Genomic DNA, 144,179 nt, shown 5'->3' on the forward strand with positions numbered 1-144,179 from the left:
TGCCCTTGCTGATGGAAGGAGGTTTTCACTCAAAATCTCACGATACATGGCCCCATTCATTCTTTCGTTTACACGGATCAGTCGTCCTGGTCCCTTTGTAGAAAAACAGCCCCAAAGCATGATGTTTCCACCCCCATGCTTCACAGTAGGTATGGTGTTCTTTGGAAGCAACTCAGCATTCTTTGACCTCCAAACACGACGAGTTGAGTTTTTACCAAAAAGTTCTATTTTGGTTTCATCTGACCATATGACATTATCCCAATCCTCTTCTGGATCATCCAAATGAACTCTAACAAACTTCAGACTGGCCTGGACATGTACTGGCTTAAGCAGGGGGACACGTCTGGCACTGCAGGATTTGAGTCCCTGGCGGCGTAGTATGTTACTGATGGTAGGCTTTGTTACTTTGGTCCCAGCTCTCTGCAGGTCATTCACTAGGTCCCACCATTTGGTTCTGAGATTTTTGCTCACCGTTCTTGTGATCATTTTGACCCCACGGGGTGAGATCTTGCGTAGAGCTCCAGATCGAGGGAGATTATCAGTTGTCTTGTATGTCTTCCATTTCCTAATAATTGCTCTCACAGTTGATTTCTTCAAACCAAGCTGCTTACCTATTGCAGATTCAGTCTTCCCAGCCTGGTGCAGGTCTACAATTTTGTTTCTGGTGTCCTTCGACAGCTCTTTGGTCTTGGCCATAGTGGAGTTTGGAGTGTGACTGTTTGAGGTTGTGGACAGGTGTCTTTTATACTGATAACAAGTTCAAACAGGTGCCATTAATACAGGTAACGAGTGGAGGACAGAGGAGCCTTTAAAGAAGAAGTTACAGGTCTGTGAGAGCCAGAAATCGTGCTTGTTTGTAGGTGACCCAATACTTATTTTCCACCATAATTTGCAAATAAATTAATTAAAAATCCTACAATGTGATTTTCTGGATTTTTTTCTCTCAATTTGTCTGTCATAGTTGACGTGTACCTATGATGAAAATTACAGGCCTCTCTCATCTTTTTAAGTTGGAGAACTTGCACAATTGGTGCCTGACTAAATACTTTTTTTCCCCCACTGTAATTATTTGATACATCAGAAAAGCAGAACTTAATATTTGGTACAGAGACCTTTGTTTGCAGTTACAGAGATCATACGTTTCCTGTAGGTCTTGACCAGGTTTGCACACACTGCAGCAGGGATTTTGGCCCACTCCTCCATACAGACCTTCTCCAGATCCTTCAGGTTTCAGGGCTGTCGCTGGGCAATACGGACTTTCAGCTCCCTCCAAATATTTTCTATTGGGTTCAGGTCTAGAGACTGGATAGGCCACTCCAGGACCTTGAGATGCTTCTTACGGAGCCACTCCTTAGTTGCCCTGGCTGTGTGTTTCGGGTCATTGTCATGCTGGAAGACCCAGCCACAACCCATCTTCAATGCTCTTACTGAGGGAAGGAGGTTGTTGGCCAAGATCTTGCGATACATGGCCCCATCCATCCTCCCCTCAATACGGTGCAGTCATCCTGTCCCCTTTGCAGAAAAGCATCCCCAAAGAATGATGTTTCCACCTCCATGCTTCACGGTTGGGATGGTGTTCTTGTGGTTGTACTCATCCTTCTTCTTCCTCCAAACACGGCGAATGGAGTTTAGACCAAAAAGCTCTATTTTTGTCTCATCAGACCACATTCTCCCATTCCTCCTCTGGATCATCCAGATGGTCATTGGCAAACTTCAGACGGGCCTGGACATGCGCTGGCTTGAGCAGGGGGACCTTGCGTGCACTGCAGTATTGTAATCCATGACGGCGTAGTGTGTTATTAATGGTTTTCTTTGAGACTGTGGTCCCAGCTCTCTTCAGGTCATTGACCAGGTCCTGCCGTGTAGTTCTGGGCTGATCCCTCACCTTCCTCATGATCATTGATGCCCCATGAGGTGAGATCTTGCATGGAGCCCCAGACCGAGGGTGATTGACCGTCATCTTGAACTTCTTCCATTTTCTAATAATTGCGCCAACGGTTGTTGCCTTCTCACCAAGCTGCTTGCCTATTGTCCTGTAGCCCATCCCAACCTTGTGCAGGTCTACAAATTTATCCCTGATGTCCTTACACAGCTCTCTGGTCTTGGCCATTGTGGAGAGGTTGGAGTGTGTTTGATTGAGTGTGTGGACAGTTGTCTTTTATACAGGTAACGAGTTCAAACAGGTACAGTTAATACAGGTAATGAGTGGAGAACAGGAGGGCTTCTTAAAGAAAAGCTAACAGGTCTGTGAGAGCCGGAATTCTTACTGGTTGGTAGGTGATCAAATACTTATGTCATGCAATACAATGCAAATTAATTATAAAAAAATCATACAATGTGATTTTCTGGATTTTTGTTTTAGATTCCGTCTCTCACAGTTGAAGTGTACCTATGATAACAATTACAGACCTCTACATGCTTTGTAAGTAGGAAAACCTGCAAAATCGGCAGTGTATCAAATACTTGTTCTCCCCACTATATAGCTAGATGATAATTACGAACTTAAACGTTTCTTTATGTAGTTATTTTGTGTCATCTGTATTACCATTAGCCTGGATGTCTGGCAGGCAGCAGATTGAGTGAATAGGCAGTAACATCACACGGCATAGTTGTGCTGAGGTGACTGTGAGGCACACACATCTCTCGTCTCCCGACTCCCACCCTCTCACTTAAAAAAAGAAAATCTGACACAGAGGATGGTGACCAGTGCTGACTGCGTGATAATATCAGCAAACCACAACTAATCACCTGTAATCATTGGGAAGACCCACAAGAGATACCTACACTGACAGACAACACCTTGACAGCAGCTCTCAGTGCTTCCTTCCACTGCTGCCCTTTAACTGCCCTCCTCTGGATGGATATCCTCTTAGCTGTCGGGTCTGTATTGTCCGGATGTTTATTTTGTAGTGTAGCTAGTACAAGGTTTAGTACCAGGTTTTCATATTGGCATGTTTTCCCAGGGTTGACAGAGTCCTTGAAGGCTATATAGTAGCCCATGTAGCCATGGATCATGACGAGTGATGGCTTAGAAAGCCAGCTAACTTGGGCAGCTTGCTAAATAACCATGGATCATGACGAGGGATAACCTATAGCTTCTGCACTAGCAAGTTACCTTTTGCTATTAGCCATTTAGGGTTATTATATATGCTAATGTTCTATGTTAAGGTTTTGTTAAATATGTTGCAAGATAATTTATACTGTATAATGTAAACACGAATCGTCTCTTGCTAGCTAGCTACTTTCGTTAAGTACATTTCTATGTAACTAAATAATACAAAACACAAACAGATTAACAGTCTCAATTGCTTTACTGACAATAATGCAATATTAAACTAAATCAGATGTTCAGATCTACAAATGTCTGACATAGAGTATAACCAGTGTTGGGGAAGCTAAACTGGAAAGATAGTTTAACAAGCTGCTAATTACTTCACACTGGAAGGAGTTAAGCTTCACTAAAGCTACCGTTAAGAAAACTCTAGTTTACTTAACTAAAGTTACTTTGAAAAAGTAGTTCACTACATCCAAACTACTTTCTGAAAAATTTTCATATCTAAATCTGAAATGTCAGAATACAAATTGCAAGAACAGATCCCTCAGTACTCAGATGTTAACAGAATGTGTAATTCATCCTGTTAAACACAAAAACTATTTTTAAAGTGATAATTAGGCAGGTCTGATGCCGAAAAAGAAAGGAAATTCTTGCCTTCACCCATATTTTATTTTTGCAAAAAAATGTAGTGTGTAGTTCACAGAAGTTAGTTGGCAAAAAAGTAATTAACTACTGAAAACACTACCAAGATTGGAATTTACTTCAATTACCACCAAGCTAGTGCAAAATGTAGTTACTGATTGAACTACATGTAGTTCACTACTCCCCAACACTGCATATAACATTAGTTACAGAGGGTGTCCCAGGAAAGTCCGGCATAGATGAGCCGCCGACGTTGCTGACATAAATTACTCAATTTACTCACTAAAAGATCAAAGGTAATGCAGTCTGCTGTCCCCACATGCGTCAAGATGGCCACCATTGTTCTTGTACCCAAGAAAGCAAAGGTAACTGAACTAAACGACTATCGCCCAGTAGCACTCACCTCTGTCATCATGAAGTGCTTTGAGAGACTAGTCAAGGATCATATCACCTCTACCTTACCTGCCACCCTAGACCCACTTCAATTTGCTTACCGCCCCAATAGATCCACAGACGATGCAATCGCCATCAATCTGCACACTGCCCTATCCCATCTGGACAAGAGGAATACCTATGTAAGAATGCTGTTCATTGACTATAGCTCAGCATTCAACACCATAGTACCCTCCAAGCTCATCATTAAGCTTGAGGCCCTGGGTCTGAACCCCGCCCTGTGCAACTGGGTCCTGGACTTCCTGACGGGCCGCCCCCAGGTGGTGAAGGTAGGAAACAACACCTCCACTTCGCTGATCCTAAACACTGGGGCCCCACAAGGGTGCGTGCTCAACCCACTCCTGTACTCCCTGTTCACCCATGACTGATTGATTCCTATTGGTGGCTAAAGTTAGCTGAACTTTATAGTAGCTGTTTAGAGAAAACTGAAACATGGATTACAATTTCTCCTGGCCCATAGACTACTTTCAGGGTGAGGAACCATTTAACATCAAGTTGTAAAATCCTGAACTTCTTTTTAACTGTTGTGAGTGTGTATGAGTTTGTATGCATGATTGCATGTGGTTGAAGAGGGAGGGGTGCAATGTCAGCCTGGTTACCATGATAGTTCTTTATATATATGTATGTTTTCACACTAGGGAAAATACCCAAGACACAGAAGACATCTTCCCTACTTGAAGAGGAGGAAGTCTCAAATACCCAGGACTGAGAGCACTGCCTCTGCTCCCCATTCACAGCCCAGAGGGAGGAAGGGAGGGATGAGTGCTGCAGGACGCAGCCTTGTCGGAGCCAAAAACTCAACCTTCTATTTTCGTACCTGGATAAGATATGATCTGTCTTCATGTTCATGTCTTTCCTGAGTTTGCTTTCATGTACATACATTATTTTCATTCTCTCAGACAGGCTACAGTGTAAAAGTCTTATTCAACTCAGCAGTAAGGGAGGCAATAATAGCCGACAATGCACAATTGTATTCAACCTGATAGAGGACAATTTCAACTATAAGCAATTTAAACTATAAGCAATAATTGTATCATAGATACAATGCAATTTACTTAATTTATTAATAAACACTAAGAAAGGAGGGTTCCTCAAGGGTTCTTTGGGAAGGGTGATGGTTCCATGTGGAACCATAATGACTCAAATAACCCTTTGAGCCCTTCAATGGTTCTAAGCAGTTCAGAAAAGGTTTATTTTCTATTTTAGTGATAATTAAAATGTAGTGGGGTTGGCTCATTCAAATATTTTTGGCTGTGGTTTGCTCACAGCTCGTTTTGTGCAACCGTGAGGTCCAAGTTTATCTACTGTTTTCTGTTATGCCGTTACATGTTAAATATGACTGTGGCCAGTAATGGTGTCTTGTAAAAAATGCACATATGGCCTTGTGTCAATTGAGAACTGATGTCTAAATCAGTGGTACTCAATTCTCTCCTCAGGGATCCCAGCTGTTCCAGAGCTAGCACATCTGATTCAACTTGTCAATTAACATAAGAATATCTATGGATTTGTTATAATATAATATAGCTAACCAGAAAAAAAGAACCCTGTATTGTTCTTCAAAAGTCCTTTGTAGAATATTTGAGATTGAGAAAGGTATTAAAAAAGGGTCCTATATAGAACCTTTTTTTTTATAGTTATTTTTAAAACCTTAGAAAAGACTTCCTTATAGAAAATAAAGGTTAAATAAAATAAAGGCTAAATAAAATTAAATATAGAGGTTAAATTTAGAACTGTATGAGCATAGTTCTTTATAGAACCTTCAAAAAAGGGTTCTATACACTGAGTGTATAAAACATTAGGAACACCTTCCTAATATTGAGTTGCACCCACTTTTGCCCTCAGAACAGCCTCACTTCGTCGGGCTTGGATTCTACAAGGTGTCGAAAGCATTCCACAGAGATGCTGGCCCATGTTGAATCCAATCCTTTCCACAGTTGTGTCAAGTTGGCTGGATGTCCTTTGGGTGGTGGACCATTCTTGATACCACCGGAAACTGTTCAGTGTGAAAAACCCAGCAGCATTGCAGTTCCTGACACACTCAAACCGGTGAGCCTGGTACCTACTACTATACCCCATTCAAAGGCACTTCAATGTTTTGTCTTGTCCATTCACCCTCTGAATGGCACACATACACAATGCATGTTTCAATTGTCTCAAGGCTTACAAAATCCTTATTTAACCTGTCTCCACCCCTTCATCTACACTGATTGAAGTGGATTTAACAAGTGACATCAGTAAGGGATCATAGCTTTCACCTGGTCAGTCTATGTCATGGAAAGGTCTTCCTAATGTTTTGTACACTTAGTGTATAGCACCAAAAAGGGATCCGCTATGGTTACGAGCCAAACAAACCCTATTTGGTAATGTATATAACCATTTGGTTGTTGTGTGTATCAACACTGATGATTCTCTCTATCACAGGACCTGTCTAAGCTATCTTTTTGTTTTAAATATACTGAATAAAAATATAAATGCAACATGCAACAATTTCAACGATTTTACTGAGTTACAGTTCTTATAAGGAAATCAGTCAATTGAAATAAATAAATTAGTCCCTAATCTATGGATTTCACATCACTGGGCAGGGGCGCAGCCATGGGTGGGCCTGGGAGTTTTTTTCCCCACAAAAGGGCTTTATTACAGACAGAATACTCCTCAGTTTCATCAGCTGTCTGGGTGGTTGATCTCAGATGATCCTGCAGGTGAAGAAGCCGGATGTGGAGGTTCTGGGCTGGCATGGTTACACGTGGTCTGCGCTTGTCAGGCCGGTTGGACGTACTGCCAAATTCTCTAAAACGACGTTTGAGGCAGCTTATGGTAGAGATAATAACATAACAATCTCTGGCAACAGCTCTGGTGGACATTGCTGCACTCAGCCTGCCAATTGCATGCTCCCTAATTTTTTTTTTACATCAGTGGCATTGTGTTCTGTGACAAAATGCACATTTTAGAGTGGCCTTTTATTGTCCCCAGCACAAGGTGCACCTGTCTAATGATCATGCTATTTAATTATTTAATCAGCTTCTTGATATGCCACACCTGTCAGGTGGATGGATTATCTTGGCAAAGGAGATATACTCGCTAACAGGGATGTAAACAAATGTATGCACAAAACTGTTGTGCTTATGGACATTTTCTGGGATCTTTTGTTTCAGCTCATGAAACATGGGACCAACACTTTACATGTTGTGTTTATATTTATGTTCAGTATATATACTATAGCGGAATTGGTTTGCTGCAAAGGCTATATCACCTAATGTGTCTGTCCAAGCCAGAACTACCCATACCTTTAGCGAATGCTTTTAGCATGGCCCCTAATGGCCATCATAAGCAAATTGAATCAAACTGAGTGCTGTGCTCCTCTTTATTAGACTAGACTGAAGAGTTAGGTTTCAGCTGACACGTCCATGATGGGTCCATATTTCCAGAAGGAAACCTGCCAATCCTCCATCTGTCTTTGACTCTTCTTGTCTATTATGTTGTAGCCAACCTGTACTGTAGGCCTACTATTATGTTCAAGATACAAACATTTATTTTACCCATAGTCTTTGGCACTATTTGTTGTTTGGATATTTTGAGAAAATAAACATATGTGTCCTTGTACATGTTTATCCTTGTATGTTTCAGAGCACAGTGCTAGATGATTCATAATGAAATTTCATACTCCATTGTATGAGGGCGGGAGAGGGGGGGTGGCACACCTTTACAAATATAACAAAATAGTGGTGGAAAAAGAGCACAAAAAATACTGTTAACCTCGTTATATTCTGGCAGCATGATTTAATTATTAAAATAATGTATTCAATAATGTTTGTTGTAAGGAAGCACATATTTACTGTAACGAGAGTTTTGTAAACTGAGCAATGCATATTGTCGCCTCCTTACCACATCCTCTGTAGCTCAACTGGTAGAGCACGGCGCTTGTAACGCCAAGGTAGTGGGTTCGATCCCCGGGACCACCCATACACAAAAAAAATGTATGCACGCATGACTGTAAGTCGCTTTGGATAAAATCATCTGCTAAATGGCATATTATTATTATAAGAAAAGTTTCAAATCAAATCAGTACTTTTTGCACAGATCTGTTGTCTTTCGCTCCCCGAAAATGGTGCCCATACAGTATAACAATGTAGCCTATGCAGAACTGATTGTTGAAAATAAAACATGTGCTGCAGTAGTATCTTTAATAAATAGCCATACATAAGACTGAAAATAATTTATTTACAAAAAAGTATAGTACTGATAGTGAACATGAGAGACAAAGTTGCAAAGGGGTGGATTAAGGGTTCTGGGGCTCCTCTTCGTTTATCTCTGCACTCTCTCCTGTGAAGACATATCACACACCAGTCACGATAACGTCTCTCACACACGCCTGTCACCAAGGTAATGTGCCATTTGTCTCAGGGGAAGAAGGATGCACAATATCATTTGATTATTTTTTAATACTACAGTGGGGGAAAAAAGTATTTAGTCAGCCACCAATTGTGCAAGTTCTCCCACTTAAAAAGATGAGAGAGGCCTGTAATTTTCATCATAGGTACACGTCAACTATGACAGACAAAATGAGAAAAAAAATCCAGAAAATCACATTGTAGGATTTTTTATGAATTTATTTGCCAATTATGGTGGAAAATAAGTATTTGGTCAATAACAAAAGTTTCTCAATACTTTGTTATATACCCTTTGTTGGCAATGACACAGGTCAAACGTTTTCTGTAGGTCTTCACAAGGTTTTCACACACTGTTGCTGGTATTTTGGCCAAATCCTCCATGCAGATCTCCTCTAGAGCATTGATGTTTTGGGGCTGTCGCTGGGCAACACAGACTTTCAACTCCCTCCAAAGATTTTCTATGGGGTTGAGATCTGGAGACTGGCTAGGCCACTCCAGGACCTTGAAATGCTTCTTACGAAGCCACTCCTTCGTTGCTCGGGCGGTGTGTTTGGGATCATTGTCATGCTGAAAGACCCAGCCACGTTTCATCTTCAATGCCCTTGCTGATGGAAGGAGGTTTTCACTCAAAATCTCACGATACATGGCCCCATTCATTCTTTCCTTTACACGGATCAGTCGTCCTGGTCCCTTTGCAGAAAAACAGCCCCAAAGCATGATGTTTCCACCCCCATGCTTCACAGTAGGTACGGTGTTCTTTGGATGCAACTCAGCATTCTTTGTCCTCCAAACACGACGAGTTGAGTTTTTACCAAAAAGTTATATTTTGGTTTCATCTGACCATATGACATTCTCCCAATCCTCTTCTGGATCATCCAAATGCACTCTAGCAAACTTCAGACGGGCCTGGACATGTACTGGCTTAAGCAGGGGAACACGTCTGGCACTGCAGGATTTGAGTCCCTGGCGGCGTAGTGTGTTACTGATGGTAGGCTTTGTTACTTTGGTCCCAGCTCTCTGCATGTCATTCACTAGGTCCCCCCGTGTGGTTCCGGAATTTTTGCTCACCGTTCTTGTGATCATTTTGACCCCACGGGGTGAGATCTTGCGTGGAGCCCCAGATCGAGGGAGATTATCAGTGGTCTTGTTTGTCTTCCATTTCCTAATAATTGCTCCAACAGTTGATTTCTTCAAACCAAGCTGCTTACCTATTGCAGATTCAGTCTTCTCAGCCTGGTGCAGGTCTACAATTTTGTTTCTGGTGTCCTTTGACAGCTCTTTGGTCTTGGCCATAGTGGAGTTTGGAGTGTGACTGTTTGAGGTTGTGGACAGGTGTCTTTTATACTGATAACAAGTTCAAACAGGTGCCATTAATACAGGTAACGAGTGGAGGACAGAGGAGCCTCTTAAAGAAGAAGTTACAGGTCTGTGAGAGCCAGAAATCTTGCTTGTTTGTAGGTGACCAAATACTTATTTTCCACCATAATTTGCAAATAAATTCATTAAAAATCCTACAATGTGATTTTCTGGATTTTTTTCTCTCAATTTGTCTGTCATAGTTGACGTGTACCTATGATGAAAATTACAGGCCTCTCTCATCTTTTTAAGTTGGAGAACTTGCACAATTGGTGGCTGACTAAATACCTTTTTTCCCCACTGTATATAAAAATCAAGATTAATCAAAAGTATGCAAACGGTTGGAATCCTAAAACACTGTGATCTTGCTGTTAGAAATACATACACAACACACCTGTGCACACAGTGGTGTGTGTGTGTGTGTGTGTGTGCGTGCGTGCATGTGTGGGTGTGGGTGTGTTCGCACGTGCACATGGCATGTGTGTCTGTCAGGTGATATGCGTATTACCATTCCATGAAAGGGGCTCAGGTCTGTGTGTCCTTTTGGTCAAACTCGAGAGGGGTGTTTCTGCTGGTGTATCCACCCCTTTGTCTACAGAGGAGGGCCAGCAGTCCTGTGGTATGGCATTATAGGTATCATCCAGTTAATTTAGACCCATCAATATCATCACTCCTCTCCAAAGCTGTGTCAGGGAAACCTTTGACCCCTCTGTGACTGTGCTCGACTGGTCTCGTCCTGGCTCCTTTCTGTGACCCGACCTCTCTTTGCTGGCCAACTCTGGTCATCAACAAACAACAGAAGACCATGACACTGAGACAGCTCATTAGACATTATTGTGTTATTATTATTACACAGTGTAGTACACACTTCGTACACAATTCTGGATGACTAGACTTTAGTTGTGTGAAACACATGGTGAGGCAGATTTGTGCTGGCTAGGCGTAGACAGTGTTAGGGTTAAACCATTTAGTCATACAGTAAGAGCTGGGAGTATTATAGAGTGTGCAACATTCTTTATTTTTTCTACGTTTATGAACCGTTAGTCTGCACTTTGTTGGCTTTTTGGATGTGCCTCCTAAGCTTCTACTCTAGAAGACGCTAAACAAGATTGGTCTGTTTGTTATGTCTGCTAAATCAATGAAAGACTGAGTTAGGTTGGCCTACCTTGCTCGGCTAGCTCCTTCCATCTTTCCTTCTGAGGTCTATGCTGGGCAGGGAGTAGTCAGATGGAGCTGCACAGCCAATGTGTCTCTGTACAGACTCCACCACTGTCCCTGAGCTTGTACCAGTCATGCTAAAAGACAGACCGACACGTATGGATGCACACACCAACACATGCACGTGCATGCTTGCACACACGTAAGTAAGCACCGTCACGTATAAGCACACACACGCTTTGAAATAACTTATACCAGAACACACTGAAGTAAATGCCATTGTTTAATAAATCTGCTCTAGTGTCAGATGAATTTATGGGTCTCTGCTGGGGTTTCATGGAGAGTACCTGGACATTCTGACTCCAGAGGCTCTTGACTTCACAGCTTCCTCTATGAGAGGAGAGATCGCCTTCACTGTAGAGTGGATCAGGCCAGAGAACGTTGGCTCAACAATGAAGTCAATAAATACTGAGAGAGAGGGGAGAACATTCCAAAGAGTAACTGCAAAGGTTTTTGTAATCATGCCGAAATATCGCCCCAACAGATCCACAGATTACGCAATCTCAATCGCACTCCACACTTCCCTTTCCCACCTGGACAAAAGGAACACTTACGTGAGAATGCTGTTCATTGACTACAGCTCAGCGTTCAACATCATAGTGCCCACAAACCTCATCACTAAGCTCAAGACCCTGGGACTAACCACCTCCCTCTGCAACTGGATCCTGGACTTCCTGACAGGCCACCTCCAGGTGGTAAGGGTAGGCAACAACACGTCTGCCATGCTGATTCTCAACACGGGGGCCCTTCAGGGGTGCGTGCTCAGTCCCTTCCTGCACTCACTGTTCACCCACGACTGCATGGCCAAACATGACTCCAACACCAACATTAAGTTTGCTGACGGCACAACAGTGGTAGGCCTGATCACCAACAATGATGAGACAGCCTTATAGGGAGGAGGTCAGAGACCTGGTAGTGTGGTGCCAGGACAACAACCTCTCCCTCAACGTGAGCGAGACAAAGGAGCTGATTGTGGACTACATGAAAAGGCGGGCCAAACAGGCCCCCATTAACATTGACGGGGCTGTAGTGGAGCGGGTCGAGAGTTTCAAGTTCCTTGGTGTCCACATCACCAACAAACTATCATGGTCCACACACCAAGACAGTCGTGAAGAGGGCACGACAACACCTTTTCCACTTCAGGAGACTGAAAAGATTTGGCATGGGTCCCCAGATCCTTAAAAAGTTATACAGCTGCACCATCAAGGACATCCTGACCGGTTGCATCACTGCCTTGGTATGGCAATTGCTCGGCATCTGACCGTAAGGCGCTACAGAGGGTAGTGCGTACAGCCCAGTACATCACTGGGGCCAAGCTTCCTGCCATCCAGGACCTCTATACCAGGCGGTGTGAGATGAAGGCCCAAAATATTGTCAAAGACTCCAGTCACCCAAGTCATAGACTGTTCTCTCTGCTACCACACGGCAAGCGGTACCGGAGCGCCAAGTCTAGGACCAAAAGGCTCCATAACAGCTTCTACCCCCAAGCCATAAGACTGCTGAACAATTAATCAAATGGCCACCCGGATTATTTACATTGACCCCCCCCCCTCCATTTGTTTTTACACTGCAGCTACCCGCTGTCTATTATCTATGCATATTCACTTTACCCCTACCTACATGTACAAATTACCTCGACTAACCTGTACCCCCGCACATTGACTCGGTACCGGTACCCCCTGTATATAGGCTCGTTATTGTTATTTTATTGTGTTACTTTTTATTATTTTTTACTTTAGTTTATTTGGTAAATATTTTCTTAACTCTTTCTTGAACTGCATTGTTGGTTAAGGGCTTGTAAGTAAGCATTTTCCGGTAAGGTCTACACCTGTTGTATTCGGCAGATCTGACAAATAAAGTTTGATTTGATTTGATAAAATGTTCATATTTGAAGATTGCTGAAAGGCCAGACTGTTAGGCTTGACAATGACAAAGGAGTAGGCAAAAGTACAAACAGATCTGGGACCAGGCTAGAGTAAACGTACACAGACAACAATAACAAAATAAGTTGATTTAGATAGGGCCCAATTTTTTGGGCCTTCCTCTGACACCGCCTGGTATAGAGGTCCTGGATGACAGGATGCTTGGCCCCAGTGATGTACTGGGCCGTACGCACCACCCTCTGTAGTGCCTTGCGGTCAGTGGACGAGCAGTTGCCATACCAGGCGGTGATGCAACCTGTCAGGATGCTCTCGATGGTGCAGCTGTAGAACGTTTTGAGGATCCTGAGGGGGAATAGGCTTTGTCGTGCCCTCTTCACGACTGTTTTGGTGTGTTTGGACCATGTTAGTTTGTTGGTGATGTAGACACAAATGAACTTGAAGCTCTCAACCTGTTCCACCACAGCCCCGTTGATGAGAAGTGGGGTGTGCTCAGTCCTCTTTTTTTGCTGTAGTCCACAATCATCTCCTTCGTCTTGATCACATTGAGGGAGAGGTTGTTATCCTGGCACTGGGGACTGAGCACGTATCCATGAGGGGCCCCCGTGTTGAGGATCAGCGTAGCGGATGTGTTGTTACCTACCCTTACCACCTGGGGGCGGCCCGTCAGGAAGTCCAGGATCCAGTTGCAGAGGAAGGTGTTTAGTCCCAGGGTCCTTAGCTTAGTGATGAGCTTTGAGGGCACCAAGGAGCATCAAAAGTCGTGCTATAAATTCTCAGACAACACAAAAATTCATTGATGCCCTTCCAGACTCCTTCTGCCTACCCAAGGACGTCAGAGGACAAAAATCAGTTAACCACTTAACTGAGGAACTCAATTTAACCTTGCGCAATACCCTAGATGCAGTTGCACCCCTAAAAACGAAAAACATTTGTCATAAGAAACTAGCTCCCTGGTATACAGAAAATACCCGAGCTTTGAAGCAAGCTTCCAGGAAATTGGAACGGAAATGGCGCCACACCAAACTGGAAGTCTTCCGACTAGCTTGGAAAGACAGTACCGTGCAGTACCGAAGAGCCCTCACTGCTGCTCGATCATCCTACTTTTCCAAATTAATCGAGGAAAATAAGAACAATCCAAAATTTCTTTTTGATACTGTTGCAAAGCTAACTAAAAAGCAGCATTCCCCAAGAGAGGATGGTTTTCACTTCAGCAGTGATAAATTCATGAACTTCTTTGAGGAAAAGATCATGACCATTAGAAAGCAAATTACGGACTCCTCTTTGAATCTGCGTATTCCTCCAGGGCTTAGCTGTCCTGGATCTGCACAGCTCTGCGAGGGCCTGGGATCGGGAGAGACACTTAAGTGTTTTAGTACTATATCTCTTGACACAATGATGAAAATAATCATGGCCTCTAAACCTTCAAGCTGCATACTGGATCCTATTCCTACTAAACTGCTGAAGGAGCTGCTTCCTGTGCTTGGCCCTCCTATGTTGAACATAATAAACAGCTCTCTATCCACCGGATGTGTACCAAACTCACTAAAAGTGGCAGTGATAAAGCCTCTCTTGAAAAAGCCAAACCTTGACCCGGAAAATATAAAAAACTATCGGCCTATATCGAATCTTCCATTCCTCTCAAAAATTTTAGAAAAAGCTGTTGCGCAGCAACTCACTGCCTTTCTGAAGACAAACAATGTATACGAAATGCTTCAGTCTGGTTTTAGACCCCATCATAGCACTGAGACTGCACTTGTGAAGGTGGTAAATGACCTTTTAATGGCGTCAGACCGAGGCTCTGCATCTGTCCTCGTGCTACTAGACCTTAGTGCTGCCTTTGACACCATCGATCACCACATTCTTTTGGAGAGACTGGAAACCCAAATTGGTCTACACGGACAAGTTCTGGCCTGGTTTAGATCCTACCTGTCGGAAAGATATCAGTTTGTCTCTGTGAATGGTCTGTCCTCCGACAAATCAACTGTACATTTCGGTGTTCCTCAAGGTTCCGTTTTAGGACCACTATTGTTTTCACTATATATTTTACCTCTTGGGGATGTTATTCGAAAACATAATGTTAACTTTCACTGCTATGCGGATGACACACAGCTGTACATTTCAATGAAGCATGGTGAAGCCCCAAAATTGCCCTCGCTAGAAGCCTGTGTTTCAGACATAAGGAAGTGGATGGCTGAAAACTTTTTACTTTTAAACTCGGACAAAACAGAGATGCTTGTTCTAGGTCCCAAGAAACAAAGAGATCTTCTGTTAAATCTGACAATTCATCTTGATGGTTGTAAAGTCATCTCAAATAAAACTGTGAAGGACCTAGGCGTTACTCTTGACCCTGATCTCTCTTTTGACGAACATATCAAGACTGTTTCAAGGACAGCTTTTTTCCATCTACGTAACATTGCAAAAATCAGAAATTTTCTGTCCAAAAATGATGCAGAAAAATTAATCCATGCATTTGTTACTTCTAGGTTAGACTACTGCAATGCTCTATTTTCCGGCTACCCGGATAAAGCACTAAATAAACTTCAGTTAGTGCTAAATACGGCTGCTAGAATCCTGACTAGAACCAAGAAATTTGATCATATTACTCCAGTGCTAGCTTCCCTACACTGGCTTCCTGTTAAGGCAAGGGCTGATTTCAAGGTTTTACTGTTAACCTATAAAGCGTTACATGGGCTTGCTCCTACCTATCTTTCCGAGTTGGTCCTGCCGTACATACCAATACGTACGCTACGGTCACAAGACGCAGGCCTCCTAATTGTCCCTAGAATTTCTAAGCAAACAGCGGGAGGCAGGGCTTTCTCCTATAGATCTCCATTTTTATGGAACAGTCTGCCTACCCATGTGAGAGACGCAGACTCGGTCTCAACCTTTAAGTCTTTACTGAAGACTTATCTCTTCAGTAGGTCATATGATTGAGTGTAGTCTGGCCCAGGAGTGTGAAGGTGAACGGAAAGGCTGGAGCAACGAACAGCCCTTGCTGTCTCTGCCAGGCCGGTTCCCCTCTCCACTGGGGTTCTCTGCCTCTAACCCTGTTGCAGGGGCTGAGTCACTGGCTTGCTGGTGCTCTTTCATGCCGTCCCTGGGAGGGGTGCGTCACTTGAGTGGGTTGAGTTACTGACGTGATCTTCCTGTCTGGGTTGGCACCCCCCCTTGGTTTGTGCTGTGGTGGAGACCTCTGTGGGCTATACTCGGCCTTGTCTCAGGATTGTAAGTTGGTGGTTGGGGATATCCCTCTAGTGGTGCGGGGGCTGTGCTTTGGCGGAGTGGGTGGGGTTATATCCTTCCTGTTTGGCCCTGTCCGGGGGTTTCTTCGGATGGGGCCACAGTGTCTCCGGACCGCTCCTGTCTCAGCCTCCAGTATTTATGCTGCAGTAGTTTATGTGTCGGGGGGCTGGGGTTAGTTGGTTATACCTGGAGTACTTCTCCTGTCTTATCCAGTGTCCTGTGTGAATTTAAGTATGCTCTCTCTAATTCTCTCGTTCTCTCTTTCTCTCTGAGAACCTGAGCCCTAGGACCATACGTCAGGACTACCGGGCATGATGACACCTTGCTATCCCCAGTCCGCCTGGCCTTGCTGCTATTCCAGTTTCAACTGTTCTGCCTGCGGCTACGAAACCCCTACCTGTCCCAGACCTGCTGTTTTCAACTCTAAATGATCGGCTATGAAAAGCCAACTGAGAGACCTGAGCCCTAGGACCATACGTCGGGACTACCGGCCGTGGTGACTCCTTGCTGTCCCCAGTCCGCCTGGCCTTGCTGCTATTCCAGTTTAAACTGTTCTGCCTGCAGTTATGGAACCCCTACCTGTCCCAGACCTGCTGTTTTAAACTCTAATGATCGGCTATGAAAAGCCAACTGAGATTTATTCCTGATTATTATTTGACCATGCTTGTCACTTATGAACATTTTTGAACATCTTGGCATGGTTCTGTTATAATCTCCACCCGGCACAGCCAGAAGAGGACTGGCCACCCCTCATAGCCTGGTTCCTCTCTAGGTTTCTTCCTAGGTTTTGCCTTTCTAGGGAGTTTTTCCTAGCCACCGTGCTTCTACACCTGCATTACTAGCTGTTTGGGGTTTTAGGCTGGGTTTCTGTACAGCACTTCGAGATATTAGCTGATGTAAGAAGGGCTATATAAAATAAAATTGATTGATTGATTGATTGAATGCTGAGCTGTAGTCAATGAATAGCATTCTCACGTAGGTGTTCCTCTTGTCCAGGTGGGAAAGGGCAGTGTGGAGTGCAATAGAGATTGCATCATCTGTGGATCTGTTGGGGCGGTATGCAAATTGGAGTGGGTCTAGGGTTTCTGGGATAATGGTGTTGATGTGAGCCATGACCAGCCTTTCAAAGCACTTCATGGCTACAGACGTGAGTGCCACGGGTCGTTAGTCAATTAATCTTAGTGTTTTTGGGAACAGGGACTATGGTGGTCTGCTTGAAACATATTGGTATTACAGACTCAGTCAGGGACATGTTGAAAATGTCAGTGAAGATACTTGCCAGTTGGTCAGCGCATGCTCGGAGTACACGTCCTGGTAATCCATCTGGCCCTGCGGCCTTGTGAATGTTGACCACCTTAAAAGTCTTACTCACATTGGCTACGGAGAGCGTGATCACATAGTCATCCGGAACAGCTGATGCACTCATGCATGCTTCAGTGTTGCTTGCCTCGAAGCGAGCATAGAAGTGATTTAGCTAATCTGGAAGGCTTAGTCCTGTATTGACTCTTTGCCTGTTTGATGGTTCGTCTGAGGGCATAGCGGGATTTCTTACAGGCGTCCGGGTTAGAGTCCCGCTCCTTGAAAGCGGCAGCTCTACCCTTTAGCTCAGTGCGGATGTTGCCTGTAATCCATGGCTTCTGGTTGGGGTATGTACGTAGGGTCACTGTGGGGACGACGTCATCGATGCGCTTATTGATGAAGCCAGTGACTGATGTGGTGTACCTCTCAATGCTATCGGAAGAATCCCGGAACATATTCCAGTCTGTGCTAGAAAAACAGTCCTGTAGCTTAGCATCTGCGTCATCTGACCACTTCCTTATTAACCGAGTCACTGGTGCTTCCTGCTTTAGTGTTAGCTTATAAGCAGGAATCAGGAGTATAGAGTTATGGGCAGATTTGCGAAATGGAGGGCGAGGCAGAGCTTTGTACGCGTCTCTGTGTGTGGAGTAAAGGTGGTCTAGAGTTGTTTTTCCTCTGGTTGCACATTTAACATGCTGGTAGAAATGAGGTAGAACGGATTTAAGTTTCCCTGCATTAAAGTCCCCCGGCCACTAGGAGCGCTGCCTCTGGATGAGCGTTTTCCTGTTTACTTATGGCCTTATACAGTTCATTGAGTGCAATCTTAGTGCCAGCATCGGTTTGTGGTAGTAAATAGACAGCTATGAAAAATATAGATAAACTCTCTTGGTAGATAGTGTGGTCTACAGCTTATTATGAGATTTTTAATGTCCGGTTGGTAGGATAACCGTAATATTAGGTAATCTAATTTATTTTCAAATGATTGAACATTGGCTAATAGGGTTGATGGAAGAGGCAGTTTACTCGCTCGCCGTTGGATCCTTACAAGGCACCCCGACCTACGTCCACGATATCTCCGTCTATTTCTCATGCGAATGACGGGGATTTGGGCCTTGTCGGGTGTCTGTAGGATATCCTTCGCGTCCGACTCGTTGAAGAAAAAATCTTCGTCCAATACGAGGTGAGTAATCGCTGTCCTGATATCCAGAACCTCTTTTTGTTTATAAGAGACGATGGCAGAAACATTATGTACAGAATGAATTACAAAATAACGCGAAAAAACACACATAATAGTACAATTGGTTAGAGGGCTGTAAAACGGCAGCCATCTTCTCCGGCGCCACAAATACAATTTTGACGAACTGACTTGTTGGAACGGTGCCACGTTGAAAGTAACTGAGCTCTTCAGTAAGGCCATTCTACTGCCAATGTTTGTCTATGGAGATTGGGTGGCTGGGTGCTCTTTATCATACACCTGTCAGCAACGGGTGTGGCTGAAATAGCCAAATCCACTAATTTGAAGGGGTGTCCACATACTTTTGTATATAATAGTGAAGATCCTGTACGTTACCTTACCCTTGTTATTTATGAGACATTTGTTGTTAAGGAAGTCTGGAGAATCTTTCTTTACAAACCAAATGACGTTATTTTATTTTTATTTTTTATTTCACCTTTATTTAACCAGGTAAGCCAGTTGACAACAAGTTCTCATTTACAACTGCGACCTGGCCAAGATAAAGCAAAGCAGTGCAATAAAAACAACACAGAGTTACATATGGGGTAAAACAAAACATAAAGTCAAAAATACCACAGAAAAAATATATATACAGTGTGTGCAAATGTAGCAAGTTATGGAGGTAAGACAATAAATAGGCCATAGTGCAAAATAATTACAATTAGTATTAACACTGGAATGATAGATGTGCAAGAGATGATGTGCAAATAGAGATACTGGGGTGCAAATGAGCAAAATAAATAACAATATGGGGATGAGGTAGTTGAGTGGGCTAATTTCAGAAGGGCTGTGTACAGGTGCAGTGATCGGTAAGGTGCTCTGACAACTGATGCTTAAAGTTAGTGAGGGAGAGAAGAGTCTCCAGCTTCAGAGATTTTTGCAGTTCGTTCCAGTCATTGGCAGCAGAGAACTGGCGGCCAAAGGAGGTGTTGGCTTTGGGGATGACCAGTGAGATATACCTGCTGGAGCGCATACTACGGGTGGGTGTTGCTATGGTGACCAATGAGCTAAGATAAGGCGGAGATTTGCCTAGCAGTGATTTATAGATGGCCTGGAGCCAGTGGGTTTGGCGACGACTATGTAGTGAGGACCAGCCAACAAGAGCGTACAGGTCACAGTGGTGGGTAGTATATGGGGCTTTGGTGACAAAACGGATGGCACTGTGATAGACTACATCCAATTTGCTGAGTAGAGTGTTGGAGGCTATTTTGTAAATGACATCGCCGAAGTCAAGGATCGGTAGGATAGTCAGTTTTACGAGGGCATGTTTGGCAGCATGAGTGAAGGAGGCTTTGTTGTGAAATAGGAAGCAGATTCTAGATTTCACTTTGGATTGGAGATGCTTAATGTGAGTCTGGAAGGAGATTTTACAGTCTAACCAGACACCTAGGTATTTGTAGTTGTCCACATACTCTAGGTCAGACCCGTCGAGAGTAGTGATTCTAGTCGGGTGGGCGGGTGCCAGCAGCGTTCGATTGAAGAGCATGCATTTAGTTTTACTAGTGTTTAAGAGCAGTTGGAGGCTACGGAAGGAGTGTTGTATGGCATTGAAGCTCGTTTGGAGGTTTGTTAACACAGTGTCCAATGAAGGGCCAGATGTATACAAAATGGTGTCGTCTGCGTAGAGGTCGATCTGAGAGTCACCAGGAGCAAGAGCGACATCATTGATATACACAGAGAAAAGAGTCGGCCCAAGAATTGAACCCTGTGGCACCCCCATAGAGTCTGCCATAGGTCCAGACAACAGGCCCTCCAATTTGACACATTGAACTCTATCTGAGAAGTAGTTGGTGAACCAGGCGAGGCAGTCGTTTGAGAAACCAAGGCTATTTAGTCTGCCAATAAGAATGCGGTGGTTGACAGAGTCGAAAGCCTTGGCCAGGTCGATGAAGACGGCTGCACAGTACTGTCTATTATCGATCGCGGTTATAATATCGTTTAGGACCTTGAGCGTGGCTGAGGTGCACCCATGACCAGCTCGGGAATCAGATTGCATAGCGGAGAAGGTACGGTGGGATTCGAAATGGTCGGTGATTTGTTTGGTACTTTACTTTCAAAAACTTCGAAAAGCAGGGCAGGATGGATATAGGTCTGTAACAGTTTGGATCTAGAGTGTCACCCCCTTCGAAGAGGGGGATGACCGCGGCAGCTTTCCAATCTCTGGGGATCTCAGACGTTACGAAAGAGGTTGAACAGGCTAGTAATAGGGGTTGCGACAATTTTGGCAGCTAGTTTTAGAAAGAAAGGGTCCAGATTGTCTAGCCCAGATGATTTATAGATTTATAGGGGTCCAGATTTTGCAGCTCTTTCAGAACATCATTTGTCTGAATTTGTGTGAAGGAGAAGCGAAGCAAAATGCTTGTTCAAATTCTCGATTATTGTAGATTTATCGGTGGTGATAGTGTTTCCTAGCCTCAGCGCAGTGGGCAGCTGGGAGGAGGTACTCTTATTCTCCATGGACTTTACAGTGTCCCAAAACTTTTTGGAGTTAGTGCTACAGGATGCACATTTCTGTTTGAAAAAGCTAGCCTTTGCTTTCCTAACTGATTGTGTATATTGGTTCTTAACTTCCCTGAAAAGTTGCATATTGCCGGGGCTATTCGATGCTAATGCTGTACGCCACAGGATGTTTTTGTGCTGGTCAAGGGCAGTCAAGTTTGAATGGGGCATGCTTATTTAAGATTGAGAGGAAAGCACTTTTAAAGAACAACCAGGCATCCTCTACTGACGGAATGAGATCGATATCCATCCAGGATACCTGGGCCAGGTCAATTAGGAAGGCCTGCTCGCTAAAGTGTTTTAGGGAGCGTTTGACAGTGATGAGGGGTGGTCGTTTGACCGCGGACCCATTATGGACACAGGCAATAAGGCAGTGATCGCTGAGATCCTGGTTGAAGACAACGGAGGTGTATTTAGAGGGTAAGTTAGTCAGGATGATATCAATAATGTGGTCCTCTGTAGCTCAGCTGGTAGAGCACGGCGCTTGTAACGCCAAGGTAGTGGTTTCGATCCCCGGGACCACCCATATACAAAAATGTATGCACGCATGACTGTAAGTCGCTTTGGATAAAAGCGTCAGCTAAATGGCATATTATTTATTATTATTATAATAAGGGTGCCCATGTTTACAGATTTAGGGTTGTACCTGGTAGGTTCCTTGATAATTTGTGTGAGATTGAGGGCATCTAGTTTGGATTGTAGGATTGCCGGGATGTTAAGCATATCCCAGTTTAGGTCACCAAGCAGTACGGACTCTGAGGATAGATGGGGGTCAATCAATTCACATATGGTGTCCAGGGCACAGCTGGGGGCTGAGGAGGGTCTGTAGCAAGCGGCAACAGTGAGAGACTTATTTCTCCAAAGGTGGATTTTTAGAAGTAGGAGCTCAAACTGTTTGGGCACAGACCTGGATAGTATGATAGAGCTCTGCAGGCTATCTCTACAGTAGATTGCAACTCCACCCCCTTTGGCAGTTCTATCTACACAGAAAATGTTGTAGTTGGGGATGGACATTTCTGAATTTTTGGTGGCCTTCCTAAGCCAGGATTCAGACACAGAACATCAGGGTTGGCGGAGTGTGCTAACGCAGTGAATAACTCAAACTTAGGAAGGAGGCTTCTGATGTTAATGTGCAGAAAACCAAGGCTTTTACGGTTACAGAAGTCAACAAATGATAACTCCTGGGGAGTAGGAGTGATACTGGGGGCTGCAGGGCCTGGGTTAGCCTCTACATCACCAGAGGAACAGAGGAGGACTAGAATAAGGATACGGCTAAAGGCTTTAAGAATTGGTCTTCTAGTGCATTGGGTACAGATAATAAAGGGGGCAGATTTCCGGGCATTGTAGAATCGATTCATGGCATTATGTACAGACAAGGATATGGAAGGATATGAGTACAGTGGAGGTACACCTAAGCGTTGGGTAACAATGAAAGAGATAGCATCACTGGAGACACCGATTGAGCCGGTCTCGGCGTATATGGGGGGTGGAACAAAGGAGATATTTGAGGCAGTTTGAGAATGACTTGGGGTTCTATATTGAAATTGTATAATAAGAACTAACTGGAACAGCAATAGGCAAGGCATATTGACATGGGAGAGAGGCATAAAGCAATCACAGGTGTTATTAGAGAGAGCTAAGACAACAACTGGTAATGGCGATGAAAGTTTGGGCTGAGGCTAAACAGATAAACAGGACAGGGTACCGTGTAAAGGAACAGTCCAGCAGGCATCAGCTGTGCAGCTGAGTGATCATAAGGTCCAGTGAACAGCAATATGTGAGTCCGAGAGCAGTTCGAATTGGTGCTAAAGTACAGCGAGCAGGAAGCACGGCTGTTTGCGTGTGCTAGCGGGCCGGGGCTAGCAGATGGATCTTCGTGGTCGTCACAACGGGAAGCCTGTTGAAACCACAGACGATTACGTTGGCAGACCAGTCGTGAAGGATCGGCGGGGCTCCGTGTCGACTCTAGGAGGTCCCGTCCGGTTGACAGAGAGGTAGATAGCCGGGAGATGTGCCTAACTCGAGGCTAGCTCAAGGCTGATTAGCCAACAACAACATCCATTTGGTTGCAGCTAGCTAGTTGCGATGATCAGGTGTTAAAGGTCCAGTGATTTAGTGATTCCGGTAGGAAATCCGATATGTTCTGGGTCGATAACGCGCTGTGCAGACAGTGCAGACTGGCCGATAATAGTCCAGGCTAGAACTGGCTGGTAGATTGTGCAGGCCACGGACAATGGTGAAAAACCGCTAACGGTGGCTAATAGCAAGTAGCTAGTTAGCTGGCTACTCCCGTCCGGTAGACAAAGAGGTAGATAGCCGGGATATGGGCCTGGCTCAAGGCTAACTGGTGCTTGCTTCGGGGGCAGTGGTGATTAGCCTACAGCAACATCCATTTGGTTGTGGCTAGCTAGTTGCGATCCGGTGTTAGGGTCCAGTGATTCAGTTATTCCGGCAGAAAATCCGATGTTCTGGGTGAAAACCGCTAACGGTGGCTAATAGCAAGTAGCTAGTTAGCTGGCTAGCTAGTTTCAACTGGAGATTCTAGATAAAGGTGAGTAAATAATAGAATCCGTTCCACATTGAGTGAGGCGGGTTGCAGGAAAGTATATTTAGTAGAAGGATGAAAAGTGTGATAGGGAAATATGTACGAAAAATACAAAAAAATACAAAAAAACTGGCTATTTACACGTACACACAACAAAGAACACGACCGCACTGCTACGCCATCTTGTAGAATGTGTGTATGGGTTCTTCGTGCCAGGTACTATAAGTACAGACAATGATACAGTAGATTTGCCAATGACGAGTCTCTTCCTGTGGAGACTCATATATGATGTGAAAGATGATAATCAACTAAAGCTCACCATGTTTTAGTTACTACAAAATAATAAAGGCATACACACAACCACGTACTGTACTCCTTTGCAAGATTCTCTCCGTTTTTTTTTAACAATAATCCAAACAAACCTTGATCCATTCACCTCACATTCTTTATGTATTTTAATGGGGCCATCATGGTACATTAAAATCAAGATGTTTATGAATCTGTGATTTATTTTTACATTAAAAAAATTATAAAAGTAAGCATAGGAGGTTTCAAAAGCAATGTTGAATACAGAGTGTGAATGGTGCTTGTGTATGCATGCATACTGTATTTGTGTGGCGGGAGAGTCTCTGCATGTGTGCTCTCCTTCATTGTCTATTTACAGACACTTTAATTAGATTGCAGATCAATCTGTCTTGTGAGTTCATGCAAGATCATAGGGTTTCTCTTCTTGTTGTGGAGAGATGAGGCAGAGGTGAAATCCTCTCATGGCTAGACCACAACATGAATCCTCCCAACTAACCTCTCAAAGGAGAGTCCAGGGTCGTGTTCATTAGGAACCAAGAAAACGGACTGGAACAGGGAGGGACTACTCATTTTTCTTTTCCATTGCAAAGTATTTCAAAACGTTTTTTGCTGTGTGCTCCAATGAACACAACCCAGGATATAGCATCCAATAACTTTAAAAATATGTGTAAATAATGGTTGTTTGACACAGGTTATCTTGTATCAGGCTACAGTGTAACACCATTATCTACAAGCCAGTTAGGAAGTATCCTGAAGATTAAATGTCAGGGAGAGTCTGAAATGCACAAGGTCCTCTACTCCGACAATTAATCCACAGATAAAAGAGTAAACCAATTTAGTTTCTAGTTCTCTCCTCCTTCAGGCTTCTTCTTCTTTGGACTTTATATGGTTGTTGGTAACCATCTTTAAGGTGCATTACCACCACCAACTGGACTGGAGTGTGAACCTCCGTTCATCTTTCGATCACCCACATGGGTATATGCTCCTAAAAACCAATGAGGAGATGGGACAGGCGGGAATTGCAGTGCATCGAGCGTCACCTGGCTACGCAGACGCTCGTTGACGCACGTGAGCAGCGTGGTTGCAATGATTGAATAACATGTATGTGTACATTTATTTTGCAACGCTCGGGTACGCAACGCAGGCGGTCTGGTCAGCCTGTTAAGGTTAAATGTCAGGGAGAGTCTGGGAAGATTCAAATGATGACAATATTTGAACAATGTTTAAGCCATGCCAAACAAACCTGAACAAAATGTCAGAAACCTGAACGATAGAGATCCCTTATTTTTCTAGATTTGGCCATTTCCACTGTATTGTACCATAATTTACCAGATTTAGTCTTCGTCATGACCATGTCTGGATGTTGGATGTGATGAAAAAGGAAATCTAATTCTGTCTGATAGCCACATTATCTAAGTCCGATGACAGCATATTAAAGTTTCTAAATGAGTCTACCATCTCCATTGCAAGACCATTTGATGGGTCAGTTGATGGTCATGTTAGCAAAATTATTTCTGATTAAACTATTTCCTTTAGCCTTGCAGTAAACTGGTCTGTTTGTGATAGGATTCCATATCACATACAATATGGATTTTTGAAAAGCCACTTCATTGTGGAACAATCCGCTGTTGAATTGTGTTGTGATGCTCTAGAACATAAGAATTCTAAAGTGGTGCCGGAGTCTGGCATAGTGGTTCGCCACTGCAACACCGGACCACAAATGTCTGGCAATGTGGTGAATACGAATCCCGTCTCAGCCCTTCTCATTTGTCTATCCCTCTACATGTATCTCACTCTCATTTCTGACTGTGCTATAAAAAATAAAAAAATAAAAGAAGAAGCTTATTCCTCTCAAATTTGGTGCATAAATTTGTTTACATCCCGTTAGTGAGCATTTCTCCCTTGCCAAGATAATCCATCCACCTAACAGGTATGGCATATCAGGAAGCTGATTAAACAGCATGATCATTACACAGGTGCACCTTGTGCTGGGAACAATAAAATGCCACTAAAATGTGCAGTTTTGTCACACAACACAATGCCACAGATGATTTTGAGGGAGCGTGAAATTGGCATGCTGACTGCAGGAATGTCCACCAGAGCTGTTACCACAGAATTTTATGTTAACTTCTCTACCATAAGCCGCCTCCAACGTCATTTTAGAGAATTTGGCAGTATGTCCAACCGGCCTCAACCGCAGAACCCGTTTCACCACGCAAGCGTAGGACCTCCACATCAGGCTTCTTCACTTGCGGTATCGTCTGAGACCAGCCACCTGGACAGCGGATGAAACAGTGGGTTTGCACAAACAAATAATTTCTGCACAAACTGTCAGAAACCATCTCAGGGAAGCTCATATGCGTGCTTGTCGTCCTCACCAGGGTCTTGACCTGACTGCAGTTCGGCGTCGTAACTGACTTCAGTGGGCAAATGCTCACCTTCGATGGCCACTGGCACGCTGGAGAAGTGTGCTCTTCACGGCTGAATCCCAGTTTCAACTGTACCGGGCAGATGGCAGACAGAGTGTATGGCATCGTGTGGGTGAGCGTTTTGCTCATGTCAACGTTGTGAACAGAGTGCCCCATGGTGGCGGTGGGGTTATGGTATGGGCAGGCAGGCATAAGCTACGGACAATGAACACAATTGCATTTTATAGATGGTAATTTGAATGCACAGAGATACTGTGATGAGATCCTGAGGCCTATTGTTGTGCGATTCATCTGCCGCCATCACCTCAAGTTTCTGCATGATAATGCACTACCTCATGTCGCAAGGATCTGTACACAATTCCTGGAAGCTGGCAATGTTCCAGTTCCTCCATGGCCTGCATACTCACCAGACATGTCACCCATTGAGCATGTTTGGGATGCTCTGGATCAACGTGTACAACAACGTGTTCCAGTTCCCGGCAATAACCAGCAACTTCGCACAGCCATTGAAGAGGAGTGGAACAACATTCCACAGGCCACAATCAACAGCCTGATCAACTCTATGCGAAGGAGATGTGACACGCTGCATACTGACTGGTTTTCTGATCTACACCCCTACTTTTTTTGTTAATGTATCTGTGACCACCAGATGCAGATCTGTATTCCCAGTCATGTGAAATCCATAGATTAGGGCCTAATTAATTTATTTCAATTGACTCAGTAAAATCTTTGAAATTCTTGCATGTAATATTTTGTTCAGTTTATATTTCTGTGTCTTCGCCCAAGACATTAGTGATGATTGCCCAGTTGTTTGTGTTCGAGATGTGAGAATACAATAATCTAAGCCTCATTCCTTTCTGACTCCCACCACATACGTCATCACGCAACAGAACCGTGTACTGCCTACACTCGGTTTGTTGTTTTTATGAAATCGTTTTTAAATCATAGCTAAAGTTTGCATTGCTACTGATTCCGCGACGCGGTCAGCCTTTACGGCTGGGACCGCAAGTTTGTGTCCCAGATTCCTGGTTACCAACAACGACAAGACGACCTACAGAGAGGAGCAAGCTGAAAGTTGGATGTCTCTCATGGCTTCGCTCACCCCTGGATGTACCACCTGCCAGTACCTGAGCCAGAGAGTCGCTGAGCTGGAGGGGAGAGTATCTGTCTTGCGCCAGATCAAGGAGGACGAGGAACTCCTGGACTCCATGGTTGCACAAACCACCTCCAAAATCGACGACGTCACCTGCCCCTGGCTTGGCACCTCCACTTCTGGGGAGCCTGTAACGGAGAAACTCCATTCGGTTCCCTTAAATGAGCCATGGCCCAGGCTAGGAGCTAAACCGAAGGGCCCGGTCTGTTCCACCCCTTCTGCTCCGCCTCAGGATGCCTGGATTGCTGTCTGGGGAGTAAAGCACTCCAGGAAATGGAATCCATTAAATGTTTCGGAAGTGCTACAGTTGGGGAGGAGATTCAAGGTCCTGGAAGACCTGGAAGTGCATTCCAATCATACTGTACAGGGTCCCTCCGCTACATCTCTACTGCTGCCATCTCACTCTCAGGTGGAAGTGCCCAAGCACACTCATCTGCGCTCCTTGCCTACCGCTAGGTCATCAGTCTCAGCTGCTAGCCCCCCTCAACCTGCTAGGAGGCAGATCACCTGGGAGAGGCCCCGTCATTTACCCAATAAACCCATCTGTAGTCCTTCCGTTCTCGTGGTGGGTTTATCCATGGTCCGAAACGTTTCAATCCGGAAAGCTGAGACTTTCTGCTACCCTGGCGCTAGGATCCCTGACCTAAATTCCATGCTACCACTACTTATTAGCAAGCACTCCGCCGCTTCAACTGTCATTGTCCATGTTGGGTCAAATGACATTAAACTCCAGCAGTCAGAGAAATTGAGAGACGATTTTAAAACATTGATAAATACGCTGCTGGAATTTGGGAAGCAGTGTGTTGTTTCCGGTCCTTTTCCATCCCCACGCTACACGGATATGGTTTTTAGTCGTATACGCCAATTACACACCTGGCTTAAGGGATACTGCTGCACGATGGGAATTCCTTTTGTGGATAACTTTGCAGCTTTTACAGACCGACCAGGTCTATTTCTTCGGGACAATTTACATCTTAACAGGTATGGCTCCAGCATCCTCTCCACCAACATGTCTCTTACTCTTGCCTCATGTAGAGCCTTTGATACCTGACGTTGTGTCTTTTCGGGGGTTGACTTTTGGGATTGTACGCTCCCCTATCAGACTATGTTCAATGCTCCTCTCCCAGTTTCATTAATTACTCCCTCAATTGCAAATATGGAACAAACTTCAGCAAAACTTCAACAACCTTTCTGCAATTCCTAGATTATTGTCCAATCACCGTATTGCGAATACTACTTACATGCAGAGAGGTATTGTGAGTAGTAATCTTGTCCCCATAAAATTGAGCTCTGTCAATAGCCCGAAAATGGTTTATTGCTCATTCAGTGCAGCTTCAGGTGCTTCCTTGGATACTCCATCTGATATTAATTCCCGTAGCAATGGCATTGGAATAATTCATTTGAATGCTAGAAGCCTGATCTAAAAGTTGGAATTTATTGAAATTTTGGTCTCACAATCAAATGTTGACATACTGATTGTATCTGAATCGTGGCTGTGTGATTCTGTACCTGATTCAGATGTTCAGTTGATTGGGTACAATATTTATAGAGCTGATAGAGTTGGTAGAGGTGGTGGTATCACGATTTATGTAAAATGCTTCTTGAATGTTTCTGTGTCCATATCAACCTCTGTCCCAAAGCAATATGAATGTCTAGTTTTAAATGTGGTACTTGGTAATAATGCTAATTTAACTCTAGTAGGGGTATATCGCCCCCCCTCAGCTCCTCCTTGTACTCTATGCAAATTATCTGATATACTGTCTAACTATGCAAATTCAGAATTACTGATTTTGGGAGATTTTAACCTGGATTGGCTTTCACCAGTATCCGATAAATTAAAATATATTTGTCCTGAGCTAAATCTAACTCAGCTGATAACTAAACCAACCCGTCCCAACTTTAAGAATCCAGTAAAATCTACTCTACTAGACATTATTCTAACAAATACCCCCCATAATAATAATAATAATATGCCATTTAGCAGACGCTTTTATCCAAAGCGACTTACAGTCATGCGTGCATACATTTTTGTGTATGGGTGGTCCCGGGGATCGAACCCACTACCTTGGCGTTACAAGCGCCGTGCTCTACCAGCTGAGCTACAGAGGACCACATAAATACACAGTCAGTGTTTTTTTTTCAAATGATATCAGTGACCACTGCTCTATTGCTTGTATTAGAGATACCAGTCTGAAACACTCTGATCCCTGTATAATCTCTAAGAGAAATTATAAACATTTCTCACAGCAAGCTTTTATCCTTGACTTATATCACTCTGAGCTTTTATCCACTTGCTGCTTTCTGGACCCGGTTTTAGCCCTTGCTTTTTTCTCTTCTATTGTTACCTCTATGTCTGATAAACATGCCCCGCTTAAAGAAGCACAGAGTAAGAAACCGAACCAGTTCTTGGTTCTCTCCTGAATTGTCAGGTCTTTTTCTGCAAAAGAATCGGGCCTGGGCCTTGGCGAGGAAAACAGGTACTCCAGCTGATTGGCTGTTTTTTAGGCAATTGAGAAATAAATGTACTGCAGCTGTCAAAAAGGCAAAATCAAATTACTTCCTTAATGCTATGACAGATTCTGCAGGAGATCCTGCAAAATTCTGGAAAACCGTTAATTCACTGAAACAGGGGAATTCTGCTGTTTCTCTTCCTAAGCAAATTATCTCAGACTCCTGTATTCTAAGTGAAAAAAATGATATTTGTGATGCTTTTAATAAGCATTTCATCCCTGCTGGTTTTTTATTTGAAAAGAAAAGTGGCCATTGTGGTACTGGCCAGTTAGTTGATTTTTCGTCTTGCTTTTCAACTGTTACTCTGAAAAATAGTAACCCTGTTTTTAGTTTCCAGAAAATAACTGAAGCAGAGGTTCTAGCTGCCCTGTGTGCCATTGATACTAAGAAATCCTTAGGCGCTGACAATTTAGACCCGTACTTACTTAAGTGTGCTGCACCTATCATTGCTGGTTCAGTGACACATGTTTTATCTAACATTAAGCACAGGAAATATCCCTAAGGCGTGGAAAGCAGCTTTTGTTCTGCCATTACATAAGGGAGGTGACGGTAGTGATTTGGATAACTATCGACCCATCTCTAGGCTCCCTTGTCTGGCAAAGATCCTAGAATCTATAGTCAACAAACAGTTACAATCTTTTCTTTCTGTTAACAGTATTTTTAGCCCCAATCAATCTGGTTTTAGATCTAAACACAGTACCACATCGGCCACTATGCTTGTTGTAAATGATATTGCAAATGCCTTAGATGATAGAAAGCACTGTGCTGCGTTGTTTGTAGATTTGTCAAAAGCTTTTGACACTGTAGACCATGCTATCCTTTTGAGTAAGCTGTCATCTATAGGACTGGGCACTGATGCCTGTCGATGGTTTTATGACTATTTTAAAGATAGAACTCAGGCCGTCATGGTCGACGGGGTCAAGTCTGACCCCTTACAGTTACTTAAAGGGGTCCCTCAGGGTTCAATAATTGGCAGACTATTGTTCTCACTTTATATAAACAACATTGGTGATGATGTCAGATATTGTAAATTCCATTTATTTGCAGATGACACAGTGATGTACTCTATTCCTCCAACAGCGGACCAAGCTTTAATGCAGTTGGAGTCTGATTTTAGGATACTACAGGGGTCTCTTTCACAGCTTAAACTTGTTTTAAATGCTAAGAAAAAAATGTCATGTTTTTTCAAGGTCTAAACTCTCAATTAGAAACACTTTTGTAATCACTAGCTTGGATGGTACTGAAATCAAACAGGTCTCTGCATATAAATACTTAGGGGTATGGTTAGATGATAGGCTTTCTTTTAAAAAACATGTTACGGAATTGGGAAAAAAGCTCAAATTCAAGATAGGGTTCCTTTGCAGAAACAGGGCTTGTCTGTCCTCCGTAAATAGAAAACAAATTGTGCAGGCTACTTTTATGTCCATTTTAGATTATGGTGATATTATCTATATGCATGCATTGGCAAACACATTAAAACCACTGGATGCCATTTACCATTGTGCACTCAGGTTTATCACGGGTGATAGTTACAAAACTCATCACTGTATCCTATATCAACATGTGGGTTGGGCCTCTCTATCTGTGAGGCGAGAGCAACATGCGCTCTTGTTTATTTATAAAGCACTTCTTTTAAAACTACCTCCATATATATCATCATTAATTTCCACTAGATATACTAATTTTAAAACCAGATCACAGATGTGGATTACATTAGAGACTTCTGTGGTCTCCACAGAGTTGGGTAGGACTGCCTTCAGTTCCTTTGCACCTTATTTATGGAACAAACTGCAGATCCAACTTAAGTTAGACACTCTGGTGTCCCTTGCCCATTTTAAAAATGTTATGGAGGATCAATATGATGTTGTCTGTGATTGTTTTTGTTGAATTGTGTTTTTTGTTTTGTATGTTTGAAATGTTCTTGTCTGTATGTCTAAAACTGTACATGTCAACATGTTTACACAGGGCACAGCCGTAAAAGAGATCCAGGTCTCAGTCTGTTTTTCCCTGTTAAAATAAAGATTTATAAAATAAAGATTTATATGTCATCACTAAGAGGAACTTAAAAAACTTAAGTGAACATGCTTTTTTACATTATCTTTATTTTAGTGACCTTGATTGTATTTTAGCTATCCCTGAACCTGATTTAGCTTTGAACCTTTTTGGAGATGTCTTCAATACTATTGTGTATAATCATGCTCCGTTCAAACATTTTTAAGTCTGGATGCTTTGCTAGCAATAGACAACAAGAACAATTGGATATTGGTCTGCTTAAGTGTGCAGCATCCATCATTGTTGGCTCAATAACCCACATTTTTTATTTAACATTGTTATCAGGAAATATTCAGAAAGTATGGATATCAGCTCTTGTGCTGCCACTCCATAAGGACGGGGATAGTAGTGATTTTAATAATTAGCACCCCATTTCAAGGCTTCCTTGTCTAGCTAATATTCTTGAATCCTTGGTAAATGTACAACTGCTCTTTTTTATCTGAGAAATGTATTATGAATGTACACCAATCAGGGTTTAGGCCTGGGCATAGCACCACTACGGCAACCACTTTAGTTGTTAATGATCTTGTCAATGCATTAGACACTAAAATTAAATGTGCTGCTTTGTTTGTGGACCTGTCAAAAGCTTTTGATACTGTTGATCATGCTATTTTATTTAATAAGTTGTCCTCGATAGGCTTGAGCTCTGACGCCTGTTCACGGTTATCTTAATGACAGAACTCAGGCCATCGTGACTGATAGGATTAAGTCTGAATTTCTTGAAGTACATATAGGTGTACCACAAGGGTCGATTTTGGGACCTGTTCTCCTCACTATTTATATAAACACCATTGGTCAATCTGTTAAAAATGGTAAACTTCATTTATATGTGGATGATACTATTATTTATGCTATTGCCTTGACAGTTGATCTGGCTGTGTCAAAACTACAGTCAGATTGTATAGCTATGCAGGAATCCCTTACTGATTTAAAACTTGTGCTTAATACGAAGAAGAAGAAAAAACGAAATACATATAAATTCATTTTAACCTCTCGTAAGAATATTTCAGATGAACTACATGTTCACTCATTAGATGGTTCTCCAATCGAACATGTTCCCGCATATAAATACTTAGGCATTTGGATTTATATGGATTTGATGTTTAGAAAACATATAGATGAGCTGGTTAAGAAGCTAAGATTTAAAGTTGTATTTTTCTACAGAAGAAGATCGTGCCTTTCTCTAAGCAGTAGGAAGCAGATTACTCAGTCAATATTTGTATCTGTTCTTGAACATGGTGATAATATTTATCAAAGTACAGCTGCTACTACTCTTAAACCTTTGGATGCCATCTACCATAGTGCCCTTTGTATTGTTACAGGTGACAGTTTTGATACTCATCACTGCATCCTGTATCAAAAGGTTGGCTAGACTTCGCTAAAGACCCATAGATCTCTACTTTACTCCCTTTTTGTTTATAAGGCCCTACTTCATAAACTTTCGTCTTATCTAACTTTGCTGTTGAAGTACAGACACCGGAGTTGCATAAAACCGTTCACAGTATTGGTTACCTCGAGGTTCCTATGGTCTCCATCGAGCTAGGTAAATCTGCTTTTAGTTTTAATGCACCGTATTGCTGGAACAAAATTCAAAATACATGTCATCTTGATATTCTAGTGCCGTTCGGGCAATTTAAAGTACTGATTGGGGACTTATTTGTGGAGGAATGTAACTGTTTTTCTGGGTGATTTGTGATGTTTTATGTGTGCTTCCCATGACTGTGTTTTTGTATTTTTTTATATATATACTGAACAAAAATATAAACGCAACATGTAAAGTGTTGGTCCCATGTTTCATGAGCTGAAAAAAAAGATCCCAGAAATGTTCCATATGCACGAAAAGCTTCTTTCTCTAAAATGTTGTGCACAAATTTGTTTACATCCCTGTTAGTGAGCATTTCTCCTTTGCCAAGATACTCCATCCACCTGACAGGTGTGGCATATCAAGTGGCTGATTAAACAGCATGATCATTACACAGGTGCACCTTGTGCTGGGGCAATAAAAGGCCACTCTAAAATGTGCAGTTTTGTACCACAACACAATGCCACAGATGTCTCTAGTTGAGGGAGTGTGCATTTGGCATGCTGACTACAGGAATGTCCACCAGAGCTGTTGCCAGAGAATTGAATGCTAATTTCTCTACCCTAAGCTGCCTCCAACGTCATTTTAGAGAATTTGGAAGTACATCCAACTGACCTCACAACCGCAGACCATGAGTATGGCATCGTGTGGGCGAGCGGTTTGCTGATGTCAACGTTGTGAACAGAGTGCCCCATGGTGGCGGTGGAGTTATGGTATGGGCAGGCATAAGCTACGGACAACAAAGCCAATTGCAATTTATCGATGGTAATTTGAATGCACAAAAATATGGTGACGAGATCCTGAGGCCCATTGTGAGGCCCATTTTGTTTATGGTATCTGTGACCAACAGATGCATATCTGTATTCTCAGTCATATGAAATCCATACATTAGGGTCTAATGAATTTCAATTGACTGATTTCCTCATTAACTGTAACTCCGTGACATTTTTGAAATTGTTGCACGTTGCGTATTACACAGGGCACATTTGAAAAAGAGACCTAGGTCTCAATATGTCTTCCTTGTTAAAATAAAGGTTAAATAAAAAAATAAGGAGAAGAACACCTTCAGTAGCTGAATTGATAATTTCCATGCAAGGCAGCACTTAGATACAGTTAACTATGAGAGGTTGCTTTCTTCATGGCCTCGTTGAATAAAATAAATACTACTGTATACTGATAGTTGACAGCATATGGAATGCAACCAATATTTTATATTAGGAGAGAATACATTTCTCAACATGATTTTTATTTGAATCAGGTCAGTATACGTACATTTTATCATCATCAATGCCAATACTTCCCATTAATTTTGATGTCAAACATACAGTTGAAGTCGGAACATTACATACACTTAGGTTGGAGTCATTAAAACTCGTTTTTCAACCACTCCACACATTTCTTGTTAACAAACTATAGTTCTTTGTGCATGACAAGTAATTTTTCCAACAATTGTTTACAGACAGATTATTTCACTTATAATTCACTGTATCACAATTCCAGTTGGTCAGAACTTTACATACACTAAGTTGACTGTGCCTTTCAACAGCTTGGAAAATTCCAGAAAATTATGTTTGGAGGAAAAAGGGGAATGCTTGCAAGCCGAAGAACACCATCCCAAACGTGAAGCACGGGGGTGGCAGCATCACGCTGTAAGGGTGCTTTGCTGCAAGAGGGACTGGTGCACTTCACAAAATAGCTAGCATCATGAGGGAGGAAAATTATGTGGATATATTGAAGCTCAAGACATCAGTCAGGAAGTTAAAGCTTGGTCGCAAATGTCTCTTCCAAATGGACAATGACCCCAAGCTTAGTTCCAAAGTTGTGGTAAAATGGTTTAAGGACAACAAAGTCAAGGTATTGGAGTGGCCATCACAAAGCCCTGACCTCAATCCTATAGGACATTTGTGGGCAGAACTGAAAAAGCGTATGCGAGCAAGCTCTGTCAGGAGGAATGGGCCAAAATTCACTCAACTTATTGTGGGAAGCTTGTGGAAGGCTACCCGAAACGTTTGACCCAAGTTAAACAATTTAAAGGCAATGCTACCAAATACTAATTGAGTGTATATAAACTTCTGACTCACTGGGAATGTGATGAAAGAAATAAAAGCTTAAATAAATAATTCTCTCTACTATTATTCTGACATTTCACATTCTTAAAATAAAGTGGTGATCCTAACTGACCTAAAACAGGGAATTTTTACTAGGATTAAATGTCAGGAATTGTGAAAAACAGAGTTTAAATGTATTTGGCTAAGGTGTATGTAAACTTCCGACTTCAACTGTAGCTGACAGTCAGACTGACAAGTTGGCTATTGTCCCCGTATAAAATCTTATGCTGGTGACGAATCCAATTTCCCCTCTGGGGATCAATAAAGTTTAGGAAGTGTATATTCGACCGGCAGAAAGAAGAAGAAAAAAAAGATTCGCCATAGGGGTCGAAATTAATTAAGGTTAGGTTTAGGAACGAGGGTGAGGTTAAGGTTAGGTATAGTTTCAGTGAGGTTAAGGTAAGGGTTAGGAAAAGGCATAAAAGTTCACATTGGTTTAGCGTACCTCGGACATTCATTTTCTGCTGGTCGAATATACTGCCTAAGTATATTGTTACAATTATATTGAATACAATTCAAAATATCAGGGCAAAAACAAATACCACAGGAAGAAAAAAAAAAAAAAATGCACTCACTAACTGTAAGCCGATCTGGATAAGAGCGTCTGCTAAATGACTAAAATGTAAATGTAAGTGTTTAGGGGAAATTTGCATACATTATATCGAAGGAGAATGCTTATCAATACACTGAATTAATCTGTCAATGTTGCCCATCAGAGGGGTATACTACAAAGCAGTTTAATGTGTTAGCCAACTAACTTTGATAAAGACCCAGAATGCTAAACTTAGATATTTTTGGGGGTGTTGAGTCAACTAGATCATTCCTATTTCAACCTTATCTTTCTAAAAAAAAAAAAAGTTATGTAAGAATATTTAGGCAAGTTAGCTGGCTAACATATTGAATCTGCTTTGTAGTATGCCCCTCTGTTCTGTTGGCTTCATATCAAACATATTTGCCCATTTGATTTAAATGTATTTTATTATTAGAGTGTCTTGCATGTTCAAGATGCTCAGCCCACATAAGACACTGCATTTATATTTCTTGATTTGCATTTACATTGTGTTAGTTGCCTACGGTTTGTAATTCTTCAGTTGCTCATGAAATCCTGGATTGGGACGGATAGAGGGTCTTGCTTCCTTCACAAGGGCAAATGCTTCATCAAACCCCAAACCTTCTCTGTCCATGAGGTACCCAATTAATACTGAGGCAGCACGAGAGACTCCGGCATTGCAATGGACCAGGACAACCCCGCTCTGGAGAGAAAATGGGGGGGAAAATCTAAGTTAATGACTTGAGAAATGTGGCAACAAGGTGTTACACAGTTATAGTTAAACAAAAAGTTATACAGTGCACAGTTTACTATTCATAGCAAATACCATACCCACTCCTTATTTACTTGTTTTATTGTTACTGCAAATCACAATTACTGTCTGACACGGTCAGTTAAAAACACAAATATTCATTAATTTATACATGCACATCTCCATTCTTATATTACCTCAGTTTTAGCTTGATCTATGAACTGTGAACATTCTTGGAGATATGAAGTGATGTCTGTTTCCGGAATATCCAGAATGGTCACCGTTTTATAACTGAATAGATCTGGGAAGCTATTTTTAACACCATAGGCAACATTCAACACATGTGAAACCTGCAAGGAAGAGAAAAGTGTTACGTTAGGGATTTGTACATTTTTTATTGTTTAATTGAAATGTACACCACAACAGGCGAGTTACCTTAAATTTCTTCAAAGTTTCTATATCTTGGGCTGCGTCTTGGGATGCTGCAAAAATAGACAAGTCTGTATCATGCCTACACAATGTTGTAACAAGGCAGGCTACTACATGTGTCAACTAGACTGTACAGGAAATAATAGTTTAGTCTGAAGTTAATGGTTCAGTGAATCACGCTTGTGTGATGAGTAACCTTGACTGAGACCTGAAGACTTGCGTTATCTCCCTAAGCTTATCCCTAGGCTTTAGCTCAGTGGGCTTATACAACCTACAGTCATGTGGCACACAGGAGACCTGGGTTTGAACCCAGTCACATACACAGCAGTTCTACAACTTGTCCCAAGTCCCCCTTAAAAACACTTCCGGATATTCTGAGGACCCCCTACATCAGATATCCAATTTTTAAGAGTAAACGGTCTGCTCAATATTAATTTATTGTCAACATTCAAAATGTGAAATTGAAAACATTGTAATATTTGAAAGTATTTAAAACACTTCTCTTCCATAATGTGAGCTATTTTGGACTTAGTGCAGTTATTTTCTATTTGCTAGTTCTCTCTGCTTTTCCTAGGACCCCTGGTTGAGAACCACTGATATACACTAGGGTCTATGGAGGGTATAAAGCAGCCCCAATAAACACTAGGCAGGTTTCCATTGACCCAGGTTTATTCGACAAAAGCAATGTCGCCAGAAAACAACAACATTTCGACATGTGTAATGGAAACGGTAGATATAGGAGAAATGTTCTCAACAAACATTTTATCTGTTCGACGGGTGGATTTTTCTTTTGTTGAACTTTCTTTATTGCAACAACTGATGATGGAAACCGTGTTTTTCGAATATATGATGATTGTTGAATACTTTTGAAGGTAGGCGGGGCACGTGATGTTATGTAACCATAAGCTCCACATTTAAAAGTTAAATGTAACTAAATGTAATCGAAAATGAGGGCCACAAATAACTAGTAATGCTGCATACTCAAAGAAAGGTTAAAATCTCACCTTTCTGGTAAAAACAGGTATAAATTGCTGAGGTGTAGTCACTTTTGAGGACACAAGCTCAACTACACAATTCAAATATGATACAAATATGAAAACATTTATATGATGTATTTCCTATTCAACTAAACTGTATGAATAAGGCTTGAAATGACATATTCTTTATAAATATAGTAAAATCAAATTATAAAACAACTAACTATGAGATTTTACGTTCCATATAAATTGTAAAATACATATTTGTGTATTTTGTGCATATTTTCTAAAGGTCTCTCTTGATCAAAAGGTCTGCCCCCATCGCTGTGAACGTCTAGAGCTCTAACTTGGCTTCCTGAACTTGTCGTGGACTCCTGTAGCTCAATTGGTAGAGCATGGCGCTTGTAACGCCAGGGTTGTGGGTTCGATTCCCACGGGGGGCCAGTATGAAAAATGTATGCATTCACTAACTGTAAGTCGCTCTGGATAAGAGCGTCTGCTAAATGACTAAAATGTAAAATGTAATGTAAATGTCTTTCCTCTCATATTAATCTTGTCCGTCTATGACAAACAGAAAGTGTTTGTTTAAAATGTATTAATTATTTTAGATTAATGGCTATAAATCGATCTCTGAATGTGCTACTGTGATGACACCACTCTCTCCTTCTGCGCTACGATTACAGGCATGTGCTTTGTCAGTGGCTGTGACAGGGTTCGGAGGGTTGGTAGGGAAAGATGGCGGAAGTGGATTCTGAGTTCGAATTAAGCAGCGCGTCGAGCAAAGTTGATGAAGGTTTTGAATGGACAACAGTAGTAGCGAAAACTAGAACAAAAAGGAGATTGTCTAAAATCTGAGTGGAGGATACATGTATGAATGATAATGAATCACTTGTTTTTGGGATGCGTTTGTTGAGTAAGGACGCATATGTGGGAAACCCGTTTGAGGTGTCGAAAACGGTGAAGTATGCGCTAGGAAAAGTGGAGTCTGTGAGAGTGACCATGAGTGGTCTTATTTTGATTAATTGTATTTCTGAAGAACAGAGGAAGATTGCAGTGAGCCTCAAAAGAATCCGGACAACAGAAGTTGTGTGTTTTGAACTTCGGAGTAGAGCACCCGTCAAATGAGTCATCTCAGGGGTGACAACGGATGTTCCGGTTGAATACCTGAAGAAAATTCCTGGTGTGGTTGATGCCCGGCGTCTGACCCGCTGGGTGAATGGGGAAAAAGAAGAAAGTCTGTCGGTCCTGTTGTTTTTTGATAAAGAGCTCAAATGTATTTTGTTCCATTTTTGGGAATCCTCTTTCCATCCAGCACATTAGGTGGCGAGATGCACATTAAATTGTGCGATCGCCAATATACCGGAGAAGAAGAAGACTAAGATATAGGGTTCAGCCAGGAGTTGATGAAGTCGGAAGAGCAAATTAAATGGTTGGAGGGACATCCCAGCTTCAAGTGGTTTCCGATTTCACATCCTACATCACACAGGCTCAGAAAATATACTATGTGCCCGTGGGAACCAAGGCTATCGCTAAATGCAAGCCATTTCGATATACGGTGTACACAGATTTATAAGCGGAAATGTGAAGTAATTTAGATTTTTATGAATTATCTTTGAAAGACAGGGTCCTGAAAAAGGGACGTTTAGCTACATTGACTTGAAATCGATGTTTGTTATTATTTCTAAGTCAAATGAAAACGTTAAGATTTAGCTAAATTACTCGAGTAATAAGTTGATTGTCATTTTTACATTCATCCCGTTTTATATCACCAGGTTCGTAAATGTGAATATGGGTTCATCATATTGATCACAACTACCTCAGTTTAGGGTAGTCCAGTTCTTTCTCTAAGCTCAGATTCCCTTACTAGCTACCTAGCTTACTAGTTAATCAGTTATTCATATCACTACACTGTATTTGTTTTATTATTGTAATTTTTTTCAGGTTATGAAACGTTTTTAATTCAATGCACTAAATATTGTATCTCTAAATGCCAGGGGTTTATGAAACATAACTAAAAGAAAAAGCACTCTAAGGCAGATTTCATTCTACTCCAGGAGACTGGCGATTCAGATTCTAGTTTTTGGAAATCACAATGGGGAAATACTATTTATTATAGTCACGGGTCTAATCACTCAGCTGGTACTATGATATTGCTTCATAAATTTAGAGGTGATATTTCAGAGTCTTGTGTGTCCAAAGATGGGAGATGGGTTATATTGATCTCCAAACTAGATAATGCTTGTTTTATTATATGCAATGTGTATGGGTACAATTCTCACACCTCAAATAAGACTTTCTTTTTGGATCTTGCTGATAAGCTTACTGAGCTGCAAAACAAGTATACAAATGCATGGCTTATAATAACTGGAGACTTTAATGAAACACCTGATAGATTTCCCCCTAGAATAGCTCAAAGAGCTCAGAATAGTGACATCATCACCTCATTTTGCAGTAAACTGACAGTGGTTGATACATGGCGTTTCTTGAATACAAACTTAAAAGAATACACCTGGTGTAATAGGTCAATGATGGTCAGATCCAGAATTGATCTGTTTCTCATTTCTCCCCCACTTTTACAGTTTGTACAAGAAATCATAAACATGCTCCTTTCACTGATCATAAAAATGATATTATTGAAGTTAGAATGTTCTGAAAAATCCAGTGGCATTCGAGGATACTGGAAACATAATAATTCACTCCTGAATCTAGAGCAAAATGGGTTGAGGGTGGTGAGAAAAACACAAGCAATTTTTTTGCCATTGAAAAAAGGAACTATAAGAGAGAATCTCTTTCTGCCTTAAATATTGACAATACCTTGTGTAAAGACCCTAAGATCATCTCTAGCTTTGTGAATTCTTTCTATGAAAATCTGTATAAATCTAATTTTAATGGGACTGAATGCGAACATGTTCATGTTCCAATTATTTCTGATGAGTTCAAGTCCATATGTAAAGATGAGTTTTCTATAGTAGAGATTAGAGATGCGCTTAAATCTATGAAGAAGGGCAAAGCACCTGGATAAAAATATGCATGCTTAGCTCTGAATCTATTTGGTACTTAATTCACTGTCATATTTTTATGAAATTGGGTGGTCTTCAATTTTTGTGGAAGTGCAACTATTCTCCAGCAAAATTAACCCATCAAACTGTCCACATTTCATGAACAAGCCCTTTTAGCCTGGAAACTATGTCCACAACTTCTCCCCACAAAAGGCACTTCTGTGGAACAACAAAGATATTGTTGTTAAAAACAAGTCTTTGTTCTTCCCTAAGTGGTTTGAAAGAAATATTATATTTGTGCTTGATTTATTTGATAAACAAGGAAATATACTCTCTTATAGAAAGTTCTTAGAAACATATAACTTCCCAATACATTATAAAGAATGTAATTCTATATGCAAAGCAATACCTTCAGGACTTAATTAATGAAATCTCAATTGTGATTTGGAGAACATGTCAAGATAGATGCACAATTTATGTTAGAAGGTTTCCCCCTGCTGGATAAGAAATGTAATACTACATTCTTAAGATAACTTTTTAACTCCAAGATCTCTCCTTGAGGGAAATTCTTCTGGAATGCATATATTGCTGAAATTGAATGTAAGAAAGCTTGGTTGCTCCCTCACAAATGTTGCATATCAAATAAAGTAAAAGAAATTCACTTTAAAATCTTGCACAAAATATACCCTTGCAATAACTTGTCTAAATTAATGGACTTAGAGGACATATGGCTTTTCTGTGATAAAGAAGGGGAAACTATTATACACATTTTTTATGAATGTGACTCTGAAGTTATTTTGGAGCGAGTTAAGTATCTACATGTTTTATTTCATTAATAAGACCCATATATTTACAATGAAAGATATAATATGTTATTATTCAAATGAGAACAAAACTACTGAATTAGTCGTTCATTCCTTCATTCTCTCTGGTAAATTTTATATACACAAAAACAAATATTTGAAAACTGTCCCCAAATGCAATATATTTTTACTTGAAATCCAATATTTAATAAAATCTCTAGAATTAATCAATAACAAGAAAAACAATGAATTCTTACAACTCTATCATAGGTTTGTACATTTGTAACCCCTGACCTTATTTTATTTATTTTATTTTAGGTACTTTAACTTTTGAAACAAAATTCATGTGTATTGATTTTATTATTTTACTTTAATGTTATTTTATGTTTCTCCAGAGAAAATATGTGTAGTGATGTCCTGTTGTTTTTGTTATTGTAATTTGAAATGTAAAAAATAAATAAAAAATAAACAAGAGAGTAAAATGAAACGCTCGATAGAAGACAATTGTCGGATCTATTTTCTATGTTAACTTTCTAAATGTCGACAAAAAAACGAACAAACAAATCACTGGACAAGTTAATGGAAACATAACTAATGATGATGTCTTACAGAGTAGTAGAAATGGCTTGATAATGCCAACTTGAAGATCCAAGCTAGTATCTTGAACAAATCCACAGCCTGACATCACTGGGTCCTCATTTTCGTGCATGTTGGTGTCGTCCATTGTTTCTATGTGCCGTCGCCCGAGCACAGTTGTCACAACAGTGCTTTGCTTTTTCAGTTTTGTTTTCGAAAATCCTTGAATTTCCTGTGCAAGTGAATGCATTGCATCTGTCAAGCGGGGCTTTGCAAGCACCAATACTGAGAAACTAACACTGAGACACGCTAATGTAGCTAGCTACACATACCCGATCAACGTTTTCGCAACATTGTATTGTTATCCAGTTTAAATCCAAAGAAGTGCTCGCGTTTTATTGCAAACGAACGTTTTTCCGAACGCTAGCTATCCGGCTACCACCTGTCATGGTAATACAAATGGGAAATATGAATGGAATTGTGTCACGTGAACAGAGTCGTGTTGCAGGAAGCAGCCTCGTTCTGAGAGGGGGCAACACCTAGGCAGCGAAAAAAAAAGAAGAAACAGGGAGACAGCGGGGTGGAGTGTGGGTTTGTTAGCCTTGATGTTTTCCTTGAAAATGGACGAATTCTAACACTACAAAACGATTTTTATTATACCAAGTATTTATTATATATCAACATTATACTGCGAAGATACAGGACACATTTTGGTTTGAGGAACACCTTGAACAAGTAAAATGTCACGGGGGGTAATGCAGCCGAGCCAGCAAAAGCTGGCAGAGAAATTCACCATCCTTAACGACAGGGGAATCGGGATGCTCACCCGGATCTATAACATCAAAAAGGTAACTAAGATATGTCTGTGTTACATTTAATAACGAAATCATGCACACGTGCCTTAGTTAAGAATATATATACATGCCTCCATTCTTAGGTAAGTAAATAGAAACCTGTGTTTAGTTCTAATAATATACATGACTGTGGTGCAAAGCATCGGGAATGGTCAGGAATCAGTGCGAAGGCCTTGATGCTAGCTAGCCTGTTTGTAATGGTAGCCAGACTGCTAGTTAGTCGTCCTCATCTTGTAGTAGCTAACGTTAGCTAGTTAGTCAGAGAGCTCGGGTGGGTGCATAGCCAGAAACGGCATTCTGTATGGTCTAATATCGACGTTGATATCATAGATAGCATAGAATGTATACAGTTACATATCGGGATATTATTTTTGACGATATATCGTATCGTTTTGACAATATCGCAATATGTTTTCAGCACTTTTATTTCCATGACTGATCAAAACTAGTTTTCTCATGGCTCTCTCTTGTCCCTCTGCAGCAGACATATGGTGAACAATATGTTTGGAACATCGAATCACAATAAAATCACAGTATAGAATCACAATACATACAAAGTAGTGAGAATCGCAAAACATATCATATTGGCACCTAAGTATCGTGATAATATCGTATCGTGAGGTCCCTAGCAATTTCCAGCCCTGCTAGCTAGATATCAGCACACTCTCACACTCACTCATCACAGTCAACAAATTATATTATATGAATATTTTGATATTAACAGTAGATTCACATAGCTAAGTAAATGGCAAAAATGCCATTGCAATGGGAAATATTAGACAATAGAAGTTATGACACTGACTGTCCATGCTTATTGAGCAGTTATTGTAAAGCCCATTGAAATACTGAATTGTTTACCTTTGTTTTGTCATAGGCCCTGGCTATTTCCCAACTGATGCATAATTTTATCCCCACGCAGGGACAGACAACGTACAGATACTTGGCTACATTGTGACATTCAATATACTTTCTTAGTAAGTGTATTTAGATGGAGACACTTAGATTATGTTTCTCTTTTTATATTTAGGGCGTTTACACATATGAAATTCGGTACCCTGGTTCGGTTTTCTGGAGTGTTTGTGAGTATTCTACAGAATACGTTTGCTTTCAAAAGACCTGAAAGTAACAGTTTCAGGGTGCGACTAGGAAGATGCACATTCTACATGACGTTAGCGAGCTAGCTTGTTTACAATGGGCAAAAAAGTTCAGCGCGGTTCGCGCTGCCATAAATACATGGTGCTTTGGTCCTAGATCTTGGACCCGCTACTCACGCAGGTCCAGGATTAGTTTCAGCCAGGGTTAGGGTTAGAGTCACACACGACAATTACATGAATACATGCTAATAGCTAAATAGTTAACTAGCAAGATAACCAGCCAAACTACACAATATGCTTTGAATTGAATCAAGTTAATCTGTTGTAATATTTTACATGCTGCTGCAATGTCTCTCTCTCTCTCTCTCTGGCAACGGCCCACTTGCACTGGCACACACGCAGGTGATGCACACACCTTGACTTTTCCATTGCAGACCAAAAATGTTCTCTAACTGGGCAAACAACTCACTAACTAGCAATGAATATCAACACGTGCACATGCGTGTCTCGTGACTGCAGGATTGAAAGACTGCTTGTGCCTGTCAATGCAGGCCTACAATAATTATATTCCGATGCACTCTGCAGAGATTGGCAGGACAGTGCGCAACACATCACATCCGGAGAACACTTTGATCCAGTTCTGATCGGAGTAGCCTAATTGTTTGACATTGATTTTTGCGTGACTTTTTTACTGTCCATACGGACAATCTATAATCTGCTTGTCCAACAATTTTTTAAAAACTTGCCAAGCGGACAAGCGTTAATGTCATGCTCAATAATTCTTGAGGAATATAACAAAAAAATCCCTCATGAGCTTAGTTCAACTCAACCCTATCAGAACCCAAAATATAAGCTTGTTTTACTCCACTGTTTGTTAACAATGTAATTGTAAAGAATAAACTGTAGGCCTATAGCCTCAACATGGTTAAAACTATAATTTTGATATTATGAATGGTCAGTCCTTGCATCCAAAGCTCTGTTTATGAATTTGAGAGTGGTTACATACGGTATCTCATAGAACAAAACAATCTCCTAAACCTGTGTTTACCACAAACCTTATTTTCGGCGTTTATCCCCCATAAATATTAATTTCCCCATAAGCTTTGGCCAACGAGCCATGGCGGAGTAGTGCCTACAAAAATACGCCATTACTATTGCTCTCTATTGAATGGCAGGACATGTTATGGATTGTATCTGTAAAATCAACACCAAAGTAACATACCAAATAATAATTTGGCAGTCACTCAAGTAATCGAATAGTAACGTCCATTCGGATATCCGGATAAACGTGTCCATCCCTACACAGTGCCTACCCGAACTGTACTGTGCTGGCTCAGATTATTTTATTTTCATATTGTCGTTTCCATCACAGTTCTAGCAACTATGGTGGATTTGTAACCAGGCAAGCCCAATACAGGCCTATAGCTCAGCTTGGTCTGGCTGTAGGCCTATAGTGTGAATGAGGCATAGTGAGCTGTTGGCCTGCCCGGCCAGTCTCTGTCCTTCTGAACCATAGCAACAGGACTGTGTCGGAGCCCAGTGTCAGCCATGTGATGCTTCTATTCTATTCACTCTCCTGGCTGCGAAGTGTAGGCCATAATCCAATTTATTGAGTCAGGCAAACTGTCTTATCCACACAATCATGCAGTAGTTTCACTAGGATACTATCACCATTCTGTGATGTGAAAATGTAGGTAACAGGTGCAGATTTCCCCCCCCCCCCAACTACGGTTTTAGGCTGATCTTTTTTTAGGCTAATCTTCTGATCATACTGTTGTGGTTAGGCCTATGTCTCCATTTGACATATTCTCTATTCCCATGATGGCCATTCTCACTTGGAATGTTGTAGGCTATTGTTGATATTAGGCTATTTAGGTTAGATCAAGTTAGGCTATAGGCTAATTGTTTCTCTAAAACCTCAAGGCGTCTGGAGAACTTTAATCATCACTTTAATCATTTAGTAGTCATGTTGCTTGGCAACTAGCTTTCAGAGAGATGCTGACAAAGATGAGAAAATGTATTCATCTTAATCTATTAGCCCCGTTTTATATTTTTTTGTTGTTGTGATTTTTCTGTAATAAGGCTAAGATTTCCCCACATTTAATTAGACCATTTAATAGTCAGTGTGTGAGTTGTACAGTACCTAATTTACACTGGGAAGCTGTAGGATTTAGGTCCTTAGTCCTATATATTGGCTCAAGAGAGTTGTTTAACTTTGGCTGAATAAGGAATGTTCAGTGTCTTCACTATCCAAGTAGTGGCAGAGAATGGTAACCTTATACTACTACTTGATGACAATGATTCTCCCCTTTTTGCTTTTGTATGAGACCATGTTGCTATTGAACAGCCTTGAAATAAGATGACTGTTGATTTATGCTTCTCTTGCATGCTGTTCCTTCCGTGTCCTCAGGGAGCCTATAGGCTAGACAGAGAGAAGCTTACAGAGCACCCCACTCCTGGAGGTCAAGGTTCTTATAGTAGGGACAACGTAGACTACATCATAATTAATAGCATCAGTGAGAATGAACGACAGTTTGGGACAGCCACATAGGCCTACATAATGTAGGGCTAGTAAGAAGGATAACTTCCCCCCCTATGTGGCATAACATAGGCCTAAGTCCTAGGCCTGTATAATTCTACATTCTAATATGTTACAGTTATCTCCAAAACCAGTTGTTTTCAATTAGATATGCATGTTAGTTACTTTAGATCCTGTGTTGATGTATACCTTTCTCTCTTTCTGTTACAATGCTTCTCCCCCAGCAAGGACAAGTTTGGAAGGTTTGCACAGCTTTTTGCCTTCCCCTAAATCTCAACCTTCCTTTCCTATCGCCTTCTGCCTAGTCTCATGTTTCATGACCCCCTCTCTATGTTAACCACAGTGCCTTAGCACATAGTGTTGTACGGCTGCTATAAGAGGTCTGTGTTGCCAAATCGGAACGCTTTTGTTTCCCATCTCATTGAGCTGTTGCCAGAAAAATGGTCTTGAAGGGCAGACTAATTTGCCTTCACATTGCAGCGGTAGAGGAAACATTGGCAGAGTTTTATATTAGAAAGGCTTTTGATTGACAGCTACTGTGTGTGGCTGTGTGTTTTGAGAAGCAGCGTGTTTCATGTTGTACTTTTCTCTCCCAGTCTTCTTAAGTCCTCGTCCTTCAGTAGTTGTGCATTGCAAACCACCTAGCCTATATGTGTAGTATAGTCTAGATACTTGCATGCCATTCATGTTGTAACTTTATAGCCTATTTGTTGAACAAAAAATACACCTAATGGCACTCTTTTAGACCTACATGCTCTCTGTTTTGTCTCAGATCTTCGTATCGCCCCTCTTTCTCAAATCAAGACTGCTGTTATGTCGCTAGCAACATCATCCATACTAACTGCACCTGTAGGCTAGGGTCGTCACAATACCAGTGTCACAATACTACTATGCTACATTTTCTATGGAAAACTCAAAGCAGACTAAACTCTTTGGTCCTTTAAGAGCTTGCTGTGCTATATCTTGGGAAATAAACAAATGTGACTCTGGGTGACAACATAAGGCTGTTTGTTTCCAACATTAGGACTGTTTTCCTCTAGAACGTAAAGCATGAAATACACAGAGAATCTAACTGCCGATAGGTACTTATCACAGTGGGAGGCCCTCCTTCTCTTGCTAGAACAAAAGCGGTACCTACTGCCTGCCGACCCGGTAACGACGAACCTACTGATTCTACTTGTAGAATCGCAATACTCGTCAGTGGCCAACAACTTGACTTTGAGCCAATCAGAGAGCACGAACCCCCACGTGGGGGAGTCAATAAAAAAATGACAAAAGAGGGCATTTTCTCCATACATGAGCCAGTCACACTTCATATTTTTATTTTATTTATATTTTATTTTTGTCATTTAGCAGACGCTCTTATCCAGAGCGACTTACATGAGCATTTAGGGTTAAGTGCCTTGCTCAAGGGCACATCGACAGATTTTTCACCTAGTCGGCTCGGGGATTAGAACCAGCGACCTTTCGGTTACTGGCACAACGCTCTTAACCACTAAGCTACCTGCCGCCCGCTCATATGCAATGTAGGCTATGGGATGGTAGCTAGCTAAGTGCACACAACACTAAATACTTCCTCCAAGCTAGCTAACCACTGTAGCTAGTATTAACATTATAATTAAATCACAATGGATTAGCTAGTTTCCATGAAACAGCTGCCTGTGTTAGCTGCCGAGTTAGTGCAGAGTCCTTGGCTGGCTAGCTAGCTATGTTGTGCTAGCTAGCGAATATGCTAACGTTTGCTATCTGGCTAAACATTTGGCTATGGGCTGGCACTGGCAGTATGGGACTATGGAGAGTGAATTAAAAGTGTTTATTCGTCATCTTGCTATGTAGTTATCTAGCTGTGGCCATCTGGTTAGTATCAACAAGGGCTTTCTGCAAAATAGCAACATTAGCGCAGGTAGCTTGGAATCAAGGCCATAAGCAATACGAACGGATATGCATTGCCAAACAACGCTACTGCCACCTTCTGGCTTGGAGTATTTTAACAAGGCTGAGTGGCTGATGACCAAGGTCATTGCGGTGTGAACACAAAAGAGATTGACTGCGGACACTCTGTTCAGAGGTGCTAAGTACTGTCGGCAGGCAAATATTTGACAATCCTACCGGTGTGTCTGAGCTTTAAGTCTGCTTCATGTTTTGTTTCTTTGCCATAATACTTCTGAATATCACGACACTGGTATCGTGACAACCCTACTGTAGGCAACACCAGGACAGCATTAGAAAGCTTGACACCCCACAGAGCCACATTAGCCAGTTCAACCAGTTAATCCAATCACTGTTTTAAATACGAAGAGAGAGCTTAACTGTCTAATTGAATGCGTGTTACTTTTTAAAGGTGTGATATTGTTATTGCCAATTCATTGTTGACCAACGATGACTGGCTTTATAGTGGATGAGGACACGTCACCTACAGAGGCTAGTGTGTATCATTCTGTGTATTTTCATTTTGGCATTTCAAATTGATTGCAACACCATGCAAAATGAAAGCAAACAGTGCATGGTTGTCATGCTGTACTGTTAGGTTATTCAGGCTTGATAAGGTGGAAGTCTGACATTAATACAGTAAGGTTGTGTAGGTTACAATTAGGGTCATGTCCTTTAGGCATCAAACGGAAGAAAACGGACTGAAACAAGGAGGGACTTCTTGGACACTAATTTTCGCTTTCTGTGGGCGTAACGCTTTCAACTTAAAAACATGTTTCAATGTTTTCTGTTGTGTGCCCTAATGAACATGACCCTGATGTTTGACTGCCCACCGTTTTCATATGTAAGCCTACTTCCTCCAATGATTGTGGTATAGTATTCCAGTTAGTTACTAAACCCTATGGTGTGTGGACACTGTATCATTATTAACCTCTGTGATGACAACACATGCATGCACAGCATCCTGTTCACCTTATGACACGTGTACCCAAAACGCATGCCCGCTTTTACACCATGTTAAATGTCCCAGGTGATTCCATGCATTGAAACTAGCTTGGTGGAGTTTTCCTTATCCCTCTCTCTCTCCCTGCAGTCTAGAACGGGAAAGCTGCTAAAACGGGTCACGTGACGTGTCTTTGTGCACTGCAAACTCTGCTGTCAATCAAAGAGAGGCACATTCTTTGTTTTATTGAAAGCTTATGGCTGAATTAGCATTTATTTAAAAAAATCAAAGTACTATCAAATACTTTCATAACTTACATTTTATAGTGTTACAGCCTGAATTTAAAATTGATTAAATTGCACCAAAAATATTGTATTTGGCCTACACACAATATCCCATAATGTCAAAGTGGAATTATGTTTTTCGAAATGTTTACAAATGAATTAAAAATGAAAAGCTGTCAATAAGTTTTCAACCCCTTTGTTAAGTCAAGCCTACATCAGTTCAGGAGTAAAAATGTGCTTAACAAGTCACATAATAAGTTGCATGGACTCACTAATTGACAGAGTGAAAAGAAGGAAGCCTGTACAGAATACAAATATTCCAAAACATTGATCCTGCTTGAAACAAGGCACTAAAGTAATACTGCAAAGAATGTGGCAAATCAATTAACTTTTTGTCCTGAATACAAAGTGTTATGTTTGGGGCAAATCCAATACAACACATTACTGAGTACCACTCTCCATATGTTCAAGCATAGTGGAGGCTGCATCATGTTATGGGCAGGGGCGGTGTGTTCATTAGGGCGATATGGGCGACGCACTGCCAAACGGGAAAAGCAAGGGATTTTTTTTCTAATCAATTATATCACGGCAACAGTAGTTATCAGTGTTCTAATCTAGACGTCTGATCTGCCACTAAATGTCCAATCAGGCTAAAGTCGTGCTTCAAATGGCCCCGCCCGTTTTGGGGCGATTTCAGTCAGGTTGAAAATCGCCCAGAAGTCTCTCATAGCCTCTCATGTAAAATCTTTTTTTTTCAAATATCAGAGCTTTCAATACAATCTCTATGGGTTTCTGAGGGCTTGCACTTACGCGCTTTCGTCATACGTAACATAACCATGAACGTAACTAAGAAAAGAGCGGGTAGCAGCGTCAATCAATTCACGTACTACTATCAAGATGGCTATAGCGTTCAGTGCAACTCGATTGTCTCTTTGAAAGAAGTTCACATCAAAGACCATTCAAAACGAGCTACTGGAGTGTATGCTAGCGGTCATGAGGGAACATATCGTGGAGGAGGTGAAGTCGGCGAACTTCGTAGCTATCCAAGCTGACGAGACCACGGACGTTTCTACACATACACAGCTGGTGCTGAGGTACATAGATAGCAACCACAGAGTGCAGGAGCGCTTTTTTGAGTTCCTTCCCATCTCGGAATCAACCTCAGTCTCAATCGCCAGTGTGCTTTTGGAGAGACTGAAACTGAGAGTCAAACTCATTGCGCAAGCTTACGATGGAGCCAGTGTGATGAGGGGAGAGAAGGCTGGTGTGCAGCAAAAGGTACGTGAGCATTTCAAGAATGCCCATTACGTGCATTGCTATGTGCATCAGCTGAATTTTATGCCTGATTTCAATGAGAAAGTCATTGACCGCTTTGCTGCATTGAAAGAGAGAAGAGAACAGTTTCAGTACAAGTAATGTAGCCTCTCTCTCTCTTTGTCCCTCCCTGTCTGTCTCTTTAACACACACACGCCCAAATCAGTTCACAGTTGATGTTGTTTAAAATAGTTATTTTTCATTTTAAAAAAAGTAAAACTTTTTTTTTACAAATCTATACAATTGGCCAGAATATGGTTGTTCATATTTACAAATCTATACAATTGGCCAGAATATGGTTGTTCATTTTTACAAAGCCATACAGATAGCTGTGTTTACCTTTTCTAGAAATTATTTTCAAATTCTGTTTTCAGGCAAAATGTCTATCACTGTTCATTTTCACAAATCTATACAAGAGGGCAGAATATGGACGTGTATAAACATTTCCTATTACCAATAACTTGCATCAATGTTTTCAGTAGCCTCTATCAAAAGCTCCTGCTTGCTTGTTGTGAATTATGCTCAGGTGCACATATTTCCAATTCAACCATGAGGCCTTTTTGAAGCAAGTAATGTGTATATCAGTATTGACTTATATGCTGCCCCTGTCTTCATGTTGTTGCTGGACATATCTTTTTTAAAATGTGTGTAGGTCACCTAAATCATCAGAAAAATTGCCCCCCCTGAGAATTTTTTCAGGAGCCGCCACTGGTTATGGGTATGCTTGTAATCTTTAAAGACTGGGGAGTTTATCAGGATAAAAAATCCTAGAGGAAATCCTGGTTCTGTCTGCCTTCCACCAGACACTGGGAGATGAATTCACCTTTCAGCAGGACAATAACCCTACAACACAAGGCCAAATCTACACGGGAGTTGCTTACCAAGAAGACAGTGAATGTTCCTGAGTGGCAGAGTTACGGTTTTGATGTAAATCTACTTTAAAATCTATGGAAAGACCTGAAAATGGTTGTCTAGCAATGATCAACAACCAATTTGACAGAGCTTGAAGAATATTGAAAAGAATAATGGGCAAATGTTACACAATCCAGGTGCAATACAGCTGTAATCCAGTGGTCCTCTGTAGCTCAGCTGGTAGAGCACGGCGCTTGTAACGCCAAGGTAGTGGGTTCGATCCCCGGGACCACCCATACACAAAAATGTATGCACGCATGACTGTAAGTCGCTTTGGATAAAAGCGTCTGCTAAATGGCATAAATAAATAAATAAAATAATAATCGCTGCCAAAGGTACTTCTACAAAGTATTGACTCAGGGGTGTAAATGAGATATTTCATGCGAGTACTCAACAGTCAAAAAATGTCACATGCCCATCCCTAGTCTCAGACCACATAGTTTTCTGAGTGGCTCCTCTGTGGTGAGACACTGGGTCCGGGAGTCTGGATTCCTCTCCCGTCCTGCGTGGTAAATACCATACGAGCCAAATATCCACTGCCTACACTGGTTTTCAGGAAGTGGAATACTCCCTGGACTTGTCAAAGTTACAGGTATGTGCAGCTCCCAGCCTGTGATGTGTGTGTGTGTTGTGTGTCAGGTTAGGTACTGTGACTGCAAACATAAAGAATATCCATGCAAATGGACCAATAAAGCAAGTATTGTAATATATTTTTGTCACAAAAACTGGTATACAAAACATTCAAACATTGTATAGTTACATATAAAAAAATATAAAAACTACTATACAACATAATGTATGTGCATCCCAAAAGTCTTTGTTTGTGTCTACTTGTTTATCCTGGAGTGATATCTTCTAACCAGGTCCTTTCTCAAGTTTCTCCTCTGGTAATGTTGGCTGGAAGATTACAGTTGGCTTGGGCAGGTGGGATGAAGGATTCCTGTAAACCACCATTGTATCTTGTTGCCTCTCCAGCACCTGGTCAACCAGTTTCTCCCTGAACTGCAACAGTTTTTTTATTCATTTATTTTTAGAATATTTTTGCCCACCCACTGCTTGGACTGTTTTGGGAACACCGCCTTGAAGTGTTTCTCACCTACACTATTAATGCAGAGTACAGTTAGACATGTTTACATGGTACACACAGACTTATTCTAAATGATCATTTTTGTGTTTCACAAAATACAGGTAGCTTATGTTGTAACAGGAAATATGGTACTTTATATTATGCTAGACATAATGTATTCAAAATGTGATGTACATGCGTGATACATTTTATAATAAAAATACTTACGTAAAGTAAATTAGGTTTATCAAGTTATTCAAGTACCACTGGCAGGTGTAGCTTGTTCCCTGTCCACATTATCAGTATTATATACCAGATTAGTATTATGTGTATTGACAAAGAAAAACTTCCACCCAAACACAGTCAAGTGATGCTATGTTTACTAACCTATAAAACCTTTTTGTAACGGCCATTGTGCTAAACTTAATTAAATTGTTAGGATACTCATGGCCCCTATTGACAGGGGCAGGGAGTTACAAATAAACAATAGACCAGACTATGAGAAATCCTATACCCCAGGTGGTTCCCGTGGCTACGTTTTCCACACAAGGCTATACAGTTGCCTGAAATGCAAATAATGAAAGGTATTGACTGTTGATATCGTTTGGGTTATATGCCAAATTATTATGTGTATTGACAAACAAAAACTTACATCCTAACACAAGTATAATGTGATGCCATGTTTATAATCGTAATGATTGTTTTATGGCCATGGGGCTAAAAGTAATTATATTGTTAGGATACTCATGGCCACTATCGATAGGGGAGGTTGGGGTTACGAATACACAATAGACCAGACTACATGCATCCAAATAGGCCTACCCCAGGTGGTTCCTGGGGCCATGTATTTCACGCAAGGCTATACAGTGCTTAAAAGCATGAAAAAATGTAATGCAAACATGGCTAGCCAACACATAAGACATAGGAGATAATGATTATTTTAAAAAAGCGAGTAGACAAGATCCTAAGTAATTAAAATGCAACAACACCTTTTCATTTTTATTCTGCAATGTAAGATGACACAATTACTGTCTATTACAATGTAAGGTGACACAATTACTGTATCTCCTCAACCCCCTTGTCATAAAGACAGGGCACAAGTGCTAACCGGTAGAGCGACTAGGCTATGTCTACATGATATGGTGCAATGGTTACAACACAATAAGATCAATATGAACTGCAATGATTAGACTACATACCTCTGCACTCTCGAATTTACACTTTTCTCAAAAGCGCCACTGTATTTTGGCATGGCACAGGATTCAGTCCATGGGAATACAGAAGGAACAACTGTATCTTTGAGTTTTCTTCAGTGTTTTGTTCCCATCATTGCCGATTGTATGTCTCTTTCGTAGTCATTGTCGATGAAGTGCTTACTACACATGTAGATTTGCAATATTGGCTGTAGGAATGTTTGCATAGTATTTACTGTTTTTATCGCTACTAGCCATCTTCTGCATCTGTCTGTATCTTTCAACGGAAAAGAGTGAAACTTTGTGCCTTCTTCCCAAAATGTCTTATTTAAAGTGCAGCCCCCCCAATAAAACTTGCATCTGTGACGTCAAGCTCCAAATAAGGACATATACAGTGCATTTGGAAATTATTCAGACCCCTTGACTTTTTCCACATTTTGTTACGTTACAGCCTTATTCTAAAATGGATTAAAATCTTTATTTCCTCATCAATCTACACACAATACCTCATAATGACAAAGCAAAAACAGGTTTTTAGAAATGTTTGCAAATGTATAAAAAAAACCCCGGAAATATCACATATACATAAGTAGTCAGACCCTTTACTCAGTACTTTGTTGAAGCACCTTTGGCAGCGATTACAGCCTCAAGTCTTCTTTGGGTATGACGCTACAAGCTTGGCACCTACAAACTTGGTCTTCTTTGGGTATGACGCTACAAGCTTGGCTTTGGGGACTTTCTCCCATTCTTCTCTGCAGATCCTCTCAAGCGCTGTCAGGTTGGATGGGGAGCGTCGCTGTACAGCTATTTGCATGTCTCTCCAGAGATGTTCGATCGGGTTCAAGTCCGGGCGCTAGTTGGGCCACTCAAGGACATTCAGAGACTTGTCCTGGAGCCACTCCTTCGTTGTCTTGGCTGTGTGCTTAGGGTCGTTGTCCTGTTGGAAGGTGAACCTTCACCCCAGTCTGAGGTCCTGAGCTCTCTGGAGCAGGTTTTCATCAAGGATCTCTCTGTACTTTGTTCTGTTCATCTTTCCCTCGATTCTGACTAGTCTCCCAGTCCCTGCCGCTGAAAAACATCCCCACAGCATGATGCTGCCACCACCATGCTTCACCGTAGGGATGGTGCCAGGTTTCCTCCAGACATAACGCTTGGCATTCAGGCCAAAAAGTTCAATCTTGGTTTCATCAGACCAGAGAATCTTGTTGCGCATGGTCTGAGAGTCCTTTAGGGGCCTTTTAGCAAACTCCAAGCAGGCTGTCATGTGCCTTTTACTGAGGAGTGGCGTCCATCTGGCCACTCTACCATAAAGGCTTGATTGCAGAGATGGTTGTCCTCCTGGAAGGTTCTCCCATCTCCACAGAGGAACTCTGGAGCTCTGTCAGAGTGACAATCGGGTTCTTGGTTACCTCCTCCCTGACCAAGGCCCTTCTCCCCCGATTGGTCAATGTGGCTGGGCTGCCAGCTCTAGGAAGAGTCTTGGTGGTTCCAAACTTCTTCCATTTAAGAATGATGGAGGCCACTGTGTTCTTGGGGACCTTCAATGCTGCAGACATTTTTTGGTAAAGGGAAGGGGTCTGAATACTTTCCGAATTGCCCCACAAGAGCGCACATGCGCAGTTGTTACCCATCTCCGCTGTTGCTGCAGTCGGCCACATAAAATAATCACAGTAGTTTTAAGTGAAAAGGTATACATTTCCTGACTCAAAACCAATGCTGCTTTTGATTTAAAGTAGCTAATTTGGTCGTATGCTTTCAATTAAATAAAGAATTAGTCTACAATAGCTCTTTGACTGACAACAGAGCAGAGTTGGTAGTGCACAAAGAAACATCATGAATCACGTGACCCGTTTTTGCAGCTTTCCAGTTCTAGGCTGCAAGGGGAGAAGTCTTAACTCCACCTAACTATCTTCAATGTATGGAATCACTTGTGAAATGTTTGGTTTTAGGTATACTTCCCCTTTAAGAACAATCCCCTTTGTGGAGAGCTGCCCAATGGAAAACTGATCATAATTTAGGACAAAACAAACTGCATTTAACCTATTGATTCCAGTTGGCATTTTATAATTACAAGACCTAAACAGGAGACCTTGCGTAGAATGTTTGTTCTCTTTTTTTCCTCTCTCTATTTGCTCACTCCATTTTTCAGCTAAAATCAAACCCTTTTCACTCTGCCTGTTCATCCTGTCAATCATGCACTTCATTAACAACCTTCTTATTTGATTAACAATGGCGCTCAATGAGAATCAGCCAGTATTCAAAGATGACTGCTGTAGCTGTAGCATTTTTAGCTGTTTCTGTTCTCTTGTTCTGTTCCCTCTCCACTTTAGGCATGCGGGGACCCCAAAGCAAAGCCGTCATACCTGGTAGACAAAAACTTGGAGTCGGCGGTTAAGTTTATCGTACGGAAATTCCCAGCAATAGAGACACGAAACAATAATGTAAGTTCTGTTTTAAGTTTATTCAAATGACCTTCCTTATTTATGTAGTAGGCCTAGTTGGTGTAACAAAATATTGTATTAATGTTATAAATGTTATTGATTTTGTCTGTGAGTGTTCAGAGGCAGTAACTGCCATGTAGTCAGTTGGTAGAGCAATGGCGCTTGCAACGCCAGGGTTGTGGGTTCGATTCCCACGGGTGAACAGTATGAAAATGTATGCACTCACTACTGTAAGTCGCTCTGGATAAGAGCATCTGCTAAATTTAAATACACTGAATGTACAGAACATTAAGAACACCTTCTTGATGCATACAGGAAACTGTTGAGCATGAAAAACCCAGCAGCGTTGCAGTTCTTGACACAAACCGGTGTGTGTGGCACCTACTACCATACTCCGTTCAAAGGCACTTAAATCTTTTGTCTTACCCATTCATCCTCTGAATGGTACACATTACACTATCCATGTCTCAAGGCTTAAAAATCCTTCTTTAACCTGTCTCCTCACCTTCATCTACACTGATTGAAGTGGATTTAACAATTTACATCAATAAGGGATAATATCTTTCACCTGGATTCACCTGGTCAGTCTGTCATGGAAAGAGCAGGTGTTCATAATGTTTTGTGCACTCATGAAAATGATTCTAGCCATGGTGTCCCAGGAAATTGTCTGTCATCATTTAAAAAGTGTAACTTTTAAATTTATGATCACATAGTCATACCGTATGTACGTTATGTATACTGTACATTTGTGTTGTCATATATATGCTACTTTTTACTATTTGCCTTTGTTGTGTTTGTGTGAAATGTGTAGCTAACTGTCTATTGGAATGATGGAGCTTAACTGTGTCAATATGTCCCTTATGTTTCTTTCTTTGTTTTTGTTCAATGTTTTGCATGCTTAACTTGGCATTTTCTGGATTGTTCTTATTGGTAAGTTTGTACTATTTGGAATCCCATTTTGCTTTGCTTAGCTTTGCTTAGTCTGCCTTTTTGTAGTGGAACAGTTTTAGTTCTCATCTAGCCTATTGCTTCTTATTCTGATAGACTATGCAAAGCAATCTAAGTTGTTTCATTTGATCTGATTGGTCAAAAGACCAATTAGTGGCAAAAATATCAGAATTGAGCTGCCTGTGTAACACTAACCCTAAGGCTGCGTTTACACAGGCAGCTCAATTCTGATATGTTTGCCATTAATTGGTCTTTTGACCAATCAGACCATCTAGGTTCAGGGGGAAATCAGTTTAATGTAGTTTAATTCTTCTTCAGCTCTTGGATTCCTTCGTATAGCCTAGTCCTCTGTAGCTCAATTGGTAGAGCATGGCGCTTGTAACGCCAGGGTAGTGGGTTCGATCCCCGGGACCACCCATACGTAAAAATGTATGCACACATGACTGTAAGTCGCTTTGGATAAAAGCGTCTGCTAAATGGCTTATTATTATTATTATTATTATTATTATTATTATTATTATTATTATTATTATAGTGCATCTAAACATTACTAGGTTATCTGGTCATTAAACCATTCTATTTGAATCATCTCTGTCATTATTCTTACCAATTAGACTACACATATACAATACAATCTAGGCCTCTATGGCAGCGTTTACACAGGCAGCCCAATTCTGATATTTTGCTGATCTGATTGGTCAAAAGACCAATTAGTGGCAAAAATATCAGAATTGAGCTGCCTGTGTAACACTAACCCTAAGGCTGCGTTTACACAGGCAGCTCAATTCTGATATGTTTGCCATTAATTGGTCTTTTGACCAATCAGACCATCTAGGTTCAGGGGGAAATCAGTTTAATGTAGTTTAATTCTTCTTCAGCTCTTGGATTCCTTCGTATAGCCTAGTCCTCTGTAGCTCAATTGGTAGAGCATGGCGCTTGTAACGCCAGGGTAGTGGGTTCGATCCCCGGGACCACCCATACGTAAAAATGTATGCACACATGACTGTAAGTCGCTTTGGATAAAAGCGTCTGCTAAATGGCTTATTATTATTATTATTATTATTATTATTATTATTATTATTATAGTGCATCTAAACATTACTAGGTTATCTGGTCATTAAACCATTCTATTTGAATCATCTCTGTCATTATTCTTACCAATTAGACTACACATATACAATACAATCTAGGCCTCTATGGCAGCGTTTACACAGGCAGCCCAATTCTGATATTTTGCTGATCTGATTGGTCAAAAGACCAATTAGTGGCAAAAATATCAGAATTGAGCTGCCTGTGTAACACTAACCCTAAGGCTGTGTTTACACAGGCAGCTCAATTCTGATATGTTTGCCACTAATTGGTATTTTGACCAATCAGATCAGCTCTGAAAAAGAGCTGATGTAGGAGATCTAATGTGATTGGTCAAAAGAGCAATTAGTGGGAAAAAAGTATTAGAATTGAGCTTGCTGTGTAAACACAGTTTATCAGTGGGGAAAGTAGCACATGCAAATACAAAAAAACGTGTTCTTGCTAATTTGTCTTGAAAAGATGTAAAAGCTAAACCCCTTTACCCTCATGCTATTAAACTCTGAGGCAATATTATGTCATTATTTGGCCGAGCTAAAAAATCTAATATTGAATTGTATGGTTAAGATTTTGATTGGAGCATTGTTCACGTGAAAATGTAACAACTAAGAATGTATTTTGATTTTTGCAGAAGAGAAAAGTTTAGAATTAATAATGAAAAATGTTTTTATTGTATTGGTCTTCCATGAAATGTAATATGGGGCATGGGTATTCTGGTTAACCTAACCGCCTCAAATGACTTACTATCTTCAGAGCAAACATACTTATCGGTGCATTAACATTATAACATTTTACTGACATACAAGACAGTCCTATAATATATTTAAGAGAATACAATGAATACTTGTATATAGCTAATGCTAGAGCTGATTTAGATAAACATAGACCAATATTTAGTCTCGATTTGGCAATAAAGCATAGCTCATGGTAATATTGGAGTCATACATACCACAACTATAAACCATCCTTTAGAAAATACTGGATAGTCACTCAGTACCTACGGGTTCACTACAGTGCATTCTTGTCACAAAATCATTAGCTAATAAGATCTGGGAGATGGTACCAAAGGCTTACTGGTGTAGTAAAACTAAAACTGTCTAAACTTAATGCAAGGTTCATGTACAATTTGACAAATGGTTTACTCAACTCAAGAGGTCATTGGCAAAATTCAAAAGTTAGATATGCAATGAAACATAGAAATCAGTGAACCTTTTGTCAAAATAATAGTGCCGTAAAATGTCAACCATCAAACCAGTAGAATGACATGGTGTTTTACTGCTGGTGAAAGAAGTGAACCTTTCAGATAAGTTTGACTTGACTACCTTGACATGCTCCTTGAGAGACCTAACAAGTTGTTTCTTCTACATTTACAGCAACAGCTTACACAGCTTCAAAAAGAAAAGTCTGAAATACTAAAGAATCTAGCTCTATATTACTTCACATTTGTGGATGTCATGGAATTCAAGGTAAGGAAATTCATTTTTTAAACTACTTGATAGGTATATTAATGTAATAATAAGCATAATGTAATATGCTTTATAGATGTGCTAATTAGGCTAGATTAATGTCTGAGTAGCCATTTCTTCATTATTCTGAATAGTGGTAGAAAATGCTGCACCTGTACAACCCTATACAATTTAGCTATGTTGCACCTGTACAATCCAGACATGAGTGTTACAGTATGAATTTTATATTTCTTGTAGGACCATGTTTCTGAATTGCTGAACACTATTGACGCTTGCCAGGTTTTCTTTGATGTTGTAAGTATTCATCTTTCCACAATTCCCTTTATTTGGTATAACACTTTTTTTTCTTCTTCAAATCTCCTCAAGAGATTATACCTTTTTCTATAATCCTAATCAAAGCTAACTAAAGTTTTTCATTCTGTCTTTATAGACGGTTAACTTTGACCTCACCAAGAACTACCTTGACTTAGTTGTCACCTACACTACACTAATGATGTTACTGTCCCGTATTGAAGAGCGGAAAGCAATCATTGGACTCTACAACTACGCCCATGAAATGACACACGGGGCCAGGTACAGCTAGAGCTATGAGCAGGACTATCCTCTGTGAAATGTATTATGTGATGTCTTTTGACTGTGTTTTTCTTTCTCTCCTCCGCGCCCAGTGACAGGGAATACCCAAGGCTGGGCCAAATGATCGTGGACTATGAGAATCCTCTGAAAAAGATGATGGAAGAGTTTGTCCCTCATGGGAAGGTGAGACACTAGACGTCTGTGAATATATTCCTCAGTAACACTAATATACAAACGAAAAATAGATAGCACTTTATTACATATATGGCATAGATGCCACCATGTAAGAAATGTCCACAATTTCCTATTAACTACCAAGTAAATTCCTGTAGAAATGGTCAGCAGCCAGAAATACAGTGCCTTGCAAAAGTATTCATCCCCCTTGGCGTTTTTCCTATTTTGTTGCATTACAACCTGTAATTTAAATTGATTTTAATTTCGATTTCATGTAATGGACATACACAAAATAGTCCAAATTGATGAAGTGAAATTAAAAAAAGTACTTGTTTCAAAGAATTCTAAAAAATACATAACGGAAAAGTGGTACGTGCATATGTATTCATCCCCTTTGCTATGAAGCCCCTAAATAAGATCTGGTGCAACCAATTACCTTCAGAAGTCACATAATTAGTTAAATAAAGTCCACCTGTGTGCAATCTAAGTGTCACATGATCTGTCACATGATCTCAGTATATATACACCTGTTCTGAAAGGCCCCAGAGAGCAAGGGGCACCACCAAGCAAGCGGAAACATAGCGAGCTCTCCAAACAGGTCAGGGACAAAGTTGTGGAGAAGTACAGATCAGGGTTGGGTTATAAAAAAATATCAGAAACTTTGAACATCCCACGGAGCACCATTAAATCCATTATTAAAAAATTTAAAGAATATGGCACCACAACAAACCTGCCAAGAGAGGGACCAGGCAAGGAGGGCATTAATCAGAGAGGCAACAAAGAGACCAAAGATAACCCTGAAGGAGCTGCAAAGCTCTACAGCGGAGATTGGAGTATCTGGCCATAGGACCACTTTAAGCCATACACTCCACAGAGCTGGGCTTTACGGAAGAGTGGCCAGAAAAAAGCCATTGCTTTTGGTGTTCGCCAAAAGGCATGTGGGAGACTCCCCAAATATATGGAAGAAGGTACTCTGGTCAGATGAGACTAAAATTGAGCTTCCAGCAGGACAATGACACTAAGCATACTGCTAAAGCAAAACTTGAGTGGTTTAAGGGGAAACATTTAAAAATCCAATTGAGAATCTGTGGGATGACTTAAAGATTGCTGTACACCAGCGGAACCCATCCAACTTGATGTTGCTGGAGCAGTTTTGCCTTGAAGAATGGGCAAAAATCCAAGTGGCTAGATGTGCAAAGCTTATAGAGACATACCCCAAGAGACTTGCAGCTGTAATTGCTGCAAAAGGTGGCTCTACAAAGTATTGACTTTGGGGGGGGTGAATAATTATGCACGCTCAAGTTCAGTTTTTTTGTCTTATTTCTTGTTTGTTTCACAATAAAAAATATGTTGCATCTTCAAAGTGGTAGGCCTGTTGTGTAAATCAAATGATACAAATCCCCCAAAAATCCATTTTAATTCCAGGTTGTAAGGCAACAAAATAGGGGAAATGCAAAGGAGGGTGAATACTTTCGCAATCCACTGTACCTCCAATTAATCTCCTTCTCTTTCTGTTCCGATGGCGATGCAGTCTTTGTCAGACGCACTCATCTCGCTGCAGATGGTCTACCCCAGGAGGAACCTGTCCGCAGACCAGTGGAGGAACGCCCAGCTTCTGAGCCTGATTAGCGCCCCCAGTACCATGCTCAACCCAGCCCAGTCAGACACAGTCAGTGCCCACTGCCCAGTCAACTCCCTAGGCCCCTACAACTACTAAACTGATACTAAACCCACCTTCACACCAATCAGTTAACACCTCTCACCCATCCAGCACCTTATCTGGTTGACATGCCATGTGTTCTACCATTTATTCTACTCATTCTGTAAATGTAGTAGCCAGCTCTTCCATTTGGAAAATTGTGTTCATAGATGTTTTGGACAAGCTGTTTTTATAGTCCACATTATTAGCAGGCCAATAATATATTTTCAGTTCAAACTTCATCTGTGAATTGATTTGAATTGCATTTATCCTGACAAACCTCTGGTCTCTGTTCTAGATGCCCTGTGAATACCTCTCCTTAGACTGTATGGAGAAATGGATTGTGTGTAAGTTTACTGCTCAAGTTATTGAGTTAACACAATGTTTCACATTGGTCAGGGAGGATTCATTTTGGGTCCTGGCTTAAAACTAGACCAACTCAGTGGCCTTGTGCTTAGTGTCTGCCCTGAGATTGGATGGTTGGGGGTTCGATCCCCGGTCAAGTCACACCAAAACATGTGACTTCATGCCTCTGCTTGGCACTCCGCAATAAGGAGAGCGATTGGGGGTAAGGCCGTGCGACAGACTAGTGTCCTGTCCAGGGGGTGTACTTATACATCAACCTGTCTAGCGCTACATTAACAGGAGATAGGCTCCTGCCCCAATGGGCTGTTCTAGCTCGGACAAGTCTTTACTTGTCCAAGGCTTGCTTACTTACTTAAAACTAGATCCCGGCTCCAAAATCTTGTTTTATACCAGTCACAAGAAATACCCAAATGTTCGTACTATATTTGCAATTTTAGTGCAGCATTTAGCAGTTTTTACTGAACTAACCTCCCGTCCCTCCGCAAGTCGGGTTCGTCCTGTGCCACGTGGTGCTGAATACTGACCCAGCAGCGCTGAGCCTGTGGAAGCTGGCCCTCCAGAGCAGCACCTGCCTCTGTCTCTTCAGGGATGAGGTCTTCCACATCCACAAGGCCTGTGAGGACCTGTTCGTCAACATCCGTGGGTAAGCCTCTCGCCAACACACAACACACCACACACCACCCTCAAACCACTCAGAATACACCCCTCTCTGTGCCTTTCTTATGAGGAACTGCAGGAGGATTCATTAAGTATATCTTGTAAATGTTTTGTTTTCTAGGACTGATACAAGTCGTAAATACCATCGAAACCTTTTAAATACCATTGAAACATTTATTTATTTTGTATTTATTTTTTTCATGCTGAATTTGAAGTATCAGTCCAAAGTCATCTGTACCAAGGTTATTATACTATTTTCACTTTTCATTTAAGTTAAGTTTCAGTTTAGTTTTCAATCCCTGTTTTGATTTAGTTTTTACACAAGAGACCCATTTCTTTTTAGTTGTAGTTTTTTTGTAGTTTTAGGTTAAGTTTTAGTTGACCATTTTGGTCCCGTGTTAAATGACGTTCAGCTTATAAAGGCTTCATAAAGCCTTCATAATGCCTTCATAAGCACCACACAAATGTGTTACAAAGTATCTATAACCGTATGTCGTGATTTATAACTGTGTGACATAATCACCAATGTCAATATGTGACGTAACCCACTATGTCGAATGTGATAAACATTTGCTTTATAAAGGGTAATGTTGGGTCGACGGATTGGAATACGCTCTAAAAGAAGTCATGTTAGTCACGTTACACCTAATCTTGTTCCCAGACACTTCCGCCCAAATCAAACTTGGCCTTCATTAGTTTAAAATAAAACTTTAAGACGATAAATTGTGGAAATGGGCAGGATTTAGCCATAATTATTACTTTTTTACTGTGTTAACTAGTGACGATGACATACTTTACTCAGTAAGGTCACTCCTATAGAATTCTATGGTCACTTCCACAAAGGCCAGCTTTGAATTATTGATATCCCAGGCTTACACCAAGAAACACTTACCTTGATGAAAGCACCCAACCTAAAGAAATTGAAAGTGGCTTTCTTCTGCAACCAAGTTACATGTTCCTCAGTACACAAACTTGCACACAACAAAAACGAGCCATACCGTGCAGTGTTGGGCCCATCAGGTCTTTGACACAGTCACCCACTCCCCCGCTGAAAGATCAGCCACAAAAGGTTGGCACCATTATAACAGGTTGTAATCAAGTCCTGTTCACCAGCATGGGAACACAAGAGGAATACCTGGTGCGGTGGTCTCAGGTTGGACTAAGCCAAATCATCTTGGCTTTGACACACACACACAAGCTTTGCAGGTCCATCAACCCATTTAAATACCCCTCACACCCTACAGTAACCTGTGGATCATGAGAGCACCTTCATAAATCAGAAGAACGTTAATAACCTATTTATTGACACTTAATGTAGTGTCCTGTAATACTTAATTTAAAGTCAGACACCTTTGGTCATTCATAACACATGCATACATTTTAGTCATTTAGCAGACGTTCTTATCCAGAGCGACTTACAGTTAGTGAGTGCATACATATTTTTTTTATTTTTCATACTGGCCCCCCGTGGGAATCGAACCCACAACCCTGGCGTTGCAAACGCCATGCTCTACCAACTGAGCTACATCCCTGCCGGCCATTCCCTCCCCTACCCTGGACGACGCTGGGCCAATTGTGCGCCGCCCCATGGGTCTCCCGGTCGCAGCCGGCTACAACAGAGCTTGGATTCGAACCAGGATCTCTAGTGGCACAGCTAGCACTGCAATGCAGTGCCTTAGACCACTGCGCCACTCGGGAGAACAATTGCTGTGATGTCACCGAAATTATTTGAAATAACGACAGGTAGCTACAGTATGTCATCTAACTCAACACTTAACTACTACAAGCAAATTTTAATTACAATAAATAAAGGTTAACTTAATTGTTTTTCGCTGTCCGGTGGCACCACAATTGGGCATTTGATTTGTGAACTCATCACATGATCAGCGTCTCGTCACCAACACTAAAAAAGTACTTCGGGGTCACAAATTTGGAAATTTGCAAAATTTAAAGTCTCCCTCGTAATAGTTTAAAAGTGTCAACAACCTGTATTTATTAATGTTATATGAAAAATAATTGTCTAAACATTAACAATGATTCATATTTGTTCATGTTTAAGTGACATTTGCATTAACTGTGGGTTTTAAAACATGTTCCAATGTCATATAAATGCCCCCAATGCGGATCACTGTTTATGGAATACATATTGGCTTATAGAACAAAAACTATCTTGGGTGCCGCAGTGAAGGTATTGTAGGGAGTACTCAGTAGGGTTTGTAGAATATATACAGTGAGGGGAAAAACGTATTTGATCCCCTGCTGATTTTGTACGTTTGCCCATTGACAAAGAAATGATCAGTCTATAATTTTAATGGTAGGTTTATTTGAACAGTGAGAGACAGAATAACAACAACAAAATCCTGAAAGATGCATGTCAAAAATGTTATAAATTGATTTGCATTTTAATGAGGGAAATAAGTATTTGACCCCTCTGCAAAACATGACTTAGTACTTGGTGGCAAAACCCTTGTTGGCAATCACAGAGGTCAGATGTTTCTTGTAGTTGGCCACCAGGTTTGCACACATCTCAGGAGGGATTTTGTCCCACTCCTCTTTGCAGATCTTCTCCAAGTCATTAAGGTTTCGAGGCTGACGTTTAGCAACTCGAACCTTCAGCTCCCTCCACAGATTTTCTATGGGATTATGGTCTGGAGACTGGCTAGGCCTCTCCAGGACCTTAATGTGCTTCTTCTTGAGCCACTCCTTTGTTGCCTTGGCCGTGTGTTTTGGGTCATTGTCATGCTGGAATACCCATCCATGACCCATTTTCAATGCCCTGGCTGAGGGAAGGAAGTTCTCACCCAAGATTTGACGGTACATGGCCCCGTCCATCGTCACTTTGATGCTGTGAAGTTGTCCTGTCGCCTTAGCAGAAAAACACCCCCAATGCATAATGTTTCCACCTCCATTTTTGACAATGGGGATGGTGTTCTTGGGGTCATAGGCAGCATTCCTCCTCCTCCAAACACTGCGAGTTGAGTTGATGCCAAAGAGCTCCATTTTGGTCTCATCTGACCATAACACTTTCACCCAGTTCTCCTCTGAATCATTCAGATGTTCATTGGCAAACTTCAGACGGGCCTGTATATGTGCTTTCTTGAGCAGGGGGACATTGCGGGCGCTGCAGGATTTCAGTCCTTCACGGCATAGTGTGTTACCAATTGTTTTCTTGGTGACTATGGTCCCAGCTGCCTTGAGATAATTGACAAGATCCTCCCGTGTAGTTCTGGGCTGATTCCTCACCGTTTTCATGATCATTGCAACTCCACGAGGTGAGATCTTGCATGGAGCCCCAGGCCGAGGGAGATTGACAGTTATTTTGTGTTTCTTCCATTTGCGAATAATCACACCAACTGTTGTCACCTTCTCACCAAGCTGCTTGGCGATGGTCTTGTAGCTCATTCCAGCCTTGTGTAGGTCTACAATCTTGTCCCTGACATCCTTGGAGAGCTCTTTGGTCTTGGCCATGGTGGAGAGTTTGGAATCTGATTGATTGCTTCTGTGGACAGGTGTCTTTTATACAGGTAACAAGCTGAGGCTAGGAGCACTCCCTTTAAGAGTGTGCTCCTAATCTCAGCTCGTTACCTGTATAAAAGGCACCTGGGAGCCAGAAATCTTTCTGATTGAGATGGGGTCAAATACTTATTTCCCTCATTAAAATGCAAATAAATTAATAAACATTTTGACATGCGTTTTTCTGGATTTTGTTGTTGTTATTCTGTCTCTCACTGTTCAGATAAACCTACCATTAAAATTATAGACTTATCATTTCTTTGTCAGTGGGCAAACGTACAAAATCAGCAGGGGATCAAATATTTTTTTCCCTCAGTTGAAATCGGAAGTTTACATACACTTAGGTTGGAGTCATTAAAACTTGTTTTTCAACCACTCCACAAATTTCTTGTTCTAGTTTTGGCAAGTCGGTTAGGACATCTACTTTGTGCATGACACAAGTAATTTTTCTAACAATTGTTTACAGACAGATTATTTCACTTATAATTCACTGTATCACAATTCCAGTGGGTCAGAAGTTTACATAAACTAAGTTCACTGTGCCTTTAAACAGCTTTGAAATTTCCAGAAAATGATGGCATGGCTTTAGAAGCTTCTGATAGGCTAATTGACATCATTTGAGTCAATTGGAGGTGTACCTGTGGGTGTATTTCAAGGCCTACCTTCAAACTCAGTGCCTCTTTGCTTGACATCATGGGAAAATCAAAAGAAATCAGCCAAGACCTCAGAAAAATGATTGTAGACCTCCACAAGTCTTGTTCATCCTTGGGAGCAATTTCCAAACGCCTGAAGGTACCACGTTCATCTGTACAAACAATAATACGCAGTATAAACACCATGGGACCACACAGCCGTCATACCGCTCAGGAAAGAGACGCGTTCTGTCTCCTAGAGATGAACGTACTTTGGTGCGAAAAGTGCAAATCAATCCCAGAACAACAGCAAAGGACATTGTGAAGATGTTGGAGGAAATAGGTACAAAAGTATCTACAGTGGGGGAAAAAAGTATTTAGTCAGCCACCAATTGTGCAAGTTCTCCCACTTAAAAGATGAGAGAGGCCTGTAATTTTCATCACAGGTATACGTATACTATGACAGACAAATTGAGATTTTTTTTCTCCAGAAAATCACATTGTAGGATTTTTAATGAATTTATTTGCAAATTATGGTGGAAAATAAGTAGTTGGTCACCTACAAACAAGCAAGATTTCTGGCTCTCACAGACCTGTAACTTCTTCTTTAAGAGGCTCCTCTGTCCTCCACTCGTTACCTGTATTAATGGCACCTGTTTGAACTTGTTATCAATATAAAAGACACCTGTCCACAACCTCAAACAGTCACACTCCCAACTCCACTATGGCCAAGACCAAAGAGCTGTCAAAGGACACCAGAAACAAAATTGTAGACCTGCACCAGGCTGGGAAGACTGAATCTGCAATAGGTAAGCAGCTTGGTTTGAAGAAATCAACTGTGGGAGCAATTATTAGGAAATGGAAAACATACAAGACCACTGATAATCTCCCTCGATCTGGGGCTCCACGCAAGATCTCACCCCGTTGGGTCAAAATGATCACAAGAACGGTGAGCAAAAATACCAGAACCACACGGGGGGACCTAGTGCATGACCTGCAGAGAGCTGGGACCAAAGTAACAAAGCCTACCATCAGTAACACACTACGCCGCCAGGGACTCAAATCCTGCAGTGCCAGACGTGTCCCCCTGCTTAAGCCAGTACATGTCCAGGCCCGTCTGAAGTTTGCTAGAGTGCATTTGGATGATCCAGAAGAGGATTGGGAGAATGTCATATGGTCAGATGAAACCAAAATAGAACTTTTTGGTAAAAACTCAACTCGTCGTGTTTGGAGGACAAAGAATGCTGAGTTGCATCCAAAGAACACCATACCTACTGTGAAGCATGGGGGTTGAACATCATGCTTTGGGGCTGTTTTTCTGCAAAGGGACCAGGACGACTGATCCGTGTAAACGAAAGAATGAATGGGGCCATGTATCGTGAGATTTTGAGTGAAAACCTCCTTCCATCAGCAAGGGCATTGAAGATGAAACGTGGCTGGGTCTTTCAGCATGACAATGATCCCAAACACACCGCCCGGGCAACGAAGGAGTGGCTTCGTAAGAAGCATTTCAAGGTCCTGGAGTGGCCTAGCCAGTCTCCAGATCTCAACCCCATAGAAAATCTTTGGAGGGAGTTGAAAGTCTGTGTTTCCCAGAGACAGCCCCAAAACATCACTGCTCTAGAGGAGATCTGCATGGAGGAATGGGCCAAAATACCAGCAACAGTGTGTGAAAACCTTGTGAAGACTTACAGAAAACATTTGACCTGTGTCATTGCCAACAAAGGGTATATAACAAAGTATTGAGAAACTTTTGTTATTGACCAAATACTTATTTTCCACCATAATTTGTTAATAAATTCATAAAAAATCCTACAATGTGATTTTCTGGATTTTTTTCTTCTAATTTTGTCTGTCATAGTTGACGTGTACCTATGATGAAAATTACAGGCCTCTCTCATCTTTTTAAGTGGGAGAACTTGCACAATTGGTGGCTGACTAAATACTTTTTCCCCCCACTGTATATCCACAGTAAAACGAGTCCTATATCGACATAACCTGAAAGGCCGCTCAGCAAGGAAGAAGCCACTGCTCCAAAACCGCCATAAAAAAGCCAGACTACGGTTTATAAAATAAATGAATATGCCATTTAGCAGACGCTTTTATCCAAAGCGACTGACAGTCATGTGTGCATAAAAAAAATGTGTGCATGGGTGGTCCCGGGGATCGAACCCACTACCTTGGCGTTACAAGTGCCGTGCTCTACCAGCTGAGCTACAGAGGACTGCACATGGGGACAAAGATCGTACTTTTTGGAGAAATGTCCTCTGGTCTGATGAAACAAATATAGAACTGTTTGGCCATAATGACCATCGTTATGTTTGGAGGAAAAAGGGGGTGCTTGAATGCCGAAGAACACCATCCCAACCGTGAGGCACGGGGTGGCAGCATCATGCTGTGGGGGTGCTTTGCTGCAGGAGGGACTGATGCACTTCACAAAATAGATGGCATGATGAGGAAGGAAAAATATGTGTATATTTTGAAGTAACATCTCAAGACATCAGTCAGGAAGTTAAAGCTTGGTCTCAAATGGGTCTTCCAAATGGACAATGACCCCAAGCATACTTCCAAAGTTGTGGCAAAATGGCTTAAGGACAACAAAGTCAAGGTATTGGAGTGGCCATCACAAAGCGCTGACCTCGATCCAATAGAAAATGTGTGGGCAGAACTGATAAATCGTGTGAGAGCAAGGAGGCCTACAAACCTGACTCAGTTACACCAGCTCTGTCAGGAGGAATGGGCCAAGATTCACCCAACTTATTTTGGGAAGCTTGTGGAAGGCTACCCAAAATGTTTGACCCAAGTTAAACAATTTAAAGGCAATGCTACCAAATACTAATTGAGTATGTAAACTTCTGACCCACTGGGAATGTGATGAAATAAATAAAAGCTTAAATAAATAATTCTCTCTACTATTATTCTGACATTTCACATTCTTAAAATAAAGTGGTGATCCTAACTGACCTAAAACAGGGAATTTTTACTAGGATTAAATGTCAGGAATTGTGAAAAACTGAGTTTAAATGTATTTGGCTAAGGTGTATGTAAAATTCCGACTTCAACTGTATATACTGTATGGTGTCATTTCATGGGGCTCTGAATAATACGGAGTGTTGCTGTTCTTTTACTCCACCCATTCCATTGGCGGCCACAATTCAAATCACTGTATATGGAAAACATCACGTGTGCAATTACTGCGCTACAGAAAACCTTCTATCCAAACAACAGTGCAGGGCAAGCACACTGAATTAAAGAGCAACTACAATCAAAAATCTAGGTTTCTAAGACTTTTCAAAGACATCAAAAGCATTGTTGTGAACACAGAAAATCTAATGTTGTTTTTATATTTAAAAAGTGTGACAAAACCTGAAAGAATGGGGGAAATCCGAAACCTGGAAAAACCAAACTGAGAAATTGTAATTTGGGGAAAAAAACAGAAGTAGGCAAAAAATGTAAACAGACTTTCAAAGGCCTCACCAAAGTGTTTTGCTGTGCATGTGCTGTCATCCTTCAGCACAGCTTTTTGGGGAAAGTTGAGGTCAGGTCAAATATTGACTATGCACCCAAGAGGGAAAGAAGTTGGGCCATCCTAGAAATGTTTTAGAGTAATATAATATAACATTTAGCAGGTGCTTTTAGCCGAAGCGACTTGGTCATGTGTGAATACATCTTTACGTATGGGTGGTCCCAGGAATCGAACCCAGTATCCTGGCGTTGCAATGCTCTACCAAGATACATGACAGGGTTATAAATGCTTTGTGAACCGTCAATTTAATATGATTCATAAGGCCTTTATTAAGCAGTACTTATGCCACCCTTTATAAAGCACAGGTTTATGTCATATTTGACTTAGTGGGTTACGTCACATTTGACATTGGTGGCTATGTCACACAGTTAAGCCACATTTATGAACCCTTTATGAAGCATGACATACAGTTATAGATGATTTGTAACAATTGATTCAACATGTTTTTTCCTGGTGGGTTTACCCTTGATTTTTTGTTTAATCTGCTCAACCAGTACTGGTGATGAACCTGCCAGATATGTCATCTAACTAGCACACACGACAGGACTGTTGAATTCTAAGTCAAGTCTCATCTTAATGCTGTGTAAATCCAAACTTGTTCTTCTGAAAGCTCAGTGTGGAAAGACTGCTAGCTGCAACTTTGAACTCAGGCATTAGTTTCAAGGGCAGAGTGTATTTTCGATCATAGCTGAGTCGTTAGTACATGTAAGAACCAAGTAACTTTACAGAGAGAGAGAGATACATAATAAATTAATTCAGACACATTTTGTTGTACTGTAATTGGAGCCTTGAGAGCATTGTGTGTGTGAGAGAGACATTATAACAAAATAAAAGTACCATAGTAAATATGCACAGAAGACTCACTTCATCTTCCAGTATTTTAACACCATTAATTGTTTTCCAGCTACAATAAACGTCTAAATGACATCAAAGAATGCAAAGAACAAGCACTGTCGCACGCGTAAGTATATCCTCTTCATTGTCCCCCAGTAGTTTTTTTATACTGCCTTGCAATATAATTTTCATAATGCTAAGTCAATAAAACATTAATTTTGCATTCATTGCAGTGGATCCATGCATAGAGAAAGGCGCAAGTTTCTTAGGTCTGCCCTGAAAGAGTTGGCCACAGTTCTGTCTGACCAGCCTGGACTGCTGGGCCCAAAGGTAAAACCAACCCCCAGAAATATCCCCTTTTTTAATCTATCGATGGATATGTATGGGCATTATTGTTGAATAAGTGTGCTATTTGCTTCTGTCACTAACAAGTCATCTTCGATAAGTAAAACACATTATCTATGTTATATGTGATAGTCTGAAGAGGAAATTCAGCAAATCTTGGAGGACAGTGGAAGTTGATAAAGGCTTTTTTTAATCAACTTCCACTGTTCTCCAAGAGTTGCGGAATTTCCTATTCACTTTAGTTTACTCCTCAATTCATGTGTTTTTCGTCAGTGTTCTCTTCCCTTTTTATGTGATAATGTAATAAGATGTGTTTGAGTCTAAAGGCCGGGTTGTTTTTCCACAGGCTCTGTTTGTGTTCATGGCTCTCTCTTTCGCCCGGGACGAGATCATCTGGCTCCTCCGCCACGCAGACAATATACAGAAAAAAAGCACAGATGACTTCATTGACAAGTAAGCTGTATTCTCAATGGTACAAAACATCTGGGGGGAAAAATGCTACAGCCGACTGCTGATTCTTTGCTTCAAATTAACAGTGGTTTGGTTATATGAAATCCTCTCACCTGGGGTGTATTCACTAGGAACCAAACGGAAGCAAACAGTCGTAATGGGGATGGACTAACTTAAGGCTGGGCGATAAATCATGTTTTGGCAATTCATTAGCATTTTTTTTTTGTGTGTAATAGGAAACACCTGTATCACGAGTATCAAGTTTTTATAAGCGTTTTGTTATAACATCGGCATATGCGGCATCTCACACCTCTGCACACCTCAACTGTCACAGCACATGCACCATGTTTGGAAAAGTTATCTACCAATCCTGACCTGCCTTAACTACATGTTGTAACCGCACCTGTCAAGTGAAGCATCAACAGCAGCAGACCAGTGTGAGAATGGCGCTGAAGTGCTAAGATGTTGGTTCCATCATCACAGTCAGCAGAAAAGTTGACATTTTTACATTTTAGTCATTTAGCAGACGCTCTTATCCAGAGCGACTTACAGTTAGTGAGTGCATACATTTTTAATACTGGCCCCCCCATGGGAATCGAACCCACAACCCTGACGTTGCAAGCGCCATGCTCTACCAACTGAGCTACAGGAGGCTACACAAAATTTACTTGATATTCTACTCTACTCAAACTATGGAACATCCCTAGCCATGAAGTGCTTTGAAAGGCTGGTCATGGCTCACATCAATACCATTATCCCAGAAACCCTAGACCCACACCAATTTGCATACCGCCCCAACAGATCCACGGATGATGCAGTCTCTATTGCGCTCCACACTGCCCTTTCACACCTGGACTAAAGGAACACCTATGTGAGAATGCTATTCATTGACTACAGCTCAGCATTCAACACCATAGTGCCCTCAAAGCTCACCACTAAGCTAAGGACCCTGGCACTAAACACCTCCCTCTGCAACTGGATCCTGGACTTCCTGACGGGACGCCCCCAGGTGGTAAGGGTAGGTAACTACACATCCGCCACGCTGATCCTCAACACGGGGGCCCCTCATGGGTGCGTGCTCAGTCCCCTCATGTACTCCCTGTTCACGCGTGATTGCATGGCCAGGCACGACTTCAACACCATCATTAAGTTTGCCGATGACACAACAGTGGTAGGCCTGATCACCGACAACGATGAGACAGCCTATAAGGAGGAAGTCAGAGACCTGGCCATGGGGTGCCAGGACAACAACCTCTCCCTCAACGTGATCAAGACAAAGGAGATGATTGTGGACTACAGGAAAAAGAAGAGGACCGAGCACGCCCCCATTCTCATCGACGGGGCTGTAGTGGAGCAGGTTGAGAGCTTCAAGTTCCTTGGTGTCCACATCACCAACAAACTAACATGGTCCAAGCACACCAAGACAGTCGTGAAGAGGGCACGAAAAAACCTATTCCCCCTCAGATCCTCAAAAGGTTCTACAGCTGCACCATCGAGAGCATCCTGACTGGTTGCATCACTGCCTGGTATGGCAACTGCTCGGCCTCCGACCGCAAGGCACTACAGAGGGTAGTGCGTATGGCCCAGTACATCACTGGGGCCAAGCTTCCTGCCATCCAGGACCTCTATACCAGGCAGTGTCAGAGGAAGGCCCTAAAAATTGTCAAAGATTGCCACCCTAGTCATAGACTGTTCTCTCTACTACCGCATGGCAAGCAGTACTGGGGCGCCAAGTCTAGGTCCAAGAGCCTTCTAAACAGATTCAACCCCCAAGCCATAAGACTCCTGAACATCTAATCAAATGGCTACCCAGACTATTTGCATTGCCCCCCCGCACCTCAATTACCTCGACTAACCGGTGCCCCCGCACATTGACTGTGCCGGTACCCCCTGTATATAGCCTCGCTATTGTTATTTTACTGCTGCTCTTTAATTATTTGTAACTTTTTTATTTCATATTTTTTCTGATTTGTTTTTGTCTTTTTGTAAAAAAAAAAATGTATTATTTCTTAAAACTGCATTGTTGGTTAAGGGCTTGTAAGTAAGCATTTCTGACTTACTGCAGATTGAGAAATGATGTGACTAAACTCAACAAACAGAAGAAGAAACTGTATTATGTATCCAATACCTGTTGTATTCGTCGCATGTGACAAATACAATTTTGATTTCAGCAGATTGGATGATATTTGGATGAAACCAGATCATAGTAGGATGACAAAAGAATAAAAAATGACTGTTGCTGGTATATGGATAACGTTTGACTATAAAGTTGTGGAAGGCTTATAATTAGCCTTGTTATAATTGTACATGCCCTGAGCTCATTAGATTATAGCTGACTGTTTGAAATGTAGTATATTGATGTTTCATTGTACAACAAAGCCTATTTAGAGAACATTTTAAAATATTGATATACACTACATGATCAAAAGTATATGGACACCTGCTCTTCGAACATCTCATTCCAAAATCATGGGCATTAATATGGAGTTGGTCCCCCCTTTGCTGCTATAGCAGCCTCTGATCATCTGGGAAGGGTTTCCACTAGATGTTGGAACATTGCTGCAGGGACTTGCTTCCATTCAGCCACAAGAGCAATAGTGAGGTCGGGCACTGATGTTGGGCTATTAGGCCTGGCTCGCAGTCGGCATTCCAATTCATCGATGGGGTTGAGGTCAGGTCTCTGTGCAGGCCAAGCAAGTTCTTCCACACAGATCTCAACAAAACATTTCTTTATGGTACTCTCTTTGTGCACAGGGGCATTGTCATGCTAAAACCGGAAAGGGCTGTCCCCAAAATGTTGCCACAAAGTTGGAAGCACAGATCGTTTAGATTGTCATTGTATGCTGTAGAGTTAAGATGCATTGGGGCGGGTAGCGTTCTCCATGCATCCGCCAAACCCAGATTCGTCCATCGAACTGCCAGATGGTGAAGCGTGATTCATCACTCCAGAGAACGCGTTTCCACTGCTCCAGAGTTCAATGGCAGCGAGCTTTAGGCCACTCCAGCTGGTGCTTGGCATTGTGCATGGTGATCTTAGGCTTGTGTGCGGCTGCTCGGCCATGGCAAACCATTTCATGAAGCTCCCGACGAACAGTTCTTGTGCTGATGTTGCTTCCGGAGGCAGTTTGGAACTCGGTAATGAGTGTTGCAACCGAGGACAGAAGATTTTTACGCACTACGCGCTTCAGCACTCTGTGAGCTTGTTTAGCCTACCACTTCGCGGCTGAGCCGTTGTTGCTCTTAGACCTTTCCACTTGACAATAACAGCACTTACAGTTGAATGGGACAGCACTAGCAGGGCAGAAATTTGACGAACTGACTTGTTGGAAAGGTGACATCCTATGACGGTGCCACGTTGAAAGTCTGAGCTCTTCAGTATGGCTGTTCTACTGCCAATGTTTGTCTATGGAGATTGCATGGATGTGCGCTCGATTTGATACACCTGTCAGCAACGGGTGTGACTGAAATAGCCAAATCCACAAATTTGAAGGGGTGTCCACATACTTTTTGTATATATAGTGTATATATCGTGTGTCGCCCATAAGTGTTTTTTCTTTTTTTTTTTTTGATTTTAGGCAATATCGCCAAGCCCACGGGGTACTCAAATACTATTTGAGAAGGTCCGGTCACACACATTTCCTAGGTGGCAAAGGTCAGGATGTATATTGTTATTTATCGGCGTAGTAACAAACCCCCACCTCGCAACACATGTACCCTAAAAATGTTGCATTTTTAAAGCTAATTCTCTGCAATTCTACACATTTTGCAATGTCTTATATGTGTGTTCATAATGATACCTGAGTGACTCAACAAAATCATTGCTACCAAATAGAGTTCTACAAGCAGTTGTTACAACAACAAGAAAATAGCTTCAAGTGTTTTGTCCAAATACTGGTGGAGTCAACTAATAAAATAATGGACAACCTGACGAGAGGTCCAGGACCTGAAGAACAGTTTGCAGTTCTCCCAGGGTCAGCTCGATGAGTTTAAACAGGAGAACGGCAAGATGACCGCAATCTGTAAGTCATTGAGAGAGGACATCAGTTCTGTATGCGAATGACAGAGAAATCTGATTATCTCGAGGGACAATCAAGGCGGAACAACATGGTTGTGGACAGAATTGCAGAATCTCCACATGAGACGTGGACGTAGTCTGAAGACAAAGTGAGGGAAATGATCTCTGAGAAACTGAAGATGGACCACAGGAAGACTGAGGTGGAGCGCGCCCACAGGACTGGAAAACCCACCACTGGCCCAGGTGACAGACCCAGGCCGATAGTGGTCAAGTTCCTGAGGTTCAAGAACAAGGTAGCTGTTCTGGAAATAGTGAAAGATGATGAGAGGTCTGTTCGTAATAAAGAGATGCTCTACTTTTCTGACCCCACACTCCACAAAGCAAGTCCTTCAGGCTCTAGTTTGATCTTATCTTGATTAATGTCCAGGCTTATTGCTGCAAATAAAGACCTAGTTAAGCTGCAGCTGGCCCAGAACAGAGTGGCACGTCTTGCTCTTCATTGTAATCAGAGGGCTAATATAAATAATATGCAGCCAGTCTCTCTTGGCTAAGAGTTGCGGAAAGACAGACTTCTTGTTTTTATAATAAACATTAATGTGTTGGAAATTCCAAATTGTTTGCATAGTCAACTTACACACAGCACTGACACACACGCTTACCCCACCAGACATGCCACCAGGGGTCTTTTCACATTCCCCAGGTCCAGAACAAATTCAAGGAAACGTACAGCATTATACAGAGCCATGAGAGCATGGAACTCCCTTCCATCTTATATAGCGCAAGTGAACAGCAAACCTGGTTTCAAAAAACTAATAAAGCAACACTTCACAGCACAACGCCACTCCCCCATGTGACCTACTTGTTGTGTGTATGTACTGACATGTATGTGTAACTGATCGATGCACACACACACTACATGTTAATGTTTTTAAATGTATGTAAATTGTAAAGTATTTTGTCTGTAATGTATTTTTCGCTATATGTCGGAACCCAGTAAGACTAGCTGTTGCCATTGGTGTCGGCTAATGGGGATCCTAATAAATCAAATAACAAATAAAAATTATGGAGACCCCCGGGCACTTAATCTGGCCATAATAACTACAAGATTTAGATGGCTGGTTAGCCTTACTTACCTACCTAGCTAACATGGGCTAGTAGTTGATCAACTGAACATTTCTGACAGGTTATAAATAGCTCTCCAAGGTCTGTCCGTGATTACCATATTTTCGAAATTGCACCTTGTGCCTTCTGCTATTACAACTCTCAACAGAAGTAAGTTAAAAGCCTGACTGATTTCCAAAAATTGAAATATTGTTGAGTATGGCATGGCTGCCCTAGACTAACTTGAACTTGTTCCATAAGAAACATTTGTTTTGCTACGGTGTGCACCACTGAATACACCCCTGACTTCTCCTTTTCTCTTGTTGCTTCTCAGGCACATTGCAGAGCTCATCTTCTACATGGAGGAGCTCAGGGCACACGTCAGGAAGTATGGTCCCGTAATGCAACGGTACTATGTGCAGTACCTCTCCGGCTTTGACGCTGTGGTTCTCAACGAGCTTGTGCAGGTGAGACCCCCTCCCCCATACACACATTAACACGTGCACGCTGACACACGCATACTAGTTTCTTGCATTCAACAACAACAAGACAGTGACACGTAGACCTACCCTTCCAGAACCTCTCCGTCTGCCCTGAGGACGAATCCATCATCATGTCCTCCTTTGTGAACACCATGACCTCCCTCAGCGTGAAGCAAGGTATTCAGCCTGACATTTAAGAAACTCACCCGCCTGCTGCTACCTCCGTCCCAAGTGTTGCTTTATGTATGGGCACTGTGGTGGGTGCGGATGTTGACATCAGGAAATGAGGAGTGTTTGTGCTTGTGTTGCAGTGGAGGACGGAGACGTGTTTGATTTCCGGGGCATGAGGCTTGACTGGTTCCGTCTGCAGGTAAGCCACTGACAGCCCAGGGCTGATTATGGTAGCCATATCAAAAACTGTCCTCGTATTACAAAAACTCAATAACTCTATGCTACCCTAGTTATACCCTTATGGGCCAGTTTTTTGGACCCAGATTAGAATCTCCTTTGGAAGTGCTTTTTAGAATAGTATTAGGCTTAATTTGTGTCTGGGAAACTGTCCCTATGAATATTATGTCCATTTGTAAACAATATACTGTATGCCGTATTCTATACACATTTTAGAACCAGAGCAACATAAATTGAACAAAACAATTACGTTTTGTCATTGTATCCGTGGTAAATTAGTTTGCAGCATTTACAGCACTTAAACAGTGGTGTTTACCCCCCCTTAATTCTTTAGAATCGAAGACTTTGGGGGAGAGGGGAGTGCTAAGCTGACATATGGAATTGTTTTAAGCTGGTCATACTATGGATCATTTAGCTATCTGGTTTAGAATTTTAGGACCCCTTTAGGTATAAAAAACTATATATAAAAAATTGATTTGATAAAATGTTGATTTTGGTTTTTTCTACTAAAGCCCATAGAAACGAATTGAATAACACAATTCATAAATGGCAAAAAACAGAAATACCTTATTTGCATAGGTATTCAGACCCTTTGCTATGAGACTCGAAATTGAACTGTTTTCATTAATCATCCTTCGGATGTTTCTACAACTTGATTGGAGTCCACCTGTGATTAGACATACATTTGGAAGGTCCCACAGTTGACAGTGCATGTCAGAGCAAAAACCAAGCCTTGAGGTCGAAGGAATTGTCCGCAGAGCTCCGAGACAGGATTGTGTTGAGACACAGATCTGGGAAAGGGTACCAAAAAATGTCTGCAGCATTGAAGGTCCCCAAGAACACAATGGCCTCCATCATTCTTAAATGGACGAAGTGGAACCACCAAGACTCGTCCTAGAGCTGGCCGCCCGGCCAAACTGAGAAATCGGGGGAGAAGGGCCTTAGTCTGGGAGGTGACCAAGAACCCGATGGTCACTCTGACAGAGCTCTAGAGTTCCTCTGTGGAGATGGGAGAACCTTCCAGAAGGACAACCATCTCTGCAGCACTCCACCAATCAGGCCTTTATTGTAGAGTGGCCAGACGGAAGCCACTCCTCAGTTAAAGGCATATGACAGCCCACTTGGAGTTTGCCAAAAGGCACCTAAAGGACTCTCAGACCATGAGAAACAAGATTATCTGGTCTAATGAAACCAAGATTGAACTCTTTGGCCTGAATGCAAAGCGTCACGTCTGAAAGATGAACGGAGCAAAGTACAGAGAGATCCGTTATGAAAACCTACTCCAGAGCGCTCAGGACATCAGACTGGGGCGAAAGGTTCACCTTCCAACAGGACAACGACCCTAAGCAAACAGCCAAGACAACGCAGGAGTGGCTTCGGGACATGTCTTTGAATGTCCTTGAGTGGCCACTCTACCATTTGGCAGTACGTCCGGTTGTACGTACTGCCAAAATCTCGAACGCAACGTTGGAGGCAGCTTATGAACATTACATTCTCTGGCAACAGCTCTAGCGGACATTCCTGCAGTCAGCTTGCCAATTGCACGCTCCCTCAAAACTTGAGACATCTGTGTTGTGTGACAAAACTGCACATTTTAAAGTGGCCTTTTATTGTCCCCAGCACAAGGTACACCTGTGTAATGATAATGTTTAATCAGCTTCTTGATATGCCACACCTGTCAGGTAGATGGATTAACTTGGCTAAGGAGAAATATATTTGGGAGAAGTACGCTTTTTTGTGCGTATGGAACATCTCTAGGATTTAGTTTTTCAGCTCATGAAACGTGGAACTAACACTTTACATTTTATATGTTTATATTTTTGTTCAGTGTAGTTTGTAGGTCATACCGTTCAGACGCTACAGACATTTCCGTGAGAAGACAGATTTTCGGGACGTCTCATGGTCTGACAAACACCGCTCTAGCTCTGCCACCTTTCACTGCAGATGCGGAAGTGCGACACTGGCGGATGCGGTTGATTGAGACTCATCCAATGCAAAAAAAAAACTGAAATCCCTCTTGTTTTGTTATTTAACTTAGATTGACATGGTAATCTACTCTAGGGGGTTAAACACCAGTTGTAAGAGAGACTGGAATATGATGCTAGCTGAAAGGGAGAATGGTTTTGATTGAAATTCAAGGTATTTTGATTGATGTAATCAAACTATGTTGTCTGTCTCTCTCTCTCTCTCTCTCTCCAGGCCTACACCAGTGTGTCCAAAGCCTCTCTGGGCATCGCTGACCACCGGGAGCTGGGCAAGATGATGAACACCATCATATTCCACACCAAGATGGTGGACTCCCTGGTGGAGATGCTGGTGGAAACCTCGGACATCTCCATCTTCTGGTAATTAATAACCCAACAGACAGAATATATATATATATTTTTTTGTATATATAAATTATATATACAGGGTAGGTCAGCATTGATACCAGATCTCATTTACAAGGGAGCCGTGTGAATAAAATGTAATGCAATATAATGTAAAAATATCAATACAAGATTAATTAAAACAAGCACAACTTTCATATATCACCGCCCTTAAACTTGGTCTAATCTGTCCAATGGAGACCAGCGAGTCTAACTTCAAGGTGGCCTCAAGGCTATTCCATTAGCTGGGGGTATAAAAACTAAAAGCAGTGATGTGTACGGAAATGGTCCCCAGTAATAAAACGCAGTGCTGAATCTAAAGGTTTTAAAACAGAGGCTGCCGCGTGCATGTAGATTGTATCACCATAATCAAGGACTGGGAGAAGCGTTGCTTGAACAATCTTCCTCCTACTTTCAAAATTGAGCCAGGATGTATTTCTATAAAAGAAACCAATCTTAATTCTCTGCTTTTCAATGTGTGTTTTAAAAGATTGTCAATCCAAGTACTTATAATGGGGAACTTGCTCAATTTGGGCTCCCTTCAATGTGTAAATACGCAGGTCCTCAGGGTCAATATTACGAGACCTAGAGAACAGCATAAACCTGGTTTTATTAGGATTTAGCACTAGTTTAAGATCAGTAAGCAATTTTTTATTTTATTGAGTCAAAACCATGCTGAAGGTCATGAATGGGCTGCTGTACTGAGGGGGCAAAGGAGTAAATGACTATAATCTGCGTAGAGATTGTTACAGGTTCTAACAAATAGACAAAAATTATTTATATAAATAGTGAAAAGAACGGAGCCCAAAATGGACCCCTGCGGCACATCTTTCTTAATATTGAGGAAACTAGATTTGATACCATCAGTAAGCACACGTTATGTCCTGTTATAGATATAAGATTGCATAGAACTGCACCATTGGGTATATGCCTCAAGCAAGGACCTTACATGTTCTTGCTCGAGTAGGCCTAACAGCTCTTAGCACCGAGCCAATTTACATTTTACATTTTAGTCATTTAGCAGACGCTCTTATCCAGAGCGACTTACAGTTAGTGAATACATTTTTTTATTTTTTATACTGGCCCCCCGTGGGAATCGAACCCACAACCCTGGCGTTGCAAACGCCATGCTCTATCAACTGAGCTACATCCCTGCCGGCCATTCCCTCCCCTACCCTGGACAACGCTGGGCCAATTGTGCGCTGCCCATGAGTCTCCCGGTCGCGGCCAGCTGCGACAGAGCCTGGATTCGAACCAGGATCTCTAGTGGCACAGTTAGCACTGCGATGCAGTGCCTTAGACCACTGCGCCACTCAGGAGATGGATAGCAGTCTGGATCCTTAGGATGAAATAGATCTACAATGGTTTCTCAGCCAAACATGTAGAGACCACATACGGCTGAATTTCTCACAGTTCCAATGCACAGACGGAATAGAAACTGAGGTTATGGGTTGTTTACCCGACTCCTGTATGGTCTCGATAAGCTGTTTGAAAATGGATTTGAGCTTTTCTGCTTTCACTCGCATGACATAATTTGATCCGATACGAATCACAACTCGTTTTGTGTCAGAGAGTTGCTTTTTGATGGTTGGGAACAGTTCTTGTAAATCCGTCACGCACGCCCCCAGGTAACAAAGAGTACTTGCATCTGGGACGCAATATGACAAACCATGGAGGTTTCAGCAATGATGCTAGATTAGGAGTCTCCAACCCTGTTCCTGGAGAGCTTACCCTCATGTAGGTTTTTGCTCCAACCCCAGTTGTAACTAACCTGGTTCATCTTATCAACCAGCTAATTATTAGAATCAGGTGTGCCAGATTAGGGTTGGCGTGAACCTACAGGACGGTAGCGCTCCAGAAACAAGGTTGGAGAGCCCTGTCCTACATGGAGGATGATACCTTCCAACTGGGGCAGACGAAGCTCCTCCTGCTGCTCCCCCTTTTCGAACATTGCTGGAGTTTGGGGCTGGGGGGAGCCTTGAACTCACATTGGGTGTTCTCGAAGCCCTCTGCGGACTGGGAGCCGTGGACCACTCATTACTCACAATGGGGACTCCGGACGTCCTTCTTGCGAATCTTGCTGTGGGAGTGGAGATTCCAGGCTGAAATTAATTGGCCGGGAACAGCCCACACCGCGCTTGTGGTCAGTGGCTCGTTCTTCTACCTTTCCGTCGGCTTTTACCTTTACCGGCGAATGTCACCCAGTGCTGGGACTGGGTAGATAGCATCGGGGTAGAGCTGGTCGGAACGCCATTGTGTAGCTGTATGTTTGGGAAGTCAACCTCATAGTTTTCGTCCCGGTCTGCCTCGATGGCAGACCCGCCCCAAGGGAGCGTATATTCGTAGGCCGCATCCACTCTAGAAGCCTCTTGGCGATAATTCAGTCTACTCTTCAGTCCCCTCTTGAAGTGTGATCATCCGATCCTTCAGCTCAGCATTTTGATTGCACTTTAGACAGACGTAGACCTGGGTAAATTCTTCCTCCTTCACTCTAGAACTGCCAGGCCTTTCAGCCTATAAGTATCCGCTAGAGAATGTTGTCGGGGGACATTAGCATACACATGGCCTCCAGCCAATGACAGGTCAACATTCGAACAGTCTAATAAATACATGTCATATATGCTATAGGAAGAATAATCATTTGGTTGTGTTTATGAAGGTCTTAAGGTAACATTAGAATACGAAAAAACTATTATTTCAAAGAACATAATAGCATTTTCATTAGTTTATGTTACTGTAGGCTATAAGTAAAATGAAAGAATAAAATCCATAACACAGAAATCCATTATTTCATTTTGGCAGGTTTAAAGAAACATTGAAAATAATAAATGTATTTAAAATATATATTTTAAGTTTATTTTGTTACTAATCTTTGCTTAGTGGCCTGAGAAATGCTGCCATGCGAGTGCTCATGTGCTGAACGCATGGACTTTTAAAAAGTGATATTTGGAGATAGAGCTGCACCTCACGAATTTTGAGAGCTATTTGACAAAGTGTCTTAGAAAATGCAGAATATGCTCTTTCTAATAAATCAAAGCGTTTTACCTGCATGTGATTTGAAGGAGGATTTGATAAAGTGGTGCTCCTTTCCCTGCCTCTGTCAATTAATTCCAAGCTGCGCCCATCTCTTCATTTACAATTTGACAACTGATAATATTGTCTCTGTTATTATGTGTGAAATTAGTTTCGTTATAGTTTAGGTGTAGTTCGCGAATAGAGTCAAGGATATGTTTTGCATTAATCTGAAGGGCTACTGCAACACGTAGCATGTTTGTATTTACCTAACAATACTTTAAATTAGTAATAGAGTTATAGTAGATAATACAGTCCAGTAACAGCTTATTTTTACAAAAAACGTAAAATAGAATGATATCAACCCGCAAGGCGCGCGGTCAAATGATTTGCTATAAACATGAGCACTAACGATAATAAATAGGCATAACACAAATGTAAAAAAATATTCGTGAAAATATATATTAATGACAAGATATGAAAACAAGATTAATTTATTGATTGTTTTGGATATGATTGCTCTAGATGGATTTTGAGTTTCTGACTTTCTTGGTGTCCCGGTCTCATTGGTGGTGATAGCTTCTACAGCCGAGCATTTGAGAAGATGTTTCAGCAGTGTTTGGAGCTGCCCTCACAGTCGCGCCACTCTATCTCGTTCCCCCTGCTGTGCACACACTTCATGAGCTGCACCCACGAGCTCTGTCCCGAAGAGGTAAGGCCCCACAACCAAAGCAACCAATGGTTGAATGAAAACCTTATGAAGCATAACCATCACATCCATATCTAGAATTCGTTTTGTAAGTCTATGTCTGCAAAATTCTGGAAACATTCCTAAAGTTCCTGAGTTTTTCAGAAATCCCCGTTGGAGGATTCCCAGTTGGAGTATTCCCTCCCTGCATTTTCCCTCCTGATTCCGGAAATCCTCCAACTGGGATTTTTGAAAAACCTGGGAACTTTGGGAAAGTTTCTGTAATTTAGCAACCCAACTTGAGATTCTCATAAAACACTAAGGGCAGCATTTTCATAATGCTAAATAATTGTGCAAAGTGCAAAACCTACTATAAATGTCATTATAATCTGTCAGTGTGAAATAATTTGAAACTTTTCTTCAACGATGTGCAATGTGCATAACAAAGTGATTTATATATTGATCAGTTTACTAACAACAAACGTTTCAAATTAAATCACTGTGAGATTATAATGAGGTTTATTGTCATTTTTGCATTTTGCATAATTATTTTGCACTTCGAAAATGTTGCACTAAGATTCCCATCTCACACTGCTCCTGAGTGGTTAACTACCTGTCCCTTCCCTGCGTTCTCCCAGCGGCATCACATTGGCGACCGCAGTCTGTCGCTCTGCAACATGTTCCTGGACGAGATGGCCAAGCAGGCGCGCAACCTCATCACCGACATCTGCACCGAGCAGTGCACGCTCAGTGACCAGGTGAGGGGCCATTGCCATGGAGACCGGTGTCCTTGTGGAATAGGGTATATAATGATGTATTTGTCACTTTAGCGGTCACTTTTTTCCATAGTGACTTCAGTACAGTAAATGCATATATTTTTAGTATGTGTATGTGATCCAGAGTAGGAGTGCTGCTGATTGTAGGTTTTGACTTTTATAATGAATGGACAGGGGCAATATTGATGTGAGCCTAATTTATAGTTTATCGTCAATCTGACAGCTTCATGGAATCCTATGATAACTTCTTATCAAGGTATAGATACAATTATTGCACATAGATTTTCATTCAGATTTTCTCTCTCTGCAGCTGCTCCCTAAACACTGTGCGAAAACCATCAGTCAGGCAGTGAACAAGAAGTCTAAAAAGCAGACTGGGAAGAAAGGTGAGCCGGAGCGAGAGAAGCCGGGTGTTGAGAGCATGAGGAAGAACAGGCTCCTGGTCACCAAGTGAGTTACATGTGTCTGTGCCGGGGTGCATATATGTGTGTGACTGTTTGTGTGTGTGCCTGCGTGTGTGTCTGTGTGTGATGGTATGTGCGGTTGGTGAAGCGGATCTCCAGGTGGGAGGTGAGGTACTCGCGGAGGGTAAAGGTGTGTCAGTAGTTGCTGATGTTAATTTCTATCTCATTGTGTCTTCCAGCCTGGACAAGCTGCACACGGCGCTGTCGGAGCTGTGCTTCTCCATCAACTACGTGCCCAACATGGTGGTGTGGGAGCACACCTTTACCCCCCGCGAGTACCTCACCTCCCACCTGGAGATCCGCTTCACCAAGTGAGTCCACCCACCCACACATAGGATACCTCCCAAATGGTGAGCTTTTCCCTATTTAGTGCACTACTTTTGACCAGGGCCCTAAGTGCACTATATAGGGTATAGGCTTCCATTTGGGACATAGCCATATTTCAACAGCAATGTTTCCTATCCTTCTGGTCCTCAAGTGTTTATGCTGTGTTAGGATATCATACGATACAATCGATACAATGGATATGATACGATAGATACAATAGATACGATAGACAGTACGATAGATAGATATGATACATTACGAAATATATGATACATTACCATGGATTGAAACAATATGATCGATAGATACGATCTATAGATCGATCCAAGACTCATGATGCTCCCTCTTCTCTCAGGTCCATTGTGGGGATGACCATGTACAACCAGGCCACGCAGGAGATCGCCAAGCCCTCCGAGCTGCTCACCAGCGTGCGTTCCTACATGACGGTGCTGCAGTCCATCGAGAACTATGTGCAGATCGACATCACGCGGGTGTTCAACAACGTGCTGCTGCAGCAGACCCAGCACCTGGACAGCCACGGGGAGCCCACCATCACCAGCCTCTACACCAACTGGTGAGTCCCGCCCAACCAACACACCAGTCCTCAGTTCACATATTATGTCATCTGGGTGATTCCTCATGAAACCAGGACAAAATAAATGTCCAATGAGTGGATGGAGATTTGGGCCGTATGTATTAAGCGTCTCAGAGTAGGAGTGCTGATTTAGGATCCGTATTTCCTTTTAGAACACAATGAATAAGATAACATGGACAGGGGGGACATGATCCTAGATCAGCACTCCTACACACAGGTTGAAATCCGTTCTATCGTGTCATCCAGTGAGATTGAGTCTGCTTGTTGTGTCTATAGGTATCTGGAGACCTTGCTCCGGCAGGTAAGCAATGGCCACATTGCCTACTTCCCTGCCATGAAGGCCTTTGTCAACCTGCCCACGGAGAACGAGCTCATCTTTAACGCTGGAGGAGTATTCGGATATATCCGGTGAGACCATCAGAACCATTTATTAGACGTAATAGAGGCTTGCAATACTTTGAGCAGGAAATTTTTTGCCTCTTCTGTATAGGACAATGTGATGTGATGGTTATAGTGTATACTGAGGCTGCTGTGTAGTGAATATAGTTTTGTGAATATTCTGCTGCTCTAGGACAACACGTTTTTTGGGGGGGGGAAAGCCTTGCAGCCTTTATTGGGTTAAATATGTGTACATTTTAATCATGGCCACCTACATACTTAAATCCCAAAAGCATTGGGGATAAGCAAGAGGAGTATGAATAGTGACCTATTGACACAAAGCATTTCTGACATCCCCCCTGCTCTCTCTTTCCCACAGAGATGAGGTCACTGTCGGAGCTGCTGGGACCCTATGGCATGAAGTTCCTCAGCGAGAGCCTCATGTGGCACATATCCTCCCAGGTGGCAGAACTCAAGGTGTGGTCACTGACCTGAATCTGAGGTGTTCTTGTTTGTTTTTGTTTTCCTTCAGAGCTGTTTGTACTCATGTTGATGCCCCTGGGCTCTATATCTCTGTTGAATCTCATTAATAGTACCTCTCTCTCTTTCTTTCTTTTGTTCTTTTTGTCTCTCTCTCTCTCTCTCTCTCTCTCTCATCTCTCTCTCTCTCTCTCTCTCTCTCTCTCTCTCTCTCTCTCTCTCTCTCTCTCTCTCTCTCTCTCTCTCTCTCTCTCTCTCTCTCTCTCTCTCACTCTCTCTCTCTCTCTCTCTCTCTCTCTCTCTCTCTCTCTCTCTCTCTCTCTCTCTCTCTCTCTCTCTCTCTCTCTCTCTCTCTCTCTCTCTCTCTCTCTCTCTCTCCTCTCTCTCTCTCTCTCTCTCTCTCTCTCTCTCTCTCTCTCTCTCTCTCTCTCTCTTTTCCAAAGAAACTGGTGGTGGACAACGTGGAAGTTCTTAACCAGATGAGGACCAGCTTTGATAAGCCAGAGCAGATGGCTGCCCTCTTTAAGAAGCTCTCATGTACGTCTCTCTCTTGCCCATGTCTTACTCTCGTAGCCCCAAAACAGAAGAAGCAGTGTGACTATCAGTGTGCTTGTTGCCATATTAAGCACATCCTGTATATGGTAATGAGTCCAGATGTGCTCCCTTTAGCATATTTCTAATGTTTTTCCCTCAGATCAAGACTGTACTGAGTTTTGTAACACTTTTACAGGAGGTTAAAGCTGTGTTATGTCTTTGTCTGTGTTCTGTAGCTGTTGACAGCGTCCTGAAAAGGATGACCATTATTGGAGTCATCTTGTCATTCCGATCACTGGCCCAGGAAGCACTCCGCGATGTAAGTCCAGTCACGACACTTATCCTGACCAATACTGTATCACTGTCACAAACTGGGCCTCTGTATCATCACTGAAGTCCTCTGCTGTATATCTGGATTCAAATAAGATCAAGTCAGAATTGCCATTAATGTGGTATAGTGGTTAGTTCCACCGCCTACAGCACTTGTATACCAGTGTCGACATGGGTGTGAAAACGCACTCTCTTTTCCTATTATTCCCTACTTTCTCTCTCTCTGTCCAATAAAATATATAAAAATATGAAAGTAGTGAAAGAAAGATGCCAGTAACTAGATTTAACATGACAGCATACCGGCACTCAAATGTGACCCCTTTTTCTGTCACATTATCCGTCGTCAGGTGCTGTCCTGCCACATTCCTTTCCTGGTGAGCTCCGTCGAGGATTTCAAGGACCACATTCCCAGAGAGACAGACATGAAGGTAGGAGGCAACGGGTATAGGACCTTTCTCACTGGGTTAGAATGGGAAAACAGTCTAGATCAGTGTTTCCCAAACCTCCCTCGAGTACCCCCAGACAGTTTGACTTATTAGATGTATTCCAGTATAAGCACACCTGATTAAATTGGTTAACCAAACACCAAGCCCTTCATTAGTTGAATCAGGTGTGCTAGTTCTGGAATACATAAAATAGGTGGAACTAGTGTCCCCTGTACTCGAGGATAGATTTTGGAAAGACTTTTGTAGATGATGATCTTATGTTTGAGACTGTGATTTCCTCTTCCTGTCAGGTGGCCATGAACGTGTATGAGCTGTCGTCTGCAGCAGGCCTGCCCTGTGAGATAGACCCAGCCTTAGTGGTGGCCCTTTCCTCACAGAAATCAGGTGAGAGCCAGAACTAGGCCCCTGCAAAGGGCTGACAAAGTGTTTGCCAATGGAAATAAACACATTTTAGGAAGATTTTCATTTTATGTGTCACTTCTAAACATTACAAAAGGAAAGCCTGGCCATATTGAATACTGCTAACTGGAAAAAACATAAACATGATTATGGTGTAGTTGGCAGAGCTTTGACATTGTTTTCTAAGAGCAACTGTTTGATTGACATCCAGTTATTAATTGTACATAATACCACTCTTTCCAGAAAACATCAGCCCGGAGGAGGAGTATAAGATCGCCTGTCTGCTCATGGTCTTCGTTGCCGTTTCCATGCCAACTCTGGCCAGCAACGTCATGTCTCAATATAGCCCTGCAATCGAAGGTATTTATATAATTTAGATGTGTCAATGGTCGTTTGGGTAATAGTGGCCGTGTCTGATTACCCATAGAACCCACCAGGTGCAGATATAGATCTGTCGAGTACTTTTTAGAAAACAACTGGGTATTCAGACAGACAGGCCCTATATCCTTAATAGCATGGTTAGTACATGTCCGAATACCCTTTCTAAATAGTAAGTACTCTGATCGCGTATGCAAAAATATAATAATTTATAGTAGGCCTATGTGAAATATGGAACATTTGGTATGCTTTAAATGCCAGGATGGTATACTCATTTCAGCTTTTCATCTAGTACGAATGCTATTGAGGAAGAGACATGTCTTTTCAGACCCACGTGTGTTCGAAAACAGCTGATCATCAGATAAGGAGACATGCGCTTCCAAAATGAATGAAGGGGGAAACAAGCACGATTGCACATTATATGATGCCTTTTCAGTATGAATGAGCCTAGTATGTTGATATGTGTTGCTTACTGCATATGTTTTTATTAAACAGTACGTTCTATAGTAATACGTATTTTGATTAGTACACAGTATGTAGTTTTAGTAAGTAGTAGGCAAGAACTAAACTCAGCAAAAAAAGAAACAACCCTTTTTCAGGACAATGTCTTTCAAAGATAATTCTTAAAAATTCAAATAACTTCACAGATCTTCATTGTAAATGGTTTAAACACTGTTTCCCATGCTTGTTCAATGAACCATAAACAATTAATGAACATGCACCTGTGGAACGGTCGTTAAGACACTAGCAGCTTACAGACGGTAGGCAATTAATGTCACAGTTATGAAAACTTAGGACACTAAAGAGGCCTTTCTACTGACTCTGAAAAACACCAAAAGTAAGATGCCCAGGGTCCCTGCTCTTCTGCGTGAATGTGCATTAGGCATGCTGCAAGGAGGCATGAGGACTGCAGATGTGGCCAGGGCAATAAATTGCCGTACTGTGAGATGCCTAAGACAGCGCTACAGGGAGACACGACGGACAGCTGATCGTCCTCACAGTGGCAAACCACGTGTAACAACACCTGCACAGGATCGGTACATCTGAAAATCAAACCTGCGGGACAGGTACAGGATGGCAACAACAACTGCCAGAGTTACACCAGGATCGCACAATCCCTCCATCAGTGCTCAGACTGTCCACAATAGGCTGAAAGAGGCTGGACTGAGGGCTTGTAGGCCTGTTGTAAGGCAGGTCCTCACCAGACATCACCGGCAACAACGTCGCCTATGGGCACAAACCCACCGTCACTGGACCAGACAGGACTGGCAAAAAGTGCTCTTCACTGATGAGTCGCGGTTTTGTTTCACCAGGGGTGACGGTCGGATTCGCATTTATCGTCGGAGGAATGAGCGTTACACCGAGGCCTGTACTCTGGAGCGGGAGGGTCCATCATGGTCTGGGGCGGTGTGTCACAGCATCATTGGACTGAGCTTGTTGTCATTGCAGGCAATCTCAACGCTGTGAGTTACAGGGAAGACATCCTCCTCCCTCATGTGGTACCCTTCCTGCAGGCTCATCCTGACATGACCCTCCAGCATGACAATGCCACCAGCCATACTGCTCGTTCTGTGCGTGATTTCCTGCAAGACAGGAATGCCATGGCCAGCGAAGAGCCCGGATCTCAATCCCATTGAGCACGTCTGGGACCTGTTGGATCGGAGGGTGAGGGCTAGGGCCATTCCCCCCAGAAATGTCAGGGAACTTGCAGGTGCCTTGGTGGAAGAGTGGGGTAACATCCCACAGCAAGAACTGGCAAATCTGGTGCAGTCCATGAGGAGGAAATGCACTGCAGTACTTAATGCAGCTGGTGGCCACACCAGATACTGACTGTTACTTTTGATTTTGTTACTTGTCCCTTTGTTCAGGGACACATTATTCAATTTCTGTTAGTCACATGTCTGTGGAACTTGTTCAGTTTATGTCTCAGTTGTTGAATCTTGTTATGTTCATACAAATATTTACACATGTTAAGTTTGCTGAAAATAAAGCAGTTGACAGTGAGAGGACGAGTTTTTTTCAGACACAGCCAGTGTCTTATTGCCTGAGATGATTTTGTTAATAACTATAGAGAGATTGAGGTAGCCAAGGTAAACAGTCTAGAGCAATTGTTGTTGGACTGTGATAACTGAGAAGTAAATGTTTTCTTCAATCTTTCTAAGGGCACTGCAACAACATTCACTGTCTGGCGAAAGCTGTCAACCAGATAGCTGCTGCCTTGTTCACCATTCACAAGGGAAGCATTGAAGATCGTCTCAAAGAATTTCTGGCTGTAAGTGCAACATGTCGCTCTTCTGACTATTGACGCTATAGAATGCATTGTCAACATTTATATATTATATGCATATTTTCCTCTCCCTCCCTGTGATTGAATCACATTAAATGGGCAATCTGGTATTGGTGCATCCATTTCTTTACTTTTACATGAATTATATTTAGCCATTGATTCTTGGATAGAACTTATGAATAAATACCTCTTGAGTTTAGTTCAACTGTCTTACCCCATCCAAACCCAAAATACCAGCTTGTTTTACCCCATTGTTTGTAAGCAAAGTAATTGTAAACAAACTCTGTATAGCTTCAAAACATAGTTAAAACTAATTTTGATCTCATGGCCAGTCATTATATCATGGCTCTGTCTATGAATTTGAGAGTGGCTACATTTCTCCAGCCCCATTCCTCAGCTGTCCTAAATTGACTTTAACATTACAAATGGATTTGTCACTACTTTTTCCCCACTACTGAGCAGTTTCTGGAATGCATTGTCTTTGAAAACTTCAAACTTATTTTTTAAATTGATGAGCAACTTCAAAATAAATCAGTATTGCTGCATACCTTTAATACTCTGCTGTTTTGATATTTACAGCTGGCATCTTCCAGCTTGCTGAAGATCGGCCAGGAGACCGACAAAATGACGACACGAAACAGGGAGTCTGTGTACCTGCTGCTGGACATGGTGAGTATTTGTGCTGATTCAATACATTTGGGATGGCACAATACGGCATGGCACATTACCCAAGGAGATTTCCGAATACTGCAACTAGTGATTTATTTAGCTACTTTTATTATGCGATGTACATGGGAAGGAGCCAATTATTTAAACAGAAAATTGCCTTAAATAATGGCCCATTCCATCTATGAATGTCACCCATTATCATTATGCATATGTATGATAAATAAAAGTTTTCACACCCACACATTTTCTCTGAGAATCTTTTTTATACATACTGTTCACTTTATTGAGATAGAAAGTCATAAATGAGTGGGGGAGACAGATGGGTAGAGATACAGAAGGTGCAGGTGGGGTTTAAACCCATGCTGCAAGGGGCAATGTGTAGTCTGGAGTCGGAAGCGCTACCACTAGAACAGATTCCGGCACAAAATACATGTTTTTGGTTTGGTTTCAGATTGTCCAAGAATCTCCATTCCTCACCATGGACCTCCTGGAGTCCTGCTTCCCCTACGTGCTACTGAGAAACGCTTACCACGCCGTCTACAAGCAGAGCATCAGCTCCTCTGCATAAGTCTCCTCTTCAGAACAGAAGTCCCTCACCAGGGACATCAAGTGGACCACAGGAGCCTTGCTAACATTAACTGCCATGTGCTCATTTCTCTTGGTCTTAAAACTACACTACAGTATGAAGTTGTGGGATAAATTTTTTTCTCCTCATGAAATTGCATTAATGACCCGTCGTTTCCTAAAGGAGTCATAGTAACCTATGAGTTTTGGTTGATAAAAAAAAAAAAAAAGATTGACACTACGAAGAAAAAGAAATTGAATGAAAAGCAGCCGTTTTTTACATACAAAATGTTGTAGAGAAAAAGGTGTTATGGAAAAATAACACTGATGTTTGGGGGGTGAATTTTAAATATCTTTATCATTAATAATAATGTTGCTTGTTTATTGACCGGCGCTTTAATGATGAACAGTGATTTTGTTTAGGTGGTTGTTCTAGATTTTTATGGGTTATTCTGTGTGTTTTTTACAGTTTGGTTTTTATATTTGCCAAATTATTGACACATGCATCTCATTGTTGCTGGTAGCTATATAATAAGATGAACAGATGGTGGTGTTTGTAAAAAGCATAGTATAATTTTTTTACTAACTCATGATGCCTCAGTGGCATTAACTCACCATTGTACCACTGCCCATATGGTATGATAAACATTCTTGCATATTTATGGAATGTTTATAAATTGTTCTTCCTTAACACCTTTTTATGTTTTACATTTTTGAAAATTCCACTAACTTCCATAACATAAATAAACAATAGGTTATATCAAACTGCTCTGTTAGTGTATATATAAGAGCATTCAGTTGACGGACCATTGTAACAGAGTGAGTTCCATCCCAACGGTGACACAAACTCTCAACCTTTTGTGCACAACAATGCTCACCACTCAACTTCAACTGTGTAAACTGACTCCATGATCAACAGCTGTCTTTCATTTAGTTTTAATAACTTAAGTTGTCAGGGAGGGGGCTCATCAATGGCCACTCAGATGCTTATCTACCCAGCTAATTTCACATCTGACAGACCAGAGGGATATACTACAAAGCAGGATCAATGAGTTACCCAGCTAACTTTGATAAACAACCTGAAATAACTATTGATTTTCTGGTTCATAGGTGTTTTTGGTTGATGAGTCAATTAGACCATGCCCATTTTATGCTCATCTTCTTAAAGAAATAAATCATTATTTCAGAATATTCTGGTAAGTTAGCTGGCTAAGTCATTGATCTTGCTTTGTAGGATACCCCTCAGACATGTACTAAGAAAGCTAACATCTGATTCATACACCTAGCTTCAGGAAGTGCGCAGTCAGAGCAGTGCCAGCAACCGAGGTTAATCTGAACACCACTGAGAGAGAAACAAGGCCAAATGGTCTTTGACTTATTGGGGGGGGGGCAATAGTTTTTCCTTCATTATCTGTGAGTATTTGTATTTATTATGGATCCCCATTAGCTGCTACCACTCTTCCTGGGGTCCAGCAGTTATACATTTAAAAAAAAACATTACAATACATTTACAACAGATTTCACAACATATTAAGTGTGCCCTGAGGCCCCTACTACTATACTACCACATATCTACAACACAAAATCCATTTGTATGTGTGTGTATAGTGCGTATGTTTGTGTTGCTTCACAGTTCCCGCTGTTCCATAAGGTGTATTTTTATCTGTTATTTTTTCAATCTGATTTTACTGCTTGTATGAGTTACTTGATATGGAATAGAGTTCCATGTGGTCATGGCTCTATGTAGTACTGTGCACCTCCCATAGTCTGTTCTGGACGTGGGGACCATGAAGAGACCTCTGGTGGCATGTCTTGTGGGGTATGCATGGGTGTCCGAGCTGTGTGCCAGTAGTTCAAACAGACAGCTCGGTCAATACTTCTCACAAATACAAGTAGTGAAGAAGTCAATCTCTCCTCCACTTTGAGCCAGGTGAGATTGACATGCATATTATTATTAATGTTAGCTCTCTGTGTACATCCAAGGGCCAGCCGTGCTTCCCTGTTCTGAGCCAATTGCAATTTTCCTAAGTCCCTCTGTGGCACCTGACAACAGGACTGAACAGTAGTCCAGGTGCGACAAAACTAGGGCCTGTAGGACCTGCCTTGTTGAAAGTGCTGTTAAGAATGCAGAGCAGCGCGTTATTATGGACAGACATCTCCCCATCCTAGCTACTGTTGTATCAATATGTTTTGACCATGACAGTTTACAATCCAGGCTTACTCCAAGCAGTTCAGTCTCCTCAACTTGCTCAATTACCACATTATTCATTACAAGATTTAGTTGAGGTTTAGTGAATGATTTGTCCCAAATACAACGCTTTTATTTTTAAAAATATTTAGGACTAACTTATTCCTTGCCACCCATTCTGAAACTAACTGCACCTCTTTGTTAAGTGTTTCAGTCATTTCAGTCGCTGTGGTAGCTGACGTGTATAGTGTTGAGTCATCCGCATACATAGACACACTGGCTTTACTCAAAGCCAGTGGCATGTCATTAGTAAAGATTGAAAAAAGTAAGGGGCCTAGACAGCTGCCCTGGGAATTCCTGATTCTACCTGGATTTTGTTGGAGAGGCTTACATTAAAGAACACCCACAATATAGCAGGGGGTGTAAAGCCAAAAACATACGTTTTTCCAGCATCAGACTATGATCGATAATGTCAAAAGCCGCGCTGAAGTCTAACAAAACAGCCCCCACAATATTTTTATCAACAATTTCTCTCAGCCAATCATCAGTCATTTGTGTAAGTGCTGTGCTTATTGAATGTCCTTCCCTATAAGCGTGCTGAAAGTCTGTTGTCAATTCGTTTACTGTAAATTAGCATTGTATCCGGACAAACACAATTTTTCCAAAAGTTTACAAAGAATTGGTAACAGGCTGATGGGTCGCTATTTGAGCCAGTAAAGGGGGCTTTACTATTCCCTCCAGGCCTGAGCGCACACACTTTCTAGTAGGCTTAAATTGAAGATATGGCAAATAGGAGTGGCAATATCATCTGCTATTATCCTCAGTAATTTTCCATCCAAGTTGTCAGACCCCGGTGGCTTGTCATTGTTGATAGACAACAATAATTTTTTCAGCTCTTCCACACTTACTTTAAGGAATTCAAAATTACAATGCTTGTCTTTCATAATTTGGTCAGATATACTTGGATGTGTAGTGTCAGTGTTTATTGCTGGCATGTCTAAGGTTGCTAATCTTGCCAATGAAAAAAACATGAAAGTAGTTGGCAATATCAGTGGGTTTTGTGATGAATGAGCCATCTGATTCAATGAATGATGGAGTGGAGTTTGTCTTTTTGCCCAAAATGTCATAGTGTAGTTTCTTCTTCTTTTTATTCAGTTTAGTCACATGATTTCTCAATTTGCAGTACGTTTGCAATCGCTTGTACAGCCAGACCTATTTGCCATTTATTTTGCCTCATCCCTCTCAACCATACCATTTTTCAATTCCTCATCAATCCACAGGGATTTAAGTTTCATGTCATTTTCTTAATGGGTGCATGCTTATTAGTAACTGGGATAGGCAATTTCATAAATGTGTAAAGTGCAGCATCTGGTTGCTCCTCATTACACACCACGTACCAACAAATATTCTTTACATCAACAACATAGGAATCGCTACCGAACTTATAGTATGACCTCTTATACACTATATTAGGCCCAGCCTTTGGAACTTTGGTTTTCCTAGATATGGCTACTATATTGTGATCAATACATCCGATGGATTTGGATACTGCTTTCAAACGAATTTCTGCAGCATTAGTAAAGATGTGATCAATACATGTTGATGATTTCTGCGAGCCAGAATATACCTATTTGGGGTGTTGTTTTTCATTGCTTAGCCACAAGATGGCCCCCTCATTCCTTTGTACAGTCAAGGGCGCACTGGTAACATTTACCACCACATACACTACATCACCAAAGGTATGTGGACACCTGCTGGTCGAACATCTCATTCCAAAATCATAGACACTAATATGTTATAACAGCCTCCCCTTTCTGGGAAGGCTTTCCACTAGATGTTGGAACATTGCTGCGGGGACATGCTAGTGAGGTCGGTCACTGATGTTGGGCAATTAGGCCTGGCTCGCAGTTGGCATTCCAATTCATCCCAAAGGTGTTCGATGGGTTTGAGATCATGGCTCTGTGCAGGCCAATCAAGTTCTTCCACACCGATCTTGAGAAACGGGGGCATTGTCATGCTGAAACAGGAAAGGACCTTCCCCAAACTGTTGCCACATCTACAATGTCGTTGTATGCTGTAGTGTTAAGATTTCCCTTCACTGGAACTAAGGGACCTAGCCCGAACCATGAAAAACAGCCCCAGACCATTATTCCTCCTCCACCAAACTTTACAGTTGGCACTATGCATTCGGGCAGGTAGTGTTCTCCTGGCATCCGCCAAACCTAGATTTGTCCGTCGGACTGCCAGACGTCAGCACAAGAACAGAGAACGTGTTTCCACTGCTCCAGAGTCCAATGGCGGCGAGCTTTACACCACTCCAGCCGACGCTTGGCATTGCGCATGGTGATCTTAGGCTTGTGTGCGGCTGCTCGGCCATGGAAACCCATTTCATGAAGCTCCCGACGAACAGTTCTTGTGCTGACGTAGCTTCCAGAGGCAGTTTGGAACTCGGTAGTGAGTGTTGCAACAGAGGACAGGCAATTTTTACGCGCTTCAGCACTCGGCGGTCCCGTTCTGTGAGCTTGTGTGGCCTACAACTTCGTGGCTGAGCCGTTGTTTCTCCTAGACGTTTCCACTTCACAATAACATCACTTGGGGCAGCTCTAACAGGGTAGGAATTGACTTGTTGGAAAGGTGACATAGAAATTGACTTGTATGAAAGGTGACATCCTATGACGGTGCCACATAGTCTGACAACTCACATTAAATTATTATGCTGCTCTGTCGTTCACTACATACTTTATTCTGAGACTGCCATCATTGAAGTTATTTGTGGTGTTGTACAAAACCAAGTCATCAGCGATTAGATTGTCTCTAACCAATCAGAGTATCAAAGCCAATGGCACATTTTCTAACTGCCGTTTTACCCACGTGTGTTCTGGCTCTGGCCCGATCCATCGGTTTCTGGACCAAACAGACGACCCCGACCAGAGCAAGGAGTCTGGGTAGCCAGGCAACCTAAATTGGGCATGCGTACGAGGCAATTGAAGGAATCTAGTGCTTATGTTAACTTTGATTGTATTCAATGAAAATTATAGACCTTTCAAATGTTGTATGCAACATTATTGGCAAGTGACTTGATGCCTACTGTGCAGGGGCGGCCTGTTCAATAGGGCGATATGGGCGACGCACTGCCAAACGGGAAAAGGAAGGGATTTTTTTTCTAATCAATTATATCACGGCAACAGTAGTTATCAGTGTTGTAATCTATACGTCTGATCTGCCACAGTGCCACACTGCCACTAAATGTCGAATCAGGCTAAAGTCGTGCTTCAAATGGCTCCCCCCCCTTTTGGGGCGATTTCAGTCAGGTTGAAAATCGCCCAGAAGTCTGTCATAGACTCCCATGTAAAATCTATTTTTTTTCAAATTTCAGAGCCTTCAATACAATCTCAATGGGTGTCTGTGGGCTTGCACTTACGCGCTTTCGTCATACGTTACGTAACCATGAACGTAACTGAGAAAAGAGTGGATTGTTTGAAAGAAGTTCCTTTTTGTCGGCGAACAAATGAAGATAAATTGGCAACGAAACAATTAGGACCTCCCAGACCAAATTTAATAATTCAACAGGTTTCTACTAAAGGCGGAAAGTCCTACACCCGAGGATTTTCCAAAAATTGGTACGAACGAAAAAAGACATTGCCACTCACTCAACTGGATGACGAGGGATACAGGCTAGCTGTCCGCCGCCACAACGATGAGGTTAGTGTTGATAATCACAAGTTTACTGGAGAACCAACTGAGACCAAGTAGAGACTTTGGACAGGGTGGATATGGTGTAATAAAGGCAGTTTATTCAGAGGTAAATATATCTGGAATCGCGTTCACGGACCCGTTCGTCAAACTCTTAGGGAGCTATAAATTAAGCCCCATTACTTACCATATCAGATAAGAGAAATTGCTGCAGCTACATATATTTTACATCCTGGCCCTACATAGTTCACTATTTGCATCACTTACCAAAATATTACATGTGGTCATATATGCTTGGAAAGTGGAGATGCCATAGAACGTCAAAAAAGTAAACATTGCTGGAGACACATTGCCGTTTTGGAGAAGACATCGCGTTTGCTAGCGAAGAGATTTGTTGTGGCAAATGAACTTGGGCTGGGAATTGCCAGGAACCTCACGATAAGATATATGCATCAGCATTGCGAGTCTCATGATTCTATACGTATTGCGATTCGATACTGTGATTTTATTGCGCACCATATGTCTGTTGCAGAGGGATCAGAAAGCCATGAGAACGAGTTTTGATCAGTCATGGAAATAAAAGTGCTGAAAACAAATTGAAAAGATTGAGAACAAGCTATGAAGGAACAATAATGGTGTTTTGGTGTAGGTACAGCCAACTAGCGCTAAAATATTGCGATATTGTCAATACAGTATATCGTAAAGTATCACTATGTAACTCGATTTCTTTCACCCCAATCCCTCAAATTAACGGTAAATAACTGAATTGTTTGCCCCACATTTAGCTAAGATGATTAGCTAGCCAGCTAAAATGTTTTATTTAGTTAGCAGTCGCATCTACAATAGTTTACTGTCAATAACATGTCTCCAAAAATGACGTGGTGTCTCCAATTGTGTTGACATTTTACAATTGCAATGCGCATCCATGAGTATCCACTTTCTGTAGCTCAGCTGGTAGAGCATGGTGCTTGTAACGCCAAGGTAGTGGGTTCGATCCCCGGGACCACCCATACACAAAAATGTATGCACGCATGACTGTAAGTCGCTTTGGATAAAAGCGTCTGCTAAATGGCATATTATTATTATTATTATTATTATTATCTGAAGAGAGCCCCGAAACATTGTGTGCAGACATTTTATGCAATAAATGAAGTAGGTTCAATCTAGTAGTTCTGATCTTCTGATTGGTCCTGATGAGTTGGGCGAGGTCCCCTCCAGGCTACTGTCACTGTTGCATTGGCTCTGAGTCGGGTTCTCTGTCTTCAAATGTTCAGCCTAAGAGAGGGGATTTTTGTGTGTGTGTGTGTGTGTGTGTGTTTAACAGTGATGACGTGTGTGTGTGTGTGTGTTTAACAGTGATGATGTGTGTGTGTGTGTGTGTGTGTCCTCAGAGCAAGAACTCGTGAGTTGGAAGAACTGAGAGGCCTATGGCGTGGGTGTTGTCCTTGGCCACCTGCTGACAAGGCTGACAAGATAGGACCCTTTTGTCCATTGTTATTGGATAGGAACAGAACTTATAACCAGCTCCTGACCTAAATAGATCTTAGCACAACATTTTACTCAACATATCATATTCCATATTCACTATAACAAATATATTTACTACGACATTAGCAAGAACCGCCACATCCTCAGCCGGCTAATCCAGTGTGTGAGGTTTTGCGGAGTGTTTGAGTTAGCTTTGCGAGGCAAAGATGAAACTGAGGGCTCCACCAACCCTGGTAAGCCAACACTTTTGAGATCAGTCAATAAATGCTTCTGGTATTGACTTATATGCTGCCCCTGTCTTCATGTTGTTGCTGGACATATCTTTTTTTAAATGTGTGTAGGTCACCTAAATCATCAGAAAAATTGCCCCTCCTGAGAATTTTTTCAGGAGCCGCCACTGCTACTGTGCCAAAGCGATTTAAAGTTTGGGGCAAAGTAATCACGTCAGAAAATTATATCAAACGTTTTACCATTGTAACATTTGATGTACAGTCAGATTCACTGTGGTTGTGTGAAGCGTGCTATAGAGTTCACACCTGGCGATGCCTCATCATCGCGAGTGGATATTCCCAATGATGTATATAAACCCTGGATTGCTGATGCTATGTTTTGGCCATTGAGAGGCTTTGAAGCCACCGGTCGGCCGTATTGGCACTCCCCAGGAGAAGCAGTCCTCTATAGGAAGGAATGGAATTCTACAGTATTTAAATGAAATGTTTCAAGGACAAAATTACATGTATTTCTAGTAACATTAGAACTTTCCCAAAATTATTATTCAATATTTTAAAAACTGTTTAGCTCACATAATTTAGATTTTTCAAAGGTGGGGGAGTGCCAAGATGGAGGCGAGGCGGCTTCAAGCAGCACCCCCTGTCAGTTATCTAGTGTATATATAAATAATTGGTTATTCCCAATCATTTGCAACAATGTCAATAACCGTCATCGCTATCTTTCCTTTGCGGTACCTCAAACTGTCGTGATTACCAGCTGCGATGAAACTTTATAAGTTGATTTTACTCCAGGTTCAGAGTTTGTCTGGGCAATGTCTTAACATCATCCTAAAACCTACTCTGACTTGAGTTGGGAGTTTCTTTTGTCTTAAAACAGGGTTTTTTTCTGAGATGCTTTGTGGATATGGGCCCTGAACTAGTTGTCGGTATTGGTGTTTTATGGGTTGTGCCTGGACACCTATCTTAGAACAAATGGCCACAGTTATCCCTCCCTGGAACATCATACAGAACACACAGTTGTACTGCAGAATTCTACAAATCTGATTGCTATTTGTATTTATTGTGGATCCCCATTAGCTGCTGTCAAGGCAGCAGCTACTCTCCCTGGGGTCCAGCAAAATTAAGGCAGTTATACAATTAAAACATACTAGGGTAATTAAAGGGATGTTGTCACTGGCAATAAGATATATCTATGCTGTACTTTAATTTGTCAATTTCATTAAATGTAGAGAGGTGGTGCTGTGGTGAGCTGGCCAAATATTCATACCAAGCTGTTTCAGTTCTGTAAAGCAAACAGCTCATAACTGCGTGGCTAGCACAGCCTGTTGTACTGTAGAAGTGTTGGATTGGCCTAAGGCGCTATTACAGCACGGGGTCGCAGCTATAGAAGGAGGCCAAGGCAAAATATGTATGGTTACACAGAGACTGTTAGGTAATCCATAACAGTACATGGAGACCGCTATCCTCTAGGCCTCTGTCCAATGAAAAATAATTAGTTATCCCATTTGCACTTGCATAGATACAGCAATCTTGGTGCGAGATCACTGAATGGGTAGTCTCACGTGGCCATCCGTCTAAATCCCGTCTTCTTGACTTGTGAGCCCGGCCTTCCGAGGCTACTGAATGGCTTCCTACAGGTGAAAGTAAGATGATGCTTTGCATAGGGATGCAGATAGCGTTGAGTGGGCAAGCATATGAGTGGTATTGTGTTGTGGTAGTAGATGATTAGGCTGGGGAGAACAGAGTGTGAGATGAGAGTCACAGTGCAATTTTTGTTATTTTATTTTCCATTGACATTTCCAGGTGTGTGTGAGAGAGCGTGCGCTTGCGAATAAGAGAGTTGGAGTGAGTAAGTGAGAGAGAGGCTCTCTGGAGACTTGACTAGGCGTAAACAGTTGCAGCTATCAGGGTGAGTGACAGGCTCAAGCCATTTGTGGATGCAGGGCTGTGGAACTGCAGCCTGAGAAGTATAGGGTCCCGTGAAGCAGGCCATGAGATGATGGGAGCAAGAATCGAGGCAGCTGAAAATCACTGAAAATGTTGCGATGTAATCCTGTGGGAGTTCTCCGGATAAGATAGAGAATGGATAGGAGAAATACCAAATATTTTGCCATATCACATTAAGGATATAATTGTCATTTTAAAAATGTTTTGGATAAACTGTCTTTAATAGATTTGTACAGAAAAATAATAATTTTGAGAATAAACTCAATGTAATTTTGGGAATAAAGTCACAGTTATAAGACTAAAGTAGGGGATTTGGTTAACTGCATGTCTCCCTGGCTCCCTGTTGCAGCTCCTGTTGAAATATCTGCAGTTAGATGACCTGGTGAAACTGTACTTTAGAATTGGCTTTAGTAACAAGGAAATCCTTTCTGTTTTAGCACATACAACCATATTATTATAAGTAGGCCTATTTGGACCTGGAAGAGGTTGTGTCACAGATTCTTTTCAGTAGGAACAACATGGACTTGGATGAGGTATTTCATCCACGGACTTGGATGAGGTACTGTATTTCATACAATACCATGTGGTTACATACCACATACCACAGGTGGGTTGTGTTGGGGAGGGGTCAACCTACCAGGGTAGTTACACACAGAACAGGAATAAAATCATCAACATTTACTAATGCTGCAGAGATTTGCTTTAAGGCAGTATCCTTATCCATTGGATGTAGTAGCCATATCTAGGAAAACCAAAGTTCCAAAGGCTGTGCCTAAGATAGTGTATAAGAGTTTTGTAGTTATTCCGATGTTGTTGATGTAACAAATATTTGTTGGTGTGTAATGAGGAGCAACCAGACGCTGCACTTGACACTTTTATGAAATTACTTATTCCAGTTACTAATAAGCATGCACCCATTAAGAAAATGACTGTAAAAACTTAAATCACTGTGGATTGATGAGGAATTGTTTGGTTGAGAGGGATGAGGCAAAAGGAATGGCAAATAAATCTGGCTGCACAACCGATTGGCAAATGTACTGCAAATTGAGAAATCATGTGACTAAACTGAATAAAAAGAAGAAGAAACTATACTATGAAACAAAGATAAATGATATAAAGAAGGATAGTAAAAAGCTTTGGAGCACCTTAAATGAAATTTTGGGCAAAAATGCAAACTCCGCTCCATCAATCATTGAATCACATGGCTCATTCATCACAAAATCCACTTACATTGCCAATTACTTTAATGATTTTTTCAATGGCAAGATTAGCAAATGTAGGCATGACATGCCAGCAACAAACGCTGACACTACACATCCAAGTATAACTGATCAAATTATGAAAGACAAGCATTGTAATTTTGAATTCCGTAAAGTGAGTGTGGAAGTGGTGAAAAAATTGTCAATCAACAATGACAAGACACCGGGGTCTGACAACTTGGATGGAAAATTACTGAGGATAATAGCGGACGATATTGCCACTCCTATTTGCCATATCTTCAATCTAAGCCTACAAGAATGTGTGTGCCCTCAGGCCTGGAGGGAAGCAAAAGTAATTCCGCTACCCAAGAATAGTAAAGACCCCTTTACTGGCTCAAATAGCTGACCAATCAGCCTGTTACCAACCCTTAGTAAACTTGTGAAAAAATATATATTTGACCAGACACAATGCTATTTTATTGTAAACAAATTGACAACAGACTTTCAGCATGCTTATAGGGAAGGGCATTCAACAAGCATGGCACAAATGACTGATGATTGGCTTTGCACCCCCTGCTATATTGTGGATAAAGAGTTACCTGTCTAACAGAACACAGATGGTACCAAGAGTGTGCAAAGCTGTCATCAAGGCGAAGGGTGGCTATTTGAAGAATCTCAAATATAACATATTTTTTTATTTGTTTAATACTTTTTTGGGTTACTACATGATTCCATATGTGTTATTTCATAGTTTTGATGTCTTCACTATTATTATACAATGTAGAAAATAGTAAAAATAAAGAAAAACCATTGAATGAGTAGGTGTTCTAAAACCTTTGACCAGTAGTGTATATAAATGTTTAATTTGAGAAGTAAAAATGAGTATCCGATATACAGCACTTCAGCACAGACAACATCAATGAACTTCTCTGTCACACACAGCCAAGCCCTTCTACTCCTTGTTCCCTGCTGTTGAAATCCTGAACTTGTCACGGTTCAGACAGACGACCAGAGGACCACAATTGCGTCACACCAGAAAGTTTATTAAAACTTAAGGGAAAAGGGAAGTAGGGTGTGAATGAAGGCTCCAGGGGTAACAGGGATCCCGTCCAATGTGCTGGGTCTGTGCCCCCCCCAGTGGCAGCGATGCGTCCTATGAAGCCGGTGGTGGGTGGTCCAGAAGTCCTGGGGGGGGGAGACACAGACACAACAGGGCGGAATGAAACAAGGCAGCAGTACAGTTCAAGGGAAATCCAAAATACGTAGTAGCAAGGCAGAAGGCTGGTCAGAGTTACCGGGATTGAAGAGTAGTCAGGAGTCGTTATGGCAGAAGCAGGTCTGGATCTCCTGGGGCAGAAGAGTATCCAAAAATCAGGCAGGTCCGGGGTCACAAAACCAGGGTGAGCCAGAAGCGCGAGCAAACAGGTTCCGGGTGTGAGCTTTGCAGACGATCTGACACCGGAGAGCTGAAAGACAGGGCCTTAAATACTGGGAGAGGTAGTGGGTAATGCAGCGCAGCTGGCAGAGTAATTAGAGCAGAGCAGAGCAGGGACAGGTGGAGCTAGTTAGGCTGAGTAGAGAGAGTGGTGAGCAGAGTGGAAGAAAATTAAGGTGGTAACCCGGTGGAGTGAGAGGCTCATGACAGAACCCCCCCCCCAAGGGACGGCCCCAGAAGTCCCAAGAGCAACACCACGCCGGGCGGGAGGAGGGGAGCCGGAGGAGGGCTAGAACTCCTCCGAACGGTCCGAGTGAACGTCCTCATCCTCGGAGGAAGCCGGAGGGCCGTGGTCGGGAGATGGGACAGGTCCCGAGACAGGATCAGGCACAGGACAGGAAGCCGAGCGGGCAGGACGGTTAGGGACCCCTCTGGGGCGGCCCCTACGGATTGCAGGTTGATCAGGATGCCGTTGGTGGAAAGCGGTGATGAGAGTCCTATCCACAATCCGACTAGCTGGCACCCAGGTCCTTTCCTCAGGTCCATAGCCCTCCCAGTCAATGAGGTACTGGAGACCCCTACCCCTCCGTCTGGACCGAAGCAGGCGGCGGACGGTGTAAACCAGACCACCATCGACGAGCCGTGGAGGAGGAGGACAAGGCGCAGCAGGGACCAGCGGACTCTCATGGATGGGCTTAATCTTAGACACATGGAAAGTGGGGTGCACCCTCAGGGAATTAGGCAGTTGGAGCCGGACAGCAGTTGGGCTAATCACTCTTATGATAGGGAATGGGCCAATGAACCGAGGTGCCAGCTTCTGCGACTCCACCCTGAGTGGCAGGTTCTTCGATGACAACCACACCCTTTGACCAACATGGTAGGTGGGAGCAGGAATTCTCCGACGGTTGGCCCCGGTAGTGTAGCTGGCAACGGATCTGAGGAGTGTGGCTCGGGCTTGTGACCAGGTGCGGCGACATCGACGGGCAAAAGCAAGTGCAGATGGGCAAGTAACCTCCTCTTCCTGGCTGGCAAATAGAGGAGGCTGGTATCCATAAACACATTGGAAAGGGGACATACCGATGGCAGAGCAGGTCAGAGAATTGTGTGCGTACTCCACCCATGTCAATTGCTGCGACCAGGAGTGGGGGTTGCGTGAAGTCATGCATCGCAGTGCCTTCTCGAGCTCCTGATTAGCCCGCTCTGACTGCCCATTGGATTGGGGATGGAATCCGGAAGTCAGACTGACTGTGGCTCCCAGCAGGTGACAGAACTCCTTCCAAAAAGCGGAGGAGAATTGTGGACCACGGTCAGAAACTACATCCCTTGGCAGTCCGTGGATCCGGAAGACGTGTTCCAGGACCACCTGGGCGGTCTCCTTGGCGGTTGGGAGCTTGGGGAGGGGAATGAAGTGTGCCATCTTGCTGAAACGGTCAACTATGGTGAGAATGACGGTCATGCCACTTGAAGGGGGCAGCCCCGTGACAAAGTCAAGGGCGATGTGAGACCAGGGACGTCTGGGCACAGGCAGGGGCTGCAGCAATCCGGCTGGGGGCTGGCAGGACGACTTGTGTTGGTTGCAGATGGGGCAGGCTTGGACGAATTCCCGTACATCCTTTCTCAGAGAGGGCCACCAGAACCTCTGGGCGAGCAGGTTGTAAGTGCGGGTGGAGCCAGGGTGACAAGCTAGGCGGGAGTCATGTCCCCACTGAACGACCTGGGACCTCAGGTCTTCGGGGACAAAAAGGCGGTCAGCTGGGCAAGTGCTGGGACCTGGCTGGTTACGGAGAGCCTCCAGCACCTGTTCCTCAACAGCCCAGGTCAGAGCTGCAACGATGCAGGGACTTGGCAGAATCGACACAGGGTCCTTGGAGGGGGTGTCATCCTTCTGGAATTGACGGGAGAGGGCGTCTGGCTTGGTGTTGCGTGATCCAGGCCGGTATGACAGAGTGAAATTAAACCTGGTGAAGAACAGGGCCCAGCGGGACTGCCTGGAGTTCAACCGTTTGGCCGTGCGGATGTACTCCAAGTTCTTATGATCGGTCCAAACGAGAAATGGAACGGTGGACCCCTCCAGCCAGTGACGCCACTCCTCCAAGGCAAGCTTCACAGCCAGCAGCTCACGGTTCCCTATGTCGTAATTGCACTCAGAGGGGGACAACCGACGTGAGAAAAAGGCACAGGGATGGAGCTTCCTATCCTCCGCAGCCCACTGAGAAATCACAGCACCAACTCCCACATCCGAGGCGTCCACCTCCACAATGAATTGCCGGTCCACATCAGGCATCTGGAGGATGGGAGCGGAGGTGAACCTCACCTTGAGGGTACTGAAGGCTTTGTCGGCTGCTGGGGTCCAGGTGAAGGGTTGCTTGGTGCTGGTTAGAGCAGTGAGAGGGGCAGCAACGGTACTGTAGTTCCGGATAAACTTTCTATAGAAGTTAGCAAACCCCAGAAACTGTTGCAGCTTCTTTCTGTTCTCCGGAACTGGCCATGAAGTGACTGCTGATACTTTGGCAGGATCCATTTGGATACTTCCCTCTGCCACTATGTACCCCAGGAAGGCCACTGTCTTGACGTGAAACTCACATTTCTCTGCCTTGGCGTAGAGGGAATTCTCCAGAAGACGATGAAGGACTTGCTGGACATGGCGGGTGTGTTCAGACAGGTTTCTGGAGTAGATTAAGATGTCATCCAGGTAAACGAAGACAAACTTGTTTAACATGTCCCGCAGTACATCATTCACAAGAGCCTGGAACACAGCAGGAGCATTGGTGAGGCCAAAAGGCATAACCAGATACTCGTAGTGGCCTGTTGGTGTATTGAATGCGGTTTTCCATTCATCTCCCTCCCGGATCCGCACTAGGTGGTAAGCGTTTCTGAGATCCAACTTGGTAAAAACAGTGGCTCCCTGGAGCAACTCAAAAGCAGAGGTGAGCAGAGGCAGAGGGTAACGGTTTTTCACTGTGATGTCGTTGAGTCCCCTGTAGTCGATGCAGGGGCGAAGAGATCCGTCCTTCTTCCCCACAAAGAAGAAGCCAGCACCAGCAGGAGATGAAGATGAACGGATTAATCCTGCGGACAGAGAGCCATTGATGTAGTCCTCCATGGACTTTCTTTCAGGAGCAGACAACGAATAAAGACGACCCTTTGGAGGGGCTGTTCCAGGGAGGAGGTCGATGGCACAGTCGTACGGTCGGTGAGGGGGCAGAGATGTGGCTCTTGCTTTGTTAAACACCTCTCTGAGACCATGGTAGCATTCTGGGACATTGGAGAGGTCAGGAGCGGAGTTAGTAGGTACTGGCCGAGGGGGTAGTGCGGCAGCAAGCAGGCAGGTTCGGTGGCAGTCCTCTCCCCACTCCCTGATCACCCCGGTCACCCAGTCGAGCTGAGGGTTGTGCCGGCGGAGCCATGGGTAACCCAGGATGAGGGGTTGGCCTGGAGAGGGGAGCAGGTGAAACTGGATAGTTTCTTGATGGTTTCCGGACAGACCCATCGAGACCGGGGCCGTGACATGAGTGACCGATCCGAGTAAGTGTCCGTCCAGTGCCCGGGCAGGAATAGGAGGTGTCAAACGGAGGTTCTCCAGTCCCAGTTGGCGTGCCAGCTTGATGTCCATTATGTTGGCTTCGGCGCCAGAATCCACCAGAGCAGCCAGGGTGTGAGTTGAGTCAGAGAGGCGGAGGTGAACTTGCAGCAGGGGTTTGCGGTCGGAGGACTGGATGGTCATTGAACTCAACCGGACTCCCCCTATGCCCGGTGAGCTTCGGCCCTTTAAAGGGCAGGTTACCACACGATGTCCATCACCTCCACAATAGAGGCAGAGGTTTGAGGTGAAGCGGCGCTGGCGCTCTGCAGGAGTGAGAGAGGCTCGCCCAATCTCCATAGGCTCAGACTGATCAAGCTGACCTGGGTGAGTGGCAGTAGATGACAGGAGCCCAGTCGGATCTCTCCGAATGCCGGTAGTAGGTGGACCTTGGCGCCCCCTCTCACGACGACGGGTCTGTATCCTTCTGTCGATCCTGACAGTCAGTGCGATGGCTTCATCAAGAGTGGAAGGCAGTTCATGGGAGACCAACTCGTCCTTGATATAGTCAGCCAAACTATGGAAGAACGCGTCCACCAACGATGGTGTGTTCCAAGAACTTCGTCTAGCCAGGGTTCGGAAGTCGATGGAATGGTCTGCGACTGTACGTCTGCCTTGTCGAATACTGAACAGTTCACGAGACGCCTCTGCGGTTGGTGAATCCAGGTCAAACACCTTCAGCATCTCCTCAGCAAACAGGTCGAAGGTTGCACATGCGGGGGTTTGACGTTCGAACTCTGCTGTTCCCCAGAGTCGAGCTCGGCCCGTCAGGTGAGTGATGGCATACCCAACTTTAGCCCCCTCCGTGGCGAAGGTCCTTGGCTGCAAGGAGAACTGAAGTCGGCAGCTAGTCAGGAATGGCCGGACCTGGGTTGAATCGCCGTTGAACCGCTCGGGGTTTCCAATCTTGGGTTCCGGAGCAGCGGCTGCAATGACCGGGGCAGGTAACTCGGGGGCAGGGCTGGTGGGCAGACTGGCTGGGGTAAGGTTGGTGAGGAGTTGAATGATCATGGCGAGTTGTTGTTGCTGCTGCTGGAACTGCTGCTCATGCTCATCGGTTTCCATGTCGGGGAAAGTGTGCGCTGAGTCCATAATGGTCAGATCGTACTGTCACGGTTCAGACAGACGACCAGAGGACCACAATTGCGTCACACCAGAAAGTTTATTAAAACTTAAGGGAAAAGGGAAGTAGGGTGTGAATGAAGGCTCCAGGGGTAACAGGGATCCCGTCCAATGTGCTGGGTCTGTGCCCCCCCCAGTGGCAGCGATGCGTCCTATGAAGCCGGTGGTGGGTGGTCCAGAAGTCCTGGGGGGGGGAGACACAGACACAACAGGGCGGAATGAAACAAGGCAGCAGTACAGTTCAAGGGAAATCCAAAATACGTAGTAGCAAGGCAGAAGGCTGGTCAGAGTTACCGGGATTGAAGAGTAGTCAGGAGTCGTTATGGCAGAAGCAGGTCTGGATCTCCTGGGGCAGAAGAGTATCCAAAAATCAGGCAGGTCCGGGGTCACAAAACCAGGGTGAGCCAGAAGCGCGAGCAAACAGGTTCCGGGTGTGAGCTTTGCAGACGATCTGACACCGGAGAGCTGAAAGACAGGGCCTTAAATACTGGGAGAGGTAGTGGGTAATGCAGCGCAGCTGGCAGAGTAATTAGAGCAGAGCAGAGCAGGGACAGGTGGAGCTAGTTAGGCTGAGTAGAGAGAGTGGTGAGCAGAGTGGAAGAAAATTAAGGTGGTAACCCGGTGGAGTGAGAGGCTCATGACAGAACTGTGCTCTAATGTTTCATAATCTGAACCAGTTTATCCTAAATCATTGTTATGAATAATTTAGGATGACTTTCTGACTGCACTGCTGGCACTGGGAAAATATACTGGGGAGCATACAAGAAATGGATGCATCTTGTCGGGCAAAGTGAGAGTAGCATGGCCAATATAGTACTGTTAGTTCCATAGCAGGGGAGAAAGTACTCTTGCATAGAGAGAGTGTTACCTCCTGATAAATTTTATCCTGCGGATATTTTCTTAAGGAGAATATTATGGTAGGACATACATGCAGTGCTTATTTGTCCAGCTCCCCTTGACTTAATGCAGTAGTGTTTCCATCTAAAAATGGCACTTCTAAAACAAATGTTGCTTAATGCATTATAATTGTCAAGATGTTTCTTATAAGAAGCCAAAGAGATGTTTCCAGGGGAAATGGCACTTCTAAAGTGCTTGACATTGCTCTTAGATGCTGAACAGTATGGCTACATTACAATGATCTACCCTTCTCCCAACCCCTTCTCCCAACGTGTGCACCCACACTACCCCTCGTGGATTTAAAAGGAATGGACTGGTGTAAGCATAGCCACAGGAAGTAGGGGTGCTGAGAGTCTGCAGCACCCCCTGAAAAATCAGATTAAAAAAAAATTATATTAATGAAAAAAATATTTAGATATAAAACATTAATAAAAAGTAGTGCACTGGGCCTTTACTAGTCCTGTATTAGCAGACCAATATAGCTGTCTGTAGCGCTGGCAAAAAAAAACAGCCTCCCTGCTGGGTTTCAAACCGACAACCCTTCGGTTGCTGGCCCGCTTCTCTAACCATAGGCTTCCTGCTGCCCAATATATGCACCCTCTCATCATTCTTTGGGGGGTCCTAATGTGAAACAATCTCTTTAAATATTGTGTTGAAGACAGCTGGTTTCACTCATGGAGATGTGGATCATGACAAGTGTTAATTATGTATTAACCAAGTATCGAAAGTATAACCTGCTCCTTTGTGTCCCTCAGATTAAGAATCTCACTCTCAGAGTGCCCTGCTAGTTAAAGGACACAAACAGAGAGTATAATATAATATAATAGCATGATAAAATATAATATAAAGGAATGGAATAGAATATAATCCCACTAAGAGGTGGGAAATCACAGAGTTAAATTTATAGAGATGGCTTTATATTCAAATCGATTGATTGGAAATTTGCCTTTTTGGGTCACATTGAACATATCACAAGAAAAAAGAAAGGTTCTGAAAGTTTAGTTGACAATAGACCCTCTGTGATGGAAGTATACAGTTGAATGAAAGGTGAGGGCAGCTAATGCAACCTGTTGGCTGGTCGTTAACTGACACTTTTCTTCTGGTACACTTCATCTGGTAGGAGGCAGTGTCCCAGGGAGTGTCTTGTACAGACTGGGGCACTAAGACCTCCGATGGCGGTACTGTTTTCATCTGCTTAAGTCGCTAGAGAGTCCTGCTTTCTCCCCTGCCCTTCTCTATATGACACACACATACACGTACACACATGCGCACACACACAAATAGACACACATTATGCAACAACACTCCCCTCCAACCGACTGAACGAGTTCAGTAAAAAATGATGTAAAGAAGTCATAAATAAAACATATTTTATTTTGTTAAACAGGTCAACAAGTAAAATGCAGGAGACTTCCCTGGAGAATCAAAGCACAAACAATGGAGTCCTCAGGTCCAGGCCCTGTCACATGAATTTGTTGAACTGGGTAATACACAGTTCAAACACTACTGGGCTCATGTTCTTCTGTACCCTTACGAGAGAATAGCTGTATCCCCGCTGAGAATATCTGAGTCCAGTGGAGGCTCCTCAGAGGAGGAAGGGGAAGAACTGTCCTACTCAGTGAATTATTTTTTTTTTAAATAGTGAAACATATAAAATGTTGTCCTTTTTAGATAAAACTATACTAAATATATTCATATGTCACCAAATAAATTTTGGTGTTTGTGTAAGCAAAGGCGGGGTGGAATGCATTTACCTGTTACAATAAAATGTGCATTACAATTACGATTGTTATCGTGTAATTATTGTATTTCCAACGTGTTTTTAATAACATGTAAATTTCCGGTAGATACATCCCTAGTGAGCTTTGTCCCTCCCTGTCTTTCCTGGATTTCTCTGATTTTTGGAAGGTGCTCTGTAACTGTGATGTATGTAAGCTAATAGACCTGTATGGGACCTTTTTTTTGTCCCTTAGCACACCTGTACTGTGCACTGTCATTTGACTGGCTCTTGTACTTGTATAGTAGCAACAATTTTGTGGTCAAAGATTGATTCCTTTTACCACAATGTAGCTTGTGGAGGTGTTGGAATTCCCTCTCTCTTTATTAGTTTGTTTTCAGGAGTGGGCCAGTCCCACCTCTTCCTTTCTTATTTTTTGGACAGGATATAGAGAAAGAAGTAGGAGGAGAGAGTGATAGAGCAGTAGGTCGGATTCGAACCCATGCTCGCAGTGGTATTAGACAGTACTTGTGATCCAGAGGGAACGGACCACCCCTGGCCACTACCATTTTAGCCTTCAGTTACACTTGTTACAGGCTTTGGTTTTTGCATTTATGTTTTGAGGTTGGAATTTAGCACGTATAGCTCGTTAGCAGATAGGGCGCATCGATTGGTGTCACCTCGTCAGTCAGTGTTACACCTGTTCTGGATGGCATCTTGTTAGGCGTTTCGCCTGTGCTGGCCTAGGTGCTATTTAAGAGTGGCTGGCCCAATGTTCCAGTTGTCTTGAGAGATGTGGAGGGTCAACACCTTTAGTTGGCCCTCCCTATTTGATTTCTAGAAAAACATTCCTTTGTCTGTATTTGTTTTGCGCCACTTTTTTGGTTTGCTTCCTGTCTTTAAGTTTGGTGTGGGTTTTTAATTTTGTTTGCCTCTTCTTTGGCAAAATTTAGTGGGCGCTCATGGTAGGTGTCTTTTAGGTTCCAGTTGTTGTTGCTAATCAACTTTCAGTGGACACCCCCATAAGTGTCTTTCAGAAACCTCACCTGTTTCGTTTTGGTTGTTAATCAGTGACAAGGAGTTGGATGTATATTTTACTCTGTTTGAGCGGCTTGCCACATCCCTAAAATGTCCGCTAGATATTTGGTCACTGCTCCTTCAATGTGACCGGGTGGCTGGTCTGTCAAGATCGTTGTAAGAGACGGACCAAGGCGCAGCGTGATATGCGTACATCTTTTAATGAGTACTTTTCAACAATAACAAAACAACAAAACGATACGTGAAGTCCTAAGGTTAACAAAACACAAACCTCTCCGGAACAAGATCCCACAAATGACAAGTGCAAAACAGGCTGCCTAAGTATGGTTCCCAATCAGAGACAACAAGCCACAGCTGCCTCTGATTGGGAACCACCCCGGCCAACATAGAAACACATGAACTAGAACATGAACATAAAACACTAAACATAGAAACTAACACCCTGGCTCAACATATAAGAGTCCCCAGTGCCAGGGCGTGACAGTACCCCACAGGGGAGGGGCCGGGTGGGCATTCCGCCTTGGAGGCGCCAACTAAACCCAACAGGGGAGGGGCCGGGTGGGCATTCCGCCTTGGAGGCGGATCCGGCTCCGGGCGTGACCACCACCCTCTCGCTACCCCCCTGTAGCGCCCCTGGTCTGGTCTGGCCCCGCTGGCTGGAGCTGGACTGGACATCGGTGGAGCGGATTGCTTAGGCTCCGGTGTGGAGCAGCTGACCGGTACCTGACCAGGCACGGGCTGTGCCGGACTGACGACGCGCACCACTGGCTTGGTGCGGGGAGCAGGAACCGGCCGGACCGGGCTGATGACGCGCACCACTGGCTTGGTGAGGGGAGCAGGAACAGGCCGGACCGGGCTGACGACGCGCACCACAGGCTTGGTGCGGGGAGCAGGAACAGGCCGGACCGGGCTGGCGACGCGCACCACTGGCTTGGTGCGGGGAGCAGGAACAGGCCGGACCGGGCTGACGACGCGCACCACAGGCTTGGTGCGGGGAGCAGGAACAGGCCGGACTGGGCTGGCGATGCGCACCACTGGCTTGGTGCGGGGAGCAGGAACAGGCCGGACCGGGCTGACGACGCGCACCACAGGCTTGGTGCGGGGAGCAGGAACAGGCCGGACCGGGCTGGCGACGTGCACCACTGGCTTGGTGCGAGGGGCAGGAACAGGCCGGGCCGGGCTGGCGACGCGCACCACAGGTTTGGTGCGACGCGCACCACAGGTTTGGTGCGAGGGGCAGGAACAGGCCGGGCCGGGCTGGCGACGCGCACCACTGGCTTGGTGCGAGGGGCAGGAACAGGCCGGGCCGGGCTGGCGACGCGCACTACTGGCTTGGTGCGAGGGGCAGGAACGGGTCGGGCCGGACTGGGAACACGCACCACTAACTTAGTGCGGGGAGCAGGAACGGGTCGGGCCGTACTGGGAACACGCACCACTAACTTAGTGCGGGGAGCAGGAACGGGTTGGGCCGTACTGGGAACACGCACCACTAACTTAGTGCGGGGAGCAGGAACGGGTTGGGCCGTACTGGGAACACGCATCACTAACTTAGTGCGGGGAGCAGGAACGGGTTGGGCCGTACTGGGAACACGCACCACTAACTTAGTGCGGGGAGCAGGAATGGGTTGGGCCGTACTGGGAACACGCATCACTAACTTAGTGCGGGGAGCAGGAACGGGTCGGGCCGGACTGGGAACACGCACCACTAACTTAGTGCGGGGAGCAGGAACGGGTCGGGCCGTACTGGGAACACGCACCACTAACTTAGTGTGGGGATCAGGAACGGGCCGGACCGGACTGGTGACACACACCACTTGCTTGGTGCGAGGAGCGGGACTGGGTTTCCTCATAAACCTCCGTTCCCTCTGCTGCCTAACCAGTTCCTCTCGCCGTGCCTCTACACTCTCCTTCTCCCTTGCACCTCTGTAATGATCATGCAGTTTAATCAGCTTCTTGATATGCCACACCTGTCAGGTGGCTGGATTATTTTGGCAAAGGAGAAATGCTCACTAACAGGGATGTCAACAAATTTGTGCACATCATTTAAGAGAAATACGCTTTCATTTCCTTCAAAGTGATCCTCCAGACATAGCTAATCATACACATCCAGAGAGTTCTTATCATTTCTCTTGTTGCTATAAGCTACCTACCAAAGTGTTGCTGCGACTCCACAAAGCCCAGAGAGACAGTGTTAGGAGATATATCTATAGCCAACATTATTTAACTATAAGCATTGATGTCTACTACGATTTCCACCTGTATATGGCTTATAACTACCCAAGCCATCAGAAATTGAGCATATCTGTAGAAAGACCTATCTTGATAGAAAAGCACTAGTACATCGGCACTAGTATAGGCCTACTTTAGCGTAGCCTCTTGACCAGTTAAAACTGTTTCCGAAATGGGGTTTAAAGGGGGCTCTTCGTATACATGTCAACTGTTGCTCAGCTTGAATAAATGTAATTAACAAGCTCGGCTAAATTAATCTTCTTCCAAAATGTATTTTTAACACGTTTCAAGCTAATCAGATAGACATAATCAATAATACTGCAGCGAACGGGAAGGGAACTCGGGTCCCCAGTTTGAAAGGCAATCACCCTATGCATCGCGCCAATAGGGTTAACCTACTTGGTGGGAATTGTAACGTGACTCATATAGCGAGGATCGCTACACTCCCCCATCTGAACAGGAAGGTACGTCCCCGTGCTTCAGCTACTCAGCCCCTCTCACATGTCCGGGCCGTGCATTCCGATGGCCTCACAGCCGCCATCCAACATCTGACAACAATGGAGAGAGCAGAAAGCAAACCCTGGTTTCCAGCATGAAAGGCAAACACCCAATGCATCTCGCCAATAGGGTTAACCTAACCCACTTGGTGGGAATTGCAACGTGGCTTATATAGTTAGGATCACTACACAATGTAATTTTGAGATAACCTTATCTATTACTTTTACTCTCCTATTAAAAGTGTGTGACTTGTGAACAGTATGATGGATGTCCTTGCATTTAGCTAGATATTGACTTGAAGCATCCAAAGTGACTGAAGTGTGATGATGTGTGTCGCAGTGTTATCCATCCTGTCAACCCCGGACACAGGGTCACAATTTGGGGACTAACAAAGCCTGTGAAAACAGTAATTGACAACAGTCCCTACAGACAAGCTCCATGCTCTGTAACATTACGTCAGTGATCTACACCATTTCACCCCTCAACAGTTCCCCTGATTGAATTTTAGACTTGTTGTGGTTGTTTCTATCTCTATTTGAAGTTGTGTATGGCTCCAAAGCTTTGTGCTACTGTGCTGTTCAAACCTCAAAGGCACCAGAGTTCTCGCCACAGTATCTCCACAGGCATCGATAGAACTGCTCCATTTGTGAAATTTCCTCCGGTCTAGATCCTGTGGTCTATTGATCTATTGGAGTATCTGTTCTCTGTGTTTTTATCTACGCCTCTCTATTGATGTTATTTCAGGAAGCGCCTGCTCTGATCTTGTAGTTCAACTGCCTTTGTCTTCAAGCATATTTACTCCAGGATCCATCATTTATGCTGTCAGAGTATTTACTTCAGAAAAATAAGCAGCAGAGTAGGAGAGAAACTGCAATGTAGAGAGTAGAGTTTCACGGAAGAGAAGAAATGCAGAGATGAGATTGTGCCGAGGTAGATATGTTTTTGATTTATGTTACGCCTCAGCTGTCTTTTGCATTCATACCAGAGCTTAGAGTTTCTTCAAAATACCACGCTGCATATCTCAAAATTGCAAACAATAAATAATCCATAAACAGTCCTTTTTATTACGTTTTTATACCTTCAATTTAAGTGACGGAACCTCAAAACATCAAATTACAGCTGCAGGTAATAGGCATTTTACATACAGTACCATTAGTATAATTTTGCATTTCCAGGGATATAACATGATTTTACTACAAATAGCTGAAGGAGAACACATTTCACTTGTCATTCGTCACCTTGGCCTCGTTTATGCCTGGTTCTAACATGAATCCTTTGCCCTGATGTTGTCCACATTCTGATTGTGCCCACATTTTCAGACAGGAGTATCAAGTGTATTCATAAAGCCCTTTTTTACATCAGCAGATGTCACAAAGTGCTTATACAGAAACCCAGCCTGAGAGAGCGAGAGAGAGAACAAGGTAGCACGTCTGGTGAACAGGTCAGGGCTTTGAGTCAGTGACTCTTTTCACAGAGTGAAATTTTAAATTTGACTCAGCCCCCATAATAGGGTCAGAGGCAGAGAATCCCAGTGGAGAGAGGGGAGCCGGCCAGGCAGAGATGGCAAGGGCGGTTCGTCACTCCAGTGCCTTGCCATTCACTTTCGCACCCCTGGGCCAGGCTACACTCAATCATAGGACCTACAGAAGAGATGAGACTTCAGTAAAGACTTAAAGGTCGAGAGCGAGTCTGCGTCTCTCACATGGATAGGCAGACCATGCCATAAAAATTTAGCTTTATAGGAGAAAGCCCTGCCTCCACCTGATTGCATAGAAATTCTAGGGACAATAAGGAGGCCTGCGTCTTGTGACCGTAGCGTACGTGTAGGTATGTACGGCAGGACCAAATCGGAGAGATGTATAGGAGCAAGTCCATGTAATGCTTGGTAGGTTAGCAGTAAAACCTTGAAATCAGCCACAGCCTTCACTGGAGTAATATGATCAAACTTTTTGGTTCTAGTCAAGATTCTAGCAGCCGTATTTAGCACTAACTGAAGTTTATTTAGTGCTTTATCCGGGTAGCTGGAGAGTAGAGCATTGCAGTAGTCTAAACTAGAAGTGACAAAAGCATGGATTAGCTTTTCTGCATAATTTTTGGATGTTACGAAGATGGAAAAAAAAAACGTCCTTGAAATTTTATTAATATGTTCATCAAAAGAGAGATCAGGGTCCAGAGTAATGCCGAGGTCCTTCAGTTTAATTTGAGACGATCAAACAGCAGATCTCTTTCATTCTTGGGATCTAGACCTAGCATCTCTGCTTTGTCCGAGTTTTAAAATAAAACATTTGCGGCCATCTACTTCCTTATTTCTGAAACACAGGCTTCCAGGATAGGCCATTTTGGGTCTTCACTGTTACAGGAGTGGGTCGCAGTTCCGGAGCGGCCCATTAGGTGTCATCCTCCGACAACCATAGGCACCTCCTCACTCACAGTCGGGACTAATTATCTGCCTATTGGTGTCACCTGTGGCTATCTGATTCACCTGTGTATTTATGCCCTCACTTCCCTGTGTTCCCTTGCTCAGTTTTCTCTGCTAGTTCCTTGATGTCAAGCAGTACGTTTCAGTGTCGGATAACGTGACGGAGTTACAGGTATTCGAGAAGTGTTCTCTCTGTGTCATTGTGTTTTTTCAGTCAGAGTTAGTATTTCGTATTGTTTGTTGTCAGCCTGTTTTTTGGAGACCTATGTGCTCCTCATTTGTTTTCGTGTATAGTCCGTTGTTTTGTATCCTGGCTTTTGGACCACCAGTAAAGATCCTTGTTTCACCATCCTTGACTACTGCCTACTGTTTATCCTGCACCGCACCTGGGTCACACCTCACACCAACCCTTACATTTCACAATGTTTCATCGAAATGTACAGCTGTGTCGTCCGCATAGCGGTGAAAGTTGACATTGTGAATCGGAATAACCACCAAGAGGTAGAATATATATACAGTGGGGGAAAAAAGTATTTAGTCAGCCACCAATTGTGCAAGTTCTCCCACTTAAAAAGATGAGAGAGGCCTGTAATTTTCATCATAGGTACACGTCAACTATGACAGACAAATTGAGATAAAAAAATCCAGAAAATCACATTGTAGGATTTTTTATGAATTTATTTGCAAATTATGGTGGAAAATAAGTATTTGGTCACCTACAAACAAGCAAGATTTCTGGCTCTCACAGACCTGTAACTTCTTCTTTAAGAGGCTCCTCTGTCCTCCACTCGTTACCTGTATTAATGGCACCTGTTTGAACTTGTTATCAGTATAAAAGACACCTGTCCACAACCTCAAACAGTCACACTCCACTATGGCCAAGACCAAAGAGCTGTCAAAGGACACCAGAAACAAAATTGTAGACCTGCACCAGGCTGGGAAGACTGAATCTGCAATAGGTAAGCAGCTTGGTTTGAAGAAATCAACTGTGGGAGCAATTATTGGGAAATGGAAGATATACAAGACCACAGATAATCTCCCTCGATCTGGGGCTCCACGCAAGATCTCAACCCGTGGGGTCAAAATGATCACAAGAACGGTGAGCAAAAATCCCAGAACCACACGGGGGGACCTAGTGAATGACCTGCAGAGAGCTGGGACCAAAGTAACAATGCCTACCATCAGTAACACACGACGCCGCCAGGGATTCAAATCCTGCAGTGCCAGACGTGTCCCCCTGCTTAAGCCAGTACACCAATTGTGCAAGTTCTCCCACTTAAAAAGATGAGAGAGGCCTGTAATTTTCATCATAGGTACACGTCAACTATGACAGACAAATTGAGATAAAAAAATCCAGAAAATCACATTGTAGGATTTTTTATGAATTTATTTGCAAATTATGGTGGAAAATAAGTATTTGGTCAATAACAAAAGTTTCTCAATACTTTGTTATATACCCTTTGTTGGCAATGACACAGGTCAAACGTTTTCTTTAAGTCTTCACAAGGTTTTCACACACTGTTGCTGGTATTTTGGCCCATTCCTCCATGCCGATCTCCTCTAGAGCAGGGATGTTTTGGGGATGTCGCTGGGTAAAACGGACTTTCAACTCCCTCCAAAGATTTTCTATGGGGTTGAGATCTGGAGACTGGCTAGGCCACTCCAGGACCTTGAAATGCTTCTTACGAAGCCACTCCTTCGTTGCCCGGGCGGTGTGTTTGGGATCATTGTCATGCTGAAAGACCCAGCCACGTTTCATCTTCAATGCCCTTGCCGATGGAAGGAGGTTTTCACTCAAAATCTCACGATACATGGCCCCATTCATTCTTTCCTTTACACGGATCAGTCATCCTGGTCCCTTTGCAGAAAAACAGCCCCAAAGCATGATGTTTCCACCCCCATGCTTCACAGTAGGTATGGTGTTCTTTGGATGCAACTCAGCATTCTTTGTCCTCCAAACACGACGAGTTGAGTTTTTACCAAAAAGTTATATTTTGGTTTCATCTGACCATATGACATTCTCCCAATCCTCTTCTGGATCATCCAAATGCACTCTAGCAAACTTCAGACGGGCCTGGACATGTACTGGCTTAAGCAGGGGGACACGTCTGGCACTGCAGGATTTGAGTCCCTGGCGGCGTAGTGTGTTACTGATGGTAGGCTTTGTTACTTTGGTCCCAGCTCTCTGCTGGTCATTCACTAGGTCCCCCCGTATGGTTCTGGGATTTTTGCTCACCGTTCTTGTGATAATTTTGACCCCACGGGGTGAGATCTTGCGTGGAGCCCCAGATCGAGGGAGATTATCAGTGGTCTTGTATGTCTTCCATTTCCTAATAATTGCTCCCACAGTTGATTTCTTCAAACCAAGCTGCTTACCTATTGCAGATTCAGTCTTCCCAGCCTGGTGCAGGTCTACAATTTTGTTTCTGGTGTCCTTTGACAGCTCTTTGGTCTTGGCCATAGTGGAGTTTGGAGTGTGACTGTTTGAGGTTGTGGACAGGTGTCTTTTATACTGATAACAAGTTCAAACAGGTGCCATTAATACAGGTAACGAGTGGAGGACTCTTAAAGAAGAAGTTACAGGTCTGTGAGAGCCAGAAATCTTGCTTGTTTGTAGGTGACCAAATACTTATTTTCCACCATAATTTGCAAATAAATTCATTAAAAATCCTACAATGTGATTTTCTGGAGAAAAAAAATCTCATTTTGTCTGTCATAGTTGACGTGTACCTATGATGAAAATTACGGGCCTCTCTCATCTTTTTAAGTGGGAGAACTTGCACAATTTGTGACTGACTAAATACTTTTTTCCCCACTGTATACATACATACTTACATACATACATACATACAGTTGAAGACGGAAGTTTACATACACTTAGGATGGAGTCATTAAAACTTGTTTTTCAACCCCTCCACAAATTTCTTGTTAACAAACTATAGTTTTGGCAAGTCAGTTAGGACATCTACTTTTTTTACTACATTTTCCAACAATTGTTTACAGACAGATTATTTCACTTATAATTCACTGTATCACAATTCCAGTGGGTCAAAAGTTTACATACACTAAATTGACTGCCTTTAAACAGCTTGGAAAATTCCAGAAAAACATGTCATGGCTTTAGAAGCTTCTGATAGGCTAATTGACATAATTTGAGACAATTGGAGGTGTACATGTGGATATATTTCAAGGCCTACCTTCAAACTCAGTGCCTCTTTGCTTGACATTTACATTTTAGTCATTTAGCAGACGCTCTTATCCAGAGCGACTTACAGGAGCAATCAGGGTTAAGTGCCTTGCTCAAGGGCACATTTACGTCATTTAGCAGACGCTCTTATCCAGAGCGACTCACAAATTAGTGCATTCACCCTATAGCCAGTGGGATAACCACTTTACAATTTTTTTTTGGGGGGGGGGGTAGAAGGATTACTTTATCCTATCCCAGGTATTCCTTAAAGAGGTGGGGTTTCAAATGTCTCCGGAAGGTGGTGAGTGACTCCGCTGTCCTGGCGTCGTGAGGGAGCTTGTTCCACCATTGGGGTGCCAGAGCAGCGAACAGTTTTGACTGGGCTGAGCGGGAACTATGCTTCCGCAGAGGAAGGGGAGCCAGCAGGCCAGAGGTGGATGAACGCAATGCCCTCGTTTGGGTGTAGGGACTGATCAGAGCCCGAAGGTACAGAGGTGCCGTTCCCCTCACTGCTCCATAGGCAAGCACCATGGTCTTGTAACGGATGCGAGCTTCAACTGGAAGCCAGTGGAGTGTGCGGAGGAGGGGGGTGACGTGAGAGAACTTGGGAAGGTTGAACACCAGACGGGCTGCGGCATTCTGGATGAGTTGTAGGGGTTTAATGGCACAGGCAGGGAGGCCAGCCAACAGCGAGTTGCAGTAGTCCAGACGGGAGATGACAAGTGCCTGGATTAGGACCTGTGCCGCTTCCTGTGTAAGGCAGGGTCGTACTCTCCGAATGTTGTAGAGCATGAACCTGCAGGAGCGGGTCACCGCCTTGATGTTAGCGGAGAACGACAGGGTGTTGTCCAGGGTCACGCCAAGGCTCTTCGCACTCTGGGAGGAGGACACAACGGAGTTGTCAACCGTGATGGCGAGATCATGGAACGGGCAGTCCTTCCCCGGGAGGAAGAGCAGCTCCGTCTTGCCAGGGTTCAGCTTGAGGTGGTGATCCGTCATCCATACTGATATGTCTGCCAGACATGCAGAGATGCGATTCGCCACCTGGTTATCAGAAGGGGGAAAGGAGAAGATTAGTTGTGTATCGTCAGCGTAGCAATGATAGGAGAGGCCATGTGAGGATATGACAGAGCCAAGTGACTTGGTGTATAGGGAGAAAAGGAGAGGGCCTAGAACTGAGCCCTGGGGGACACCAGTGGTGAGAGCACGTGGTGCGGAGACAGCTTCTTGCCACGCCACTTGGTAGGAGCGACCGGTCAGGTAGGACGCAATCCAGGAGTGAGCCGCGCCGGAGATGCCCAGCTCGGAGAGGGTGGAGAGGAGGATCTGATGGTTCACAGTATCAAAGGCAGCAGACAGGTCTAGAAGGACAAGAGCAGAGGAGAGAGAGTTAGCTTTAGCAGTGCGGAGAGCCTCCGTGACACAGAGAAGAGCAGTCTCAGTTGAATGACCAGTCCTGAAACCTGACTGGTTTGGATGAAGAAGGTCATTCTGAGAGAGATAGCAAGAGAGTTGGCTAAAGACGGCACGCTCAATAGTTTTGGAAAGAAAAGAAAGAAGGGATACTGGTCTGTAGTTGTTGACATCAGTGGGATCGAGTGTTGGTTTTTTGAGAAGGGGAGCAACTCTCGCTCTCTTGAAGACGGAAGGGACATGGCCAGCGGTCAAGGATGAGTTGATCAGCGAGGTGAGGTAGGGGAGAAGGTCACCGGAGATGGTCTGGAGAAGAGAGGAGGGGATGGGGTCAAGCGGGCAGGTTGTTGGGCGGCCTGCAGTCACAAGTCGCAGGATTTTATCTGGAGAGAGAGGGGAGAAAGAAGTCAAAGCATAGGGTAGGGCAGTGTGAGTAGGACCAGCAGTGTCATTAGACTTAACAAACGAGGATCGGATGTCGTCAACCTTCTTTTCAAAGTGGTTGACGAAGTCATCCACAGAGAGAGAGGAGGGGGGGGGGGGATTCAGCAGGGAGGAAAATGTGGCAAAGAGCTTCCTAGGGTTAGAGGCAGATGCTTGGAATTTAGAGTGGTAGAAAGTGGCCTTAGCAGCAGAAACAGATGAAGAAAATGTAGAGAGGAGGGAGTGAAAAGATGCCAGGTCGGCAGGGAGTTTAGTTTTCTTCCATTTCCGCTCCGCTGCCCGGAGCTCTGTTCTGTGAGCTCGCAATGAGTCATCAAGCCACGGAGCTGGAGGGGAGGACCGAGCCAGCCGGGAGGATAGGGGACACAGAGAGTCAAAGGATGCAGAAAGGGAGGAGAGGAGGGTTGAGGAGGCAGAATCAGGAGATTGGAGGGAGAAGGATTGAGCAGAGGGAAGAGATGATAGGATGGAAGAGGAGAGAGTAGTGGGAGAGAGAGAGCGAAGGTTGCGGCGGCGCATTACCATCTGTGTAGGGGCAGAGTGAGTAGTGTGGGAGGAGAGCGAGAGAGAAAAGGAAACAAAGTAGTGGTCGGAGACATGGAGGGGAGTTGCAGTGAGATTAGTAGAAGAGCAGCATCTAGTAAAGATGAGGTCAAGCGTATTGCCTGCCTTGTGAGTAGGGGGGGACGGTGAGAGGGTGAGGTCAAAAGAGGAGAGGAGTGGAAAGGAGGCAGAGAGAAATTAGTCAAATGTGGACATAGGGAGGTTGAAATCCCCCAAAACTGTGAGGGGTGAGCCATCCTCAGGAAAGGAACTTATCAAGGCGTCAAGCTCATTGATGAACTCTCCAAGGGAACCTGGAGGGCGATAGATGACAAGGATATTAAGCTTAAATGGGCTAGTGACTGTGACAGCATGGAATTCAAATGAGGAGATAGACAGATGGGTTAGGGGAAAAATTGAGAATGTCCACTTGGGAGAGATGAGGATTCCTGTGCCACCACCCCTCTGACCAGATGCTCTCGGGGTATGCGAGAACACATGGTCAGACGAGGAGAGAGCAGTAGGAGTAGCAGTGTTTTCAGTGGTAATCCATGTTTCCGTCAGCGCCAGGAAGTCGAGGGACTGGAGATTAGCATAGGCTGGGATGAAGTCAGCTTTGTTGGCAGCAGAACGGCAGTTCCAGAGGCTGCCTGAGACCTGGAACTCCAGGTGTGGGGTGCGTGCAGGGACCACCAGGTTAGAGAGGCAGCAGCCACGCGGTGTGGGGCGTTTGTGTAGCCTGTGCAGAGAGGAGAGAACAGGGATAGGCAGAGGCATAGTTGACAGGCTGTAGCAAATGGCTACAATAATGCAGAGGAGATCGGAATGAAATGAACTAAACATCTGGGAGACTTCCACCTTTAGAAATCAGAATTGTTGTGAACCACAGCGGTTCAATGTTTAAAGGAATAGACTCAACCCACTTTATTCAGCTAGCTAACTATGACACCATAGCTAACTAGCATGCTAGCATCCAATAACACACAGTTTAGCACCAACACTTGGTCACAACAAACCACCAATATTGTGTTAACACACTAAGCAGATAATTCGTGTCCGTGTCTAGTTCCTTTCATAACGCAGCAATAATTAAACGTTGGCTATGTAGCACAAATATATTGTATTTAGCTACTACAGTACAGTTAGCTGGTCGTGTTGGCTAGCTAGCAATGGCCACTGTGTTGACCTTGTTTGAAGAACGGCTAGCTAGCTAGCTTCGTGCTACCCCTGGCACCGCCGAAAAACAATGCCAACCTACAGTAACTACCCACAACAGCCCACGATGCCTAGCTATGATGCCATAGCTAACTAGCATGCTAGCATCCAATAACACACAGTTTAGCACCAATACTTGGTTACAACAAACTACCAAGAGTGTGTTAACACACTAAACAGATAATTCATGTCCGTGTCTAGTTCCTTTCATAACGCAGCAAAAATTAAACGTTGGCTAGCTAGCACATTAACATTGGAAACAACTCTCCACCGTTGCACTAAACAGATAATTACCAATAAACGTTACCAGTAGCTACCCGCTAGCTAGCTAGCATACCAAGAGTGTGTTAACACACTAAACAGATAATTCATGTGCGTGTCTAGTTCCTTTCATAACGCAGCAAAAATTAAACGTTGGCTAGCTAGCACATTAACATTGGAAACAACTCTCCACCGTTGCACTAAACAGATAATTACCAATAAACGTTACCAGTAGCTACCCGCTAGCTAGCTAGCCTCGTGCTTCGCCGGGCTCCGCCGTAAACAATACTTACCTACAATAATAACCAACGGAAACCTACAATAACTACCTAAATAACTACCTAAATAAACTACCTACAATACCTAACTACAACTACCTACCTACGATCTAAATACATGGTTTAAGCTTTACTCAACACCATATGAGAAGCCAAGCTTACCTCCTGCTAGAGAAAACACAACCTCTCCCGACGAAGCTCAGTCAACTTGTCATCATGGGAAAATCAAAATAAATAAGCCAAGACCTCAGAAAAAAAATTGTAGACCTCCACAAGTCTGGTTCATCCTTGGGAGCAATTTCCAAACGCCTGAAGGTACCACGTTCATCTGTACAAACAATAGTACGCAAGTATAAACACAACGGGACCACGCAGCCATCATACCGCTCAGGAAGGAGATGTGTTCTATCTCCTAGAGATGAACGTACTTTGGTGCGAAAAGTGCAAATCAATCCCAGAACAACAGCAAAGGACCTTATGAAGATGCTGGAGGAAACCGGTACAAAAGTATCTATATCCACAGTAAAACGAATCCTATATCGACATAACCTGAAAGACCGCTCAGCAAGGAAGAAGCGACTGCTCCAAAACCGCCATAAAAAAGCCAGAACACTGTTTGCAACTGCACATGGGGACAAAGATCGTACTTTTTGGAGAAATGTCCTCTGGTTTGATGAATAGATGGCATCATGAGGAAGGACAATTATGTGGATATATTGAAACAACATATCAAGACATCAGTCAGGAAGTTAAAGCTTGATCGCAAATGGGTCTTCCAAATGGACAATGACCCCAAGCATACTTCCAAAGTTGTGCCAAAATGGCTTAAGGACAACAAAGTCAAGGTATTGGAGTGGCCATCACAAAGCCCTGACCTCAATCCTATAGAACATTTGTGGGCAGAACTGAAAAAGTGTGTGCGAGCAAGAAGGCCTACAAACCTGACTCAGTTACACCAGCTCTGTCAGGAGGAATAGGCCAAAATTCGCCCAACTTATTGTGGGAAGCTACCGGAAACGTTGACCCAAGTTAAACAATTTAAAGGCAATGCTACCAAATACTAATTGAGTGTATGTAAACTTCTGACCCACTGGGAATGTGATGAAAGAAATAAAAGCTGAAATAAATCCCTCTCTACTATTATTCTGACATTTCACATTCTTAAAATAAAGTGGTGATCCTAACTGACCTAAGACAGGGAATTTTTACTAGGATTAAATGTCAGGAATTGTGAAAAACAGAGTTTAAATGTATTTGGCTAAGGTGTATGTAAACTTCCGACTTCAACTGTACATACATACATACATACATACATACATACATACATACATACATACATACATACATACATACATACATACATACATACATACATACATACATACATACATACATACATACATACATACATACATACATACATACATACATACATACATACATACATACATACATACAGTGAGGGAAAAAAGTATTTGATCCCCTGCTGATTTTGTACGTTTGCCCACTGACAAAGAAATGATCAGTCTATAACTTTAATGGTAGGTTTATTTGAAGAGTGAGAGACAGAATAACAACAAAAAAATCCAGACAAACGTATGTAAAAAATGTTATAAATTGATTTGCATTTTAATGAGGGAAATAAGTATTTGACCCCCTCTCAATCAGAAAGATTTCTGGCTCCCAGGTGTCGTTTATACAGGTAACGAGCTGAGATTAGGAGCACACTCTTAAAGGGAGTGCTCCTAATCTCAGCTTGTTACCTGTATAAAATAGACCTGTCCACAGAAGCAATCAATCAATCAGATTCAAAACTCTCCACCATGGCCAAGACCAAAGAGCTATCCAAGGATGTCAGGGACAAGATTGTAGACCTACACAAGGCTGGAATGGGCTACAAGACCATCGCCAAGCAGCTTGGTGAGAAGGTGACAACAATTGGTGCGATTATTCGCAAATGGAAGAAACACAAAATAACTGTCAATCTCCCTCGGCCTGGGGCTCCATGCAAGATCTCACCTCGTGGAGTTGCAATGATCATGAAAACGGTGAGGAATCAGCCCAGAACTACACGGGAGGATATTGTCAATGATCTCAAGGCAGCTGGGACCATAGTCACCAAGAAAACAATTGGTAACACACTATGCCGTGAAGGACTGAAATCCTGCAGCGCCCGCAAGGTCCCCCTGCTCAAGAAAGCACATATACAGGCCTGTCTGAAGTTTGACCCCACGAACACCATCCCCACCGTCAAACATGGAGGTGAAAACATTATGCTTTAGGGGTGTTTTTCTGCTAAGGGGACAGGACAACTTCACCGCATCAAAGGGACGATGGACGGGGCCATGTACCGTCAAATCTTGGGTGAGAACCTCCTTCCCTCAGCCAGGGCATTGAAAATGGGTCGTGGATGGGTATTCCAGAATGACAATGACCCAAAACACACGGCCAAGGCAACAAAGGAGTGGCTCAAGAAGAAGCACATTAACGTCCTGGAGTGGCCTAGCCAGTCTCCAGACCTTAATCCCATAGAAAATCTGTGGAGGGAGCTGAAAGGTTGAGTTGCCAAATGTCAGCCTCGAAACCTTAATGACTTGGAGAAGATCTGCAAAGAGAAGTGGAACAAAATCCCTCCTGAGATGTGTGCAAACCTGGTGGCCAACTACAAGAAATGTCTGACCTCTGTGATTGCCAACAAGGGTTAAGTACTAAGTCATGTTTTGCAGAGAGGTCAAATACTTATTTCCCTCATTAAAATGCAAATCAATTTATAAAAATTTTTTATGTGTTTTTCTGGATTTTTTTTCCTGTTATTCTGCCTTTCACTGTTCAAATAAACCTACCATTAAAATTATAGACTGATCATGTCTTTGTCAGTGGGGAAACGTACAAAATCAGCAGGGGATCAAATACAGTCTCCTCTGAACAGTTGATGTTGAGATGCGTCTGTTACTTGAACTCTGTGAAGCATTTATTTGGGCTTCAATTTCTGAGGCTGGTAACTCTAATGAAGTTATCCACTGCAGCAGAGGTAACTCTGGGTCTTCCTTTCCTGTGGCGGTCCGCATGAAAGCCAGTTTCATCATAGTGCTTGATGGTTTTTCCGACTGCACTTGAAGAAACTTTCAAAGTTCTTGAAATTTTCCGGATTGACTGACCTTCATGTCTTAAATTAATGATGGACTGTCGTTTCTCTTTGCTTATTTGAGCTGTTCTTGCCATAATATGGACTTGGTCTTTTACCAAATAGGGCTATCTTCTGTATACCAACCCTACCTTGACACAACACACCTGATTGGCTCAAACGCATTAAGAATGAAAGAAATGTCACAAATTAACTTTTAACAAGGCACACCTGTTAATTTAAATGTATTCCAGGTGACTACCTCATGAAGCTGGTTGAGAGAATGCCAAAAGCGTGCAAAGCTGTCATCAAGGCAAAGGGTGGCTACTTTGAAGAATCTCAAATGTAAAATATATTTTGATTTGTCTAATACTTTTTTGGTTACTACATGTGTTATTTCATGGTTTTGATGTTTTCACTATTATTCTACAATGTAAACAATAGTACAATTAAAGAAAAACCCTTGAATGAGTAGGTGTGTCCAAACTTTTGACTGGTAGTGTATATATAGTGAAAACAGCGGTCCTAAAACGAAACCTTGAGGAACGCCCAAACTGTCAGAGGACAAACCATCCACAGAGATGAACTGATATCTTTCCGACAGATACGATCTAATCCAGGCAAGAACTTGTCCGTGTAGACCAATTAGGGTTTCCAATCTCTCCAAAAGAATGTGGTGATCGATTGTGTCAAAAGCGGCACTAAGGTCTAAGAGCACGAGGACAGATGCAGAGCCTTGGTCTGACGCCATTAAGGTTTTTACCACATTCACGAGTGCAGTCTCAGTACTATGATGGGGTCTAAAACCAGACTGGAATGTTTCGTATACATTATTTGTCTTCAGGAAAGCAGTGAGTTGCTGCGCAACAGCTTTTTCTAAAATGTTTGAGAGGAATGGGAGATGTGATATAGGCTGAATATGATTTTTATTTTCTGGGTCAAGGTTTGGCGTTTTCAGGGGAGGCTTTATTACTGCCACCTTTAGTGAGTTTGGTACACATCCGGAGGATAGGGAGCTGTTTATTATGTTCAACATAGAAGGGCAAAGCACAGGAAGTAGCTCTTTCAATAGTTTAGTTGGAATAGGGTCCAGTAAGCAGCTGGAAGGTTTAGAGGCCATGACTATTTTCGTGAATGAGTCGAGAGATACAGGATTTTAAAAACGTGTGTCTCCATTGATCTTAGGTCCTGGCAGTTCTGTGCAGACTCGAGACAACTGAGTTTTGGAGAAATACGCAGATAAAAAAATTATCATGATGTTTTTGTCAAAGAAGTTCACAAATTCATCACTGCTGAAGTGAAGGCCATCCTCTCTCTGGGAATACTGCTTTTTAGTTAGCTTTGCAACAGTATCAAGAAGACATTTTGGATTGTTTTTATTCTCCTCAATTAGGTTGGAAAAGTAGGCTGATCGAGCAGTAGTGAGGGCTCTTTGATATTGCACGTGATATCTTTCCAAGCTAGTCGGAAGACTTCCAGTTTGGTGGAGCGCCATTTCCGTTCCAATTTTCTGGAAGCTTGCATCAGGGCTTGGGTATTTTCAGTATAGCAAGGAGCTAATTTCTTGTGACAAATGTTTTTTGTTTTTAGAGGTGCAACTTCATCTAGGGTATTACGCAATGTTACATTTTGATCCTTGGTTAGGTGGTTAACTTATTGTTGTACTCCAACGTCCTAGGGTAGGTGGAGGGAGTCTGGAAGGGCATCTAGGAATCTTTGGGTTGTCTGAGAATTTATAGCGCAGCTTTGATAATCCTTGGTTGAGGTCTGAACAGATTATTTGTTGTGATTGCAAACGTAATAAGATTGTGGTATGATAGTCCAGGATTATGAGGAAAAACATTTAGATACACAATATTTATTCCACGGGACAAAACTAGATCCAGGGTATGACTGTAGCAATGCGTAGGTCCGGAGACATGTTGGACAAAATCCATTGAGTCGATGATGGCTCCGAAAGCCTTTTAGAGTGGGTCTGTGGACTTTTCCATGTGAATATTGAAGTCACCAAAAAATGTAATATTTGCCATGACTACAAGGTCCGATAGAAATTCAGGGAACTCAGTAAGGAACGCTGCATACGGCCCAGGAGGTCTGTAAATAGTAGCTATAAAAAAGTGATTGAATGGGCTGCATAGATTTCATGACTAGAAGCTCAAAAGATGGGTGTGTGTCTGTGGGTGTGTCTTGGGGGGTTGGGAAAAAGCAAAATAAATACAATTGTCAATGGCTGGGATTTAATCCGAAAAGCATTGGCAGATAAACGCATTGCTCTTCTTTAGGCGATATTGAAGGTGCCTTTTAATAAAGGTAATTTAACTTTGAGCCGACATCCGCTGTGATTTCCGTGAACATTGGGGTAATTCCCTTTGCATTGTTGGTAGTTCAGTATGCATTGGTAGAAAGAGTACTTTTCCCGGCCCAGGTCCTGTGGCATTAGACAGTAAAGCAAAATGTTTCTTCTACTTCTAGTTTGCAACTCACAACAAGTGATCTAGTCACACAGCCACTCAAGTGTATAAAATGGTTCTCACACAAACAAGCGCATCTTGGCCATCTGAGATACAGGAATCTAAGGCACTGAATCGCAGTGCTAGAGGCGTCACTATATACCCAGTTCGATCTCAGGCTAAGTTGCAGCCGGCCGCGACCGGGAGACCCATGAGGCGACGCACAATTGGTCCATCGTCATCCGGGTTAGGGGAGGGTTTGGCCGGCTGGGATGTCCTTGTCCCAACGCGCTCTAGCGGCTCCTGTGGCGGGCCGGGCGCATGCATGCTGACTTCGGTCGCAAGTTGTACGGTGTCTCTTCCGACACATTGGTGCGGTGTGTCAAGAAGCAGTGCGGCTTGGCAGGGTCCTGTTTCGGAGGACGCATGGCTCTCGACCTTCGCCTCTCCCGAGTCCGTACGGGAGTTGCAGCGATGGGACAAGTTTTGCAAAAACATTCTGCTTAGAGGAAGTAGCTTGGTGTTCACCAATCTCGCTTCATTAAGTAATCATTCTGCTACCAAGTCATTACCTAAATAACATTAGCTTTAGTCCACTGCCAATTCATTCTATCACTTCCCATGGTTTCAAATGCTACAGGAGTTACAGTAGAAGACCATTTCTATTCAAATGAATCCCTGCTGAGGGCCAAAGTGTGTGGTGGAGTAGAGCGAAGGATAGAGAGAGAGAAAATCTCTTTGCTACCTGTCAAAAAGCATGGTAACATTATGCAGTATGCATTATGCAGTACTAACCCTATGGTATTATAAGCGTTTTGTTTAATTTCATCTATTTACATGAGACTGTTCTATTTCCTGCTGATTCTCCTCTTATTATGAGCATATACTGAGTCAGAAAAGGCCTCAATTCCAATCAGCTCATGACAGACCTAACCATTAAAGTCCTGGTGGAAAGTCTGGAGAGGATTAATTCCAATGAATGTCAAAAGTGTAATTTTGGGCGGAAATAAGGTGTCCTGGAGAAATCATTAGGATGTAATTGTTTAGTCTTCCTTGGCTTGACTGTGATTGATAGCGCAAGTAATCTATCCCTCCTGCCACTGTCATTGCCATCTTTTCCAGTGACTGTCGCCAGCACTCATCTAGTCCCACTGAGTCTGCGGATGAGTTTGACTCATAACCTCATGTCTCTCCATTATTACCACATCAGACCTATCAACCTGGCTTGATGGCAAGATGCCCCACTAAGCAGCATTTTGAGAAGACTTTAAAAGCACTATAGGCAAACATTAAAGCTCTTTGTTTTGGACTTCATTAGGAGAGGATGGATGGGGTTGAATTGAATAGGCCCTTTTACACACGCAAGTTGTACAACTCATTTGACACATTAGTTGAAGTTATTTTCCAATCATTTCGTTCTGAACAGAACCATTATTTTTTTTGTTCCAGTCCACTGTTCCGACATAAAGTTCTGAACCAGTCAAACCAAAATAAAGTACTGGTTTAAATCGTTCCTTTTTTAACCTGTGAAATCAACCAATCAATATTTAGCTCATTAAATTACTTCCCCAATCAGTGTGAATAGAGCAGGCAAGCTAGTTGTTTACATGTGTGATGGACAGACAAGTGTGGCCTATGGAGCAAGATAAGACCTGACATTTTGGGGGTGGGGAGAGAGCGAGAGCGGGTTGAGGAGGAGGCTTGAAGCACTGGGCATCTTGTTATGATGTCCACAGAATTATACCTAGGAGGAGCGGCTTCTATGGAGGAACTTTGAATGTCCTTTTGAGCTAGCTAGCTAGCTAACAAGCTTGAGCTAGCTAGCTAACAACCTTGTGTGTGCAGAGCGTCACCAGAATAAAAACACATCTTACCTTTTTTGTAGTTAAGGTAAGGGGGAGGCAGCAGGTAGCCTAAACACGCACACAAACTGGCAAAGATTTCCAGCTTGCAGGCAGACACCTGAATACGTTTCTGAGTGACAGAGTGAGGGCTTTGCATTGGCGCTTTGTTGCTTTTTTTTGTGGGACTAGAAAAAAATGCCTGGAATGTAAAATAACGTTATGAACCAGTTTCCATGCTTTTAAAAATAATGGTTCTGTTCCGGAACAGTATGGATCACTTTCGTTCATTAATGGTTCCATTTCTGTTCTTTGAAAAATCTTGTTATTTTCCTAGTTTCGGTTCTGTTCCCTGAACCGGTTCTAACCAATGTTCTCTCTAATTTTTTTCACCAATGAGCAAATTTGAGGTCTGCTGAGCGCAAACTTGAACGTTGTGAAAATTCTGTGCAACTTCCGGCGCATTTACTGTGAACACTGAGGCTGTAACCGCTTTAAGTTCGTTTTAACAGTGGTCAAGTAGGCTACTGTGGCTATTTGATCATAATGTAGGCCTACCAGAGTGGCCTACCATCAAAAACAATGGAGTAAATGCATCCCATAACATTTTGACATGGAAATAGCTGTTCTATTGTTCAGCCTACAGTAGCAGCCAATGTGTGTTGTTCAATGTAGGCCTACATTCAGACTTTTGAAAAACACCATGCAGGGCTTGACATTAACCTGTTTATCCACTTGTCCTTCAGACAAGGAGGTGACTGAAAATGTTGTGTTGTTTGATGCAAGAAACTACTTTACAAAATACACTACATGGCCAAACGTATGTGGACACCTGCTCGTTGAACAGCTCATTCCAAAATCATGGGCATTAATATGGAGTTGGTCCCCCCTTTGCTGCTATAACAGCCTCCACTCTTCTGGGAAGGCTTTCCACTAGATGTTGGAACATTGCTGCAGGGAATTGCTTCCATTCAGTCACAAGAGCATTAGTGCTCGGCCATGGAAACCCATTTCATGAAGCTCCCGACGAACAGTTCTTGTGCAGAAGTTGCTTCCAGAGGCAGTTTGGAACGCGGTAGTGAGTGTTTCAACCGAGAAAAGACGATTTTTACCCGCTTCAGCAATCGGCGGTCCTGTTCTGTGAGCTTGTGTGGCCTACCACTTCGCCAGGGACGGCCTGTTCAATAGGGCGATATGGGCGACGCACTGCCAAACGGGAAAAGGAAGGGATTTTTTTTCTAATCAATTATATCACGGCAACAGTAGTTATCAGTGTTCACGTCTGATCTGCCAGCCACTAAATGTCAAATCAGGCTAAAGTCGTGCTTCAAATGGCCCCGCCCGTTTTTGGGGCGATTTCAGTCAGGTTGAAAATCGCCCAGAAGTCTCTCATAGCCTGTCATGTAAAATCAATTTTTTTCAAATTTCAAAGCTTTCAATACATTCTCTATGGGTGTCTGTGGGCTTGCACTTACGCGCTTTCGTCATACGTGACGTAACCATGAACGTAACTAAGACCATAGCGGCTAGCAGCGTCTCTGTTGCGACCTGCAGTGTGGCGTTATTTTATGTTTTTAATTTGTAGACTTAGTTTACAAACATTCTGCCAACCATGGATTTCCAGTGCTGGGTTTTGGACTGATCTTGTTGATCGTGTACATACCCGCTACGAACGGACTAAATAATGAAAACGCTGCTGGCAGCGGAATCCAATACAGCTGGGAGACTTGGCTGGATGACAGAGTCCCGGACAGAGAAGTGGAGCCGGCTGGCTTCACCCTGGTCAGAGCGGACCGCGATCCTGGTAAGAGAGCGACTCTGTACCCCGACATTGAACTGCTTTCTGTGTCATTGCGACCTTACTATCTGCCCCGTGAGTTCCCCCAATTGTTTGTTACCGTTGTGTACTGTTGATAATCACAAGTTTACTGGAGAACTGAGACCAAGTAGAGACTTTGGACAGGGTGGATATGGTATAATAAAGGCAGTTTATTCAGAGGTAAAGATATCTGGAATCGCGTGCACGGACTCGTTCGTCAAACTCTTAGGGAGAAGAGAGCCCCGAAAACATTGTGTGCAGACATTTTATACAATAAATGATGTAGGTTGAATCTAGTAGTTCTGATCTTCTGATTGGTCCTGATGAGTTGGGCGAGGTCCCCTCCACTGTTGCATTGGCTCTGAGTCGGGTTCTCTGTCTTCAAATGTTCAGCCTAAAGAGAGGGGATTTTTGTGTGTGTGTGTGTGTGTGTTTAACAGTGATGATGTGTGTGTGTGTGTGTGTTATCAGTGATGATGTGTGTGTGTGTGTGTGTGTGTGTGTGTGTGTGTCCTCAGAGCAAGAACTCGTGAGTTGGAAGAACTGAGAGACCTATGGCGTGGGTGTTGTCCTTGGCCACCTGCTGACAAGGCTGACAAGATAGGACTCTTTTGTCCATTGTTATAGGATAGGAACAGCATTGATTGAAAACAAACGCCCAACACAAAATGGGTCATGCACAAGATTTTAGTCAGACCAAGCTATAACATTATATATTTACTACGACAGTACATTCAACCAAAAGCTAATATAACAAAGGCATCAGAGATTATTTATAATCTGTCACAGAAACTGGAATCCATCTCCCCAGATCAGTCAATAAATGCTTCTGGTATTGACTTATATGCTGCCCCTGTCTTCATGTTGTTGCTGGACATATCTTTTTTTAAATGTGTGTAGGTCACCTAAATCATCAGAAAAATTGCCCCTCCTGAGAATTTTTTCAGGAGCCGCCACTGCACTTCGCGCTCCTAGATGTTTCCACTTCACAATGTTTCCACTGCACTTACAGTTGACTGGATCAGCTCTAGCAAGGCAGACATTTTACGAACTGACTTGTTGGAAGGGTGGCATAGTGTGACGGTGCCACGTTGAAAGTCACTGAGCTCTTCAGTAAGGCCATTCTACTGCCAATATTTGTCTATGGAGGTGCATGGCTGTGTGCTTGATTTTATACACCTGTCAGCAACGGGTGTGGCTGAAATAATTAATGATTCCCATACCATTATTACAGAGAATCAGACAAATTATGCTACCCTCTGCCTATTGGCTACTTAGCTCATTCAAGCCTGTCTCAAAATACAACACTGCCCCATCAATACAAAAAAAAGCTCTTTACCTGACTCACTTTTCAAAGACATCCACATGTTTTGTGCTCTTGTAGGAAGCAATCACTCCCCTATTGCTGACTACAAATGATCTATAACTGGGCTAATAACTTACTAACGAGCAAAGGATATGAACAAATGTACACATGTGCACACGTCGCTACATGTAGCGCTCGCTTTGATCTCAAAACAAGCGCATCTACTCAAGACCGCTCATGCTGTAAAAACAGTCCAGTTCAAAATGAACAGCACAGATCCATATATGGCAATGGTCTATTTGCATATATTCGTTTTCTGGTATCTGAGTTCAGGATGCAAGAGAATAGTTAAACACTTAGATGGAGAGTTGGTTCAAATTATTTAATATTACAGTACCGGATTCTCATGACAAGCGGTACGGGCATAGCCTATTGTCATCTGAATGAAAGGCATACAAAATATCTTAGTTTATATACTGCTTTGCAAGCTAATTCCATCCAACAGTTGCCAACCATTATTGAGTGTCACTCATCACCTACAATAGCATCACCCTATATGGTATCGTGTTGCACCCTAGTCAGTATATTCCATTACATACTCCTTCTAAGATTAGCACCTGTGGCCCCCAAGCTATCTTGGCATGCAGACCTTCTGGCACTGTCACGCCCTGGCTCTGGGGACTCTAGTATGTTGAGCCAGGGTGTGAGTTTTCATGTGTGTTGGTTCTAGTTGTTGTATATCTATGTTGGCCAGGGTGGCTCCCAATCAGAGACGGCTGTAGCTCATTGTCTCTGATTGGGAGTCATACTTAGGTAGCCGTTAGGCATTCATTCATTGTGGTTTCTTGTTCCGTGTTGGTTTGTGTATGTAACCAGGGACGTCACGTTTTAATTTTTTGTTCGTGTGATCATTATCTAAATAAATATGTTCGCATTCAACGCTGCGCCTTGGTCCTCCTCTCTAAACGACGATCGTGACAGAAGAAACCACCAAGACTGGACCAAGCAGCGTGTCCAGGAGCCATCGCCAGGGAGATCTCTAGCAGATCTCCTTTGCCTCCTCGACTGGGTCAAGCCGGGTGAGGAAGAGAAGGGCTTGACATGGAAGCAGAAGGGCGAAAGGCTGGCGAGGGACATGGAGACCTGGTCCATGGGTAGGAGAGACGCCCAGAAATTTTTTAGGGGGGGGCTAACGCCGTGGACGTCGGGCCAGCAGGAGACCGCGGCAGAGCGGCCCAGCGGGTTGACAGAGGAGGCCGCCAGGTTACGGGGGCCACTGGTCGAAGAGGGGATGGAAGGTGTAGAGGCACGGCGAGAGGTACTGGGGTTTGTTACCAGTCCGGTCCGGCCCATTCCAGATCCCTGCGTAGGACCAGTGGTGTGTGTCCCCAGTACGGTCCGGCCTGTTCCTGCTCCCCGCACTGGCCAATGGTGCGCGTCGTCAGCCCGGCTCGGCCCGTTCCTGCTCCCCGCACCAAGTCAGTGGTGCGCTTCGTCAGCCCGGCTCGGCCCGTTCCTGCTCCCCGCACCAAGTCAGTGGTGCGCTTCGTCAGCCCGGCTCGGCCCGTTCCTGCTCCCCGCACCAAGTCAGTGGTGCGCTTCGTCAGCCTGGCTCGGCCCGTTCCTGCTCCCCGCACCAAGTCAGTGGTGCGCTTAGTCAGCCCGGCTCGGCCCGTTCCTGCTCCCCGCACCAAGTCAGTGGGGCGTTTCGTCAGCCCGGTTCGGCCCGCTCCTGCTCCCCGCACCAAGTCAGGGGTGCGTTTCGTCAGCCCGGCTCGGGCCGTTCCTGCTCCCCACACCAAGCCAGTGGTGTGCGTCGTCAGTCCGGCACAGCCCGTGCCTGTTCCACTGGTGCCTGGTTCAGCACGGGTCAGCTGCTTCACGCCGGAGCTAGAGCAATCCGCTCCACCAGTGTGCAGTCCAGCTCCGGCCAGCAGGGCCAGACCGGACCAGGGGTACCTTGGGGGGTTAGAGAGCGAGTGGGGATCATGCCCGGAGCCGGATCCGCCGCCAAGGCGGAGTGCCCACCCGGTCCCTCCCCTGTGGTATTTGGTTGGCGCGGTCGGAGTCTGCGCCTTTAGGGGGGGTACTGTCACGCCCTGGCTCTGGGGACTCTAGTATGTTGAGCCAGGGTGTGAGTTTTCATGTGTGTTGGTTCTAGTTGTTGTATATCTATGTTGGCCAGGGTGGCTCCCAATCAGAGATGGCTGTAGCTTGTTGTCTCTGATTGGGAGTCATACTTAGGTAGCCGTTAGGCATTCATTCATTGTGGTTTCTTGTTCCGTGTTGGTTTGTGTATGTAACCAGGGACGTCACGTTTTCGTTTTTGTTCGTGTGATCATTATCTAAATAAATATGTTCGCATTCAACGCTGCGCCTTGGTCCTCCTCTCTTAACGACGATCGTGACAGGCACCCACCTTGACATAAATAAATACATGGAATGTCCTCATCCTCCCAATCCCATGCAGCTCATAAGATCAAAGACATTAACAAATACTGTATAAAAAGACATCATATCATTCCCTCATTTTCTTTCTTTTTGTTGTTGCATGTAAAATTCCACCAATATAACATTACTTAAACCAAACAAACCAAACATTCAAATGAATTCCTAACCTCATGATATCATCCCAGAAAATACATTGATTCATGACAATTTGTAAGTTACATCTCTAGCTGTAATCATAATCCCATCCTGTATTTCTCTAATACTTCCCATAGCTTTAGTTAATTTCCCAAAACCTTCCTATTCTGATGGCAAGTATGTACAACATGCATCTCCCCCTATAATCGCATACATTCCCCCCTTATCTACTGTAATAGCATCCAATGCTATGCGATTATCAATTGCATATTGTTAAATGAGTGACATTTCAGACCCAATTGCTTGAAAACCCAAGACTGGTAATAGGTACCATGTTCAACTCTGTTCAACCCTGACTCTGTTCCCATAATATGCCTGAGGAGAGATACAAAGGATAACATAACACTCTGGTTTCAGCCACTGATAAATCAGTACAGCCTTGGACTAGTTAGGTTTGAGGAATTCAACCAAAGGTCAGATAGGATGAAAATAGCATAAACCTTCCTATGTCACACACACCAAACCCCATGATAGGAACTAATTAAGTTATTGCATATCAACATAGATGTAACCCTATCTTAGTGTTCACTGATTAACTATGTTGATGTTATAGTTCACTGAGTCTGAATAGATTTAACTATCGTCTACTGAAAAATCATCAACATATACAAATGAATTATTCAACCCAAATTTAGAATGTCAATGCTTAGTGATTCACATGGGCCTTATCAATCAAAGTTAACCCTCAACTTAGCACATACAGTGGGGAAAAAAAGTATTTAGTCAGCCACCAAATGTGCAAGTTCTCCCACTTAAAAAGATGAGAGAGGCCTGTAATTTTCATCATAGGTACACGTCAACTATGACAGACAAAATGAGGAAAAACTATCCAGATAATCACATTGTAGGATTTGTAATGAATTTATTTGCAAATTATGGTGGAAAATAAGTATTTGATCAATAACAAAAGTTTCTCAATACTTTGTTATATACCCTTTGTTGGCAATGACACAGGTCAAACGTTTTCTGTAAGTCTTCACAAGGTTTTCACACACTGTTGCTGGTATTTTGTCCCATTCCTCCATGCAGATCTCCTCTAGAGCAGTGATGTTTTGGGGCTGTCGCTGGGCAACACGGACTTTCAACTCCCTCCAAAGATTTTCTATGGGGTTGAGATCTGGAGACTGGCTAGGCCACTCCAGGACCTTGAAATGCTTCTTACGAAGCCACTCCTTCGTTGCCCAGGTGGTGTGTTTGGGATCATTGTCATGCTGAAAGACCCAGCCACGTTTCATCTTCAATGCCCTTGCTGATGAAAGGAGGTTTTCTCTCAAAATCTCACGATACATGGCCCCATTCATTCATTCCTTTACACGGATCAGTCGTCCTGGTCCCTTTGCAGAAAAACAGCCCCAAAGCATGATGTTTCCACCCCCATGCTTCACAGTAGGTATGGTGTTCTTTGGATGCAACCCAGCATTCTTTGTCCTCCAAACACGACGAGTTGAGTTTTTACCAAAAAGTTATATTTTGGTTTCATCTGACCATATGACATTCTCCCAATCCTCTTCTGGATCATCCAAATGCACTCTAGCAAACTTCAGACGGGCCTGGACATGTACTGGCTTAAGCAGGGGGACACATCTTGCACTGCAGGATTTGAGTCCCTGGCGGCGTAGTGTGTTACTGATGGTAGGCTTTGTTACTTTGGTCCCAGCTCTCTGCAGGTCATTCACTAGGTCCCCCCGTGTAGTTCTGGGATTTTTGCTCACCGTTCTTGTGATCATTTTGACCCCACGGGGTGAGATCTTGCGTGGAGCCCCAGATCGAGGGAGATTATCTGTGGTCTTGTATATCTTCCATTTCCCAATAATTGCTCCCACAGTTGATTTCTTCAAACCAAGCTGCTTACCTATTGCAGATTCAGTCTTCCCAGCCTGGTGCAGGTCTACAATTTTGTTTCTGGTGTCCTTTGACAGCTCTTTGGTCTTGGCCATTGTGGAGTGTGACTGTTTGAGGTTGTGGACAGGTGTCTTTTATACTGATAACAAGTTCAAACAGGTGCCATTAATACAGGTAACGAGTGGAGGACAGAGGAGCCTCTTAAAGAAGAAGTTACAGGTGTGTGAGAGCCAGAAATCTTGCTTGTTTGTAGGTGACCAAATACATATTTTCCACCATAATTTGCAAATAAATTCATAAAAAATCTTACAATGTGATTTTCTGGAGATTTTTTTTTCTCAATTTGTCTGTCATAGTTGACGTGTACCTATGATGAAAATTACAGGCCTCTCTCATCTTTTTAAGTGGGAGAACTTGCACAATTGGTGGCTGACTAAATAGTTTTTTCTCCCACTGTATCACCACTCTCAGAATGTACACTTATATTACATACAGTATAACAATCCAGAATTCCAGCATCACCTTCCTCATTATGAAAATAACTACAGATCATTATCTCAATGCATTCTTAGTACTATTTATTTAGCAGTGTATATACCTCCTACCCAAATGAGCAAATTTAGATAAATCCAAATGTATTATCGACACAGCCAACCAACCCCTTCCTTCACCGGCACTCAATCTTCTGGCATCTGTTCATTATCTTCTTCAGACAGCTTCATAGTTCAAAATGAATTGCCCATGACAATGTCCCAACTTCAATGTCTCATCCGAGTCACCACCATCTCTACACCTCATTCTGTAATGTCCATTTGCCAACCAGTATACCAACAACTTGAGAAATGTTGTATTTGAACAGATCTCTCTCCATCCTCACTCCTCGTGGACTCCTGTCCCACTCCTGAGAAAAAAAGACATGAGAGAAAATCCGTTGATAGCTTCGATTGGCTGTTGTAGACCGGTTGCAGGTAGAAGTGGTGTCTTCAACACCTCTGATTTTTATCTTCAGACGTTTTTATTTTTTAGGTTTATATCTTTCTTGGCCGAATTATCCCTGCTATGCATCAAGACACCATCTGTATTTACCTCAAGAGAAGACAGAACATAACAGTTTAGTTGAGTTAATTAATAATCCAAGAAATCCATATAAGCATTGAATATATGACAAATTATTTAAAAAAAATATACTTCCCCATCAGCGTAATAGTAAACACTACCTCCCATCCACTGCTCAACGTACCAGAAACAGATTATCACTTTTATAATTAATTAACTGTCTACATAACTCACTGGTGTTACGCAAACTATAGAATTGAATAATAATAATCCAAAATTGTCAAAGAACGTTTCCTATTCAACTATTCAGATCTCTGCTTCACATTACCCCCTGCGTCCTTTACATCCCGATATAGCCCAGCGAGCACGACTCTCTTTCACCCGCTGATAAATTTTTGGCATTAGTCAATTCTATCCACAAACCACTACTACCTAATAACATATTTGCATTCACATTACTAGAAATCATTATTTTAATACCAGTCTACTC

The 144,179-nt window shown here is 43.0% G+C and overlaps 1 protein-coding gene and 1 pseudogene across 2 annotated transcripts; one reads left to right on the forward strand and one right to left on the reverse strand.

The window, feature by feature from the left end:
• Nucleotides 1-35,083: 35,083 nt before the first annotated feature.
• LOC311112091 (dual specificity protein phosphatase 19-like) lies at nt 35,084-43,474 on the reverse strand. Its single transcript, XM_084155070.1, has 4 exons — nt 43,078-43,474; nt 37,696-37,742; nt 37,458-37,610; nt 35,084-37,212 (listed from the first exon to the last, which is right to left on the reverse strand). Exons 1-4 carry the CDS (start codon nt 43,292-43,294, stop codon nt 37,030-37,032), a joined length of 600 nt encoding a protein of 199 aa, XP_084011196.1. The 5' UTR covers nt 43,295-43,474; the 3' UTR covers nt 35,084-37,029.
• Nucleotides 43,475-43,692: 218 nt separating this feature from the next.
• Nucleotides 43,693-95,346, forward strand: LOC311112412 (nck-associated protein 1-like; annotated as a pseudogene). Its single transcript has 31 exons — nt 43,693-43,892; nt 57,503-57,613; nt 61,021-61,113; nt 61,351-61,407; nt 61,544-61,686; nt 61,779-61,869; nt 63,392-63,529; nt 63,858-63,906; nt 64,412-64,568; nt 73,158-73,214; nt 73,321-73,417; nt 73,779-73,885; nt 79,333-79,465; nt 79,576-79,657; nt 79,792-79,850; nt 82,088-82,233; nt 85,849-85,981; nt 86,596-86,715; nt 87,044-87,183; nt 87,377-87,508; nt 87,880-88,098; nt 88,396-88,527; nt 88,877-88,974; nt 89,421-89,514; nt 89,748-89,830; nt 90,189-90,269; nt 90,578-90,671; nt 90,930-91,046; nt 93,227-93,336; nt 93,931-94,020; nt 94,472-95,346. The product of its transcript is annotated as a nck-associated protein 1-like (transcript).
• Nucleotides 95,347-144,179: the final 48,833 nt, after the last annotated feature.

This window comes from Coregonus lavaretus (genome assembly GCF_964263955.1).
Source record: "Coregonus lavaretus genome assembly, chromosome: 38".
Taxonomy (NCBI): Eukaryota; Metazoa; Chordata; class Actinopteri; order Salmoniformes; family Salmonidae; genus Coregonus; species Coregonus lavaretus.

Excerpts from the sequence above, each read along its gene's own strand:
- LOC311112091 (XM_084155070.1), bottom strand. The coding sequence starts at position 43,294 with ATGCATTCACTTGCACAGGAAATTCAAGGATTTTCGAAAACAAAACTG. Across the intron at positions 37,743-43,077 it reads CAAGCCATTTCTACTACTCT|CATCCCAAGACGCAGCCCAA; the intron begins GTAAGACATCAT and ends CTATTTTTGCAG. Across the intron at positions 37,213-37,457 it reads TAGATCAAGCTAAAACTGAG|AGCGGGGTTGTCCTGGTCCA; the intron begins GTAATATAAGAA and ends TTTTCTCTCCAG.